General features: G+C 37.5%; 5 protein-coding genes across 20 annotated transcripts; 1 reads left to right on the top strand and 4 right to left on the bottom strand.

The window, feature by feature from the left end:
* Positions 1-13,012: 13,012 nt before the first annotated feature.
* On the bottom strand, positions 13,013-17,897 carry LOC116246067 (short-chain dehydrogenase TIC 32, chloroplastic-like). The gene is made up of 8 exons (XM_031617755.2): positions 17,641-17,897; positions 17,206-17,437; positions 16,138-16,217; positions 15,607-15,760; positions 14,835-14,913; positions 14,303-14,384; positions 14,172-14,218; positions 13,013-13,508 (listed from the first exon to the last, which is right to left on the bottom strand). Exons 1-8 carry the CDS (start codon positions 17,756-17,758, stop codon positions 13,332-13,334), a joined length of 969 nt encoding a protein of 322 aa, XP_031473615.1. The 5' UTR covers positions 17,759-17,897; the 3' UTR covers positions 13,013-13,331.
* Positions 17,898-20,801: 2,904 nt separating this feature from the next.
* Positions 20,802-81,319, bottom strand: LOC116249184 (short-chain dehydrogenase TIC 32, chloroplastic-like). Of its 15 annotated transcripts, XM_050077070.1 has the most exons (9): positions 81,079-81,208; positions 29,678-29,909; positions 26,675-26,754; positions 25,855-26,008; positions 25,382-25,464; positions 24,896-24,976; positions 24,755-24,810; positions 24,070-24,178; positions 22,972-23,110 (listed from the first exon to the last, which is right to left on the bottom strand). In XM_050077070.1, exons 1-8 carry the CDS (start codon positions 81,191-81,193, stop codon positions 24,116-24,118), a joined length of 864 nt encoding a protein of 287 aa, XP_049933027.1. In that variant the 5' UTR covers positions 81,194-81,208; the 3' UTR covers positions 22,972-23,110; positions 24,070-24,115. The 15 variants fall into 15 exon arrangements, with proteins under 15 accessions (XP_049933032.1, XP_049933020.1, XP_049933019.1 ...); XM_050077075.1 differs by lacking the exons at positions 22,972-23,110; positions 24,070-24,178; positions 24,755-24,810; ... (4 more) ...; positions 29,678-29,909; positions 81,079-81,208 and adding exons at positions 20,802-20,840; positions 66,953-67,046; positions 67,163-67,247; ... (3 more) ...; positions 69,429-69,660; positions 69,878-70,114; XM_050077063.1 differs by lacking the exons at positions 24,070-24,178; positions 24,755-24,810; positions 24,896-24,976; ... (2 more) ...; positions 26,675-26,754; positions 29,678-29,909 and adding exons at positions 75,924-75,979; positions 76,065-76,149; positions 76,524-76,602; ... (1 more) ...; positions 78,757-78,836; positions 80,621-80,852 and having other exon boundaries at positions 22,694-23,110; positions 81,079-81,250.
* Positions 39,914-40,600, top strand: LOC116249210 (60S ribosomal protein L27-3). The gene has a single exon (XM_031622417.2). It carries the CDS (start codon positions 39,979-39,981, stop codon positions 40,384-40,386), a length of 408 nt encoding a protein of 135 aa, XP_031478277.1. The 5' UTR covers positions 39,914-39,978; the 3' UTR covers positions 40,387-40,600.
* A 5,064-nt stretch (positions 81,320-86,383) lies between the features above and the next one.
* On the bottom strand, positions 86,384-91,512 carry LOC116248073 (short-chain dehydrogenase TIC 32, chloroplastic-like). 2 transcript variants are annotated; one of them, XM_031620667.2, is made up of 8 exons: positions 91,175-91,512; positions 90,722-90,953; positions 90,331-90,410; positions 89,613-89,766; positions 88,876-88,954; positions 88,418-88,502; positions 88,278-88,339; positions 86,384-86,571 (listed from the first exon to the last, which is right to left on the bottom strand). In XM_031620667.2, the coding sequence occupies exons 1-6, from the start codon at positions 91,290-91,292 to the stop codon at positions 88,494-88,496; spliced, it is 672 nt and encodes a 223-aa protein (XP_031476527.1). In that variant the 5' UTR covers positions 91,293-91,512; the 3' UTR covers positions 86,384-86,571; positions 88,278-88,339; positions 88,418-88,493. The 2 variants fall into 2 exon arrangements, with proteins under 2 accessions (XP_031476527.1, XP_049933041.1); XM_050077084.1 differs by lacking the exon at positions 89,613-89,766.
* Positions 91,513-94,622: 3,110 nt separating this feature from the next.
* LOC116266742 (uncharacterized RNA-binding protein C1827.05c-like) lies at positions 94,623-98,135 on the bottom strand. The gene is made up of 9 exons (XM_031648059.2): positions 97,949-98,135; positions 97,582-97,679; positions 97,374-97,494; positions 97,224-97,279; positions 95,780-95,827; positions 95,604-95,701; positions 95,232-95,301; positions 94,945-95,055; positions 94,623-94,865 (listed from the first exon to the last, which is right to left on the bottom strand). Exons 2-9 carry the CDS (start codon positions 97,663-97,665, stop codon positions 94,812-94,814), a joined length of 642 nt encoding a protein of 213 aa, XP_031503919.1. The 5' UTR covers positions 97,666-97,679; positions 97,949-98,135; the 3' UTR covers positions 94,623-94,811.
* Positions 98,136-115,133: the final 16,998 nt, after the last annotated feature.

Genomic DNA, 115,133 nt, shown 5'->3' with positions numbered 1-115,133 from the left:
AAGAGAGAGGGCTTCTGATCTTTTGTAACAGCAGGATGTTATTGATTTCAAAGTTTCTTTGTACGAGGCCTTTGTAGCTTGAGTAATGCTAGCAATACAGCTAACTACCATGCTGTTTGTAATACCATTGATCTTGAGAGAGACGATGAACAAATACAACTTGGTATTCTTAGTCTGGATATATATATATATATATATATATATATATATATATATATATATATATATATATATTCCCTTTAATGGAATTTACTTTGAACTGATGTGCTTTTCAATTCTATTGTTTTGGTTGCATTTCCTTGTCTCTGCTTATTGTTTCAATTGTCTTCAATTGTCTTTCCTGCTCATTTCGTTTATTCTACAATATGCCTCTAGATAACCTAGTCTAATGACTTGGTAGGCCATCGATCATTGAATCTCTGTTCTATTTAATATATTTGGTCATCATTGCTGTCCTTCAATTTTGACCTTTTCTGTACCATGTCAACGGCAAATTTTGTTCTCAAGCATTCTGCTATTTAGCAATATTCTCGTTTATCTTCTGTTAATTTTGAATGTCCTAAATCTTTATTTTACATACGCTTCCATTGGTATTGAATTTGCAGTCTTTTCTTTAATTTTCAATGGCTAGTTTTTGGGCATTTTTATTTCTTTCAAGACGGATGTGCTCTTTAGTTTTTCATCCATGATAGTGATATTGTTATGTTATCTTGTAAACATTTTTTGTAGATGTACTTACAATTCTAAATTGAACCACCTTTTATTTCTTTCTATGGATTTCCTTGACATTTGGTCAATTGGAGACAATGTTGCATAAAAAAATAAAGATTTGGCAATACTCAAAGTTCATTTTATTGACATTTGGTCTCAGATACTGCTAGAGAAGTTTGGTGTCAGGTCTGCATTTGTTTGAGCGTGTCCTTATGTTCTATCGGACCCAAAGGTCTTGCTGTTATGAGGTCCACCGGTTCTACTGGCACTTAATATAATTATTTAATTAGGTTTCTTCGGCCACAAAAAGCTCAAATCTTGTTCGCTGGAGTTGTTGGTTTAGTTGTTTGTTTCAGTACAGTAGCTTTTCTAGCTATGTACATGTTTCCACTTGGGATTATCACAGATCTTGCTACAATAGGTAGGAAGTACATGACATGCTTTACTTGTATCTGCCTCTATATTCCTGGTATATTTCATGAACGAACTTGCTTTGTTGACAAAGAATATAAAAGAAAATGCCGTTACAAATTAAAACTTATATCTTCACTTGAATATTATCTTAATGTCCACAGCATATAACACTTAATTTTGCATCGTCATGATGATCATCCTCTTGCCTTCTTTCTTCAAATAATGGGTCATTCTAGCCCTTGGAACTGGAGCATCATTCAAATAAAATTTTGGTTTAAGGATGGTTAGTTTGAGATACTTGTTGAAGAGTTGGACTGTGGTTGTATATTAGTTTGAGCATGTATTTACGTTTCAACCATCCATCATCATAAAGGTTGTCAACTGAAACAGAAGTGATCAAAATGATCTGACAAGTTGCAGTGCCTGTTTCAAACTGCACAAAAGGACTTCATAGTTTCCAAGTTCGATATCCCTTGAACCAATTAAAAGGTAAAGAGTGGCAGATGTTCATCTTGGTATATAAGTATGACATTCTCTAATAATTCAAGAAGGACATGATAAATGAAATTCATTTATAAATTATATGAGAAATGTGCATATCAGATACAGATAACTCGTTGCATAAGTAGGAAATGTGTTTTTACATTACTTGTATCTATTCTGCATATTTTTCAGATATTTATGAGTGCATTTTATTTATTTTGTCCTTTTTGAAGATAAGAGTATGCGATACTTATTTCTACCAAATTGAACATCGACAAGTCTACCTTGTAATTGGTCGGAGGTGACAGTAAAAACTTGGAAACTGATTTTTTTTTCTTCAATTTTTGAACAGCTTACAAAGAAACACTGATGGAGTTACTTTTTTCTGATATTCTGTTTGAGTTATGAGAGAGTTAATTTTACCAAAGTCAACATCTTCCTTTCTACCTTATAAATTGGTGATGTGGATGATTGGATGGTTGAAATAGGTGGCCGTCATATTTTAAGATCTCTCTCTCTCTATTTTTTTTTTCTATTATCAATCAAGATCAGTGACTTTCATGGACTCAGTGTTGCAAATGTTATGCAGGGAAGATAAATGGCTAGGACTTATGATCTGCATGGATCATGGGAAGCGATAAAAAAAATCTCTAATATTATGAAGCTTGTTTCTATGTGGCTGAAGAAAGTATTGTTGTAAATGTGTGATGCTCATATTGTTGGGGAGATGTGGAAGTGTCTGTAGGATCATGCGTTATCATGATATTGGAAAGGAACTATGAGTTCAATTGTTAATCGTTAGCCTATGCGCTAATTATGTGCTCGTTTGCCATGTTAAGATCGAGAATGCCTTCTCATTCAGATGCAGCTGTGTGTGTGATAGCAACTTTGTGTTTTGGTGTTCATGAGTTCATCCGATATGAAAGTTTTGATGCTAATCTGCGGGAAGGTTAAGCCTTCCTTCGTTATTGAAGTAGAGCTGCACAAAAGACATACAAAAGAATCAAAAGAGCAAACTAGCATCGACACTTCAGAAATGCAGGAAGTGCCAACCAAGATCAGCGTAAACAAGCCAAGGGACAAAATTCCAGCAGAGATACATCGTGAGTGCCCGAGGCCTATCCTATGAAAATGGTTTAAAACATTGCTTCTGCCTTCAATTGCTCGCTCTAAGTTCTTCCAGCCCTTGTTATTGCTCCGAGCGACAATGGCCACGATTATCTGTCCTCCGGATAATGTCTTTAAGGATCCTCATTTCAGGCATCAGGTTATCTTCCTCATTGCAAAAAAACCTGGTGATTGAAGGAGACACCGATTCTCACCCGATCTTTAAAGCAGAAGTTGAGCATATTGATGGTAGGGCCGCGGTTGTAGGGTGGGAGTTATGCAGACGATATGATTCCCAATCTTATTCGAGTACCTACTTCCTCAGCTTGATCCTTCCAATCAATTGCAAGGATAGTCTCAGTGCAAGCCAGCACATACTGCAGTGGACTGTAGAGTTTATCGCTGGTCACAGCATTCCTTCACACTTGTATTTTTCAGAAGACTTCTGGGGGAACAGCCCTGCAACTCTTTGAAAGCCATCCTTTCCTAAAAGAAGTTGAGAACCACTTCTAGAATTCTTAGATAATGTTAGCATGCGGGAGCTTTGCTCTCTTTGAATTTCTCCACAATCATACTCCATGTGTCAGCAAAAAATTTACAATGGAAGAAGAGGTGAAGTAGGTCTTCTCCACTGCAACGACATATAGGTCACCTACTAGGGTGCTGTATACCAAGTTTTGTCATTCTCTGAAACATAACAACAGAAGATGAACTGAGAACACAAAAAGGTAGGAAGAGAAGAGATGGAGCGAGTATGATGTCTAGATTGAGTTTTCTGAGTCAATTTTTAAAGCCTTATAGAACCTGATTTACGTATTAATTTTAAATCCTTATAAACCATCTATTGGCGAATTTAGAAAGGTTATGATTCTGTTTGTATGGTTTGGGCGATAAACTAATATTAGGCCAGGGGAGATGGAAGGTTGGCAGACTCTTGTTGGAATAGATTGAAATAGATATGCCTTTGAAAGTAATCTGGTGAGGCTCTGGATCATGCTGCCGGAACTAACTGTTGAACTTCGGAATGGAATGATATACAAGGACATCACGGCCATGTTAGTGTATTGAACTAATGTCCTCTGTTTTATCGCTTCTTTATTTCTGTTCTTGAGTCTCTGTTTTCAAAGGTAAGGAAGGAGCCCCCTCCCTGCAGGTTTGCACCGGAAAGGGCAAACTATGACATCATTTTCAAGTGCTTAATGAAGAAGGGAACAAAGAGGAGAGACCCCACAGTCAATCTAGAAAATGAGTTTGCTACTTCCCACAACAATTCATTACTTACCATGATTTGTGGGCATGGACGTATATACATTCTTTTGGTTATATATATATATATATATATATATATATATATATGTATATATATATATATGTATACATACATATATATATGTATACATATATATATATATATATATATATATATATATACACACTCTACGAGTGACACATATGAATTTTGTTAACCCTTTTCTTTTTGTCTAGCAGATTTTAATTTATTTGAAATATAATGATACCAATGAACTAAAATTTACTCAAAATTATTTGCATAAACAAAAACATCGAATACATATGTATGAATCAATTTTTAAAAGAAATTAAAAATCTGACCTTCGTGTACAAGGAGTTACATATATAAATCAAAATAATGCAATTGATTTCATTATATGGGTTTGAATATTTCAACCACAATGTAGGGTTTTGTGAAAAAATAAAAAAATAGGGTCTTTAACTTGTCATGTTAAGGTTGAACTTGACTTTTTCAACCATTTAAAGATTTTTTTGGAAGATGTTATAGTGAAGTAAACAGTTCTGACATAAGCATTATAAACTACTATGAATGCCGTCACTAAGAGGTATTGAAATCAGCAGGCTGCCGGATAAAAATGATTGAAAAGTGTCACTAAATGCACTATGCTATAGGAGCATTAGCAATGGTTTATGGTGTAAGGACAGTTTTCGATGTTTTTAACAATGGTTTCAGATGTTTTTGGCAATGGATTGTAAAATATTTAAACCGCAACTATGGTGTAATCTGCCTTGTCGTTGAACAAGATTCAGAAGATTTCTTCTCCTTGTGGACTCAGGTTCATATTGAACGAATCGCATTACATCTTTATATTCTTTTCACTGTTTTTTTTTTCACTTTTCCTTTAAGTACACGAAAAACTGTTGGAAAGATCTAACGGATAAGCTTTCCATAACATAAATTCTGGTAGCACAACGGTTTTCTTTTTCTTTTATCATATCTAAGCAACAGTTTGATTTAGGAACTTACCCAAAACTGTGTAACGCCCATTATAAATATGTAGAAGTGTTAGGAATACAAGCAAGCGAAAAGATTTCTTTCTCTATTTCATTTTGTCCTCTACCATTACAATTATCATGGTATCAGAGCTCCTGTTACCTTCTTCCGCTTGCCGATGACCTTCATCTAATTGATGCTGAAATTGACAGCCATAATCCCTGCCTCCTTCGCTAGGGCTACGTGAGTCAGTGCCAAACCGACCACACACAATAGTTAGCATGGCGATAAACATAATGATCGTGGCCCTGGCTAGCCTTCAGAAAGTCGACAACGAAATTGGAGTCGACGACAGACGGTATGAATTCCTCTTCTTCTTCGTGCTCGCTCTTCATCACATCTTCTGTCCCGTGGCTTTTTACTTTTGAGTCGCTTCCTTGTATTGAACTCGCCTTGATCAATGGCCGAGCGGCTCGCCGGCGCCTCCATCGCCATCTCGTCTTGGTTGAGGACGGCGTTTTTTTGAATCGCCGAGATCCCCCTAATCAGAGCATCTTTAATCAAAGGAGAGAATGGGAGAAGCGATGGAATAAAAAAAGGAATTACTATGCCAACGATACATCAAGTCGATATTACATCCACAGGTACTGCTCTTGTATCTCATCCTTTCATCCTTTCACTGGAGAAAATTACACTATGTTGTGCAAGGCTACGACACTTAGTGTCAAAAACAAGTTTCAAAAACAAGTTTGGCTTTGTGGATAGGTCAATCTCGAAGCCTGAGAGCCTTGCAACTCTCAAATTCACGTGGGAGCGATGTAACAATTTTATCCAGTCATGGATCTTGAATTTGATCCATAAAGACTTGACTGTTAGTGTGATCCATGCCAAGTCGACAACAAAAGTTTGGGAGGGACCTTGAGGCTAGATTCACCCAAATGAATGGACCTCACATATACCAAATACAACAACAAATCATAAAGTGCAGACAACATCGATAATCCATTGCAGTTTACTACACCAAGATGAAGGGCTTGTGGGACGAACTAGCATTATTATATATCAATGTTCTAAACTGTTCTTGTGGGTCCATGAAAGCTATTACAGGAGCATCTTATGCAATTTCTAATGGGATTCAACCATAGTTATGCTGCTGTTAAAAGTCAACTCTTATTAATGGATCCTCTTGCAACCCTAGCCACGGTTCTCATCCAAGAAGAAAAACAAAGAGACATCATTATTATTCAAAATGATGAAAGACTTCTATTCTTGCTCTTCAGTCCGATGATGGAGACAAACATAATCAAATCAAGGAGAAGGGAAGACTTTAAATAAAATGTGAGTATTGCGGGAAGCTCTGTCACATCAAGCCAGAGTGTTATTTTCTTGTTGGTTTTCCTAACAAGTCGGGTTTTTCTAATGCACCAACAAGGCTTAAGGTGAATGCCACGAGGTCCATGCTATCAAGCACTCCTAAACTCAGCTATTTCAAAAATTTCTTGAGTTCATGAAAAACTCAAGCCGAGGTACCAATGACCCCAAAATAAATATTTTATGTAAGCTCCCACCATTCATTTCTTGTGCCACAACCAGCCAATCATGGATTCTTGACACCGGTGCAACACCACATCACCAATGTCTTATATAACCTTGAACAACCCGTAATCATAATCATGAATCATCCACCAATCAGCCTACCCAATAGCTCTAAAACTGCTGTCTCACATGTAGGATATGCGATAATTTCCTCCACCATTACTCTAAAAAATGTTTTATATGTCCTAACATTTAATTTCAATTTCCATTATATTGTGAAGTGAAAGGATGACCCAAGCTATCTTATGAGACACAAATCTAAAGTTTTTTGTATGATTAAAAAGTTTGTCACACTTATAGAAAATCAATTTCAAATAAGAATTAAAATTATTAATACTGATAGTGAGACTGAATTTTTTTCTCAAGATATGCAAATTTTTCTTCATGAAAAGAGAATTGATCATCAACATAGTTGTGTTGCTACACCACAAAAAGATGGAGTAGTCGAATGCAAACATAAAGATCTTTTAAATATGGTTCTGTTACTGTTTTCCCAAGCAAATTTGCCCATCAAATTTTGAGGAGAATGCATTGCCACAACAGCTTATCTACTAAATAGGTTGCCCTTGGATGCACTTCACAATAAGACACTCTATGAAATCTTGTTCCAACAAGCCCCCCATTGCAAACACCTATGCATGTTTGGATGTCTATGTTATGCTCATAATATTTATCAAAAGCATAAATTTGATATGCGTGCAAGAAGATGTATCTTTCTTGGATATTCATATGGATAAGACATATCAAGTTTATTATCTTGAAAACAATGTGTTGTTCACCTGCAGGGATGTTCATTTTTGTGAAAATTATTTTCCTTACAAAAGTGAGAATATCACTAATGGAGATGAAATAGTAGTGCTTCCCTTACCATTCAGTGATCAAATCTTAGGCGAGAATGCGATCTTCTCAAATCCGACCCAACACCAAGATCTTCCTATCTCTGATTTGCAAACAAATCATGATCACCACAATATTCAACCTAGTGATGAACTAGACAACCAAACCCAAGATACTAGTAATGTCAACCCAAATACCACCAATGATTCTATCCAACTCCGTAGGTCTTCCCGCCCAAGACATATGCCCAATCACCTTAAAGACTGCAAGTGTTTTCCTACCATACCCATTTCCAACAAATTGTTAACGAGTGATGGTTCGACAACACCGAAAGGTACACGTTATCCAATTGCATCATATATTGATGATTCCAATTTCAGCTTCCATTATCAATGTTTCATGAGTACCCTACTTGAGCAACATGAGCCTCCATTTTTTCCTGAAGCTATGTAGAACCCAAAGTCGCGACAAAACCCCATCGGTGGCATAGGTGTTCAACATCAAATACCAATCTGATGGATCAGTTGAAAGATATAAGGCCCGCCTTGTTGCGACGCTCAGACTGAAGGTGTTGATTATAATGAAATCTTCACCCCTGTTGCCAACATTTCTACCATCCGCTATTTGCTTGCCCTTGCAGCCATTAAAAAGTGACATCTATTTCAGGTTGATGTTAATAACACATTTCTTTACGGCGGCTTGGTAGAAAAAGTATATATGCAGTTGCCGCTCGAGTTCACTCGACAAGGGGAGGAAGATATGGTATGTCAATTGAACAAATCCATTTATGAACTTAAAAAACCGTCCCAAAATTGGTTCTCTAAATTGACAACATTTCTTAGAAGCTTGGGTTTTCCCCAATCAAAGGCAAATTATTCCTTATTTTACAAGACCACAACTAAAAGAAACATAATTCTAGTGATCTATGTAGATGATATAATTATTGCAGGCGACGACTTAGTGGGAATCAAGAATCTCAAATATGTGATGAATGAAAAATTGAAGTTAAAAGGCTTGGGCAAACTTAGATACATGCTCGGCATTGAAGTCGCAAGATCTAAAAAGAGATATTTTTATCTTAAAAGAAATATCTCCATACTATTTTAAATGAAACAGGCTGTAAGGGAGCAAAACCATATGACACTCCTATGGAACAACACTTGAAGCTTGATAATGAAGAAGGAGAGGTTCTCAAAGATGCCAGTCAATATAGAAAAATCATTGATAAGCTCATTGTAATCATCTCAATTTTTTCTAAAATTTTTGAAGATCCAAATTAAATCCAAACCCCAAGTTCAGATCCACATCAAGCATTTCAGACCCAAAATTAGAATCAAGTTCGAAACGACAAAATTTGAGCATCGCGCGTGCACGGACCTTCCCTTTGTTTTAAGAACTCATTTCTCATGCCAAAACGTTTTTTCTTAAAACCCAAGTCGCACACTCGAACATGTCGACAACTAACTAAACCAAAATCAGATTTGGAACGAGTTTGGAGTCGCTCAAAATGGAGTCGACCACCCTTTCGTAACGAAAAAACTAATTTTATATGCTTTTTAAATGATTTAAACAAAAAAAATTGGGGTTTTTATTTGTTTATGCTATTTCATATCATAAAAAGTTAAAAAAAAAAAATTCCATCGCCCGTTGCTCGATGCGAGATCGAGCATCGTGCATGTTCGTCTTAGTGATCGCATTATGCGATCGCCTTGCGCGTGGCAGCGCATCGACCACTGCCACACGCATTTTGTCGAGGGGCCAGGGCGCCATTGCGCCTGGTGCGCAACGGCACCCAGGCAGGGGCCTGCAACAATGCAGACCCGGTTTTGGTTTTCTAGGTTGGGCATTAGCCTTGCCCACACCCCAAAATGGTGTTTGCAGGGCTAATGGCCAATTCCACTTCAAGACTTATTTTCTTTAAAAAAATGAAAATAATTTTAAATTATGTGAAATTCATATGAAAATATTGTGAAATAAAAAAAAATTCAATTTTTGAGTTTTGACTCCAAAACTCTATATAAATGCCCCCACAATCCCCCTTCTTGGGCATGAACTAACCTTTGGAAAAACTCTAGTGCATTTTTCCTTGAAGACTTAGAGTTTTTCACTTAGCTTTCTTCATCTCCTTTATCCTCTTCCTCTTCCTCCTTTCATTTTTCTCTTATTCTCCAACTTGAAGCAAACTTCATCAAGTCACAATTCTCTTGGAGACCACAACTTCACCATTTTGGAGCTTCAACTCAAGGAAGTCTAGGACCATTTCAAAATAAGATGTTCATCTTTCTTAAAATATTCTCACTAGAGGTATGCAATCAGTATCTTACTTCTTTCTTTCGTAATTTTATTTTCATTTTCATCTCCTATGACCAAAGGAGATAACCTTCAATCTCTATTTTTGATACAAGACGCTATGCTAGAGTGCACCAGAAGCATGAGAAGACGAGATGATCTTTCATTTCACGATTGAATCATGTTTTCTCTTTTATTGAATATAACATTGTTTTAGTTTCTTCATTTTCTCTCTTTTTCATTTTCTCGTGGCCGTACAAGATAGTATTCCAACCTTTAGTTTAGAGTCAAGAAGCTATGCTCGAGTGTACCGGGAGCTTGAAAAGATGAAACGATATTTCATTTTATGATTAAATCATACTTTTTCTTTTCATGAATACATTCGTGTTGTTCTTTTGCTTCCTTTTATTTTTTTCTCTTCTTCCTCTCCCTATGACCAAAAGAGATAGTCCTCAATTTCTATTTTAGAGTTAAGAGGCTATGCCTGAGTGCATCAGAAGCATAAGAAGATGAGATGATCTTTTATTTTCATACTTGAATCATGTTATTTTATTTTTAAAAAATAGTCTTGTTTTGCTTCTTCATTTTTCTTTTTTCTTCATCTCCCAATGGTTGTATGAGATAACCATCATTCTCTATTTTAGAGTCAAGAGGCTATGCTCGAGTGCACCGGTAGCATGAAAAGATGAAATGATCTTTCATTTTCATGCTTGAGTCATGTTATTTCATTTCTTGAAAATAGTCTTGTTTTGCTTCCATTTTTCTCTTCCTCATTTTCTCATGGCTAAAAGAGATAGCCCTCAATTTCTACTTTAGAGTCAAAAGGCTATGCTCAAGTGCATCGGAAGCATGGAAAGATAAGATGATGTATCATTTCATGGTTACATCATGCCCTCCCTCCTAATTGAACCTTTCTCTCTCTATCATGCTCTCTCTCTCTCTCTCTCTCTTTTCTTGAATATTATCTATGCATAGTTGCTTAGTTTTTCATTTATATGTGAATGTATGGTGAGAATGAGAGTGTGGTTTGAGGTTCTTTATCTTTATCTTTTTATTAATTTTTGAGGTTGAGACTTGTCCAACTCAGGAAAAACCCTTACTAAATTGTACATGTTAATATACATTTGCATGTCATTTTGCACTAGTTTTCTTCCTAATCACCCAATTAAGAATCCTAACGAGCGCATCGTTACATTTCTTATTTTTCTTCTATACCCAATGGAATAAAAAATATATTCCTTGTGACAAACCAAATAATAACATTCTATGTTTATATAAATCATATTTTTCAAAATATTTAAAAAAAACCTTTTAATGTGGCTTTTTGAAGATTTAAGTTAGGCTCTTACATGAATCCAAGCTCTCCTTCGGCCTACATCAAACTTGAAGTTGGTTGTTTTAAGTCATTTCTTTATTTCTAATATCATGAATACACATATGTATATACATGTGCACATGATGATTCCCTTTATCTTTCTCTCTCTATGTTTCCATATTATATTTTATAAATTTTCATATACATATAAGTGCATATATATGCATGTTTTATTTTCTCTCTCTACAACATTTTGTTTATCCCTTCAAGATAAATGTCTTCTCCTATAAATTTCTTATATATATATATATATATTCCCTCTCTATTTAAGTTAAGACTTCATTTTCAAAAGCTTATACAAATATGTATACATATATATATAGAGAATATGTATCTCTTTCTATTTCAAAATCTTCTATTTAAAGATCTTTGAGATCTCTTTCTTCTTATGGGAGTATTTCATCTTCTCCATCCTTTCAAATGTTTTTTTTCCCGTGATTTAAGATCATTTTCATTTACCGACTTCATTAAAACCAAAAATCAAGTAATGACCCAATATAGATTCATGCTTGATGGTCTACAACCCAATCCATTTTCAAAAACTTTTCATTCTTATATATAATAGTTATCAAAATAAAAATCTTAGATGTATGTTATGAATGTCTTATATGAATATTGTGGTAAGAATCTTTTATTTTCTTACAATCATATACGATCAATGCGTTCATGCATCCACAATCACTTAATATCATTTATGATCACAAGCACCTTTCCAAAAAAATTTAAGCAAAATGAGATGAAATTCTAAATAGATAATAACCAAATTAGAACAAAATCTCAAACTTACTTAAAATCTTAAGATAACACTAAAGTAACTTCAAAATAATTTCTCACGCTTTCCAAAAAATCTTTACAAAAATTTTCCAATTCTAGTTTTCTCTAAAATATTTCACATTCTCAAATGATTCTTCAAGAACCTTTTCAAAAGTTTGATTCAAACTTTCAATATTTTTCTACACCGCATATATAATGAAAAAGATGTTCAAGCCAAAGTGAAATGCATCAATAATAAACATAGCTCTTCGGTTGACTACATCTGGTAATGGTGCCGGGAACGGTCGATCCTCGTACCGACGGGCGAGTCCCGTTGTCTCATTTTCAAAATAAAAACTCATTTTTTTGGAACACTTCAAAAACCAAAAAATTTTGGGGATCCACATTTTTTTTGTATCATACATACGGTACATATATTAAGTCATGAGCAAACCCTACATCCCGTACAGAGCTTCTAAAGTACTTAAAGGGAATTGCAGGCTAGGGTATTATTGTCTTTAGAAGGTCCCATCCAACTTAAGGCATATTATGATTCAAATTGGTTAATGTCCCATGACTCGAAGATCGACAAGTGGATATTGCACTATGATCGGCAACTGTCCCATTACATGGAAAACTAAGAAGCAAACAACAGTTTCTAGGTCTTTCGCTAAAGCAGAATACCGATCCATCACACTTGCGACATATGAACTCACATGGCATAAAGCTCTTCTGCATGATTTTGGGATATTTCACACACAGCCAATTACTTTATTTTGCAATAATCAAGCCGCAATACGCGTAGCAGCCAATCATGTATTTCACGAGCGGACCATGCATATTAAAATTGACTGCCATATTGTTAGAGACGAAATTCTAAGTGGAGAGATCCAAACTCAGTTTATGCCCTCACCTTAGCAAGTTGCAGATGTATTAACTAAGTCACTAGGACGAAAAGTGTTCCAAACATTAAGAAGCAAGTTGGCACTGTTCAATTCAAGACTGCCAACTTGGAGGGGAGTGTTGGAAAGATCTAACAGATAAGCTTTTCATAACAAAAATTCTGGTGGTGCAACAGTTTTGTTTATCTTTATCATATCTAAGCAACAGTTTGATCCGATCACTACATGATCTCTGTTATCTTATTTAGGGACTTACCTAAAACTGTGTAACACCCATTATAAATATGTAGAACTGTCATAAATACAGGCACTCTAAAAGTTTTCTTTATCTATTTCATTTTGTCCTTTACCATTACAAATTTATCAAAAACAAAGTTAAAAGAAGAGGACAGGACAATAACAAAAGCAAGAGCAATATAGAGAAGTTTATTGGCAACTTTTTGTTTCTTTTTCTCTTTTTCCTTCAAAGCAGTAACTTAACATCATAGCAACTCAGTGCACACGTGGGCCTCTTTGTTGATATGGAAGTGAAAGAATGACCCAAGCTATGAAAGAACTTGTAGTGAACTCTGATTCTTTGTAAACCCTAAGTTTGATGTGATTGCAAGATTGATGGAAACTATTGCTGTGGTAGCTTTGTGCTTATCATTTTTTCACTGAATTCCCAAAGCTTCTTCGCTAGATCGGCGTCCCGGCCAAAAGCTGTCGGCTTGTCCTCGTTGCAGTCACTGAAATACTTGCCGGAAACGCCTTTCGTGTTTGGGTGGAGAGCCAGATAACAGGTTGTTGCAGCCCCCTGAAAATTTTTTCACGCATTTGAAATTCGGGTTTGGGTAAAATCTTGATCGCTAGATCTTACAGGATGTAAGCAGATTAGATCGAGACGTTACTACTTGTGGCAGAGTAGTGGGAGGTCTGAATGGATTACAATTACAAATATCGGTGAGGTATTGCAAGAAAAACGCAAAAAACAAGTGGAAAAAGTAATCCCAAAATGAAAATATCGAGAAAATATCATTTGTTTTCTTGGATTTTTCACAAATAATTTTCAGTAAATCTTCAACGATTTTAGCTCTCTTTGAGCATTTTAATGACTTTACACTTTCGGAAGTTTCCACTGATTTTTATCAATTTTTTTTTCTAAGATGTGAAAAAACTTACACAATATCATTAACTTTTCTATCAGTTTATATATTTCAGTTTTTTAAATTTGAACTTTTTTTTTTGCCTCGAGAGGTATTGCATAGCAGGTAGACTAATGGGCTGGTGAAATTTCGGCCATCGGTTGGATTCACATGAGCGCTACTTTGCATGGATGTGCTATACATTAGTTGAAGGGTGTCCTGTTTGACCTAAATCTCGAAGTTGGTCTTGGCTTGCTTCGCTAAACTTGAGTTCAGGAATGTTGATTGCAGTTCATATGAAGCTGAAACCAAGAAGGAAGAGAAAGTGCTTATACCTGCTGGGCATTCTTCATGAAGAAACTCACCATAGAAGCACCAACAGCTGCTTGAGAAACAGAAGAACAATTAATTTGATGAGAGTGAAATTGGTAAAAGCGAGCCCAAGATAAAGAGAGTGCGTGCTGACCTAAATATTTGGTGGTCCGCATTATGTTTGTTCGTATCACTCCAGGATGGAGAGAGTTGACCGTTACCTGTGCTCCCTCCTCCTATGAAAAGAGAGAGAGAGAGAGAGAGAGATGTTATTGCTTTATGAATGCCAATGGATTGAATTCAGATCAAATATACGTTCACATGTTTGGATTGAAATACAAATGAAAAAGGTCTATCTTATCTTATTTTTAAATTGATAATCCAAGTCTGACTTTTATTTCACATCCAAATCCTAATTCAGCTTCTAAATACAATTTGAATCTAAACTGCGTTATGATATGCCAATGACCGAGTTTTGAAATGAATACATATTGGATATCACATGAATCTGAACATATATTTACTTGAATTTAAATCTGAATATATTTGGATACATTTCTTAAATCTGAATCAATTCAACTTTTATAATTGACAGATAAATCTTATTAAGTATATTTACACTGATTTTTTTAGTAATTAACTGTTCATTTGGCATCTTTCCAGATGATGACGATGAGTTTACTTGCCTGTAGGCGTCGAGCAAGTTCTTTGGCGTGAAGAATGTTGGCGAGTTTGGACTCCCCGTAGGCGTAAAATGGTCCGTACCTATCAAAAGCAACAGATGATGACGATGAGTTTACAATATAATTGTTTATGAACTTGGAATGTTGCAAACATTACAAAGGAAAATTTGAATCTAGTAGAAAAAGTCCCAAATGGCAATAAGGATTTGGGGCCAGTGGCGGAGTAATAGATTTCAGGCTGAGGTGTAATAATTCAAAAAAATTTAGACCTGGCAAAAGTGAAGCAATGGAAGGGCACTAATATATAAATAAGAAAAATGTTTCGCCCAGCCAATACATAAATATTCATATTTCATGGAACTGTGAGGGCAAACTGCTCACACATGCCCATATATGTGGCTCCAACCTTACTTTATATATATATATATATATATATATATATATATATATAAGTCAAAAATCACCCGTGTTATCTAGAATCACCCAGCCATCTAATCAAAGTGGTTGAGAGAAAATAGATGAAGAAAATGCCAATCAAATTTTTTTTTCTTATTTTTCTCTTAACCGTCCATCGTTTTAGATTGGGTGCAGATTAGATGATTAGGTAACTCTAAAAAGCTAAAATTACCATTCAATTACTTTCTCTCTCTCTTTATCTCTCTCTCTCTCTCTCTCTCTCTCTATATATATATATATATATATATATATATATATATATATATATATATATATATATATATATACAAAAGAATAAGAGAGGGAAAGAGAGATGTACCCCAAACGATTATTGATCTTTTCAAACCGAATGCCAGATTTGTAAGTTATGCTGTGGACTTTCGATGCCACGATCACGATTCTTCCTTCTATTCCGCTTTCCCGAGCAGTGGCTTTCATCTTCTCCAGCAAAAGATTTGTCAGCAAGAAATGCCCTACATTGACCTTCTTGTCTTAGTCTCTTGTATTATTGCACTTGAAAATAAGAAGCCACTTAATTTCAAAATTAAGGGCTTCAATTTGTACGTACAACACACAAGTTGCCTTCAAAGTTCGATTCGAGAAGCGTGATGATTTCTTCTAATTTCTCGCTCACCCAAATGGCTAAAAATTCAAAATTCATGATAAAAATTAAACATTATATGTATAAAGGACCTTAACCTTGTGAGGAATTTTGGTACTAAAGGAGTTAATTTAGTAAGCTAGTTTGTGGTACTTTTTTGAAAAAAAAAAGAGTAGATGTGCAGGATGACAGTCATAAATGGGGATGAAGAGAATTCGTGAAAAGTTAGCAGAGTATGTGCATGCTTACCAATGTGATTAGTGGCAAATTGCAGCTCTATTCCATCTCTAGAAAGTTGGAAGGGAACTCCATAAATGCCTGCATTATTTCTGTTCGAAGAAACAATAAGAAATTGTTGATATTTTTGCGGTCAGATGAGTTAGAGTCGTTCCAGAACATTAGAACGATGAACAATGCACACATGCGCATACACACACACATACACACAGCGTATATGCACAAACACACACACATATGATAGAAAAAGATAAATTCAGTGGTCAGGTTGGACGAAAATAGGCCAGCACTTCTTGCAGTAAAATGTTTCAAAAAATATATAAACGCGCTAAAATGTTTCCTAATACTACTTCACTATAAAAACATGCATGTCCATGAATATTATTTAGTATAAACGATGCTTTAGTTCAAGTACTATTATAAAAAAGTTGATTGTGCCAAGAGCATATGCTCGTTCTAGCTCGAACACCACCCACTTTCACCTAGCTTTGAAACCTGTATGAAGAGGAAAGCACCATGCATCTAGCAAAAAAATTGTACCCACCAGAATTTAATTGAACACTTGTCAGTCCGACCAGCTATTTTACCGTCCTAATAGCCAAGTAGAAAGACATCTATTTTAATGTGAAGGGCTATTTTGGTCATTTCTCAACATTTAACATCTTTTGCAAAATTAGCATTAATTAACCTTTTTTTTGGAAGACAAACTGAAGCTAGTTAACATTTAACGTTCTTTGCAAAATTAGACATTAATTACTTGATTTTTTTTTTCTAAGACAATTTGAAGCTAGTTATATGCACAGGCATACACTTGTTCACCTTCCATAGAGTCATCATGAGAAAATGAACATGAACCTCTTCCAACTATTCACCAAGTCAAGAGTGACAGTCAAAGGCAGCATCATAATTCTTTTAAGATGCGCGACTATGCATCTTTGCTCCAAACAAGCATGAGAAAAAAAAAAAAAACGAAGTGCGTTTTAACAAAATAAAAAAGGTGACAGTTAAGCCAAAGAAAGAATGAGTTGTTGATCAACCATAGGGACAGAAGATTTTTGAGGTGTCAATCGATCCACGTACATGAGAAGGTTGAGGGGTCTGTTTGAGGAGAGGAAAGCGGCAGCGAATGACCTGACGGAAGCGAGGGAGCCGAGGTCCAGCTCCATCACTTCGATCTTGGCATCCGCCACTTCCTCCACAATCTTCTCCTTCGCTTTCTCCCCACTCTCCTTGCTCCTTGCAGGTATGATCACAGTCGCTCCCCTCAGTGCAAGAACTCTCGCAGTCTCCATGCCGATCCCACTGGTAGCCCCTGCACGATTTCATGAATTGAAGAAGCAGAAGCTAAACAAAACCTTTTACCATTGCTTGATTACTAACTTCTTGTTTGTACTCGATTACTAATGTATATGGTTCTTCCCTCTTTGTGGGAGCTCGAACAAAACTTGTACCTCCTAAAGAACAAACGAATAAAAACAAAGCACGAAAAAGGCATGAGAAAGAGAGAACAGATACCTGTGACAATGGCGGTGATGTTGGAAGCATCGATGCCCTCTGTAACTTCCTCCGCAGTAGAACAAGCCCCAAATCCTGACGGCCCCTTTCTGCAGACCCAACTCCAAAGCCGTTCCATCCCCTTTCCGGCAAGAGAATGTGGCCGGAAAAAGCAGGTAGGTTGTAGTGATTGGAGATTTGATGAGAAGGAAGGCCGGAATGTGGTGGTGTACTGTAACTCTCCAAGTGGTTCTAGAGGCTGCAGCTACCACTACTATTACTATTTATTATGGATGGGCAATGGGGAGAGTGAGAATGGGACACCATCTCTCATACCCAACTGGCATTAGTTGGAACGAAAATGAGTCCTCCACCTGTCCATTCAAACACCTAACTGTCCGGTCAGTCTCACCGGCCCCAGGTAAGATCGCCTTCTTAAATAGATTTGACATGTTTTATAGTCGCATTGATAATGGCGACCTACCATAAATGTCTTAAAAAGGATTTTAATGTATTTTACAAAACTGCCTGCTGGAGATGGGCCCTTTTACTATTCATTCAAAAGATTGTTGCGCACAGTAACTTTTCGTTATGCAATTTCAACTCCAGACACACATATATATAAATAATTTGGTCTGGTAAATGTCAAATCACTTAAAAGGACTTGAACTATTAAATTAATTATTACAATATTTTTTTTGCAATTTAACCTTATAAGCATGGTCTTAAGAATAATTTAGTGAAGAACATATATTAAATTAATCGTTTTTTATTTTAATAATGTTTTTTAATAGTAAAAGATATAAGACTCTTATAACATCAAAAAGATTGTGTTTGAAGCCTCTTTCATATTGGTCCATCTTTAATTTGTTTGGTTCCAAAATAACATTGGCTATGGTTCATTGCAGGTCCGTGAGATTGACCACTTCCACGCATGAACAGAACAACAAGGAACGCCACTCCTGCGCACAAGTTCTTCAACGGATGCCACCACGTTCTCCTGTCCACTGTTTGCGTGCACTTGCATCATAGTTGATTTTTCTAAAATTGACCTTTGAATAATAGATGGGTTTCAGATTGAGAATTCTTCCATCCTCTCACAATTTAATACATGTGCAATGCAACAAAACAGATTGCATGGGGGCAGCTCGTGATTTGGACATAACGCAAATCAACTATGAAAAAGAACTCACATGGGGAATTGGAGCAACCTTATGAATAGGGATGTCAATATATCCGATTTGAATCAATTTGATTGAATCGATTCAAAAAGTTTAGATAATGAAAAAAATTCACCATCTGATTAAGAAATCAGATTGGATTTAGATTGAAGACACAACATTTGATCGGATTCGGATTGAAATATGCATAAATATATGATCGGATTCGGGTAGAGATTCGGATATAATTTATTTTTAGACAAATATCCTACATCTAATGCTCTTTTACGAATATGAAAATCGGATTTGGATCAGATTTGAATTGTAAAATCGGATTTTTGATTTTGGATTCTTTTATTCGTATTTGCATCCAAATATGTGAATATCCGAAAAAACAGATATGATTAAAGGTATATCCAATCCGAATCTGATAAGTTGACATCCCTACTTATGGTCGTCGGACCCATAACGGATTTGAATGACATTGCTCAACCAAAAGATTGAGTGGTCCTTTAGTTCTGCTAGGGCATTATTGAATGGCACTATTGCCATGTTGGAAGTAATAAACTAAGTCAACACAAGAAAGCAATTGCTAAAAGGCTGAAGCAATCTAAGGTTGGCAAGAGTTTGAAGAAGTAGAGATAGGCTTCACTCAACTCATCTATTAAATGAGTCCAAGTTCTAGATATAAGTAAAATAAATGTGCTTATGTAAATATTAGGGTTTTGATGTGTAGGGAAAAAAAGAAAAGCTTTGAGTTCAAAACTTCTTGCCACATTTTGTATGTGAGAGTTCATTTGATCTTTTAAGCAAGTCAGGATTCAATAGTTGTACGTCGGAAAAGAATTCAAACAAGGATGACAAAACAAGCTCCCCTATATGGACAAAACGGCAAAAGTGTGAGCCTAATGTGATAATGAAAATGCCTTTGATAAAAGGAAATGATTATATGAGAAACCTAGGGGACAAAAATACAAAATTGAAAAATTACATTTTTTAATAAATACCGGTCACCGTTTTTGAAAAAAGACAATTAAGTGCCTCACTTGGTCATGTGGTGGCCCCAAGCATTTAAGTCATTCACATGCTCATATAAGAAAAGGTACTATTTACATGCAAAATTTTCATTCAAACATGCCGACCATAATAAATGGGATTTGTGCATAGGAATCCGAGGGGCTGAAGTTGACCTACAAAAGCAAATATGTTTTGATTTTGAAATAATGCGAGTTTTTAAATCTAATTGGACCTCGGCTGGGTTCAGCTTGAAATGGGTTCAGACGTGGGTTCGGCATAGGGTCTAGGTGGGCTCAGCCTAAGTTCTATTTTAGGAAACCAAATTAAGCTGGATTTTGTGGTGGGTTTAGGTGTGAGCCTATTGGGTTCACGTGGACTTTATGAAATACTAACTTAGAATCATGTGGCTCTTAAGTTAGGTTTATGAAGAAAATATGCATATATCAGCAAAAGACAAAAATATTCTTGGCAAATAAATAGAGCTTGGTGGGTCGTGTGGGTAGGCTAACCACATAAGAAGATGCTCGGCTCACAAAGAGACTACTATCAAAATTTGTTCGACAGAAGATTTCACTTTCCCTTGCAAATTTCAAATTTTCAAACTTTACCAAATGTAAAATGACCTTTTTTTGAGTGATGTGCAAGGGTTAGCTGTATTGTAAGATATGATCAATACCGCCATGATACACATGCATTTTGTGTATCGTTCTCTTATCGTATAGATTAAGATACAGCTCCGTATCATAGAACAAAGATCACACTGGATTAAACCGAAAGGATGACCTGAGCTACGACAGAACTCAAAGTGACGTATATCTGATTCAATTCTCTGTGAGTAATTGATCAGGCGATCGTAAGATTGGAAACTATTGCTGTGGAAGCTTTGTGCTTATCATGTCTTCACTGAACTCCCAAAAGCCTCTTCGCTAGATCGTCGTCCCTGCCATAAGCTGTTGGCTGGTCCTCCTTGCAATCACTGAAATACTTGCCGGAAACGCCTTTCATATTCGGGTGCAGAGCCAGATAACAAGTTGTTGCTGCCCCCTGCAATTTGTTCACACATTTGAAATTTGGGTTTGGATGAAGCTTTTAACTAGATTTTACAGGGCATAAGAAATTTTATGATTGATGTGCTACTGCTTTGTACATGAAGGAACAATATTGGTAGGTGTCAATTCACTGCATTTACATATCGGTGATGTTCTCAAGCTATTGCAATAAAAATGCAACAGGAAAACTCATCCCAAAAATGAAAATCTCCGTTCTTTTTCTGGGATTTTTCAATTTTTGGGGTTATGTTAAACATTTTTAGGTTTCTTTTAGAATTTAATGCCAATGTGAGAAGTTTTCCACTAATTTTGAATATTTTTCAAGACGTAACTTTTAACCTTTCCTTTCTGTTTTTTTTAGGGTAATCGGTTCATTCTACACAGCCCTAAGAGAGGCCACAGGTGTGCCCTCCCCCTGGGTTACTGAACTTGCTTCGGGCCCTTTTACGGTCCAAGGACTGAGTGCTTCTGGAGCAAACAGGTGATGCAAAAGGACTCGATCCCAAGTTCTTAGTGGATGGAGCATTTCCCCGTGCCAGTGCACTACAACCCCATGGGGTGGTAACTTTCAACATTGTTCAATACTTTTTCGGGCCCTTTTACGGTCCAAGGACTGAGTGCTTCTGGAGCAAACAGGTGATGCCCAAGGACTCGATCCCGAGTTCTTAGCGGACGGAGCATTTCCCCGTGCCAGTGCGCTACAACCCCATGGGGTGGTAACTTTCAACCTTGTTCAATACTTCTTCAGGCCCTTTTACGGTCCAAAGACTGAGTGCTTCTGGAGCAAACAGGTGATGCCCAAGGACGCAATTCCGAGTTCTTAGCGGACGGAGCATTTCCCCGTGCGAGTGCGCTACAACCCCATGGGGTGGTAACTTTCAACCTTGTTCAATACTTCTGAATACCATTAGGATAGCACGCTCTTACCCACCAAACATGATAAGAGAGACATACAAGTATCATGACATCGATCATTCTGCTTCTGAATTTTTAAGTAATCTATACAAGTATTTGGTATTGGCTTGGTTCGCAAAACTTAATTCCTGATTGTTGATCGTTCTAGCTTGTAGTTTATATGAAGCTGAGAAGGAAAGTATTGGTACATGCTGGACAGTCTTCAAGAAGGAACTGAGTATAAAGATGAGAGGTGCGAGAGGAGCTGAAGAACAATGTGATCAGATGAAGTGCAATTAGCTACTTTAAAAAATTAAATGTAGTTAAAGGTGGGGGTTTTTTTACTGACGGCTTACTTCCGGCCCGTCAGTAAAACTGGGTTTTTTTAGTTAATGTAAGAGGTGTAGGGTGTGTTACCGCTATTTTTGATGTAGTACTGGGCTATGTTTGTCGGTATGGCTCCCGGATGCAGAGAGTTAGCCGTCACCTTTACTCCTTCCTCCTATAGAGAGAGACGGAGAGTAACATGTAAAGGAAAATTCAGCCCTTACTAGTACAACTATGTCAGATACTTCATTTACCAGGGAAGTTTGCTAGCATGTTTGCTTTATCTCCTTGCCAATGACTCTGTATTCCTTTCCAATAAGTTCAGTGTTGGGGATAAGTTGGTGCTTTCTATCTTTTTTACTATGGTTCATTTTTGGCAAGAGAACAGCAGATTTAACAGATCTGATCTCATTTCTTCTTATACTTGCTTCACAGTTAATTTATCCTCAGTTTGCATGACTTTGTCGATTACTTACTGGTGTTGAAACGTTTAGGAGGCAAAATTTTAATGTTTGGTAGTAAATTTTAATTGATTGGCACATCTTTCCAGTAGGTCTCTAATCGCTGCATCACAATGCAAGAAATGATTGTCAAAGTGCAGATGAAGCAAGATAAGGTCGCCAAGAGTTGAAGAACTAGAGATAGGATCCAACTCAACTCATCTACCAAATGAGTCTGAGTCCGAGATATAGTTGAATTGGTTTAGTTAATCCAACGACGCCCCCACACTTAACTTAAGAAAAGAAGGCAACAAATCAAGGTCATGAACGATGATATAAGTCGCGCAAGTACACCATTTATTAATTTGCTTCAATTCTGTGGAGAACTCTTTCGTGCCCAGTGATCAGGCGATCGTAAGATTGGAAGCTATTTCTGTGGAAGCTTTGTGCTTGTCATTTCTTCACTGAACTCCCAGAGCCCCTTCGCTAGATCGGCGTCCCTGCCATAAGCTGATGGCTGGTCCTCGTTGCAATCACTGAAGTACTTGCCGGAAACGCCTTCCATATTTGGGTGCAGAGCCAGATAACAGGTCGTTGCTGCTCCCTGAAATTTGTCCGCACATTTGAAATTTGCGTTTGCATCAAACTTGTAACTAGATTTTACAGGACATTAGAAATTTGTCATTTATGTGTCACTACTTTGTGCTTGAAGGAGCAATGGTGGGTGTTGATAACTTAAATGCACTGCATTTGACTGTCGGTGATCTTGTTCTCAAGGTATTGCAATAAGAATGCTAAACAAACACTTATTCCTAGATGAAAATATCTTTTTTTTTGTGGATTTTTCAAAATTTTGTTTGTTTATGTTAAACATTTTTAGGTTTCTTTTACAATTTTAATATCAATTTGGGAAGTTTGCACTAATTTTTATCGAATTTTTTATATAGAAAAAACAGACAAGAAAATTAGCAAAAAAAAAATTAGAAAACAGACATGAAAATTCTCTTTTGGAATGACAGATTAACCCTTGAGAAAATGAAGAGTGCCACTGAAAACTAAAATTCGTGACTAGTTGGAATGAATGAGGTGTCAATGGATTAAATTCTAATCGGATATACTCTATTTGCTTTTTCAGAATTCACATATTTAGAATAGAACTTAGACTCTCATGCAAACAAAAAAAAGTCATATATGAATCCGAATCCAAAATCCAATTTCGCAATCCAAATCTGATTTCACATAAATATTTGAATCCGAATTTTGAACCGAATCTGACTGGTTTTCAAAATGTAAGAGCATTAGATATAAAATTTTTATTTAAGATTAAATCCGATCAAATATTTATGTATATATATGAATCAGATCCGATGTCATTTCTTAAATTCAAATCTAATTTCCTTTCTTAGTCTGATAATACTTTTTTTTTTTCATATTCGATTTCCCAGGAAGGGTTAAGTTGAATATCTAATTCAATTAGGATATATTGACATCCTTGAAATGAAGTTGATCATTTTAACAGCATATCGACTTTGCATTATCTAGAGCGCATTGCTCTATGCTGACCTTTTCACGTCCAATCTCGGCTGTTCTGGCTGGACAGAGAGTTTTTTTATTGGTTGGGAGTAGGGATGTCAATATATGTTATTTGAATTGGACATCCGACCGAACCGATCTGAAAAAGTCCGATACAGAAAAAAATTTAGTATCCGATTAAGAAATCAGAATGGATTCAGATTTAAAAAATGGCATCCAATCGGACTCAGATATACATAAATATCCAATCGAATTTGGATCAGATTCATTTTTAGGCAAATATCTTGCATCTAATTTTACTACATTTTGAAAATTGGCAAAATCTGGTTCAAAAATTCAGATTCGGATTTGGATATAAATAAATCAGATTTATATTGGATTCAGATTGTAAAATCAGATTTTGGATTCAGATTCAGATACGACATTTCATCTTTTGTATTCAAAATCGAAATATATGAGTATCTGACAAAGTGGATACCAAGAACAACAAACCCTCAACCCAAATGATGTCCATCATACCATACCATCAAGATAGCACTCCCTTAAGAGTCATCAAAGAAAGTATCATGATCTCGGGTTCATAACTTTTAAGTGGTCTATACATAAGTATTTGGTATTGGCTTGGTTCCCTAAACATAATTCCTGTAATGTTGATCGTTCTAGCTTGCAATTTATATGAAGCTGAACACAAAAAGGAAAAGGAAAGTATTGGTACCTGCTGGACAGTCTTCAAGAAGGGACTGGATATAAAGATGAGAGGTGCGAGAGGAGCTGAAGAACAATTTGATTAGATGAAGGTGCAATTAATTAGCTACGTAAAAATGTACATAAAGAGAAGAGAAGTAGGGTGTGTTACCCATATTTTTGATGTAGTATTGGGCTATGTTTGTCGGTATGGCTCCCGGATGCAGAGAGTTCGCCGTCACCTTTGCTCCTTCTTTCTAGAGAGAGAAAGTTGATAAAATGAAAATATATAACAAAATTTGATGACAAGAAGTCCTCTAAGAGAGAGAGATCAAATGCACATCAAACAATTTGACTGCCAAAAGCTCGACTTGCAGAGCTAAATAGTTGGACTTAAGAACATCCAGTTCCTCAAGAGTTTAATTACCTTGATTGCTGCTTTTATCTGCGTTATAAGTGCACCAAGATGACATGATCACATATCAATACAAGTTATTTTATATTCTCTCGATGTTTTAGAGTGCCATTGTTAGTGTAGTGAGTCCTGGCATAAGCATTTTCTAAAATTTATGAACCAGATTTAAGCAGTTGCCTGAAAGGTATCTTCTCAGTAATTAACTTTTCATGTGGCTTCTTTCTACGGAGACGATCAGTCTACTTGCCTGTAGGCGTCGAGCAAGTTCCCTTGCATGAAGAATGGCGGCGAGTTTGGACTGCCCGTAAGCTTCAAATCGCCCGTACCTATAGCAAAAGGAGCTCAAGCTCACGAATAAAAAGCTTTTTCTTTTTTCAAGAAACAAAAATCCCACACAAACAACAATAAATTATTTGCTACAATATATATTATGCAAAACATACACACACACTCTCTCTCTCTCTTTCTCCCACCCTTCGAGGGTTGGTGCTAAGAATGTTTCAATAAGAGATGTAAACAATAGTTTCAAAATTTTGGTAGCAAATATAATTTTTCAAAATTTTTATACAAATAAAATGAAATTTTCTAAAAAAAAACATGTAACTTATTATTTTATTTTATTTTTGGTGGGGGGCATGTATATACGAGTGAGTTATGAGAGAAAGAAGCAAGAGAGAGAGAGAGAGAGAGAGAGAGAGAGAGAGAGGGAGGGGCACCCTGAAGGATCGTTGATCTTTTCAAATCGAATGCCAGATTTGTAGGTTCTGCTATGGCCTGCCGATGCCACAATCACAATTCTTCCTTCAATTCCGCTCTTTTGAGCAGTGGCTTTCATTTTCTCCATCAAAAGATTTGTCAACAAGAAATGCCCTGCATTCACTTTCTTTCCTTAATTACTCTCTTAGAAGTTCTCTAGTTTCCTTCAATTGCATAAAAATTTAAAGTGAGTTGTATATATATATATATATAATTTTTCATAAAGGGGGCAGAATTAAAGCTTCTAAATTTTGACATGGGCAGAAATATCATTTTTCAAAATTTTTATATAAGACAAATAAAATTTTCTAAAATTTATAAATAAAATTGAACTGGGGTCAGGGCTCATGTGGGCCCTCCCTTGGCGCCGCCTTTGTATATGAGTGTGTGAGTTTGAAAAGTCATTGCTGCAGTGTGCCACATGATGCCATATGACTTCAATCAATTAGAAAAATTCTTTTTTGTGTTCAAAAGAGACAAGTAGTACAAGTGGCGGAGCCAGAAAAATTGATTGGAGGGGCACTTGTTTAAGCAAACTCAAATCTAGTGGGACACTTATATATATATATATATATATATATATATATATATATATATATATATATATATATATAAACATTTAAGATTTCTATTTAAGTACAAAAAAAATTTTTAAGAGGCTGGTGTGGGCAACTAAGTAGTACACCAGTTTTCGTACTTTGTGAAAAGCGAATTAAATTAAAGAAGTTGAATCATAAGTGATTACATGAGAAAGGGTTGACATGAGACATGCATGCTTACCAATGTAGTTAATCGCAAATTGTAGCTCTACCCCATCTTCAGAAAGCTGGAAGGGACATCCAAAAATGCCTGCATTGTTTCTGGTAGAAAAAAATGAGACACTATTTATATTTTGATGAGAGGCCAGCCTTCAGGAAATGTGTACCAAAACTTTGAGAATGACATATATACATAGAGAAATAAAAGAGAAGGAAATTGAAAGGGAACGTCAAGGGCGCAACTGGTTGAAGTGAGGGTTGTTAGCAGGGGAGTTATGGTAGGGCCCGCATGGGCCCTAACCCTACCTTAATTTATTTTAGAAAAAAAAATTGCATGTAAATTTTAGACAATTTCGCTCGTTTTACTTTTATATAAAAATTTTCGCCATAGTCAAAAGTAAGAAATTAATTCGGCCACCGTCATGAAAAATTTCTGGTTCCGCCATACTTGTTAGACAGCTAGTTTTTATATTGAGTGCCATAAGCGTTAACTTTCTATGTTGTACAAAGAGAATTATCGACGCACAAGTTGAACCAAAGGTGACACCTCCAAACACCAAAAGTATGCCTTATACTCTAAAAATATAAAGGGTTGGGTAGAAGCTTTGGCTTTTCGATTGGTAGTGTGTCCACCATGCTTTTTTTACTACTAATAATGCATAATTGAGACTCACCTTGCATTAGGAATTTGATACATCCACCACGATCACTTAAAGGGAAAAAACCATGCGACACTTGTTGAAAAATATTTTAAACAAAATCTAAGCATGTTAACATGTTTATGACTACTAATTTTGCATACAACATGCCTTAATTGAAATTGTTATTATGTCTGGTCATCAGCCTGGCCTGATAATGAATCGAGCACGAGCCGGCCCGACATCTAAAACCTGGGATCGGTCCAACTTGGAAAGCCTGAGCCCAAGCCTGGCCTGAGCTCAGCTCAATTAAATTTAAAAAATATTTTTAAACAAATAGAATTATATAAATATAATTAATCATAATAAAATGTCATATATATATATATATATGATAATAAATTAAAAAAACTCATTATCGGACTCACCCTAGCTTATCGGGCCGGGTTGGCCCGATAAATTATTGGGCTGACCTCAGTTCCTTTTTTCCAAGCCTAGGCCCGGGCGACAGTCATGCAGGATACTGGGTACCCGACGGCGGGCAGGCTCGGTGCCTAGGCTTAGTTGTTATCGTGGTTCTCTTTTTTTAAGTAATATTAAAAAAATGACAGGCATTATAAGAGCCATTAATTATTTTATGAATAAAAAAATATATTTGAACTCAAACACAGTTCAGTTAATATGTGTTCCTATCAAATTACTACTAATATTGTATCTATAAATAAGCCTCTAGTTTTTTTGTCCGCACCTAAAAGTGGCCTACCATGCATCAACGAGTCCTCGCCGTTTGCTATTTTAAATATATATATATACATATAAATAAATAAGTGTACATATATATATATATACATATATATATATATATATATATATATATACTTTTGAAAAACAAAACAAGACACGTTAGAAAAGGTTATGATGCTATTTAGAATCTCAAATAACGGCCTTAAACTAATTGGAAACACATTTTCTTTCAAACCTTATTTTTAGACGTGTTTTGGATGACTTCAAAATTTGACAAACCCAAGTTGTCACTCCTTTACGCTAAAACCCAATTTTAGGTGTGCTTGGGTTGGGTGATGCCAAAAGAGTGAGTTCGCAAAGACTTAGTCTTGACAAAGTTCAGTTTTTACTATAGTTAACAAAGCCGTGACTTGAACTAGAATCAACTCAATAAAGAGTTGACTCTGTGACTCAGCTGGATTAGGTTAAAAAATTTTATGATGAATTTTTTCTATAAAAGTTTTGTCAGTATTTTATATATGACTTTTTTATCAATTAAAACTGAATAACAGGTAATATGAGTTTTTATGTGTATTGAGTAATATTTGTGTTCTTTCACATGTAAAAATAACATAGACTATGATATTTTACAATCGAAAGAAGCACAAACTTGAGGATTTAACTATATAAATAGGTAAAAATAGGTAATTAGTTGATGATCTCAGCTGAGTGACTAATATGTAAATAGACAATTCTAACCAACTCGAGATCTGCAAGTTTGTCCATTATGTTTTTTCTAAAGAGACTCAAAGCATTCTCTCATGTTTGTGGGAGAAAGTTGGATTTTGGCATTTGCCTCTTTCACAAGACTTTGTTTTATCCATATGAACAAAGTTTGAAATGTCCAGGTTTTTTTCGTGCATGATACGACGAGTTTGAAAAAAACAGAAAAAATATGGTAAATTTTTAAAAAATTTAAAAAACTAAAAATATAAGAAAAATAAAATAAATGAAAAACTAATAGCACAAACATCAGTAGATAAGTAGATTTGCAACAAACAAAAGATTTAAAAAAAAACAGTTTAGCATTAAAAAAATTAAAGAAATGAAAAAAAGGTGAAAAAATCTTGTTAAAAATGTGTTTTTTCATTTTTAACGTTTTTTAAAAAAATGCATTTTTTAAAGTTTTAAATAATCATTTAATGTATCACGTTTTTTCCATTTTTTTTTTAAAAAGACGAGTTTTGTGTGACTATAGTTTTATCAGCTACCCACACAGACCAACGAAGCTAATTTTAATAAACCTGTTGATAAAAATAGGGTTTTTCATCTAAGAAACACTATTTTAGAAAATCTCATTCTTATACCACATAATATATTTTTATGTAAACAGAAAATAGTTGTAAAGAACCTCTATAAAGAATGAAGAGAAATTGTCGAGCTGGTGTGGGCAACTGCCCACACAAACCTGTAGGTTTTATACCAGAAGGCCGTTCGGTTTTATGGAAAACGACCCGAAGGGAATCATTTTTCCCCGAAGTTCTGTCCTGAACCTAATATGCCAAAGGGTTTCTTCTTTTACCGCCAAAAGGGAGAATCCGATGCTGTCGGTCAACCATAAATGAGCAAAACAAGATTTATGCGGTGTGGGTCGATCAACGTACATGAGAAGGTTGAGGGGTTTGTTTGAGGAGAGGAAAGCGGCAGAGAATGATCTGACGGAGGCGAGGGAGCTGAGGTCCAGCTCCATCACTTCGATCTTCGCATCCGCCACTTGCTCCACAATCTTCTCCTTCGCCTCCTCCCCAAGCTCCTGGCTGATCGCAGCAATGATCACAGTCGCTCCCCTCAGAGCAAGAACTCTCGCAGTCTCCATGCCGATTCCACTGGTAGCCCCTGATTGTAGAAGAAGAAGAAGAAGAAGCTGAATCAATCCTTTTACCCATGCTTGATTGCTAATACCCTGTTGGTTCCTTTTATTTTTTTCCTACGCTCGATTAGTAATGCATATTGTTCTTCCCAATCTGCGGGAACTCGAACGAAACTCCTTCCTCCTAAAAGAACAAGAAATGAGAACAGAACACGAAAAGGTGTGTGAGAGAGAGACAGAGGAGACCTGTGATAACGGCGGTGATGTTGGAAGCATCGATTCCATCTGTAACTTGCTCGGCAGAAGAACGACAACCGAATCCTGATTCCCCCTTTCTGCTGAAGAAACTCCATAGCCCCATTCCCTTTCCTGCAAGAAAATGCGGTAGGTAGTAGTGATCGGAGATCTGACGATCAGAACGGAATCGGTGGGAGGGGAAGGAAAATCCTTCACGGCTGGAATGTAGTGGGGTGGCTCTAGATCTCAAATAATACAAGCTGAAGCTGCTGCTGCTAAGGTCAAGACCATCTATCAAACACCAGTACGGTACGAACGAGAGTAATGGTCTGGAACGCGACTACGCGAGCGCTTGTTAATTGTTAGATTGTTACTTGTCAATTGACGTTCTTAATTACGTTTGCTATTTATAGGACCAGTTGGTCATCTTTTTTCTAAACCTTCCCACCATGATTTCGAGATGACGGCGTTCAATGACCATGCACTGTCAGTGTTGGATGTTAACGTTACAAGTATGGATGTACAGCGAGCAGAGGTAACTCGAGCTTCACTCGAACTAGTGTACGTGTAAGTTTGATATGAGCTTCTCTAATTTAATATTTAGTTAAAATCATAATCACAAAATAACATCTGATAGAAAAAAATAAAATAAGTAAAAAACTAATAACACAAACATTAAAAGATAAGTAGATTTGCAACAATAAAAATAGAAAATGAAAAAAAATGTTTGGCATTAAAAAAACTGAAAAAAGTAAAAAAAAAATGCAAAAAACATGTTAAAAACAGGTTAAAAACTCGTTTGGACGGTTTTAACGTTTTTTTTTCAAAAAACACTTTTTTAAAAGTTTTAAACTACCATTTAATTTATCAACTTTTTTCAATTTTTTTTTTAAAAACATGTTTTTTGTGACTCAAGTTTAAAACTCAAGTTATAAACCAATTGAGTTTATGCTATAGGAACTTGACGCGCTCTTGTCTTCCAGTTTGTAAATCTTTAGGGGCATCTTATTATGTTTTGATTAACTTCAACAACCTTTTTATAGTTTTTATTGTAATTTAAAGAACAATATGAATGAAGTGATGCAAACTTAAACAAATCAAACTCGAGCTCCACTTGCTAGTTGTACATTCCTAATTGAAAGGAAGGAGATAGTAATAAATTAGGTTTTGCATATTTTTAAAGCAAAACCTGTATATAACTACCAACCACGTGGGAAGTAATATATTAATAGAAAGTTTGACTACTCGGGCTTCAAAAATGAGTTCAACTTTATAGTCAAACTTGATTAGTTTATAAACTTGATTAGTTTATAAACAAGTTGAGCTCAAGTCGAGTTTAACCGAACAAGTTCAGATCAAGCCTGACTTGGGATCACTGAACATCCTTGCGTGCATGATACAAAGGAACCTATGATACTAAATCGCGGTTCACAGAAACAGATATGTCTGCTCAACTAAGTTGAAATCCATTCCAGAAGTTGGAATGGAACCCGCGTGAACAACTCCACCCTTACTAATGTAGCGTATTAATCATTTTTGCTGTGGCTTTCATTTGCCGTCAAGAAATATATGAACATATCTTTGTCCAATCCTTATGAAAAAAATCCCATCAAAAGCTCAATGTTTATTCAACTGTACATATCTGACCATGCTATTTACTAATTCTAAAAATATCTTGAATAACCAGTTTTTTTTTTTTTATATCTACATCTTTTTGTTTACTATCTGGTGTGGACTACCCTGGCTCTCTTTCTTTCTCTCTCATTATCTATGTGTGTGGGCACACGCACACAGACTTAATTCTCATGCATGTCACCTTCTAACTGGAGACCAATTAATACCAAAATTTTGAAATTAGCCAACCTACATAATCTGTCTCTGTATCATTGTTGTCACTGTTAATAATAGTGATCATTGTGTGCTTCTTTAAGTGAAGTTGGATTTATGCTTCAGCTGTTATTCTGATTATCGGCCGTTAGATTAGTGGAAAATGTTGGCAATGCATTGTTGCCCCAAGGGCTGTAGCATAGCTGGTTAGACTAGTAGGCTGATGAGAACCTGATCGTCAGTTCGATTACAGTAGGCACTACTCCTCTAGACCGCAAATAGTGATAGTGGGACACTCTAATTGACTGGTATGTCACCGGCCACTTAAGTCCTGAAACAGCCCTAAACCTCGAGGGTAAAGGGGATGACTTCCCCATCTTTAGGCAGTAGCAAGAGGAAAAGAAAGCAAAAGCTGCTTTTTGAAATATTGTCATTGTGAACCTTGTGCATCATTTTATGATTGTCAACGCAAAAGCTGCTTTCTTTAGTGCTAAACATAAGTTAGTCATTTTTTATTTTAATAATATTTTTAATAATAAAAAAATGAATGCATCAAAATTTTGGTAGAAGAAAGGTCAATTTTTTTATAAAAATAAACCTGTCGTGATTCATATTAAATTAATGTTTATAAACACATTAGAAGGTTCATATTTTGTTTAAAATACTTTTTAAAACAAATTTAAAGGATCTTATTGTTTTCCCTTTCACAACTAGTCTCGTGTGTGCATATATATATATATATATATATATATATATATATGTCAAATCCAGTCCTTAGTAAAAAAAATTCACATGTCAAATTGAATGATCTTATAAAAGTCATACCCCTAATGGATGAGAGGGATAAATTATAGTTTCAAAATTTTGATACCCTAATGGATGAGAGGGGTAAATTATAGTTTCAAAATTTTGATGAAGACTGAAATATCATTTTACAAAATTTATATATAGGATAAATAAAGTTTTTTAAAATTTACATGTAAAAATTAAAAAAAAAAAATTGATGGGGTTCTAGGGCCCTTGCCGGCCCCCTTGGCTCTACCCTTAATTAAATGTGCCAGAGTTCATCAACGAAATGAGTCCAAGTTCTAGATATAAATGAAATCAATTTACAACGTTAGTTAGGTTTGCTTTATTTAAGACCGATTAGGCTAGTTGAATGTGCATGTGCAGTGTAGTGAAAGAAAAAAATAGAGCTTTGAGTCCAGTTGGTGCATGTTTGATTTTCATGAAGTAATTTTTAGTTCAAAACTCAAAGTCACATCTTCAATGTTAAAGTACATATGTGCTTTTAAAGTTAGGATTCAATAGACTAAACGAAGCTGAAAGAATTCAAATTAGGAGCACAAAACAAGCTTCTTATAAGGGCAAAATGGTAAAAGTGCAGCCGTGATATAATCATGAAAATGTCCTTGATAAAAGGACGGATTATATGATAAACTTAGAGGACAAAAATAGAAAGTTGAAAAATTACATTGTAGAAAAAAATACAGCTCACCTTAAAGAAAAAGACAATAAAGCCCCTCACTTGTCACTTCCCCACATGATAAAAGGTACAAATGTGAAGAGAAAGAAAGGAAGTAGGACTACAAGTAAAAAATGAAACATAAATCATATGGAAATTAACAGTTTCGTGTGAACTAAAGCCAACTTAGAGTTACTAAGCAAGAGTGAAATAAAAAGGAAAACAATAGGGGGGCCGTTTGATGGCATGAAAATATATTTTTGGAAATAAAGGAAATGAAAAAATGGAATGAGAAAATTTTTTCCAATTCCAATTTTGGTGTGTGTGTGATGACTCAGAAATATATTTCCAATTCTATATTTCTAAGTTTGATGGTATGTGAAAATGAAATGGGAAAAATACCAATAACAAGTATATAGAAAAATCACCGCCTCTAAGCACCGGATAAGCCGTTGCCACTCTGCTTCCGAACTAACGGTGCAACAATCCATGTGCCTAATGTAGTATTCCTAAAAATTTCAGGTATTAGGAAGTAGGTTATGTTTGTGAACTCGAACAAAGATGCTATATATTAAAAAAGAAAGAGCAGAACCTTGGTCCACCAATACACAATGCTATAAAATGGAACTTCACCATGAGTAAATGCTCATATCAGTCTTGAGTGATGCAGATTTAATTTCAACCAGATAGGAAGAAGAAGCCGTTGCAAAAAATAAATGTCTCTACAGTACATACTGCTACACTGTTTTTCCCCAAGAACAGGGTTCTCAGAAGCATAGCTCTCAAAAGAGCTTGACATTTAGCTCAAGGGTTTCTTTCATAGCCGACCACGTCGAACTTTTCTTCGCTGTCATCTTGTCCTGCAGGCATTTCGACTGCCGAACAAGCCTCCGGATCTTGTCCATGTCTGGAGAGATGTGCTTTATCACAGCAGTGAGCACACCAACCTTCCATGCCTTCTTGAGGTCGTGAGGCTTCTTGTAAGGGGGAGGACCCTGGTCCTTCCTCAGCCCCAACTAAGGCCACCAATCCTCCTTGCTGGTCGGCCACCACGGTGGAGCTAACCCTTTCTCCAGCGGAAACCGCCTCTGAGGCAGTTTGCAGTGCTGCATAAGGGCAGACAACAGAGACCCCAGCGTGGTGTCCTGTAGCTCCTAAAGAGTCTGAGGTGTAGAGACCATGGCCGGGCTTTCCTCGTCGGTTCCGGGAATAGCGTTCTCCGCCTGATACTTGGCAATCGCAGCAGGACCATTCCGGTCGAACCGGACCTTCTCCTTCCACCAGGCGCGCAGATTATCAGAGGCGTAGCTGACGGGTTTTCCTTTCTCAGGGATGATTCCGTAGACGAATCCCTGTGCCTTGCAGACCTCCATCTGTTGGGATTTCTCCCTATAATGTATATACAAAACCAAACGTATATACCCTAAACAGGATTATGCTCATGCTAAGATTTTGTGTAATGTCTGAATATATAAAGACATATTTGGTCCAAGTGGGAGATTGTAATATCATTTGGTGGGCCGGCATATGTCTATAAGAAATTTCAGACATTATGGCTGTCTTAACGTGAATATCCGCTTAAGTGATTGCATTTTGGGATATTACGTCATTTTAGATGGTATGAGGTAATTTTGAAATGTATAGATACCGGTATGGAATTACGGACTCTTTGATGGGTAGAATCCGTAATTGTCCTTATTATAAAATGGTAGTGGTCCTTGGGGTCGTACAATGGTTGCCTGAAACATTGATTTCTAGGGTTTTCCTCTTCCCCATCTGAGAGAGACCTCAAGCGCTCCGCACGTACCCTGGAAGACCCTGTTGCGATCTTCCCGTGCATTAGATCAGATAGATTCAGGTACGCTTTCGCTTTAAGTTTAAGGTTTTGTTTAATTCAATGATTTAGCATGAGCATGATCCTGTTTAGGGTATATACGTTTGGTTTTGTATATGCATTATAGGGAGAAATCCCAACATTTCCCCTCTTTTTTTTTTTTGAAAAACTTGCAGCCGAAGAACCAAATGAGGAACATGCGAACGGGAAACGACGCACAAAATCATCCAAAAATCAACGATTTAACGAAGAACATAGGCTCTGATACCAAATGTTGGGATTAAAAAACTTTTAAGAGGTTGGTGTGCGCAACTGCCCACACCAGCCACAATGTGGCTACGCCACTAACACCAGCCACAATGTGGCTACGCCACTAAGTAGTACACCGTTTTCTAAATTAAGGAAGTTGAATCATAAGTGACTAGATGAGAAAGGGTTGACATGAGACATGCATGCTTACCAATGTAGTTAATCGCAAATTGTAGCTCTATCCCGTCTTAGAGAGCTGAAAGGGACATCCAAAAATCTGTTAGAAAAAAAATCAGAAACTATTTATATTTTTATGAGAGGCCAACCTTGAGGAAATGTGTACCAAAACTTTGAGAATGAGATATCCATGTGAGAAGGAAATTGAAAGGGAACTCAAGGGGTTGGCACAATGGTTGGAAATAAAAAAAAAAATACATGTAAATTAAAAAAATTTCACTCGTTTTACATAGACATTTTGAAAAATAATATTTCAGCCATAGTCAAAAGTTAAAAACTTTAATTTGGTTCCCGTTAAAAAAAATTCTAGTTCTGCCCTTACTTGTTAGGTGGCTAATTTTTATTTTGAGTGCCACAAGCGTCAACCTCCTGTACCTGTACTATAGAAAGAGAATTACTGATGCACAAGTTGAACCAAAGGCGTACCTCAAAGCACCAAAAGTATGTCTTATACTCTAAAACACAAAGGGTTGGGTGAGACCTTTGGCTCCCTGCCTCATAATGTCCATCATGTTTTTTTTCACAACTAATATACACGTGAGACTCACCTTGGATTAGGAATTTGATATATCCAACACGATAACGAGGCAACTCTTGTTGAAATGTATTTTAAACAAAATCTAAGCATGTTAACAGGTTTATGAATACTAATTTTGTATACAACATGCCTTAATTAAAATTGTTATTAAGCCTAGGCATAGGGCCGGCCGGGCCTAATAATGATTCAGACTTGGGTCGGAAAACCAGGGCCTAGGTCCAGTTTGATTTGAAAAACTCGAGCCGGAGCCCAACCCAATTAAATTTAAAAGTATATCTTTAAATAAATAAAAATATATATAATAATAATAATAATAAAATTTTAAAAACTCATTATCGGAACGATCTCAGCTGGAAGGGTAAATTATCCAAGGCCCTGTCGCTGTACATTCTTTCTCTACAGGGAGAGTGGGAAAGGAGGAAGCTTCGAGCGACAAACACGCTGCGCGACTTTAGCGCATCCATCCTCAAGAATTTTTGCCGTGTGTTGCAGTTGACGAAAAATCTATTCGTTGGATGCGCTAAAGTCGCGCACGAAGCTTTTTTTTTTTTTTTTTTTTTTTTTTTATCCCGCCGTCCGTACAGAGAGAAAATAGAGAGAGAGAGCGCCTTTTCTTCTCGTCATTCCTATCTCCTTGCTTGTCTTCATAAACGAATTCCCTTTCTTAAGATCGATCGATCTCTCCCTCATATGTATGTATATATAGAGGGGAGATCTCCCTTCGTGTTTCATATGAATTCGTGGAGATGATTCGGTGATATGAATGAAACACTCAAAAGGCAGAATGACTTCTGACAAAAATGGTTTAAGTAGCCACCATAAGGCTAATAAGTGTCAGCTTGCAATGCATAGCAAAATCATAAAGAATGAATGCATTTTATTTACATACAAAGAAAAATGTTTCAAATAATTATAGCTTATGTAAGCACCATATATATGTTAATGTCTTTTATTTTCATACCAAAAAAATATCAAACAACTATAGCTCAGTTCACGCAACACCATACATATTTGAAGATCTTGAAATTTTCCAACCTTTATGGACATGCAATCTATTTGAAACATTTTTCTTTGTATGGAAATGAAATGCATTCATTCTTTATGATATTGGTATGCATTGAAAGCTTACACTTATTAGATCAATCCGGAAAAAGCCAGAAAGGAACACAATTTAATACATAACTGTGACTCCCTTAAGCCTGATTCCAGCCTGCTCAAACATATTTTTGCAGAAACATACAACCACACGAATTGAAGACATCATTTGTGAAAAAGTTTTGTCACACAAATTTGTAAGTTTTAGAAACTTCATTTGACAGGGGCAGAACTATGATTTTTTTCAGGTGTGGGCCGACAGTCCAACCTCTGAATCCAGGTACGGCCAACTGAATTCAAATCTAAAAAATACATGGGGTAATTAAAAAATTATATTTTTTTAATATAAATTATATTTTTTTCGTTGGTCGAGGTGGACCATGGCCTAGGCAACCCCCCTCCCTCCGCCCCTGTGTGCATTCGAGCACTGCTGGAGCGAGAAAATGGATCCTGAACCTAACTAGACACGCTTTATTTAGCTAGAAGTAACTCGAGAAATGGACCAGCTTTTACGTCAGAGTAGATATCCACAACAAATCAGACCTCAAATCTGATATCGAGTTTTGATCCACGCCTAATTTTCGGGTCAGCATAGCGTACCCATATCCAAAATCGGGGGATTATGTAACCCACGTGGACCGAGTCCAAAGACAACCTGCAGATCATAGACATGGATCAAGTCATGTTGAAAGAGCTGGTCCGTTTGGATGCGTGTGTCAACGTTGTGAAATCTTTTGGATTAAGACCCTTTACCATGCCCGACCTTCTAGAAAGATATCCATTTTCATGAGCAAACACTCAAATGGATCTCCCTTTCTTGTTTGGACCAGGTTAAGATATACCTAAGCTTCGTTATTTATTTCCTTTTTGATACAGAACTAGACCCATTTATTGAGAATCTGTAGTTTTACTAAATCTGTTTTTTGGTTCAAATTACCAAATAAGAGCACCATTCATCCTCAAACCAGGCTTAAAAGTAGGATCTGGTTGGGCTACGAGCATGTGAAGAGACGCATCTAGTTTGTTTCCAGTGGATGCTACACATTTTTGTGTATTTTTGTGTTAAGAGGTAGAGTATGGTACGTAGGTTGAACAGTGCACCACTATTATTATTGGTGCCGATGCAACTCAAAACATAAAAAATGATGTAACCTAAGTTTGGTTTTTCGCCTGGTCACCAAAACATGCAAACTAGGTTGCAAAAGCTCGTTAAGTAACCAAGTTTCTACAAAACTTGGTTTTACAAAATCCAAGTTTTAGAGGGTGGCATTCAAACTCTCCCTTAATATCTCATTAAAAGAAATGATATTCAATTAGATTTGGATTCAGATATACATAAATATCTCATCAAATTCAGAATTGAATCAGATTTAGTCTTAAATAGATATCCATTATGAAGATTGATCAAATTTGGATTCAGATATACATAAATATCTCATCAAATTCAGAATTGAATCAGATTTAGATTTATATAAATATCCATTATGAAGATTGATCAAATTTGGTTCAAAATTTTGATTTGGATGTGAATAACAAAATCAAATTCAGATTGTGAAATTATATTTCAGATTTGAATTTAGATATGACTTTTTTTTTTGTTCATATTGAAATCCGAATATGTGAATATGTAAAAAAGCTGATAAGGTTAATGGTATATTTGATTTAAATCAATCCGAGGACATGCCTAATAGAGATCGTAGCTTTAACCATTAACCTGTGAAGGAGAGAGATGGGTAGTGAGATTGAATGGTTTTGCGGAGACCAAGATTTGGTATTAAAGAGATCTAACGATTAGAATCATAGTCACCACTATCATGCAATCTTTCATTGGTTTGATCCTTTTGGGAACGTATCTTAGCCCGTGTTTGCACATTGGGAAACTGATGTAAGCTTCATTGGTAGATTTTTGGAGATAAACCGTCTCCTTGAAAAGGCCGGGAAATCTTTGTAGTTCCTTGCGGTCCCGATTTATCTATGTAGACCAAATGTTTTATGAGACATAAAATCTGTAGTTTGGGGTTGTTTGGCACCAGTTACATGACGTGAATGAAGGTTAAAAAAATAAAACAAATTCAAACTTTAAATCTGCTTTATTTTTTAACACAGGTTCGTAATGCAAATAATAAAATTTTACCGTCCCCAAACAGCTTCAAAAGCACCCTAGTTCGGGTGAAAGCAATGTATTAATTCCACGTCAAAAAAGGGCCTGAAGGCTTCTCCCATTCATCATGTTTTCGGGGTCTTGAGCTGCGTCGGTGTCAGCGATAGCAACGGTGTACCATTCAACTTAGATGTCGAGATCTATCATTTTAAAACACAGGAACATAACACCCACAGAATCAATACAAGCTTTCATACCGTTAAACTAAATTTTGTAATTGTATATACAAAATTCATGGGGCAGGATGGGCTTGTCGGGCCAGATATGGTTCTCGGATTCATTTAAAAGACCCGAAATTTTATATTATCGACTTCCCTCGTCTTTAACAAAGACTAGTCTGGGCAATAAGGTAAATTACTCCTGTCCGGAGAGAAACCCTAACTTCTGGTATCTCCTCCCTCCAGACCGTAGCGTGAGAGCGGGCGAGCGAGAGAGAGAAAGAGGAAGTGAAAATGGTGAAGTTTCTGAAGCAGAATAAGGCCGTGATCATCCTCCAGGGCCGATTCGCGGGCCGGAAGGCGGTGATCGTCCGGCCATTCGACGACGGGACGCGCGACCGCCCCTATGGCCACTGCCTCGTCGCCGGCCTCCTCAAGTACCCGAAGAAGGTTATCCGCAAGGACTCGGCGAAGAAGACGGCCAAGAAGTCGCGTGTGAAGGTCTTCATCAAGCTTGTGAACTACAACCACATCATGCCTACCCGGTACACCCTGGACGTCGATCTGAAGGACGTCATCACGGTCGACGCCCTCCAGTCCCATGATAAGAAGGTCACCGCCGCGAAGGAGGCTAAGGCCCGCTTCGAGGAGAGGTTCAAATCCGGGAAGAACAGGTGGTTCTTTACCAAGCTCCGATTCTGAAGTCGGCGGTTCATTCCTTTCAGTCCTTTTTATCTCATTTGTTCTTTTTTGGTCGCTAAGATGAACGTTTCCGAAATCTTCAGTGTTTGTCTTTTAGGGTTTGATGATTGCTGTTTAAGATCTGATAGTGTTCTTCTCCTATATCATGATGTCTAGAGATTTTGATTTTTGTTGTCCGTCTACTTCTATCAAATTGAAGCCTAGATTTTGCTCAGCTAAGATGTGTTCTTATGATGTTATGTTTAGAATAGTCAATACTCGTTAGATTTTAAATAAAGAGTCTGGCCGAGTGTCCTAATATTATTGGATTTTGGTTCATCGAACGTCAACTCCCATGGTTCTTGTTTAGTTCGATGCTCTTGTGCTGCTTAGATCTCTCCAAGCCCCCAATCTAATTACTTCCATCTGGAACCGTAGTAACCTGTGAGACAGAGCCTCTCTATACCGGAGATAATACTTTACTCCTGAGAATCGAGTTTGGCAGTTGGCCATTTTTGAAAATCAATGCCTGACAATCAGCGTTCACCAAAGTTTCTTGAGGAAGAGGAACACCAATGAAATTAAGGTGAAGAGCAACAATTCCGTTAAGTGGAGTGTCTGTCCCATCGTTAACACAAATGTAGCAATTTGCATTCTTTGAACACCAGGAACAGGTGGCGTCTTGTTCTTGGTGTCCCAAGAACAGGAAATTATAGATCTTGCAGCTTCTGTTGCTTTAATGGCAAGATGAACAACTCAAGCCTGACAAAGCTTGGAATACTTGATCGGTTCCTGTGTGCTTTAATCAATCACAAGGACTAACTATTTCGTTCGGACACCCCCGTCTTCAGCTTGTTTGCTACTCCATCATACTCTATGCAAGTTTTGTTGCACGTATTTTATTGAAACTCTCAGTGGTTTGTCCTCTATCACATTCTAGTCGTGCTTAATCACTTACTTTAAGGCGTATTATGCTCTCCCATGTCGTGGGGAAGATCACTGAGGCTCTTTCTTGGGACCTCTTGTCTGATCTCTCGATTCCATCTACTCCTACTACAAAGACCCGATCAATTGATCCATAAGAAGGCTCAACTCCTTTTACAAGTAGCTGAAGAGGAATCTATCTAATTGGTTCCGTCTAATTGATTAATTCATAACCAGTTTATCAATTAGATGGAATCAAACGGTGCGACTCTCTCCATGGAAATAAATGCACGGCCTCCCGTTGCTTGTTTCTTCCGTGTCACTAACTCCCTGCTTCTTTTTCATGCTCCATCAGAAGCCTTGCGTAGAATCTCGTGCGCATTCTTCTTTTACACCAGTCAGCTTACAAAACTCCATGCGTACTTCCGCTGATCGGAAGACCTGCTACTGTATTGAACATTTCTGCCAGTTACACGCTCACTTGATCATTGCGGTCATCATTACCGAAGGTTTTGTGGCCAGCCAGCAAACTTCTACCTACTCACCTGCATTGCCTGATTTGTACCATGCCAACGAAATTTTCAGGTAAATTGAGCATCGAAATACCATCATCGATGTTGTCCGTACTGCTGATTCTTTGTCAAAGCAGAACTATTATGTTAGCAACATGCATGTTATGTTAGCAACATGCATGTTATGATTATGAAAATGTAAAATGCTTGAAGTTTTTAGTTACCACTTATTGTCTTATATTGATTGTTTAAAAAAATTTTAGTATTTTGAAGACAAGTTTTTCTAGATTGATTTTTTCTTTCCAAGTGACCCCTAGGCACTGATTACTTTTTTGAATTTTGACTACCTAATCTTCGATTTATGGACATACTTTGTTAAAGTGTTACATTGTAATTCCCATATTGTATATCGAGGTCTTCTCTGATGCCACTTTACATGAATTTTGCCTTTTCTTTCTCATGTCTATTCGATGAGAGTGTAACTAAGCTGCTACGTGAGGTTATGATAATCTGTAGCTTCTTGCCTTGTTGAGTGGCTTCATGATGCGGGCATCTACATAGACATCATCCAGCCTAGTTTCAAGGCATAGATTGATGAAGGGATGCTTATTGAGGGATCAGAAGATAGTTCAATATTCTGATCTCGCAGCAGCCTTTGACATGGACTTCCTTTGAATTCAATTATCTGTTATTTTCACTATTCATTGAAATTGCTTCCTGAATAGCCGAACTTTGGTACATTCATGGCTCGGTTCAGACGGGAGCATAAACAAATGTGATTTTCTATGGAAAGTCATCCAGATTGTTTGAAGGGAAAGAACGAGATATTTTGTACAGTTCTTTTTCTAGATGTGTCCGGACATTTACTTTTTGATACACCAAAACTTGCTTCGATGGGGTGGGTGAAGACTTGTAATCTTGGTATGGTTTGTTTCGTTCGTGCCTTGTTGAGTAGCTAGATGATGCGGGCATGTCCCCAGCACATCATCCAGCTTAGTTACGAGGCATAAATTGAGTCAGGGATTTCCCTCTCATCGGCTTATTGAAAGATCACAAACTGTTGGCTTTTTTTGGTCTCGATTAGCCTCTGACATCTCCTGGTTAAGTAATACTATTTAATTAGTTTTTCTGTTTTTTTTTTTCTTGCTATTGGTTTCCTTCCTTTGTATTAGCTCGGTTCAAACGGGAGCATAGATTGGAACTGCAGGTTCTCCGGTCCTGTAAGAGATGCAGGATCATAACTGGTAATTGAGAATTTACCTTGAGAAAAATTCTCACTTAACGTGATGGGCTGTGTACTCCCATCACCATTTTCAAATTTTATAGTCGATCTGATTGTGCATCCTATTTTCACGAAGCTGTACGCAGCGGAGCTCTCCGGAGTTAAGGCGAGCATTCTTGGTTTTATCTGGCAGTTGATTGTAATCTTCTCGTTGAAGCCACCATTCTTGGTTTTTCAATCATTTTACCTTAATACTGACTATAATAGGCAAAGAGTCAAGTTGGAATCACACTCGGATTCAAACTTGATTGTTCGACTGCACACCTTTTCCATTTCTGTAGGTCCAGCCCTTACTGACATCCACCTAATCGGATTCTACGGTTTTGGAATTGGACGTCGATTTATCCCACCTTTTTCCAAAATTGGTCAGACTAATATAACATCTGGGTCGGAACTGCGTCAGGTTCCAGTTGGAAGTCACGCTCAGATTCAAATTCGATTGTGAAGCTGCTTGTCAAGTATGAATCCCGCAAGTGATCACATTTACCATTTTCTGAAGAAAACAGTTCTCTTAGTAACTGTGGTTTCTTGACAACTAGAACTTGATCACAATGTGTTGTCACGAACCAGTTTATTTGGTAGATGGAAATGATAACTACTGTAGGCGTACCAATCCAACATGATCTTGAGTCTCGTTTTGTCATAAAACCGCATTCAAAGTTAATTGAGACATTGTGTTAGATTGTTCCATGGCTCTGTTTGATGACACACTACCTCGGAACGGAAAGGGGGCATACTGTTTTCTTAAGTTTCCGTCAACACTATCCCCCAAACAGGGGAAACAGGCAATGGAACAAAAGTTTTAAGAACCTCACCCGTCCCGTACTTTTCTTCAGCCTCACTAATGCTGGAAAATCTTGTGACAGGATCTATCCTCAAGAACGTGATTGTGTGAGCTTCTCTACGTGACAGAAAGTCGGTTGCTTCTCACCTCTTGTGACCTAGCTGTTGAGGTGTACAATACTGTAATATATGAAATTTGGATTTTTTAGGTATGAAGCTGGAATTGAGTAGTTGTGCATTGGGAAGTTTCATACGTGAGCTATGAAGTTTGAGTTAAACAAATGTGGAATGCAAGCTTGTGGTTTCTAAGGATCCTCCTTAAAATACTTTTTTGAGCTCTTTCAGATGCTTCCATAGTTGTTACACAAGGATTACACTCTTACCTCACTTTCTTAATCAATTTGTCAGCATGATCAGGCTGGATGGGAAATAAAATTATGTGGGACAATGTGAGTTTCAAAACAGACCATCTCTTTCTCTCTTCTCTTTGAAATATTAATTGCTTCATCTGGGTTTGGTTATACCGATCATATATATATATATATATATATAATTGGTGGCTGCAGAGTGAACTTGATGACAGGAAAGGGAGAAGACCTACCGAGTCTTGTTGCTTGATGCCGACATATTATCACAGTACAATATTGGTGTCATGGATAGACTCACCCCAATATCGCGCAATATATAATTGATCCAAGTTATCTCTATTGCTGTAGAGGCTAACGCACGGTACTCTGCTTCTGTGCTTGAACGAGCTACCGTCGGCTGTTTTTTAGCAGACCATGAGATGCAGTTTGGCCCAAGATAAATACCATATCCAGTTGTTGAACATCGGGTGATTGGACCAGCCCAATCAGCATCAGAAAACCTTTGAAGAAGCATGCAATCAGTTGGTTGTATCCTCACTCCATGGTCTATAGTGGCTTTCACATGCCTGAGAATTTTGTTAACTAATTGAAAGTGGAATTGAGATGGTGACTGCATGTATTGTGATACAAAATTGACACTGTATACCAAGTCTGGGCGAGTGAAGGTGAGATATTGCAAACAACCTACCATGCGTCGAAAAAATGTGGCATCTTGGAAACATGGGCTCGGCTTATTGCAATGAGGAGTTTCTGCCATAGGTGTGCTGCTAGGCTTACAATCACTCAAGTTTGCACGCTGAAGAATTTCCTTTGCATACCTTGTTTGACTTAAGAATATAGCATCTTTTTCTTACTGCACTTGTATGCCTAGGAAGTGATGGACATCTCCCAAATCTTTCATAGCAAATGCAGAACTAATTTTTGAAATAAAATTTGTCATGGTATCTTGTCTATGACCAGTAATCAAAATATCATCAACGTATAAAAACAGCCATATAGTTCCATGCTCGCCTTTGTAAATGAATAGTGATGAGTCAAAAAATTGCTAAATTTGTCAAACCACATTCTTGCAGATTGACGCAACTCATATAAAGCCTTCTCTAGTTTACAAACATGGTTAGGCTTAGTTGGGTCTCTAAACCCTGGTGGCTGATCCATGTATACAGGTTCATCTAGATCGTCATGGAGGAAGACATTCTTAATGTCAATTTGATGTATTCTCCATTTCCTTGACAAGGCAACAGTAAATATAATTCTGATTGTAGTTGGCTTAATGATTGGCGAAAATGTTTCAATGAAGCCCACCCCTGGTATTTGTCTATAGCCCTTTGCCACTAGCCTCGCCTTCAACCTGTCCAATCTTCCATCCACTTTAACATTGGCTTTGAAAACCCACTTGCATCCAATGATGTGTTTTGCATGTTCTCTAGGTACCAAATCCCATGTTTCAGTGGTTTTAAGTACTTTAATCTCCTCCTTCATGGCAGCTGCCCAACCCATATGTGATAAGGCTTCTTTGACAGAATCTGGCTCTGTAGGAAGTAATGTGCATGACAGTAGATACCGTGGGTTTGGCTTGACTATTCCATGCATCGAAAGTGTCTCAATTTGCCGTATGGAGGTTGGTGTCATGCCTACTTCAGGCGATGCAGTTTCTATTCGCTCATTTGTAGATGTGTCTGTCTCATGTGATTGGTTGTCTTCTTGCTCACTAGTGCTCAAACTTTTGATGTGAGAGCTTGGAGTACTTTGGTTTTGTTCATCAGTGACCACTTCCTTTGCACCATGCAACTTGGCTGATAGAGATAATCATGTCCTCGCCTAGTAGTTGGTAGACCACCCACAAAATCCATGGATACACTTTCCCGCGGACGTGTTGGTACCGGCAGAGGTTGGTGCAAGCCTATTTTACGGTTGCTGGGCTTGGAAATACTACATAGTGTACATCCTCGCACAAACCGACTAACATCTTGGTGTAAATTGGGCCAGTAGACATACCTCTGTAAATTTTGGATTGTTTTGTTGATTCCAAAATGTCCAGCCACCTTGGAGGTATGAGCTTCCCTCAACCACATGGTAAGATCTGCTCCTTGTGGGATGCACAGTCTTCCGTCCTTTTCCAGCAAGTGATTTTTGATAGTATATTCAGATTTTACGCCCGTTGGTGCAGCTTTGTAATGCTCACAAAAATCTAGATCATGCATATATAGATGGACGTAATCATCATGCTGGCTGGGTTGGATTTGTATGAAACCGGTCAAGCAAACGGAGGCCTGTGGTGGCCGAGAGAGCATATCTGTCAATTTGTTTTGACTCCCCTGCTTGTACTTGATGACAATACTGAATTGCTGGAGGTAAGACATCCATTTCATATGGCACGCTTGCTGCAGTTTTGACTGCGATTGGAGATACTGTAAGGGTCGGTGGTCAGTGTGTACCACGGTTTCTTTCCCTAACAAATAGCACCGCCAATGTTTAATGGCCTGATGTAATGCAAGAAGCTCTTTATCATATGCTGAATAATTGAGTTGTGCTCCCTGGAATAGCTCGGAATAGTAGGCCACCGGCCGTTGTTCTTGCATGAGGACTGCTCCCATAGCGTAACCTGAAGCATCGGTTTCTAATTCGAATGGCTTGTATAAATTTGGCAATGCAAGGAGTGGAGCTTCACTTATTTTTTGTTCCAGAAAATTGAAAGCAGCTTCACATTTTTCTGTCCATTCGAACTTGCTATGTGCCTTAGTCAATGCATGAAGAGGTGCGGCCAATACTGAAAAATGTTTAATAATTTTTCGAAGATATTGACAAGCACCAACAAAACTGCGTACCTCAGTGGTATTTCGGGGCGTCGGCCACTTATGACACCAGTTGATCCGTATGAGGATTTGTTGAATCGGTCTCTCACCCAGACGTTAGCAAGATTTCCAGTGCCAAAATGACGAGGAACAATAAGGCCCAACACAGGATTTTCTCTCTTCTCCCAAAAAAACGGAGAGGCCACTTGCTCTTTTCTCTATTTTTCTTGATTTTTAGGTGCCTCATTTCTGCGAGGCTTATAGCTGGGTGTATAACTACCCATGACTCACGTCTCCAAGGGCTCCCACAAAATCAAGGCCTCATGGGGACACACATCTCCAAGGGCTTCCACAAAATCGGGCCTCATGGGCTACAATCTCTCTAACCACCAACCACTTGCTTTAGGTGCTGTCATGTTCTCCAACGTTTTCTAACTTGTTGGGCAAGTCCTGTGACAGGTGTCAAATGGTTGCTAGCTCGTAGACCGGGTCTTACTCCCGGATCAGCCCGATACCCGGCCCACAAAACTACCGGGCCGGGCTAGGTCTCATCATGCAGGCCTGAAACCACTTCTACAATAACTAGGCCCAGGCTTGCTTGGGTCGGGTCGAGTATTGGGTACTAGCTGGTGCCCGGCCTAGGAAAAACATAAGAAGAGAATCATCAAAGCATCCTCACCTCAATCGATTTGGTGGACGCATGTATTGACTTGATTCAAGTATTGCATGATTATGAAAGTAGTGCATATACAAGTATTTGGTGTTGGTTTGGTTCATTAAACTTGATTCCTATGACGTTGTGCAAAATATATGAAGTAGAAAGCAGAAAAGAAGTGCCAAGTATTTGTACCTGTTGGGCATTCATCAAGAAGGGACAGAGAACAAAAGCAGCGACGTCGGCTACGAGAGGAGCTGAAGAACAATCGATTTTAAGTGCAATTTGCTGGGCAAAACCGTAGATATGGAGAAGAGGTGTATAAGGCATGTTACCTAATTTTTTGATGTACTACTGAATTATGTTTGTCGGAATATTTCCTGGATGCAGAGAGTTGCCGTCACCTTTGCTCTTTCGTCCTAGAGAGAGAAAGAGAGAGATCTAACATACATAAAATAATTTGACCGACAAAAGCTCGGCTAAATAGTTGGACTTAAGAACTTCAAGATGAACGAGGTCAAGAGTTTAGTCAGCATGATTGCGAGGCTTATCGGCATTATAAATATAAACCAAGATAACATGATCATATATAAATACAAACTTCTTTTATATTCTTTCGATGTATCGAAGTACTATTGCTAGTCTACTAAGTAGTTGCTTCGGTTATGCATGGCTTAAGCATGGGGATCTTTTCAGCGATGAACTTTTCATGTGGCTTCTTTCCAGGGAGACGATTAGTTTACTTGCCTGTAGGCGTCGAGCAAGTTCTTTTGCATGAAGAATGTTAGCGAGCTTGGACTGCCCGTAAGCTTTAAATCGCCCGTACCTATCACAAACAAAAGCATCTCAAAATAACGAATCAAATCCATCTTTTTCTCAAGAAACAAAATCCCACGCAAACAAGCAGTGTTTGGATGACACTAAAAAAGATGGTTTTTAATCAGTTTGTGTGTTTAGGTAATTAGACCAAAACTTCATTTATTTGCTCCCTTTCGAGAGAAAAAAAAAAACAGCTTTTTCTGAACATGATTTTTGGCAAAACTCAGTTTTGCTATCATCCTTTAGCACCTGAAATGAAGTTTCCAAAGCAAAACCATTTTTTACCTCTAAAAATTGTTTTTGAGGTGTCTTCTAAATGCCTCCTAAATTTTTTGCTCTTTCTATGGGATAGAACTCGAATTCTCTTGGGGGCCACAGTATAGTGTTTCAAACTTTTTGACTGGGCCGAATGAAAATTTTTAAAATTTTTGTAAGGGCCGACTTAAAAATTTTAAATATATAGCAAGATTTTTAGTTTTTTCAATATCGTAGGGGTGCCAACCCCCTCCCCAGAACCCACACATATATACTTACACCTGAGAGAGAGATGAGAACAGGAGAGAGAGAGAGAGAGAGAGAGACACCCTCAAGGGTTCTTGATCTCTCTCTCTCTCTCTTACTCGCATATATATTATAAGTGAGAGAGATGAGAGAAAGTGAGAGAGACGGAGAGGCACCATGAAGGATTATTGATATTTTCGGATCGAATGCCAGATTTGTATGTTGTGCTATGGGTCTGCGATGCCACAACCACAATTCTTCCTTCTGTTCCGCTCTCTCGAGCAGTGGCTTTCATCTTGTGACTCTTGTCCAGCAGAAGATTTGTCAACAAGAAATGACCTACATTCACTTTCTTGATCACCCTCTTATTCACTTGAAAATGAAAGGACACTTGGTTTCAAATTTGTAAAGTGCTTCAAATAAAGTCATATATATATATATATATATATATATATATATATATATATATATATATATATATATATATATATATATATATATATATATATGAGAAAGAAAAAAATTGAATGGTATCTCTAACTTTTCAAAGTTACCATCAAGTCAATCCGTTCCAGCATGATGGAAGGTTAAAGAAGACAAAACATGAAGAAAAAGGTGATGGTCATTTCTTTGTTTTTTTTACAACTATCTATCTGCTTCAAATGGACATGGACGGCTCATGTTAGACAGCTATCCAAGATTAGCATACTGTTGCTCATGAGAATTTTATATTCGAAAAAACGTAAGTACTTTTTGCAAAGGCAAGAAGGTAGACTAATAAATCTACGTACAAACGAACGATATATAAAGTAGGAGGCTTCTTCGTGATTAAAGGGAGCTAAGGTAGTACACCAATTTTGTGAAAACCGAAGAATAAAAGTGAAGGAGGAGAATCATAAGGGGGGGGGGGGGGATCAGAGAAAGGTTAAAAACTTAATACTTAATATAATACATGCTTACCGATGTGATTTGTGGCAAATTGTAGCTCTATACCATCTTCAGAAAGCTGGAAGGGACATCCAAAAATGCCTGCATTGTTTCTGTTAGAAGAAGAAATTGTTCATTTTTCCTGAGAGGTTATGCACAGGAAATGTGTTTCGAAGCTTGTAGAACGACATATATACGCAGAGAGAGAGAGAGAAAGAGCCTTCCTTGTTAAATCTAAATTAGTACTAACAAAGGCTGTGTTAATGACTTTATAGCAAAAAGGCGTTCATTTTCATGGACAACAAAAGAGAATAATTTCTTGCGCAATGCTAAAAGGGAGAATCTGATGCTGTCGATCAACCATAAATAAGCAAAAGAAGCATTAAAGAGGGGTGGGTCGATCTACGTACATGAGAAGGTTGAGGGGTTTGTTTGAGGAGAGGAAAGCAGCGGCGAATGATCTGACGGAGGCGAGGGAGCTGAGGTCCAGCTCCATCACTTCGATCTTGGCATCCGCCACTTGCTCCACAATCTTCTCCTTCACCTTCTCCCCACTCTCCTTGCTCCTTGCAGGGATGATCACAGTCGCTCCCCTCAGTGAAAGAACTCTCGCAGTCTCCATGCCGATCCCACTGGTAGCCCCCGCACGATTTCATGAATTGAAGAAGAAGAAGAAGAATTAGCTAAACAAGACCTTTTATCTAAGCTTGATTACTCATACCCTGTTTGTTTCTTTATCTTTTTCCTGTGCTCGATTACTAATGCATATGGTTCTTTTCCCTCTGTGAGAACTCCAACAAAACTTCTACCTCCTAAAGAACAAATACAGAGCATGAAAAAGGTATGAAAGAGAGAACAGAGACCTGTGACAATGGCGGTGATGTTGAAAGCATCGATTCCCTCTGTAACTTGCTCCGCAGTAGAACAAGCACCAAATCCTGACGGCCCCTTTTTGCAAACCCAATTCCGAAGCCATTCCATTTCCTTTTCCGGCAAGACAATCTGACCGGAGAAAGGACGTGGATAGCAGTGGTCGGAGATATGATGATCAGAACCAAATCGGTGGGAGGGAAGGAAAATCTGTCACGGCCGGAATGTGGTGGGGTGGCTCCCCCAGTGGATCTATTTTTCAAAAGATACAAGCTGGAAGCTTCTGCTACTGTAATCGATGGCAATAGGGAGGGAAAGCAAGTGAGGACGATCTATCAGACCCCAAGTGGCATGAGTTGGTAAGAAAGTGAATCCCATCACTTAAAACTCTTTACTGCTGGAGTAATGATCGACTGACATTATTAAATACATTTGGACCAGTTGGTCTTCTCCAAAACCTTCTTGTAATAATTTGCAAAGTTGCTGAACGATGACTACCTGTTGACCAAAGTGAGCTCTCTCGGTATTGGGAGGGAGTGGGTGCTCGACGTGTGGAACTCCCTATCACATGTGGGCCAACATGGATCCCATGGTGGGTCATGGGCACTTTTACATCATTCTGGTGGCATATGGTTTTGGAGGCCACATGTCCTAAAGGTGGCTGGACGCATCCAGTTTTCCACCGACCATTTAACCAGACTCAATTAATAAGAGGTGAGTCATCGACTCATTCAATTGATCTTCTATCACATTAATAAGTGATTAATGTCAGGTCATGTGGCAACAGAGAAATCTTGTTGTGAGTGCCTCCTAAATGTTCCTAAAATTTATTACAAGTTCATAGAATACTAAAGCTTTGTTTGGTTGGAGGGAAAGGAAGGGATGGAAAGGAAGGAATGGAAAGGAAGGGAATGAGAAGGGAATGGAAGGGAAGGGAAATGAAAGGGAAGGGAAAGGAATGGAAAAATGGAAAGGAATGGAAAGTGTTGATTAAAAAATTTGTTTGGATAGAAAGGGAAGAGAAAGGAAAGGAATATAAAAAAAGACTAAATAGTACATGTATTTAGAAATGAGGGAAAGAAAAGGAGGGGTAGTGTGGGAATAAAAAACTCTTTCACTTACCTTTCTTTCCTTTCCTTCCCAATCCGTCCGATTTGAGGGGAAAGAGATTTACACTAAACAATCTCTCCTTTTCCTTTCCTTTCCTTTCCTTCCATCCCCTTGCAGCCAAACACCTTTTGCCCATTTCCATCCCTTTTCTTCCTTTCTAATTAGCCAACCAAACAAAGGAGAGATTACTCAATCCCTCCATTTCCCTCATACCAAACAGACCCTAAAACTATTCTTTCATGTACCTGTTTTAATGTTTAAAGTAAACTTATGGAGCACTTACAAAGTGTTTATGCTGCTAAAAGACCCTTGACTACCATGCCGAAGATAATAAATGAAGTCAATGCAAGAAAGCATCGGCAAGGTCTGTTAAAAAAACATTGTATCCAAGAGAAACAGTGGCTAGACAAAAAACAGAAAGCAAGGATTTACGTGGTTCGACAATTTCAAGCCTACATCCACGAGAAGGGAAGAGATTGATCTTATTGAGTTGAAGTACATCTGATCTTGATACAACTCCAATATATAGAAGACGAGAGCACAAGAACATGAATTGATAAACATGATCTTTACAACAAGAAAAAAAGAAGCTAATCTTTTTGTCTCTTGATCTTGATCTACTCTTGATTTAGCTAGACTCAATCTGCTCTATTTTTCCTGATTTTTTGGCATGATCTGTTCTCCTATTTCGGCGCACTAGATTCCCTTCCAGAAGTTTTCAACAATCTCTCCCTCAAGTTGGTGAGCAAATGTCAATCTGCCCCAACTTGTTTGATATGTATAGGTGTTTGTCCTTTACAAGACTCTTAGTGAAGATGTCAGCTAGCTGCCTCTCGCTTTTAATGTGTGGAGTTGTGATGGTACCATCTTGAACCTTCTCCCTAATAAAGTGACAATCAACTTCTATATGTTTGGTGCACTCGTGAAAAATATGATTAGCTCCAATATATATTACAGCCTTGTTGTCACACATTAAGTTCATAGCTCTCTTTATTTCAATGTTCATGTCTTTTAGTAATGCTTTGACCCACATAAGTTCACAATCAGTCATTGCTTTGTATTCAGCTTCAACATTTAATCTTGCCACCACAGCTTGTTTTTTGCTTTTCCATGTTACCAAATTTCCTCTAACAAATGTACAGTAACCAGATGTAGATCTGCGATCATTTGGATCTCTTGCCCAATCAGCATCTGCATATCCAACTACTTCAAGTTGCTGATCACGTTTCATGAGTATTCCTTTTCTTGGAGTCCGTTTAGATATTTCAACACTCTATGTGCAGCTTCGACTGTGTGGATCTTGGTTTATGCATAAACTGACTTATTAAGTTAATAGCATAAGCAATATCAGGCTTGGTCACTGTTAAATATATGAGTTTACCTACGAGTTTATGACAAACTTGAACATTCTCAACAATGTCTCCATCTTCTTTGCGCAGCTTGCAGTTTAGTTCCAAAGGACTGTTTGCAGCCTTAGCTCCAATGTACCCTGTCTCTTTTAATAAATCAAGAATATATTTTCGTTGGCAAATAAAAATTCATTTGTCAGTGTACAACTTCAATGCCTAAAAAATACCTTAAAAACACCTAGATCTTTAATTTCAAACTGCTTATTAAGGAGCTATTTGACTTGGGCCATGAATACTGTGTCATCACCTGTCAAAATAATGTCATCTACATAAACCAGTAAGATAACAATTTTCAAACCTTTAGCATAGGTGAACATTATGTAATCTACAGAACTCCTTTTAAAACCAATATTTTAAAACCAATCTGGGTAAGAACATCACTTTAGCAAGAGAACCAAGCACGAGGAGATTGTTTTAACCAATATAAAGCCTTTTTTAACTTACAAACATACATGTTTTGGTTTGGAACACTATGTGGGACTCCATATACACTTCTTCATGAAGTTCTTCATGTAAGAAAGCATTCTTATAATCAAGCTGCATTAGGTCCCACCTTTTATTAGCTGCAATAGAAAGCAAAATTCTGATAGTGTTCATTTTGACGACTAGAGAGAATGTTTCTTTGTAATCTATTCCTTCAGTCTACATGAAACCCTTTCCTACCAGACGAGCCTTAAATCGTTCCACAGTCCCATCACTTTTAAAGTTTATTTTATACACCCACTTGCATCCAACCACTTTCTTTCCTTCAGGGAGAGGTACAAGATCCCGAGCTTGATTTTTTTGCAATGCAGTAAGTTCTTCTTTCATAGCTTGTATCCATCTACTGTCCATGTTGGCCTCATCAAAGGTTTTTGGTTCGGTTTGAGAGTAAGTATTTAACACATAGGTTTGGTAAGGGCGAGATAGAGTTTGAAATGTTATATATTTTTCTATTGAATGAACTTTGTTTGCAGTCAAGTAGGTGTAGTAGTCACTCACTTTGATTAGTGGTCTGGTATTACGAGTGGAACAACGAATAGGTGGCTCAGGACCTTGGCTTTTGGTTTATTCAGATACGTCGATCTTTGGGGATAGTTGTTAAAGTTCTTCCATGATTGACTCCTCTCTATGATCTGTGAAATTAGACTCTATAGACTGGTGGTCGGCAGCAGGGACATTGTTAAAAACATCAATGAGAGGCCAGACTTGTTCACTATGCTACAAATTTTCACTACTTATTTGTTCCCCCTGAATTGAGGCTCCAAAGTATGGCTCCTGCTCAAAAAACTTAACATCACAAGCAGAAATAGGATCATAACATTTGTATCCTCTTTTTCTACTAGAGTAACCCAAAAAAATACATTTTGTAGCTCGTTTCTGAAACTTGTTTCTAAAACTTTCCTGAACACGAACATAACATTTGCACCCAAAAACTTTGAGATGTTGAATCGAAATTGTCCGTGTTAAAAGAAATGCATAGGAATCTTATCATCAATGCTAAAACTTGGAGTTCTATTGCTTAAATAGCAAGCTGTGGCAATAGCATCAGTCCAAAAACGTGAAGGAACAGTCATATGCATCATAAGAGATCAAACAATATTGAGTAATTGACGATTTTTCAGTTCTGCAACTCCATTTTGTTGGGGAGTTCCTGCACATGTATATTGAAGTAGGATGCCTTTCTCTTTCAAGAAATTTGTTAGAATGTCATTGACATATTCTCCTCCATTATTTGACCGAAGCTTTTGTACCTTAGCACCATACTGCGTGAGAACCATGTTATAAAATTCCTCAAACAATGTGGGAACTTCACTTTTATTTTTAAGAAAATAGATCCATGTCATTCTAGACTTATCATCAATAAACGAGACATAATACTTGAAACCAACATAAAATTCTTCAAGGGCAGGCCCCCACACATTAGAATAGAAGATCTCTCACTATTAGGTTGGAATAGCAATCTTGTTGATTTTGAAAACTCACAAGCATCACACGCCCAACTTTCAATAGTGAGATTAGGAACCAGCTGAGTTAGACTTCTATCAGAGATATGTCCAAGGTGAGCATGCCACTTTTGGTACTCAGACTCTTTTATTCAGCAAGTAAGAAAACTAGCATCGCATGCATCAATTATATAAAAACCTCATTGTTCGCGTCCTCTACCAATCACTTTCTTTGAGTTTTGATCCTGAAAAATCACCTCCTTTGAAGAAAAAATAGCCAAGCGATTATGAGTTTTTGTTAATTTGCTCACAGACATCAGACTGGCAGATATCTTAGGAACATAGAGAACACTAGATTTAATATCTTTTTCAATAAATGTGGTTCTATCAACTCCTTCTACTGCTATAGGTGTCTCATCTGCAGTAAAAACATGCTACTTTTGTTTTTTATCTAAACTAGTAATTTTAAAAGAATTTCTATTCATGTGATTGGTGGTCCCAAAGTCAACAATCCAAGTAGAAGCAGCAGAAACAGAAATAAGAGCATGATTCTTACCTTCATATTCAACTGGTTGAGATGAAACTAGATTCTTCTTTGAAAATTTTTGAAAGAACTTTTCAAGATCTTCCTTGGTCACAAAGTTGGCCAAATCTGGTTGCTTGGATAATGATTTCTCTCTAGTTGGATGACCAATTAACTCCCAACATCTATCACATGTGTGTCCTATCTTCTTGCAATGATTGCATTTGAATTTGCTTCGGATTCTCTAGCCATTGCTACTGTCATTGGGTAGTTTGGAATCTCCCTTTTTATTATTGACGTAATACACCATTGTTTCAAGGCTTTCTTCACTATTATTTTTTGAAGTCACGTTCATAACTTTTCGATAAGCTACCTCTCTTTGTATAGTCTAGCACCACATTGTTAAGTGATAGAGGAGGAGATGTCGTCAGAATCTGACTTCAGACAGCTTCGTAATCATCAGCTAGTCCAGCAAGAACTTTGAAGATTTTATCTTCTTCAGATCTACGTGTATAAACATCAGGATCAAAAGTGGCTGGTCGGTATTCCAACAGTTCATCATATAAACTTCGTAATTGACCAAGATACAGATGAATCGGCTTATCTCTCATAGTAAGCTTAGAGATTTCCTTTTGAATTTCATATATATGAGCCAGATTGTTTTGTTCCCCATATAACTCTTTTAAGTAGGCCTGGGCGTCGGGCCGGGCCGGGGCCAGATTATTCAGCCCGGGTCGGTTCGGTCCGGCCTGGCCCGATTCGACACATTAACTCACAGACTCCATCTCAACTATGTGTTGAGTTATCTCCGTGAAACTTTTGCCCGCATTTTTACCCGGTTGCTGGTCTATCGTTCACTTATGATTATTGCCCTAGGACTTCCGTTGCTTTTCGTGCTTTTAGTGCTTCCTTGTCGGGGATGGCGTTGGGTAGGTTAGGGTCAAGGTCTTTGTGTGCGGTCTTCGAAGGGAAGATGGCGTAGGCCGTGGAGAAGGATGAACAACTCGTCGAAGTTAGGAATAAGCTCCGGAAGCCACCAGTTGAGCTCGACGAGCTTCATTGCCTCCTCAAGGTTGGTTCCCTCTCTCTTGTTCTGCTCTTCTTCTTTCGGATGTCCAAAAACCATAAAACAAGAGAAAGCAAGAGCCGCGTTCTCGATCCTTCCTCTTGCCGAAGAATCCATAAGGCATTTCAAAAGCGAGGAACGAAGGTCTCCACTTAATAAAACTATTTGCAGGACATCGTCAGATGAAGGGTCAAGAAGGACATCTAAACACCGTCAGATGAAGGCTCAAACGGGTCGGGCCAGGTCGGGCCCGAGCCGGGACCCAGGATATCAGGCCGGGCCCGACGGGCTGACCCGGTCCGACCTGGCCCAGCCCAATGCCCACCCCTACTTTTAAGGTATCCCAAACCTCTTTTGTTGTTTCTTGGTAAAGAAACAGATTTGCAATCGGCAGCTCCATGGAGTTGATTAGCCATGACATAATTATGTCGTTTTCTACTCCTACTCTTTGTACTTTGGATCATTTTTGTTAGGCTGTTTTATAGAGCCATTGATGAATCCAAGTTTTGGTCACCCACTAAGGAATAATCGAGCAGCTTTTGCCCAACTTAAGAGAAAAAAAACAATGACTCGGCAAGCAGCGGAATAGACAAATTTAAATACGTCTGCACTCAGCAGGAGGAACGAACTTGTTACAGCAATCTAGCTGAACAAGACATGTTTCTCTGAAAATCACCGAACTAAACCAATCTTGAACAGCATTGGGAATAGGTGATGAATCGTCGTCTTCAATTACAGACGGCTACCAAGTGACCGGCGAAACTTGGAAGGTCTATCGCTTTCTTCAGTGCACTTCCAAAAAATCTGTAATTGTGCAGAAGTGATCTGCAGATACATGTGATTCGAGTGAACTCCTGCGCGACAACTGGAGTCACCAAAAAAAAAAATCACCGTCGCTAAAAAAACGATCGGCGATATTCCCCTGGCGGTCCCTGTTTCTTCTTTCACAAAGATTCCCGTCCTCCAGCAATTAACAAAAACCAAATAGTCGAAACTGAGTGTAATAAATGCAGAAAATCAGGAGGATTTGTTACGGGAGCAAAGAGATTCCCAATTCCAAAAAGAAATTGGAAAAAAAACATTGTCGTAAAGGTGAAGCCTGGCTAGACAAAAATTGTTCTTCGGCGATACTCTGGTTTCTACTAGATCTTTTGCAATTTGCCTTTAAATCAGGCCCAAAAAAACTCACGAATGATCCTCTCGAACAAAACGATGCTACTTGAATGATTCTCGCTTGCTGGTGTAACCTTTGGTGACCAGATTTCTTTAGAATCAATGGACATGACCTTGCAGCAGACAGCATGAAGCACTCCCTCTCAAGAACAACTGCTCTCATACCATGTTAAAAAAATATTGTATCCAAGAGAAACAGTAGCTAGACAAAAAACAGAAAGTAAGGATTTACATGGTTCGACTATTTCAAGCCTACATCCACAAGAAGGGAAGAGAATGATCTTATTGAGTTGAAGTACATCTGATCTCAATATAACTCCAATATATAGAAGAAGAGAGCACAAAAACAGGAAATTGATAAACATGATCTTTACAGCAAGAAAAAAGGAAGCTAATCTTTTTATCTCTTGATCTTGATCTGCTATGATTTAGCTAGACTCGATCTGCTCTGTTTTTCCTGATTTTTTGGCATGGTCTGTTCTCCTATTTTGGCGCACTAGATTCCCTTCCAGAAGTTTCCAACAAGGTCAAAGATCCAATGTACAAAAAAATTACACACCTGTGAACATTGATTGTCAGTACAAAAGGCAGCCCTTTTATGGATATAAAAATTAAAAATTTTAAAAATTATTTCTTTTTTAACAGTCTTCAAAATACCACAACTCCCACCTTCTTGTTTTCTGGTGCATATTTGTTGTCAGATGAAGGCAACTCACTTTCAGTTGGCTAGCTTAACTGAACTCCTCATGAAGAATGAGTGTGAGTTTGAGATAAGTGAATTCCTTTAGGCAAACAAGTGGAAGTTGAGCCAAGTAGGTTGGCTTTATTAAGATTGATTAAGCTCGTTGATTGTGCATGTATAGACTATGTTGTCGAGTTTCAAATAAGTGAACTCCTTTAGACAAACGATTGGAAGTTGAGCCAAGTAGGTTGGCTTTATTAAGATTGATTAAGTTCGTTGATTGTGCATATGTAGACTATGTTGTCTATGTCTGGTGTTGTAAAGAGAGAGAGATAAAGAGAGAATCTTTGACATGGTTTTGGTGTTCCAAAAATGACTGTACACTAAGCTGAGCTAGGGCAGTCGACTCCAATGACTCTTAAGGTCCTATAAAGGAAATAAATATCCTACTTGCTCAAGTGTTACGCAAAACTTAAAGTTCTAGTAAAAAATGCTTAATTTCAGGGCAAAGTTGATAGGCTGTAGGGGTAAAATGGTCATTTTAAGACAATAGCAATGTAGGCAACCTTGACATAGGTGCTCAACAAGAGAGTAAAATCTGCTTGTTTGACTTGGCAGTGACCCTTAGTCTTGAAATCTGATGTATGAAAATTAATTTTGAATGTGAAGGGTAAAATGGTCTTTTAGACTTGTACAAATTTTGGGTTCTCACAGGTATATATGTGAAGCAAAAGAACTGAAGCAAAAGAACGGAAGTAGGTCAACAAGTAAAATATGGGACATAAATTATATGGAAATTAATTGGAAACTTTATCTCCAATAAGGTGTTAAGTCACAAGATTTGTAAGGTCATTTGGTAAGTGGTTTTGACATGAACACCAGCCTTGCCTACACAAATCAAGAAAAACGTGAACTCATTACACAAATAATGGACGTTCATGATTTTTCGTTCATAAGCAACCACACATTGATAAGATAAAGTCTAAACTTTAAAATATTTTACATCACATTCAAACGTATAATCCCCAGCCGTTCATTGTCAAATAAAAATATGCTGTAACCATTATCTTCTTCATCTTCATCGTCATCCCTTCAAACTAGTGATTTTCCCTTACGCCCATGATTTCTTGCAAATTTCCTTTTAATATAATGAAAGCTCAACCTTCAACAACTATTAAAAGCGTTGAAAACGGGGTTGGACCTAGAAATTTTTTATGAGAGGGGCCGAATTAAAGTTTCCAAATTTTAACTAAGGTCGAAATATCATTTTTCAAAATTTTTATAAAAATTCTAAAAATTACATATAAATGTTTAATTTTTTTTTAGGTGGGGCCAAGGCCCAAGCAGGCCCTACCTTATCTCCACCCATTTAATATGAAAGGAAAAAAAAAATCTCAACAAAAAAGGGGCATAGACCCTTTTCTAAAACAAAGCCGTATCATAAGATTAGGCTTGTATCAGCTGTATTGTAAGATATGATCAATACCGCCATGATACACATGCATTTTGTGTATCGTTCTCATATCGTATAGATTAAGATACAGCTCCGTATCATAGAACAAAGATCACACTGGATTAAACCGAAAAGATGACCTGAGCTATGAAAGAACTCAAAGTGATGTGTATCTGATTCAATTCTCTGTGAAGTAATTGATCAGGCGATCGTAAGATTGGAAACTATTGCTGTGGAAGCTTTGTGCTTATCATGTCTTCACTGAACTCCCAAAGCCTCTTCGCTAGATCGGCGTCCCTGCCATAAGCTGTTGGCTGGTCCTCCTTGCAATCACTGAAATACTTGCCGGAAACGCCTTCCATATTCGGGTGCAGAGCCAGATAACAAGTTGTTGCTGCCCCCTGAAATTTGTTCACACATTGGAAATTTGGGTTTGGGTGAAGCTTTTAACTAGATTTTACAGGACATTAGAAATTTTATGACTGATGTGTCACTACTTTGTACATGAAGGAGCAATATTGTAGGTGTCAATTCACTGCATTTGCATATCGGTGATGTTCTCAAGGCATTGCAATAAAAATGCAACAGGAAATCTGATCCCAAAAATGAAAATCTCCGTTCTTTTTCTAGGATTTTTCAATTTTTTTTGTTTATATTAAACATTTTTATGTTTCTTTTAGAATTTTAATACCAATGTGGGAAGTCTCCACTAATTTTCATCAAGTTTTTTCTAAGAAAATTAGTAGAAAAAACCGGGAAGAAAATTACTTAAAAAATTAGGCTTTTTTTTCTCATTATATGTTACAAGTAATTTTTGATTTATCAAGCTTCTTTTACCTAAAAAATTAGGCTCATCACACACATGCCGGATTCATCAAATTTTCATTTCCTTACTAACCTTTAATAATCTTTTGGTGCATGGTTAAAAGGGGGGTTTAGGACACTAGGATCCTCAATGTAAACTATTTCACAATTCAGTTCAATATATTATATAGTTTTACATTGAAATTTATATAATTTTACAAGTTGGTGTCAACCACAAGTAGCGGATCTGTTGATTAACGAACATCAACAAGTACACCTTGTTTTGGCTTTCCAAAAAGGGATCCGGCCACTAAACTGAAACATGTCTATACGTCTGATGCCTCAAGACGGTAACTTTCAACCTGAACCAACACTCTTCAATACCATCTGTTGGGTCCGGTCCAGCCTCAAGTGGACCCGATCCGGCCCGTCACTTAAGTGACGGGCGGAATAAAAAGAGGGGCACGCGATGTGCCCCCCCTCTCTCAATCCCTCTTACGTCTCTCTCTAGGGTTCCGTTTTTTGGGAAAAAGAGGGTTTCGTTTTTTGGGAAAAGAGAGGTGTGCTCTCTTTTGTGTTCTCTCTTGGTGGCTGCACAACAAGAGGAGAGAAGGAGAAGAGGAGAGGAGAGAAGGAGAAGAGGAAAGGAGAGAGGAGAAGAGGAAGAGAAGGTTGCGAGCATTTGGCTAGAGCAAGATTCAATTCCAACGAGGAGGCGGAACGCATCTCCTCCCAATCCACGTTTTGGGCATTCAATCGGTGATAATTTTTCCTTGTTTTTCTCATATAGTTTTGGTGAGATATTATTGTTGGAGGGTTGGCTTTGTGTAGTCCCTCGTGGGAAAACTTATATCATTGATTATAGTGGATTGAGTTTTGGGTCGTAGTACCCCGTGGTTTTTACCTTCATTGTTTAGAGGGGTTTTCCACGTAAAAATCTTCTTGTGCATTTGTGATTGCTTGGTCGTTGGTTTGTTGCTTCTTGCATGATCGGTTTGGGCTATACTTCGTTGTTGAATCTTTTTTAGTAGATTCGTGTTTATCCACATTTTATCCCAACAAAGTGGTATCAGAGCCAATATGGTGGATAACAAAATTGATTTTGGTACTAGCCGTATGATTAGTCTAAATGGGACTAATTATAGTCTATGCAAAAATAAGATGAAAGATTGTGAAGGCTATGCACCTCACAGTTTTTGCCAAAGAAAAGCCCCATTCTAAGTCTGACGAAGAATGAGAATTTGAACACGAACAAGTTTGTGGTTTCATTCGACAATTTGTGGATGAAAATGTTTATAACCATATTCAAGATGAAAATCATGCATGTAGTTTGTGGGCAAAATTAGAAAATCTTTATGCTTCCAAGACAGGAAGTAGTAAATTATTTCTTCTGAAAAGATTGATGAATTTGAGATTCAGGGAAGGCAGTTCAGTGTCAGATTTTCTAAATGATTTTCAGGGGGTCATTAGTCAGTTATCCAGTATGGGCGTTAAATTTGAAGATGAGATTTTGGGATTATTATTGCTTGCTACTTTGCCTGATTCGTGGGAGACATTTAGAGTCTCGCTTACTAACTCTGTAGCTAATGGGGTTGTTTCTTTAGAGACTGTTAAGTCAGGTATCCTCAATGAGGAGATGAGAAGAAAATCTCAGGGTTGCTCTTCTCAGACAGAGGTTCTTTTCATAGAGAACAGGGGGATGAGTAAATTCAAGAGTGACAGAAGCAGAGATAAAAGCAGAAGCAAGTCCAAATCGAGATATAAGAACTTGGAATGCCACCACTGTGGAAAGAAAGGACACATAAAGAAGTACTGCTTTCAGTTGAAGAAGGAGAATAAATTTGGGGAGAAACAGGAGAAGAAAAATGACCGAGATGACAATGTCGCAGCAGCTGCACAACATGAAATGTTTGTTGTTTGTGATGCTAACATGGTTAATGTTGCCAGAGACGATACTTGTTGGCTTGTTGATAGTGGATCAGCTCTTCATGTTACTTCCCATAAGGATTTTTTCTCTTCATATATTTCTGGTGATTTTGGTACATTGAGAATGGGTAATGGTTCTTTGTCTAATGTTGTAGGCAAAGGCGACGTCATTTTGAAGAATGCGAATGGAGCTCTATTGAAGCTGACAGATGTGAGACATGCACCTGACATGCATTTGAACCTTATCTCTGCAGGAAGGCTCGATGAAGAAGGGTATCACAACACTTTTGGTGATGGCCAGTGGAAGCTTACTAGAGGTTCCTTGATTATTGCTCGAGGCAAGAGATGCAGCAATAATCTTTATACTATGCAGGCATCGATTTCCAGAGACATGGTATATGTGACACAAGATGAGAAATCTATAGAGTTGTGGCACAGGAGGCTGGGACATATGAGTGACAAGGGACTGCAATTCTTGATCAAGAAGAATCTTCTACAAGATGTAAAGAAGGATAAACTTGATAAATGCAGTCATTGTTTTGCAGGGAAGCAGACGCGGGTCTCTTTCAAGAGTCATCCACCTTCCAGAAAATCAGAAGCATTTGAGCTAGTTCATACAGATGTATGCGATCCTATGAAAGTAAGTTCACATGGTGGTGCACTTTATTTTGTCACGTTTATTGATGATTTTTTCAGGAAAGTTTGGGTCAATTCTTTGAAGAGGAAAGACCAAGTCCTTGGTGTTTTTAAGGATTTTCATGCACTGGTTGAAAGGCAGTCTGAAAAGAAGCTGAAGTGTGTTCGCAGTGATAATGGGGGAGAGTATATTGGTCCATTTGATGAGTATTGCAGATCTCATGGCATCAGGCACCAGAAGGCTCCACCTAAGACTCCTCCATTGAATGGCGTGGCAGAAAGGATGAACAGGACACTCATGGAGAGAGTTAGATGTCTCATATCTGAAGCTAAGTTATCTGATTCTTTTTGGTGTGAAGCTTTACATACTGCTGCTTATGTGATTAACTTGTCTCCACATGTTCCTTTGGATGGGGATGTTCCTAATAGAGTTTGGTATGGGAAGGATGTATCCTATGAGCACTTACGTGTATTTGGATGCAGGGCATTTGTGCATATACCAAAGGATGAGAGATCGAAGTTGGAATAAAAAAGCAGGCAGTGCGTGTTTTTGGGTTATGGCCATGATGATTTTGGTTATAGATTGTATGATCCAGTTGAAAAGAAGCTTGTCAGAAGCAGGGATGTTGTATTTGCTGAAGATCAGAATATTGAGGATATTCAGAAAGCAGTAAAGAATTCTTCTCATAGCAGCTATTTGCCAGTTGATGTGGATCCTATTCCCTTGCAGAATACTTCAAGAGCAGTGCCAGATGATGCTGTTGGGCAGATACATGATAGAGAAGGACAAATAGACGTGCCATATATTCCTAATTCAGATGACGAAGGTGACGATCATAATTTGGAGGGTTCTTCCTCAAATGTAGATCGACAGCGAAGATCTACGAGGGAGCGGCGTCCTTCAACTACATATCCCGCACATGACTATGTTTTGTTGACTGACAGTGGTGAGCCTGAATGCTATGAAGAAGCTATGCATGATGTGCACAAGGAAAAGTGAATGGAAGCCATGAAAGATGAGATGCAGTCACTTTACGACAACCACACCTTCGAGCTTGTGGAGTTGCCCCAAGGCAAGAGGGCATTGAGAAACAAATGGGTTTTTAGAGTGAAACATGATGAAAACTCTCTAAACCCAAGATACAAAGCTAGGTTGGTTGTGAAGGGGTTCAATCAGAGGAAAGGAGTTGACTTCGACGAGATATTCTCACCGGTGGTCAGGATGTCATCTATCAGAGTTGTTCTTAGTTTGGCAGCCAGTCTTGATTTAGAGATCGAGCAGATGGATGTGAAGACAGCTTTTCTTCATGGTGATCTTGATGAAGAAATTTACATGATGCAGCCAGAAGGTTTTCTTGTGAAAGGTAAAGAAAACCATGTTTGCAGATTAAAGAAAAGCTTGTATGGTCTGAATCAGGCACCTAGGCAGTGGTACAAGAAGTTCGAGTCATTTATGGGGGAGTATGGCTATACCAAGACTACTTCAGATCACTGCGTATTTGTGAAGAAATTCTCAGGTAATGATTTTGTCATTTTGTTGATTTATGTTGATGACATGCTTATTGTTGGCAATAATATCTCGAGAATTTCAAGCTTGAAAAAGGAGTTGAGCAAGTCTTTTGCTATGAAAGACTTGAGACCTGCTAATCAGATTTTGGGTATGAAGATCACACGAGATAGGAAGTCGAAGAAGCTATGGCTATCTCAGGAGAAGTACATTGAGAAAGTACTTCAAAGATTTCATATGGACAAGGCAAAGCCTGTTAGCACCCCACTTGCAGCGCATTTCAAGTTGAGCACCAAGCAGAGTCCAAGGACAAATTCAAAAAAGGAAGATATGGAGAAGATTCCATATGCCTCAGTCACAGGTAGTCTGATGTATGCTATGGTATGTACTAGACCTGATATTGCTCATTCAGTTGGAGTTGTTAGTTGGTTTGTCTCAAATCCAGTAAAGAAACACTGGAAAGCAGTTAAATGAATTTTGAGATACCTTCGTGGGAATAGCAGTTTTTCACTTTGTTTTGGGGCATAAAAACCTATTCTTGTTGGCTATACAGATTTAGACATGGCAGGAGACATTGATGGGAGAAGATCTACATCTGGTTTTTTATTGACATATGCAGGTGGTGCAGTTTCTTGGCAATCCAGACTTCAAAAATGTGTAGCATTATCTACTACTGAAGCAGAGTTTATTGCAGCTACAGAGGCGAGCAAGGAGCTTCTATGGATGAAGAGGTTCATGCAGGAACTTCAGTTTAGTCAAGACGAGTACATGCTTTACTGTGACAGTCAGAGTGCTATTCACCTTGGAAAGAATTCTACTTTTCATGCAAGGTCAAAGCATATAGACGTAAGGTATCACTGGATACGTGATGTTCTAGAGTCGAAGCAGCTTGTTCTTGATAAGATCCATACCGATGATAATCCTGCAGATATGATGACGAAGTCTCTACCTAAAGAGAAACATGATATGTGTAGAGAATTAGTTGGGATGACTGCCTTTTAGGCAGTATATTAATTTTGTTCATTTTGCAAGTATGTTCTCCCACTTGAGGCTGGAGGGGGAGCTTGTTGGGTCGGGTCCAGCCTCAAGTGGACCCGATGCGGCCCGTCACTGCGGAAGAAAAAGAGGGGCACGCGATGTGCCCCCCCCTCTCTCAATCCCTCTTACGTCTCTCCCTAGGGTTCCGTTTTTTGGGAAAAAGAGGGTTCCGTTTTTTGGGAAAAGAGAGGTGTGCTCTCTTTTGTGTTCTCTCTTGGTGGCTGCACAACAAGAGGAGAGAAGGAGAAGAAGAGAGGAGAGAAGGAGAAGAGGAAAGGAGAGAGGAGAAGAGGAAGAGAAGGTTGCGAGCATTTGGCTAGAGCAAGATTCGATTCCAACGAGGAGGCGGAACGCATCTCCTCCCAATCCACGTTTTGGGCATTCAATCGGTGATAATTTTCCCTTGTTTTTCTCATATAGTTTTATTGAGATATTATTGTTGGAGGGTTGGCTTTGTGTAGTCCCTCGTGGGAAAACTTATATCATTGATTATAGTGGATTGAGTTTTGGGTCGTAGTACCCCGTGGTTTTTACCCTCATTGTTTAGAAGGGTTTTCCACGTAAAAATCTTCTTGTGCATTTATGATTGCTTGGTCGTTGGTTTGTTGCTTCTTGCATGATCGGTTTGGGCTATACTTCGTTGTTGAATCTTTTTTAGTAGATTCGTGTTTATCCACATTTTATCCCAACACCATCAGGATGACGCTCTTTTAGCAACCAAACATAACAAGAGAAACATACAAGTATCATGACATCGATCATTCAGCTTCGGAACTTTTAAGTAGTCTATATATAAGTATTTGGTATTGGCTTGGTTCACAAATCTTAATTCCTGTAATGTTGATCGTTCTAACTTGCAATTTATATGAAGCTGAACACAAAAAGGGAAGTATTGGTACCTGCTGGACAGTCTTCAAGAAGGGCCTGAGTATAAAGATGAGAGGTGCGAGAGGAGCTGAAGAACAATGCGACTAGATGAAGAGCAATTAGCTCCTTAAAAAAATTAAATGTAGTTAAAGGTGGGGTGGGGTTTACTGACGGCTTACTTCCGGCCCGTCAGTAAAACTGGGATTTTTTTTAGTTAACATAAGAGGTGTAGGGTGTCTTACCTATATTTTTGATGTAGTACTGGGCTATGTTTGTCGGTATGGCTCCCGGATGCAGAGAGTTGGCTGTCACCTTTACTCCTTCCTCCTAGAGAGAGAGAGAGAGAGAGAGATATTTATTGGCATTATAAAGATAAACCAAGATGACATGATCATATATAAATATAAATTTCTTTTATATTCTTTCGAGATTTAGAATATTATTGCTAGTCTACCAAGTCGTTGCTTCACTTATGCATGGCATAGGCATCATTTCAATTTATTAACTCGATTAAGCAGTTGCATGCGCAATTTTGGGATGTTTTCAGCAATCAATTGCTTTTCATTTGGCTTCTTTCCAGGCAGGTGATCGGTCTACTTGCCTGTAGGCAACGAGCAAGTTCTTTGGCATGAAGAATGTTGGCGAGTTTGGACTGCCCATAAGCTTTAAATCGCACGTGCCTGTCACGAACAAAAGGAGCTCTCAAACTCAAGATGCAAAACCATCTTTTTATCGAGCAACAAAATCCCACACGAACAACAGTACTTTTTTTTGCTACAGTATATACCGTGTACCCTTCTCTCTCTATCTCTCCCCCACACGAAAGAAGAGAGATAAAAATTTGTTTCAAAATTTTGACAGGGACAACTATTTATGTATGCTAAATAAAATCTTTTTAAAATTACATGTAAAATTTCTTTTTGTGAAAAGTTGAACCTTTATGAGCCACTCCGCTCCTAGACATACACACATATATATATACATATGTGAAAAAAATGAGAGAAAGCCAATAAATGGGAATACATAAAGAAAAAGGAAGAGAGAGAGAGAGAGAGAGACACCCTGAAGGATTATTGATATTTTTAAATCGAATGCCAGATTTGTATGTCATGCTATGGCCCGCCGATGACACGATCACAATTCTTCCTTCTATTCCGCTCTCTAGAGCAGTGGCTTTCATCTTCTCCAGCAGAAGATTTGTCAGCAAGAAATGCCCTGCATTCACTTTGGATCCTTAATTACTCCCTTCTTCACTTTAAAATTAAAAGCCACTTACTTTCAAAATTATAAAGGGCGTCAATTGGCAGGTACTGCTAACGAGTTGCCTTAAAACGGCGTCAAGTTGGACAAAGTGCAACTTAACATGTCTTAGAAGTCAGGTAGTTTCTTTCAATTAATTGAAAATTTGAAGTGAATTATATCTGCAGCAATATGCTTATTATCTACTAATTGTTTTACAGACAGAATGACGGTAGTTTCTATAGTATATAGAAAAGTTAATGCTGCCATGTGACGCATGTTGCCTTATGGCTAAAATTTAAAAATTGGTTGCTAAAAGCATCATAAATCATTGCTAAAGACACCATAAACTGTTGCCCCACTATATAATGCAGCTAACGTCAATCTAGTAAATTTTTGGCAACAAATTTAATTTAAGCATACAACATTATATATATATAATGGTGACTCTGATAGCTCTATACCATAATACAGGCTTACCAATGTGGTTACTGGCAAATTGTAGCTCTATGCCATCTGCAGAAAGCTGGAAGGGATATCCAAAAATGCCTGCATTGTTTCTGTTAGAAGAAGAATAAGAAATTGTTCATTTTTTTTTATGAGTTGCTATAATGTAAAGGAAATGTGTTCCAAAACTTTGACTACCAAACATATATACAGAGATAAGGACAAGCAAATTGAACGGTGTCTAAACACATGAGCCTGGGTTTTACCTGGCCCTTCGCTGACACGCAGTTGTGTTTTGAGAAAGATGAAATGTAATGAATAATTTTTTGCCACTCATTTTTGTTTGTTCACATATGCTGTGAAAGTGAGTAAAAGAGACGCATATCATACAATGGAAGTTGAGCACTGGCGGAGTTAAAAAATTTAGGTGGAGGAGCACTAATTCAATAACTTTAATACTTCTAAAAGCACTTATATATACAGGTAATTAAATATATCAAAACATTAATACAAAAAATAAAAAAACTTTATGAGGCAACTGCCCACACCAGCTACCACTTAGGTCACACCAGCTACCACTTAGGTCCACCACTCAACAGGCCGTACATATAACCACTTCTAAAAGGCAAGGTAATTCTTTTACGATCTAAAACTGTGCATCTTGTTTCTTGTTTCAAACAAGCATGTAAAGAAAAACTCTAAGTACGTTTTAACCAAAAAAGAAAAAAGAAAAAAGAGTAACAGTTAAGCCAAAAAAGAAGGCGATCTTGTTGAACAACCATAAGCAAAAGAAGATTAAAGAGGGTCAGTCGATCGACGTACATGAGAAGGTGGAGGGGCTTGTTTGAGGAGAGGAAAGCAGCCGCGAATGATCTGACGGAGGCAAGGGAGCTGAGGTCCAGCTCCATCACTTCGATCTTGGCATCCGCCACTTCCTCCGCAATCTTCACCTTGGCTTTCTCACCTCTCACCTTACTCCTTGCAGCAATGATCACAGTCGCTCCCCTCAGTGCAAGAACTCTCGCAGTCTCCATGCCGATCCCACTGGTGGCCCCTGCACGTTTCACGAATAAGAAGCTAAGCAAAACCTTTTGCCTACTCTTGATTACTAGTTTCCTGTTTGTTTCTTTTGTCTTTTTTGTGTGCTAGATTACCAGCGCATATGGTTCTTCTCTCTTTGCGGGGACTCTAACAAAACTTCTACCTCCCAAAAAAAAAAAACAAAGGAATAAAAACAGAGCACGATAAGGCTTGACAGAGAGAACAGAGACCTGTGACAATGGTGGTGATGTTGGAAGCATCGATTCCCTCTGTAACTTCCTCGGCGGTAGAACAAGCACCAAATCCTGATGACTTCTTTCTGCAGACCCAACTCCAAAGCCGCTCCATCCCCTTTCCGGCAAGACAATCTGGCTGGAGAAAGCAGGTAGGTAGCAGTGATAGGAGATTTGATGAGAAATCGGTGGGTGAGAAGGAAAATCGTCCTCCCCAAGTGCTTCTGGTATATAAGGAAGAGAGTCTAGATCCTGCTGTTACTGTTACTATTATGACTCATTATTACGGATGGCCAATGAACCTGAGACTTACACCTGCCACGTTACACTGCTAACTCTCCAATCAGACTCACCGGCCGGAAAGACGTTCATTTAATAGTCTTTTAAATATATTCGAGAAAACAACAAAAATATAGGAAAGTTGGTATATATATATATATATATATATATATATATTATATAAAAGTTGGTAAATACCAGACAAAAATACACTCATTAAAATTCATTATTAAAGCATTTTCTTGGCAATCTGATCTATTTTAAAAGTAAGTTGGTGAAAAACATAAGTTAAGTGAGTCATTTTTTTATTTTAATAATGTTTCTTTAATAATAAAAAATGAATGGATCTTATATCTTCAAAATTTTGATAGGAGAAAGATCAAGTTTTTTATAAAAATAAACCTGAACTAAGACGTGATTCATATTAAATTTATGTTTATAAACACATTACAAGGTACACATTTTGTTTAAAATACTTTTTCAAACAAATTTAAAGGGTCTGATTTTTGTCCCTTTCACAAGTAGTCTAGTATATATATATATATGTGATGCTTAGCATAATAATCATCATGAACATTCAACCTCGATCCGACTAAATCGGGACCAAATAGATTTGGTTCAGATCATCTGAAATATAGTTTGCCTCGAATATAGATCAGGTATATATACTTCTACTATTTTCAGGTGTTAATTTTTTCATTTTGAATATTTTCATAATACTAATGGTAATAAAATTTTCCGATTCAGGAATGAGTCCAAAGCTTTTTCATATTATTGGGCCATCTGCTGAATCATCACTCATGCTGCCCAGATAGATTTTGGGGGCGTTTAATATACCAAGGACAATCGAATTTTAGAATCAAAATGTTTATTTTTCAAGAAATTGAAATGATTAAACAAACATGGTAGTTTGTTTTCGGAATTAGGAAACTAAAACCTGGAATTTTGGTTTCTTTATAGTTTAAGGAGGAATTACGATTCTACAATTTTCATTCTTGAATCAAAATTCCAAACCATCAAACGCCCCATTAGAATCTGATTCTTATGACATTGGTCCAAGTTTCAACTCAATATATTATTCGATTAATGGTCACGAAACCCCAACACTGAGTTCTATGGCAGTGCTGGCATCAATGAGAATTACCACCTCCAAACGTGAACAGAACTGCACCTCTTTGTAAAAGAAGTCGCATGTCAAATTGAATGGACCCTATGGAAGTCAGACCCCAAATGTATTTCGGGAGCAATTCTCAACCACAAGATTGAGTGGTCCTTCGGTTCTTGCAGAACATTATTGAGTGGCACTATAACTGGCATGTCGGAAGTAATAAATTAAGTCAACACAAGAAAGCTAATTTTAGAAGACGGAGGCAAGTTAAAGGTTGCCAAGAGTTGAAGCACTATATGCTCCAACTCAACTCATCTATTAAATAAAGACATTGGAGTGCTCTGTTTTAGAAACTCTGTCTCCACTAGAAGTAGATAGAGAATCACAAGTTTTACAAGATTATTTTGTAAGTGGTTTTGATATGGGCACCTGCCTTGCGTTATATCCTCTTATCCTCAACATGCCCCCTCAAGCCAAGCTCCACCTCATGGAGATTGACCTTGTTACTTAAGAAAGAAAAACAAGGACCAAGCAGAGCTTTCTGTGAATTTCAGCAACCTGACCTTCAGTAGGAACAAACTTGACTTGAACAGCTTTCCAAACAACTTTCTTTCAAACAAAATGATGGTCTACCTCAATATGTTTCATGCAAACATGAAAAATAAGATCAACAACAAAATATGCTGTGCCTATATTATCACAATTACACTATCTCTCTTGAGCATCCTTGATAGAATAGGTAAGATCAGTTAAGACTTGTTTCAACTAGAAAAGTTTGGCAACTGCCATAGGAACAACTTTGTATTATGCCTTTGTACTCGATTTTGTCATAAACTTTCGTTTGGATGAGTGTCAAGAAATAAAATTGGTTTCCAAAACTATCACATCTCCCATGTGGTGCGGGGAAACCAGGCCAGTCTGCATCGCAATATACTCTTCGAGTAAAATCATATTTTGTATTATGTAATCCAGAGTTTAATGTTCCTTCTATAAATCATAATATTCTTTTTATATAGCTCCAACGTTTCTCTGATGACCATGCATGAACTAACAAACTTGGTTAATTGATATGATGTTAGGTCTAGTAAAGTGGCATACTGAAGACCTTGGACAATACTTCTATATAGAGTGGGTTCCTTGAATTTGAGTCCTCTATACCACGAAACAAGATGATTTGGAGATATGTGGGTCACAATGAGCTTTACATCCTGCATATTATATACATTGCCTTTGAGATAGGGTTCACTGATCTTTATGCCTCTTACTTTCTATGCCTAAGAAACAGTGAATCACTTCGAGACATTTGATAGAGAATCTCTAGCAAAGTGGCCAACAAGTTGTTCTAGTTTGACTTTAGAACTACGTCTGACAATAATATCATAAAAATATAGTAGGACCAAAGTAATGTTAAAGTTTTCTTTGGTGACAAACAAAGATATATGAAGTGTTGCAGAACTAGTGGTGACTTTTGTGGATTACTTACTGGTGTTGAAACGTTTAGGAGGCAAGTTTTAATGTTTGGTAGTAAATTGTATTTGATTGGCACATTTTACTAGCATGCAAGAAATGATCGTTAAATGGCAGATGAAGCAAGATAAGGTCGCCAAGAGTTGAAGAACTAGAGCTAGGATCCAACTCAACTCATCTATCAAATGAGTCTGAGTTCAAGATATAAGTGAGCTTGTTTAATTAATTAAAAGAGTCCTTCAGGCTGACTTCGGTAACGACGCCCCACACTAACTTAAGAAATGATGGCAACGAATCAATCTGCTTCTTTTCCATTTTCTAAAGCCACTACTGCCCTGAGAATCTTCCCAAAAACAAAGGTTTCATCCTCAAGGTCATGGCCGATGATACAAGATGATACAAGCAGAGGCGAAGCCAGGATTTTTTTTTAAGACCAGGCCAAACTGTCAGCTGGTTGGGCCAAGAGGAGGGATAGGTCGGGCCAAGAGGAGCGACAGGTCGGACCATACTAAAAAATTTTGATTTTTTCAATATATAAAAAAAAAATTCCTACGCTCACCGGGCCATGGCTCAGGCTGCCCCGCCCTCCCTCCACCCCTGGATACAAGTTGCACAAGTACACCATCAATCTGAGATTGAGCTTGTCTTGTAGATTAAACCATAAAGATTCGTTGGGATTCAAAGAATCGCCTGAGAAATGAAAGAACTGAAAGTGAACTAGATCTGATTCAATACTCTGTGAAGTACACTTTCGTGGGCAGTGATCAGGCGATTGTAAGATTGGAAACTATTTCTGCGGAAGCTTTGCGGTTGTCATTTCTTCACTGAACTCCCAGAGCCTTTTCGCTAGATCGGCGTCCCTGCCATAAGCTGCTGGCTGGTCCTCGTTGCAATCACTGAAGTACTTGCCGGAAACGCCTTCAATATTTGGGTGCAGAGCCAGATAACAGGTCGTTGCTGCTCCCTGAAATTTGTCCACACATTGGAAATTTGCGTTTGCGTCAAACTTCTAACTAGATTTTACAGGACATTGGAAATTTGCGATTTATGTGTTACTACTTGTACGTGAAGGAGCAATGGTAGGTGTTAGTAACTTAAATGCACTGCATTTGACTATCGACGATCTTCTCAAGGTATTTCAATAAGAATGCTAAACAAAAACCGATCCCTAGGTGAAAATATGATTTCTTTTTTGAGGATTTTTCAAATTTTTTGTTTGTTTATGTTAAACATTTGTAGGTTTCTTTTACAATTTTAATATAAATTTGGGAAGTTTGAACTAATTTTTATCAATTTTTTCTATAGAAAAAAAAAACAGACAAGGAAATTAGTAAAAGAAAACTTTTATTTTCCTACATATTTTACCATTTCAATTTCCTGTAGGTTTTCGGACATTCTGATTAATATCCAAGACAGATATTTGACTATGAACTGGCAAAAGCATTCAAGTGTAATAAGATTACAGGAACGACAATATTACTTATTATATGTTAAAAGTAATCTTTGATTTATCTAGCTTCTTTTACCTAAAAAATTAGTCTCATCACCCGCACGCCAGAATTATAAAAATTTTTATTTCCTTATTGTCATTTAATATTCTTTTTTGGTGCATGGTTAAACGGGTGTTTATGACACTAGGATCCTTAATGTAAACTATTTCGCAATTTGGTTCAAGAAATTATATACTTTTACCCCGAAATTCATATTGTTTTGCTAATTAGTGTTAACCACAAGCAGCGATTGTATTAATTAACAAACCTCAAGAAGTACAGCTTGTTTTGGCTTTCCAAAAATAGATGCCGCCACGGAACCAGAAAGAGCCCCCTCTATAAGGACAAAACTGCAAAGCTGTAGAAAAATTCTTTTTTGGAACGACAAATTAACGAAGAGCCACACTGAAAACTAAAATGCAACATGACTCGTTGGAATGAATGGGATGTCAATGGATTTGATTCTAATCGGATATACTCTTAATTGTTTTCGCTTTTTCCGAATTCATAGATTAGAAATGCAAACAAAGACAAGCCATATCTGAATCTAAATCTGAAATCCAATTTCACAATCCAAATCTGATTTTCACGTTCATATTTGAATCCAAATTTTGAACCGATTTTCAAAATGTAAGAGCATTGGATATAGAATTTTTATTTAATATTAAATTTGATCAAATATTTATGTATATCTGAATCATCAAATGTCATTTCTTAAATTCAAATCTGATTTCGTTTCTTAGTAAGATATTACTTTTTTTTTTCCTATTCAATTTTCTTGGAAGGGTTCAGTTGAATATCTAATTCAAGTAGGATATATTGACATCCTTGAAATAAAGTCAATCCTTTGAACAGCATATCGACTTTGCATTATCTGATGGCTGGAGTGCATTGGACTAAGCTGACCTTTTCAGGTCCAATTTGGGCTGTCCTGGCTGGAGAGAGAGTTTTTATTGGTTGGGAGTAGGGACGTCAATATATCTTATTTGAATTGAACATCCGATTGACCCGATCTGAAAAAATCAGATATAAAAGAAAATCTAATATCCAATTAAGAAATCGGATTGGATTCAGATTTAAAAATGGCATCCGATTAGATTCCAATATACATAAATATCCAATTGGATTCAAATTAGATTCATTTTTAGACAAATATCTTGTATCTAATGCTACTACATTTTGAAAATTGACAAAATCGGGTTCAAAAATTCAGATTCGGATTCAGATATAAATATAAAAATCATATTAGGATCGGATTCAGATTGTAAAATCAGATTTTGGATTTGAATTCGGATATGACTTTTCTTTATTCGTATTTGAAACTGAATTTCGAATCGAAAGATATGAATATCCAAATAAGCGGATACGATGAAGGGTATCTTCGATTCGAATCCAATCCGTTGACATCCCTAGGTGGGGGGGACGGAGGTTGTAAGACCTAGGCACACTAACCTCAAGAACGGCAACCCCTCAACCCAGATGAATACTCCTCATACCATCAGGATAGCACTCCCTTACTGGGGCGACATAATAAGAGTCAACAAAGTATCATGATCTTGGCTTAAGAACTTTTAAGTAGTCTTTACATAAGTATTTGGTATTGGCTTGGTTCGCTAAACTTAATTCCTGTAATGTTGATCGTTCTGGCTTGCAGTTTATATGAAGCTGAACACAATAAGGAGAAGGAAAGTATTGGTACCTGCTGGACAGTCTTCAAGAAGGGACTGGATATAAAGATGAGAGGTGCGAGAGGAGCTGAAGAACAATTTGATTAGATGAAGGTGCAATTAATTAGCTACGTAAAAATGTACATAAAGAGAAGGGAAGTAGGGTGTGTTACCCATATTTTTTATGTAGTACTGGGCTATGTTTGTTGGTATGGCTCCCGGATGCAGAGAGTTGGCCGTCACCTTTGCTCCTTCCTCCTATAGAGAGAGAGAGAGAGAGAGAGAGAGATCAAACTTCAAACAATTTGACTGACAAAAGCTCGACTTGCATAGCTAAATAGTTGGGCTTAAGAACTTCAAGTGTTGAATGAGCCCAAGAGTTTAATTGCCTTGATTGCGGCTTTTATCCGCATTATAAGTAGAAACCAAGATGACATGATCATATATCAATACAAGTTCTTTTGTATTCTTTAGATGTTTTAGAGTGCCATTGTTAGTCTAGTAAGTCGTGCAAAAGCATTTTTAAAAATTTATTAACCAGATTTAAGCAGTTGCATTTCCTGCATGGGTATCTTTTCAGTAAGTTAACTTTTCATGTGGCTTCTTTCCCAGGAGACAATCAGTCTACTTGCCTGTAGGCGTCGAGCAAGCTCTCTTGCATGAAGAATGGCTGCGAGTTTGGACTGCCCGTAAGCTTTAAATCGCCCGTACCTATAACAAAAGGAGCTCAAACTCACGAATAAAAAGCATTTTTTTTTCTCAACGAACAAAATCGCACACAAACCACACTATGTTTTTTTTTTTTGCTACAATATATATATATATATATATATATATATATATATATATATATACACACACACATTTTCTCGCTCTCTTTCTCTCACCCTCTCAGGGTTGGAGCTCCGAATGGTTCATTAAGAGTAAGGCTGGGCATCGGGCCCGGCCCGATAACCTAAAAATGTAAAAATGAAGCCCAATAACCTAAACGGGCCGGCCCGAGGCCCGGCCCGTTTCTAAACGGGCTGGGCCGGGCCCAAGTCATATCGGGCCTCGGGCTTCGGTCAAGGCTCGAGGCCCGGCCCGACCCGATTAATAATGGGCCGGGCGGGCTGAGATGGGCTTCGGCCCGGCCCGTTATTGAAAAAACTCAGACACAACGAATGCAGGAGGCAACACAATTTACAGCTTCAGATGATGAAACACCATGGAGTATCAAGTTCTTTTATAAGCACATTGATAGTTTACAGACTGAAGACCTTCACGGCAGCCGGCACACGGTCACCGGAGAAGGCAGCCGATGGCGACGGCGACGACCGGAGGAGCAGCCGATGGGCGAAGAGGAGGCAATGCCGCAAATGCAATCTCTCGAGTCTCGACGGGCGACGGTGACGACGAAAGGTCGAAAAGTAAACACTAACTCTCTAAGCTCAAGTTCATTTTTATTTAACCCTAGGTCCCTAACGAGTAACGAAGTTCATTTAAAAAAAAAAAAAACAACGGGCTTCGCGGGTAGCCGCCGATCAAAGCGGCTGGCCCGCGCCCGGCCCGTTAGTTACCGGGCCGGGCCGAGCCCGGTAACTAACGGGCCGACTACTATAAAAGCAAGGCCCGGGCCCGGGACCGAGTCGGGCCGGGTACCGGGTACCCGGCGGCGGCCCGGCCCGGTGCCCAGGCTTAATTAAGAGGTCTAAACAATAGTTTCAAAATTTCGATAGTTTCAAAATTTTAAACAAATAAAATGAAATTTTCTAAAAAAATACATGTAAAATCTTTTTTGTTCTGGGGAAAGAAGGTGGGGGGGCCTGCACACAGACATGTATATATATGAGAGAGAGAGAGAGAGGGAGCACCCTGAAGGATCATTGATCTTTTCAAATCGAATGCCAGATTTGTATGTCCTGCTATGGCCTGCCGATGCCACGATCACAATTCTGCCTTCTATTCCACTCTCCTGAGCAGTGGCTTTCATTTTGTCCAGCAGAAGATTTGTCAGAAAGAAATGCCCTGCATTCACTTTCTTTCCTTAATTACTCTCTTAGAAGTCTGCTATCTTCCTTCAATTGCTTAAAATTTTAAAGTGAGTTGTGTGTATATGTATATATATATATATATAAGAAAATTTTTTATGAAGAAGGCCGAATTAAAGTTACTAAATTTTGACATAAGTGAAAATATCATTTTTTGAAATTTTTATATAAGACAAGTAAAATTTTCTAAAATTTACATGTAATTTTTTTAAAAAAAAAATTGAGGTGTGACCAGGGCTCATGCGAACCCTTCTTTGTATATGAGTGTGTGAGTTTGAAAAGTCATTGCTACCATGTACCGCATGATGCCATATAACTAAAATTCAAAAATTGATTACTAAAAAGAGCAAAAATTATTGTTAAAACTAATGACTCTTTTTAGTGACAAATTTCTGAATTTCTACTAACATTCGGCATATATGTAGGCGTGAGTCACTTAGATGCTTAATGGACAAGGTATAATTTCAACTTTTTAATCTTTTCTAAATTGGTGGTTGAGACTAGAAAACAAAGAGAAAAAAGGTAGCATGTCATTTTTTATCATCAAATATTATTTCATACTTTTTTCTCATTGTTTTTATTTTTACTAATTTTTTTTTTCTCTCTCTTTACTTATATATTCGCGCTCAAGAATGCCAACTTGCTGGATTAATTGCTCGTGAGATCAGTATATTGGGAGAAGCAAGTTAGACTAATAAAGTACCATATATTAAAGTAGGAAAATCCTTTTTGTGTTAAAAAGAGACAAGTAGTATTTTGTGAAAGATGAATTAAATGTAAAGAAGGAGAATCATAAATGACTACATGAGAAAGGGTTGACAAGATACATGCTTACCAATGTAGTTAATGGCAAATTGTAGCTCTATCCCATCTTCAGAAAGCTGGAATGGACATCCCAAAATGCCTGCATTGTTTCTGCTAGAAGAAGAATGAGAAATTATTCATACTTTTGTGATAGGCCAAAGTACAGGAAACGAAAACCATGAAAATGAAACATATACTTATGGAGATAGAGAAAGAAATTGAAAGGGAACGTGTTCACAAGGGGTTGGTACAATTTGTTGGAGTGAGAGTTGCTAGACAGCTAGTTTTTATTTTGAGCGCCACATGCATCAACCTCTTGTGCTGTAAAAAGGGAATTATTAATGCACAAGTTGAACTGAACGCAACGCCTCAAAGCACCAAAAATATGCTTTATACTCCAAAGGCAATCTGCCTAATAGTGTCGACCATGTTTTTTCCACAACTAATATGCACAATTGAGACTCACGTTGGCTGATGAATTTGATATATCCAACAAGACCACTTAAAGGAAAAAAAACCATGCAGCTTAAATTCTTGTTGAAAAATATTTTAAACAAAATATAAGCATGTTAACATCTTTATGAATACTAATTTTGTATACAACATGCCTTAATTGAAGTTGTGATCGTGAAAGTCATTCTCTCTTTTTTTTTTACATAATATGAAAAAAAATTGACGGCATCATAGGAACCATTAATTCTTTTATGAATAAAAAAATATATATTTGAACTCAAACACAATTCACTTAATATGTGTTCCTATCAAATTACTCCTAATATTATATCTATAAATAAGCCTCTGGTTTTTTTGTCCACACCTAAAAGTGGCCTACCATGCATCAACAAGTTCTTGCTGTTTGCTATTTTGTATATATATATATATATATATAAACTATTGAAAAACAAAAATAAGACTTAGTTAGAAAAGGTTACGATGCTATTTAGAATCTCAAATAACAGCCTTAAACTAATTGGCATTACCTTTTCTTTCAAACCTTATTTTTAGATGACATCAAAATTTGACAAACCCAAGAAAACTCAGTTGTGACTATTTTATTTGGGTGAAGCCAAAAGTGAGTTCGGAAAGAGCCAGTATTGACAAAATTCAGTTTTTACCATAGTTAACAAGCTCTGACTTGAACTCGGATCGGCTGAATACTGGGTCACCAGATCAAAGAGTTGACTACGTGACTCAGCTGGATTAGATTATAATTTTTTATAATGCATTTTTTCTATAAACAAATGAAGAATGTAAGTCTGTCAGGATTTTATATTTGATTTCTTTATCAATTAAAACTGAATAACTCCTAATATGAGTTTTTACGTATATTGAGTAATGTTTGTGATATTTCACATTTAAAAAAAATAACTTAGACTATGAGATTTTACAGTTGAAAAAAGAACAAACTTCAGTATTTAACCATATAAAAAAAATGGGTAATTAGTTGATGATCTCAGCTGAGTGACTAAGCAAATAGACAATCCTAACCAATTCGAGTGCATCACGACTCGGATCTGCAAGTAAAGCTGTCTCTCATGTTCGTTTTATCAACGTAATAAAACCTGTTGATAAAACTAGGGTTTTTCAGCTAAGAGGCATTATTTCAGAAAATCCCATTCCTTAGACCGCATAATATATGTAAACGGAAAATAATTGTAAGGCACCTATATACAAAATGAAGAGAAATTTTGGAAATGGTGTGGGCAACTGCCCACACGAACCAAACCTGTAGGTTTTATACCAGAAGGGCGTTCCTTTTTATGGAAAGCGACCCGAAGCTCTGAAGCTAAGCCAAAGGGTTTATTCTTTCACCGCCAAAAGGGAGAATCTGATGCTGTCTATCAACCATAAATGAGCAAAAGAAGATTTGAAGAGGGGTGGGCCGATCTACGTACATGAGAAGGTTGAGGGGTTTGTTGGAGGAGAGGAAAGCAGCAGCGAATGATCTGACGGAAGCGAGGGAGCTGAGGTCCAGCTCCATCACTTCGATCTTGGCATCCGCCACTTGCTCCACAATCTTCTCCTTCGCCTCCTCCCCGAGCTCCTGGCTGATTGCAGCAATGATCACAGTCGCTCCCCTCAGCGCAAGAACTCTCGCAGTCTCCATGCCGATTCCACTGGTAGCCCCTGATTGTAGCAGAAGAAGAAGAAGAAGAAGAAGCTGAATCAATCCTTTTACCCATGCTTGATTGCTAATACCCTGTTGGTTCCTTTTATTTTTTTCCTACGCTCGATTAGTAATGCATATTGTTCTTCCCAACCTGCGGGAACTCGAACGAAACTCCTTCCTCCTAAAAGAACAAGAAATTAGAACAGAACACGAAAAGGTGTGTGAGAGAGAGACAGAGGAGACCTGTGATAACGGCGGTGATGTTGGAAGCATCGATTCCATCTGTAACTTGCTCGGCAGTCGAACGAAAACCGAATCCTGATTCCCCCTTTCTGCTGAAGAAACTCCATAGCCCCATTTCCTTTTCCGGCAAGAAAATGCGGTAGGTAGCAGTGATCAGAGATTTGATGATCAGAACGAAATTGGTGGGAGCGAAGGAAATAAATTGGGACATCCAATCGTTTTTTTTTTTTTTTTGGTACTGAAACGCCTTTTCTAACTTCAGTATCCATTATTTTAATAAAGCTCAGAGGCAAGTTTGACTACCTCGGGCTTCGAGTTCAATTTTATAACTCCATTAATTTATAAACAAGTCGAGCGCAAGTTTGACTAGATCTAGCTTTGCTCATTTTCTTAAACCAGTTCATTTTTATGCTCAAATTGAATTAGTTTATAAACAAGTCTAGCTTTGAGTCGAGTTTAACGGGACAAGTTCGAATCGAGCCTGACTTGGGATCGTTGAACATCCTTGCTTGCATGATACAAAGGAACCTAATATAAAGGAACCTAAGATACTAAATTGCGGTGAACAACTCCACCTTTACTAGTCTAGCGTATTAACCTACCGCTTTCATTGGCTGTCATGAAATATATGAATATATCTTTGGTTCAATCCATATGAAAAAAAAAAATCCCCTCAAAAGCTCAATGTTTAGTCAATTATACATATCTGACCATGATTCTAAAAATATCTTGTATAACCGATTTTTGTTTATATATCTACTTTTCCTTGTCTCTCGTTATCTATGTGTGCACACACACACACTTACTTCTCATGCATGTGACCTTCTAACAGGGGACCAATTAATACCAAAATTTTGAAATTAGCCACCTTACTAATCTGTATCTGTATCATTAACGTCACTGCTAATAATAGTGATGATTGTGTGCCTCTTTAAGTGAAGTTGAATTATATGCTTTAGCCTTTATTCTGAATATCGAAGCATTAGATTAGTGGAAAACATTCACGAAGCGTGATTTTCAAATATTCACATTGCATTGTTGCCATAAGGGACGTAGCATATCTCGTCGGATTGGCAGGCTGATGAGAACCTGATCGTCAGTTCGATTTTGGTAGGCGCTATTCATCTAGACTGCAAATAGTGATAGTGTGACACTCTAATTAATGGATATGCCGTAGGTCCACTCAGGTCTTAAAGTAGTCCTAAACTTCGAGGGTATGGGAGATGGCTTTGCCCTTCTTCAGGCAGTAGCAAGAGGAAAAAAAAGCAAAACCTGTTTCCTAAAATATTGTCATTCCGAACCTTGTGCATCATTTTATCCCATGGTTTCTTTAGTGCTAAAATTGCGATGACTTTCGGTAAAAATGCAAATCAAATAAAGCTTTTAGTTATCAGACAAGAGAAACGCTACTACATTTCATTTCATGAGAAGGGTAATACATGATATGGATCACCATGGACTTCCATTTCATCAAATTTGGATAGCGAAATATTTTTGTAGGTGATTATTGGTTTAGATTTTTCTATTTATTACTGAGAGTTTCTCGATCTTATGAGGTGCCTAATTAGGGTTGTTTCTCTCCATCTGGTAGGTTCTCTTTTTCAACATCTTTTTTTTTCTGCCTCTGATTTTTTACTCATATCCCTATTAATTCAAATCGTCATAGTTTTGGTTGAGACATACTTCCAATGAAATTAGAATTACATATACTTAAACATGAGTGCGTAATCAATGAATTCATGATTCATGCTCTATTCAAACAATATATACTATAAAACAAAGGTTAATCAACAAGCAAGTCTCCACCAAGGACGAGCCACAATGGCTGCCCAAGTATGGTGTCCGTAAATAAAAAAAGAACACCAACAAAGAAGTATGCCATAAGGAGCTTGAAGCAACCTCTCTTTAAACACTCCCTTGTTAGTAAGGGATTGCATTGATCAAACTTGAAGGTTTGAATGTTTTCTCCAAATTGATTTCGGTTTAAATAAGTTATATATTTGTCCTTGATGTAATTTTTCTATAGTAACAGCTACCTGTTGGGCATTCTTCATGAAACAATTTGACCGACAAAAGCTCGATTCCCAGAGATAAATAGTTGGACTTAAAGAGTGTTCAAGTTGAACGTGGTCAAGAGATTAATTACGTTGATTGTGGCTTTATTGGCATCATAAATATAAACCAAGATGACATGATCATATATAAATATAAATTTCTTTTATATTCTTTCGAGATTTAGAATATTATTGTTGGTCTACTAAGTCGTTGCTTCAGTTCTGCATGGCATAAGCATCTTGTCAACTATATTAACTCGATTTAAGTCGTTGTATGCCCTACATGGGGATTTTTTCAGTAATTAACCTTTCAAGTGGCTTCTCTCCTGATGGTAATCAGTCTACTTGCCTGTAGGCGTCGAGCAAGTTCTTTTGCATGAAGGATTATTGATCATCTCTCATCGAATGGCAGATTTGTATGTCCTGCTATGGGCTGCTGAGGCCACAATCACAATTCTTCCTTCTATTCCGCTCTCCCCAGCAGTGGCTTTCATCTTCTCCAGAAGAAGATTTGTGGGCAAGAAATGCCCTGCATCCACTTTCTTTCATTCCTTAGCTTCTTTCAATTGATTAAAAATTTGAAGTGAGTTATATATATGTGGCTGAAATTCAAAATTGGTTACTATAAGACTATAAATCATTGTTGAAGCACCATCAACTGTGGCTTCACTATAAATTGTGGCTAATGTCAATCTGGTGACTTTTTTTAGCAATAAATTGTTGAATTTCTGCTAACATTCAACACACAGTGCTGGATGCTAAGCGGATAATTAGAAACAATCTCAGCCCTATTTTTCTCATATTGATGGTTGAGACTTAGAAAAAACAAAGAGAAAAAAAGTGCTTGGTCAGTTCACACTTTTTTCTTGTCGTTTTTCTATTCTCAACTATTAATTTAAAAATGGTTAAGATTGTTTTTCATCCGTTTGGTATCTAAGTGTCTAAAACCTACTACTTTATATATATATATATATATATATGTTCTTGCCCAAGATATCCAACTTGATATATTGTTGCCCACGAGATCGGTATATTGGGAAAAGTAAGGTAGACTGATAAAGTACCATACGGAAAGTAGCAGGAATTTTTTGTGTTAAAAAAGAGCCAAGGTAGCACACCATTTCTTATTTTGTGAATTAAAAACGAATTAAATGTAAAGGAGGAAAGTCATAAATGACTAAATGAGGAAGGTTTAACATAATCCATGCTTATCATTGTATTTAATGGCAAATGGTAGCTCTGTCCCATCTTCAGAAAGCAGGAAGGGACATCCAAAAATGCCTGCATTGTTTCTGTTAGAAGAAGAATGAGAAATTATTCATATTTGTATGAGAGGCCAACGTTCAGGAAATGCGTTCCAAAACTTTGAGAATGGCACATATATTAATGGAGACAAAAGAGAAGAAATTTGAAGGGTGCATATTCGTCCCCAACCATTTGCGCAACAACTTGGAGTGAGTTGGTGGGCAGCGGATGTGTTCTTCAAGTGTCAGGGGTATTAACTTTATATGTTGAAAAAAAGAAACAAAGGAGTCACCGACATGCAGGTTGAAGCGCAGTAGATACAATACTCTAAAGCACCAAAAGTATGGTTCTATATTTTAAAAAGAATTATAGGTTGAAAGGGAGCTCTGCCAATCAGTGTCTACCATGCTTTTTCCATAACGAATATGCATGTTTGAAACTCACCTAGGATTATGAATTGATATATTCTTGTTGAAAAGTATTTTAAACAAAATATAAGCATGTTAACACGTTTGTGAATACTAGTTTGGTGTACAGCGTGCCTCAATTGAATTTGTTATCGTGAAAGACATTCTCTTTTTTACATATTATAAAAAATGGCGGTATTATAAGAGCCAATAATTTTTTATGAATTAAGAAAATATATTCGAACTCAAAAGTCAATTCACTTAATATGTGTTCATTATATCTTTAAGTAAGACGTCTGGTTTTTTTGTCCACACCTAAAAGTGGTCTAGCATGCACCAAGTCCTCGTTGTTTGCTATTTTGTTTTTCGAAAGGGTGTTTCACTTTTTTCATATTATTCATCCTATTCTTGGGAGTAGCTTTCATTTAGAGGTTGGACTTTTTCTTCTTTCACTATCCTTTTTTACCCCTTTAAAAAGGTTTTTTAAAATTTTAATAGGGGCATTTTTGTCATTTCATTCTCCTGCCGCACGAACAAACATGCACGGGAGTGTGCACATAACCACGAACGAATTTTTAGTTATTATTATGAAAAAATGTTACGATTACGAAAAAATGAGTCTAACTTTTTGTGGTGCGTTCGACCCAGCCACAAAGTCATGTTTTTGTTTGGGTGGTAGATTCAAAACGTGGTTTTTAAATAACCTAAAGGAGATCAGGTTTTTCACTCCCCTTTTACAAAACCGGGTTTTTCACTCCCTCCTGAACAAACTGGATATCACAGAATCGGATACTGCTGCTGCTAGTTTTGCCACGACTGATTGTGTCTTAGCATGGCAAAATGTTATGTAGTTCAGATTTATGTAAGGTGAACTAGATTAATTTTTTGACTTTTTCCTTTAATATGTTCTGAAGAGTTCAAGATCCATTTGGCAAGGGTCTGATAATTTGTTCATGTCTCTTGCTGACCTGTTTACCTCTCTCTCTCTCTCTCTCTCTCTCTCTCTCTCTCTCTCTCTCTCACTGAGCTTCGTTGGACCTATGATACATAGTGTTGTGCCTGTCAACGTTTGCATGTTATCCTCTTCATGACTTTGCCTTCTTTTTAGCATTTCTTCCCACTTTCTTTAAAGTAAGTGCAACACGACATGTCCTCACTAACTTAAGAAAAGAATGGAAGAAATCTGTTTCGTTCTCTTCCATTTCTATGACGACACTGTCCCGAAATTCTTCACACGGACAAAGCTTTCATCCTCAAGGTCATGGCCAATGGTAGAAGTTGCTAGTACACCATCATCTGTTTTCATCAAATTCCACCGAGATTGCCACTGTGCGGTTCACTTAATCAAACCAGTTACGTAAATTGTTTATACCCAATTAAGAGTTTGACAAAGCACGATTATAATATCACCTTTGATCTGCTATCTTAAACCTGTTTGCATGACCTTGCGTTCAGCTTGTCTCTAGATCGAACACTTAATGTCTTCATATGAAAGCAAAATTTTCTTGATGGTCTGGGAATTGAAGGATGACCTGAGATGTGAAAGAACTAAAAGCGATTTCCGATTCCATTCTCTGTGAATTATTTCATGGCCGGTAATCAGGTGATTGTGGGATTGGAAACTGTTGCTGTGGAAGCTTTGTGCTTATCATTTCTTCACTGAACTCCCAAAGCCTCTTTGCTAGATCGGCGTCCCTGCCAAAAGCTGTTGGCTGGTTCTCGTTGCAATCACTGATGGGTGGAGAGCCAGATAACAGGTCGTTGCTGCCCCCTGAAATTTATTCACACTTTTGAAATTTGGGTCTGTGTCAGATTTTGATCACTAGATCTTAGAGGATATTAGAAAATTTGAGTGATATGTTACTACTTCGCACATGAAGGAGAAATGGTTGCTGTGAATGAGCTATACATTAGCAAATACAACAGTGACAGTAAGAACAATGCTAAAAACAAGTGAAACAAAAAAATGCAGATCCCCAAAATATAAATATCCCGAAAATATCATTTCTTTTTCTAGGATTTCTTAAATTTCCTTTTTAGGTTTTTTCAAACATTCTAATGAACAATTTAGGAGGTTTAAATTAGTAGAGGACTTTTACTTTCATAAACCAACTTCTCTATCATGTTTACATATTTTAGTATTCTCAAATTCCTGTAGGTTGACGAACTTTCTAATTAATATGCAAGATAGGTATTTTGACTATGAAACGGGAAAAGCATTCAAGAGTAATAAGAGAATAGGAACGTCAATATTTGCATTACATGCTAAAAGTAATTTTTGATTTATAAAAAAGGGAAAAAATTTTGAAAAAACATTCTTTTTTAAAAAAATATCAAAACGTCATCAATGCTCTTAGGTTGCATGCATGCAACTCACTCCCTTCGGATGGTGGTTCGGCTTCATATGATCCATTGTAATACCGGTTTTGAAAAGTTTAGTTTCTTATTAAAGATTATGTTATAAGATGGTATTTAAGTGACATGAACATGTTGTCTTGGTTCTTAGTCTTGTTTTGGATTGAAACTAAAAGTACAAGCTTAATCTAATAATAGAAATGGTTGCTACAGAAGTGTAGTACATTGCTTGGGCCTGGATCGGATTAGCTCGCTACCCGGCCCGACTATTAACGGTCAGACCAGTCCGGGTACCGGTCCATGATAAGAATGCTGGACGCCCATCCAGTTTTCATCCAGTTTTTGCAGCCTCAGTCGCATCACTTCTGCCAAACACCATTCCTCCACCGCTTCATGCTCAGACCGGTTAAACCCAAGAGGCTCTTCAACCACCATTTGACCTTCCCCATCATGTCATCGATTCACGCATAGAGAAGAACCAACTAGAGAGGGAGAGAGAAAGAAGGGAGAGAGTCGTGGCAATGGAATCGATGAGTCCTTAGGTGAAGCGGTAGCAAGGTGGCGACAAACAGTTTTGATTTAGAACAAGAGGCTACGAATCGGTGATGGCGTGCTAGGCACAGCCCGAGGTGCGGTGAAGGCGATGCAGCCAGGTGAGACGGCGATGGCAACGGGCAGTGGTGCAGCGACAGTGAAGGAAGAAAATGAAGACTAAAGCGAACTTTCAATTTTTGAAAGTTCAAAACCCTAACTTAGGAAACAAACTTCAAAATATATTTAAAAATTAAAAATTAAAAAATTTCCGGGCTTAACGTCCCGTGATGGGCCGCACCAAATGCCCGATACCCGGCCCGCCGGGCCGGGCCAGGTCTGATCATGCAGGCCTCAAACCACTTCTACAATAACTAGACCCGAGCCTGGGTCGGGCTGAGTATTGGGTACCGGCTGGTGCCCGGCCTAGAAGAAACATAAGAAGAGAATCATCAAAGCATCCTGACCTCAATCCATTTAGTTTGGGACTTTGAAATAGTGAATATACAAGTATTTGGTGTTGGTTTGGTTCATTAAACTTGATTCCTGTGACGTTGTGCAATATATATGAAGTTGAAAGCAGAAAAGAAGTGTCAAGTATTTGTACCTGTTGGGCATTCTTCAAGAAGGGACAGAGAACATAATCAGCGACGTCGGCTGCGAGAGGAGCTGAAGAACAATCGATTTTAAGTGCAATTTGCTGGGCAAAACCGTAGATAGGAAGAAGAGGTGCATAAGGCATGTTACCTAATTTTTTGATGCAGTACCGAATTATGTTTGTCGGAATATTTCCTGGATGCAGAGAGTTGGCCGTCACCTTTGATCATTCACCCTAGAGAGAGAAAAAGAGAGATCCAACATTCATAAAACAATTTGACTGACAAAAGCTAAATATTTGGACTTGAGAACTTCAAGTTGAACGAGCTCGATTTGAGAAGCTAAATATTTGGACTTAAGAACTTCAAGTTGAACGAGGTCAAGAGTTTAGTCACCATGATTGCGAGGCTTATCGGCATTATAAATATAAACCAAGATAACATGATCACATATAAATACAAATTTCTTTTATATTCTTTCGATGTATCGAAGTACTATTGCTAGTCTACTAAGTAGTTGCTTCGGTTATGCATGGCTTAAGCATGGGGATCTTTTCAGCGATGAACTTTTCATGTGGCCTCTTTCCAGGGAGACATTGGTCTACTTGCCTGTAGGCGTCGAGCAAGTTCTTTTGCATGAAGAATGTTAGCGAGCTTGAACTGCCCGTAAGCTTTAAATCGCCCGTACCTATCACAAACAAAAGCATCTCAAAATAACGAATCAAATCCATCTTTTTCTCAAGAAACAAAATCCCACGCAAACAAGCAGTGTTTGGATGACACTAAAAAAGATGGTTTTTAATCAGTTTGTGTGTTTAGGTAATTAGACCAAAACTTCATTTATTCGCTCCCTTTCGAGAGAGAAAAAAAAAACAGCTTTTTCTGAACATGATTTTTGGCAAAACTCGGTTTTGCTATCATCCAAATGCACCTGAAATGAAGTTTTCAAAGAAAACCATTTTTTACCTCTAAACATTGTTTTTGAGGTGTCTTCTAAATGCCTCCTCAATTTTTTGCTCTTTCTATGGGACAGAACTCGAATTCAGAACTCGAATTTTCTTGGGGGGCACAGTATAGTATTTTTCAAACTTTTTGACTGGGGCTGAATGAAAATTTTTAAAATTTTTGTAAGGGGAGACTTAAAAATTTTAAAACTATAGCAAGATTTTTAGTTTTTTCAATATCGTAGGGGTGCCAACCCCTCCCCATAACACACACATATATACTTACACCTGAGAGAGAGAGATGAGAGCAGGAGAGAGAGAGAGAGACCCTCAAGGGTTCTTGATCTCTCTCTCTCGCTCACACTCACATACATATTACAAGTGAGAGAGACGGAGAGGCACCCTGAAGGATTATTGATATTTTCGAATCGAATGCCAGATTTGTATGTTGTGCTATGGGTATGCGGTGCCACAATCACAATTCTTCCTTCTGTTCCGCTCTCTCGACCAGTGGCTTTCATCTTGTCCAGCAGAAGATTTGTCAACAAGAAATGACCTACATTCACTTTCTTAATCACCCTCTTATTCACTTGAAAATGAAAGGACACTTGGTTTCAAATTTGTAAAGTGCTTCAATTAAAGTTTTATATAATGGTGAATGTAACTTTTCAAAGTTACCCATGCATCTAATCAAATCAATCCGTTCCAACATGATGGAAGGTTAAAGAAGGCAAAACATGAAGAAAAAGGTGATGATCATTTTTATCCTCTAATAATTGGTTATACTTTTCTTTTTGGTTTTCTTACAACTATCTATCTGCTTCAAATGGATGGCTTTTGTTAGATAGCTATCCAAGATTAGCGTATTGTTGCTCATGAGAATTTTATATTTGAAAAAACATAATTACTTTTTGCAAAAGCAAGAAGGTAGACTAATAAATCTACGTACAAACGAACGATATATAAAGTAGGAGGCTTCTTCGTGATTAAAGGGAGCTAAGGTAGTACACCAATTCTGTGGTATTTTATGAAAACCGAAGAATAAAAGTGAAGGAGGAGACTCATAAGGGGGGGGAGGGAATCAGAGAAGGGTTAAAAACTTAATATAATACATGCTTACCGATGTGATTTGTGGCAAATTGTAGCTCTATACCATCTTCAGAAAGCTGGAAGGGACATCCAAAAATGCCTGCATTGTTTCTGTTAGAAGAAGAAATTGTTCATTTTTCCTGAGAGGTTATGCACAAGAAATGTGTTTCAAAACTTGGAGAACGACATATATACGTAGAGAGAGAGAAAGAGAGAGAGAGAGTGAAAGAGCCTTCCTTGTTAAATCTAAATTAGTACTAACAAAGGCTGTGTTTATGACTTTATAGCAAAAAGGCGTTCATTTTTATGGACAACAAAAGAGAATAATTTCTTGCGCAATGCTAAAAGGGAGAATCTGATGCTGTCGATCAACCATAAATAAGCAAAAGAAGCATTAAAGAGGGGTGGGTCGATCTACGTACATGAGAAGGTTGAGGGGTTTGTTTGAGGAGAGGAAAGCAGCGGCGAATGATCTGACGGAGGCGAGGGAGCTGAGGTCCAGCTCCATCACTTCGATCTTGGCATCCGCCACTTGCTCCACAATCTTCTCCTTCACCTTCTCCCCACTCTCCTTGCTCCTTGCAGGGATGATCACAGTCGCTCCCCTCAGTGCAAGAACTCTCGCAGTCTCCATGCCGATCCCACTGGTAGCCCCTGCACGATTTCATGAATTGAAGAAGAAGAAGAAGAATTAGCTAAACAAGACCTTTTATCTATGCTTGATTACTCATACCCTGTTTGTTTCTTTATCTTTTTCCTGTGCTCGATTACTAATGCATATGGTTCTTTTCCCTCTGTGAGAACTCCAACAAAACTTCTACCTCCTAAAGAACAAATACAGAGCATGAAAAAGGTATGAAAGAGAGAACAGAGACCTGTGACAATGGCGGTGATGTTGAAAGCATCGATTCCCTCTGTAACTTGCTCCGCAGTAGAACAAGCACCAAATCCTGACGGCCCCTTTTTGCAAACCCAATTCCGAAGCCATTCCATTTCCTTTTCCGGCAAGACAATCTGACCGGAGAAAGGACGTGGATAGCAGTGGTCGGAGATATGATGATCAGAACCAAATCGGTGGGAGGGAAGGAAAATCTGTCACGGCCGGAATGTGGTGGGGTGGCTCCCCCAGTGGATCTATTTTTCAAAAGATACAAGCTGGAAGCTTCTGCTACTGTAATCGATGGCAATAGGGAGGGAAAGCAAGTGAGGACGATCTATCAGACCCCAAGTGGCATGAGTTAGTAAGAAAGTGAATCCCATCACTTAAAACTCTTTACTGCTGGAGTAATGATCAACTGACATTATTAAATACATTTGGACCAGTTGGTCTTCTCCAAAACCTTCTTGTAATAATTTGCAAAGTTGCTGAACGATGACTACCTGTTGACCAAAGTGAGCTCTCTCGGTATTGGGAGGGAGTGGGTGCTCGACGTGTGGAACTCCCGATCACATGTGGGCCAACATGGATCCCATGGTGGGTCATGGGCACTTTTACATCATTCTGGTGGCATATGGTTTTGGAGGCCACATGTCCTAAAGGTGGCTGGACGCATCCAGTTTTCCACCGACCATTTAACCAGACTCAATTAATAAGAGGTGAGTCATCGACTCATTCAATTGATCTTCTATCACATTAATAAGTGATTAATGTCAGGTCATGTGGCAACAGAGAAATCTTGTTGTGAGTGCCTCCTAAATGTTTCTAAAATTTATTACAAGTTCATACAATACTAAATCTATTCTTTTATGCTTAAAGTAAACTCATGAAGCACTCACAAAGTGATTATGCTGCTAAAAGACCCTTGACTATCATGTCGAAGATAATAAATTAAGTCAATGCAAGAAAGCGTTAAAAAAACATTGTATCCAAGAGAACATGGTGTAATCTACAAAACTCCTTTTAAAACCAATCTGGGTAAAAACATCACTTTAACGAGAGAACCAAGCACGAAGAGATTGTTTTGGCTTATATAAAGCCTTTTTTAACTTACAAACATACCTGTTTTGGTTTGGAACACCCTGTGGGACTTCCATATACACTTCTTCATTAAGTTCTCCATGCAAGAAAGCATTCTTATAATCAAGCTGCATTAGATCCCACCTTTTATTAGTTGCAATAGAAAGCAAAATTCTGATAGTATTCATTTTGGCGATTAGAGAGAATGTTTCTTTGTAATCTATTCCTTCAGTCTGCATGAAACCCTTTCCTACCAAACAAGCCTTAAATCGTTCCATAGTCCCATCACTTTTAAACTTTATTTTATACACCCACTTGCATCCAACCACTTTCTTTCCTTGAGGGAGAGGTACAAGATCCCAAGTTTGATTTTTTTGCAATGTAGTAAGTTCTTCTTTCATAGCTTGTCTCCATCTGCTGTCCTTGTTGGTCTCGTCAAAGGTTTTTGGTTCGGTTTGAGCTGGGTCTCTGCCTGGGCTGGGCTGAGGCCGGGATCGGACTGGCCTAGGTTTGGACTGGACAAGGCCGGGCCGGGGATAAGAACAGGTCGGGTTGAGTTGGGCCGGGGTAGGTGCAGTTAAATATGGTCGGGAATAAGCTTGGACTAGGCTGCAAATCGGGCCAGCCAGGCCCCAATTGCAAATCAAGCCCACCCCCTACCGCTACGTTGGTACCACATGGGTCACTATTTCCAGGCGATACAAGAGAAATTTTTTGGCTCAGAGGATGTCTCCGCCTTCTCAATGCCCTGAACAGCTTGGCCCAATAGGCTTACTCCATAACCAACTCCATCACGATGCCGATCGAGGTGATGAACGGCTTCGTCCCCAAGTCAGTACTCATCCCGGAGTTCGCCTTGTTCGACGGATCGCCTGTCTCTGTCCCAGACCAGTGTTAATGCAGCCAAACCACGAGCACTCCTCAATGTCGCATGGGGCAACAACCAACATTCTGGCACTGCTGATCAATGGCAACTCGTATCGAACCATCTTCGACTGCCTGGACGAGAAATTCGGGATATACTACCAGAACATTTCAATGACGATGTTCTACAAGAGCTTCAGGAAGCGAGGGCGGGGAGTCTGCCCAACTACGTAGCGGTGAAGTAGCGGTACATGGACTCGAAGGTGATCACAGCGAACGATGACCACCCGTTGTACCAAGGACAGTTGTTGGACTGACTTCATCTTCATCCACTTGTACCAACGGTTGGCGCTTGTACCTAAAAGCTAAACATCCTTCTAACGTGCAAAAAGTTATTTTGTAAAATAGAGTCCAAAGATCTCTCCATCCAAACCTGAATAGCAAAATCTACAGATTCTCTCTCTCTCTCTCTCTCTCTCTCTCTCTCTCACTCTATGTGTGTGTGTGTGTGTGTGTGTCCAAAACATGTTTCATGACTATGTATTGGCAATGGGAAAACGTTCTAGCACTAGTTGATTTAACAGTGGTGAATGCAGACACCATGCAGGTGACAGAGAGGAAATGAGATGGCCGTGGTGAATGCAGACACCACGCAGGTGACAGAGGAAATGAGATGGTGGCTGCAAACTTCATTGATTGCAGGTGCCTGGCAGAGTTTAGGTCCAAAGCAAATATGTATTCAAACTGCTTCTCAAGGGGCTTGTTGGGTAATAGTGGAATCAGAGGTGGGTCTGAGTATGGAGGATAAGACGTTTTGGAGGAAATCACATTTCCCATCTGCTGAATAAGAAATGCTTGTACTTGCCCTGAAATAAGAAGATCTTCCAGGACAAAGAACTTCGGAGGACTTCTCCAGCAGGTTTGTTGCACACCAACCCTTTTAGGCAAAGATCAGGTGGAGTATCTAAAGAGAAAAAAAACGGCTGGCAGTTATATTGCACCAATATATGTATTCCATCTTTAAAAGGAAAATCATGTCGCCTTTGTGTTTTTTTGTATATTTATGGGAAATAATGCAGATAAATCAAATTTCGTGGCACCCAGCCTTGAACCTGGCCAAGTGGACTATTATCACTACTGTCCAGTTTATTGAATCCATATATATTGTGGGTTCTCCGATAGTCTGCAGTCGTGACAGTAGAATTGAAATGGCTATACACGATGCCCACGAACTGCACCGTCAGAAAAGCTGGCCCATTAACAGGGAACCTGTATGGATAGGCAAGACTTAGTATAGTCACACAAGATAATATGGGTGTCAGCTGCCTTTAAAAGATCTTGAAAGTCTGGCAGTAGAGGTTAAGGCATACTTAGATAATGGAATCTGAAAAATGAGATTTTACTTGGCCGTTTTAATTTAACCAACCTTTTGTTTACCTTCCCTACAAGCCCTTTGATATCATCCGGTTTCTTCTAATCGCCACTCTATCGTCCAAGCCAAATCCACAGGACAAAATGTTAGTTTTGACTCGGCTGCTTTTCAGTTATACCTAGGTAAGATTTTCTAGCAATATGCAGATAAATTCATTCGGAAGTATAATGCTGTATATATCGCAAGTGAACAAATCTGGGAATAGGAAATTGAAGCTACACCCATTTAGGTAAGCAAAATCACAGAGAAAAATATCAATCTATTCTTCCTCCGAGAACTTCATTTTCGTGGGGATAGGCTGAACACTCCCTACCTGAAAAATAATAAAAAGACAAAGGTAAGCACAAATAGTAAACAAGAGATGAAAAGAATGATATGAAGGATGCACTCACCATATCTGGACATTCATAGTCAATACAAGCAGCTTTTATTTTCTTTCTTCGCTTAAGATCCCTCCGCATGATTGCCTCCACCAACTTCTTGTGCTCTTCAGCAGTCCTGTCCTGCAGCACAACAGAACAGGTTCTGATCATCCAAGTAATTGTTAATTCAGAACAGATAACTTGAAAGAACACACATCCCATCTCTCTATAAAAAGAAAAGATCTCCACGTATCATCCAAAATTTCTCTATGTTTTATCTAATGCTAATCTCATAGAAGCACAAATGCTGGACCAACCTTATTATGTCTCATCCGCTCAAGTCTTCTCCCTCTTGATGGATCATATTTTTGCTTTGCCTGCTTCCACCTGACAAGGAGAAACCAAGTAATTTAAAGAATCACAAGGCCTGATAGCTATTTGCATTTAAAATAATAAATTAAAAATTTCTCTGTTACAGCATAGTTTGAAATTTTGAATAACCATGTAGTAGACAACCTAAGGTTCGCAAAGAGGGAAGCAAAACTAAAAATTGAAACAGAACATGGTAGCAAAAAACAAGTATTTACAAGTGATGGGCATCCACACACCTACACATGCAGGTGCATGAGCATGGCCATCAATGTTGAAAAGAGAAAAGCAATCATCAGCTCAGTACGCGAATAACATACATATTTGGATGAACTCTCTCAGATGGAACTACATGAACTTGTAGCATGTGCTCAAATAGCAGATAATTATGCATACAATCAGCAACAATTTTAGCCACCTGCAACATAGCAAGGGGGTTACCTGCACTGCATTAGAGAAATATAAGACAGATGCAGGTTGAGAAACTCTTACTTACCTCAGGTGACTCGAATTTAATGAACCCATAATGTTTAGAGTTCCCTGTCTGCATTAAAGAAGTAGGTTAAGCAAAATGAAAATATTCAAGCAGCAATACAAAGGTAAAACTGTAAAAGTGCATCAGGAAATCATTTGTTCATGAAGGCAGCTTTTTCAACTGGAGAAGCCCACACATGAACATACACGGAGATATGCATACACATATTTATAGATAGCACATACGTATTTTCTATGCATATGAAAGCAGATTCTTCAACCGCGGAAACCCACACATGCACATACACAATGTGCATACAAATATATATATGTACATATAGACAACACACATATTTTCTGTGCTTTTTTTTTTTGTATTTTTGTAATGCATGTAGTTCCTTCTGTTCTTCCCATGCTTGATTATTCATTGGTTGTTTTCTTATTGAATGTTCAGAAAGACTATTGGATGCATTTATTAATCACAATGAGATAGTGTGAATGTTTGGTAGCACATATGCATGATCAATGACAGAAAATGCATGATCATGTGGTATACTAGGTTCACAACAGTTATATACTTATTCTTCGGCCAATTTTGTTTGTTATGTTATCTTCTCTTCATTTGAAAAAGACTTATCCTGCCTAGGCGCTTTTAGGGATTCCACCAAGTAGCACTTCTACTTAGAAAGTGCAGGACTCACAAAAACTAATTGCAAATGGAAAAGAAAAAAGAATGAGTAAATGCCTGCCGTTTTCCATAAAGCAACGGGAGAAACCACGGTTCCTTAACAGAACATTCACCAGCTTGTGATAACAGTAACCAAAAACAAGCTATATTCATTTCAGTTTTACATATAAAAGTAGCATAGCCATCAGACTTTTTTGTTTCAGCTTTCCCTTAGTTTTGTCTGCTTTGACTCCTCTACCAACATAATTGATCGTATAATACATATGAATTGCAGTAGACACACGCATAAAATTTAAGCAGCCAAAATGCCCACTTAAGAAACTGCCCCGTGCTATGTCAAAAGTGACAAGTTTACAGACATAAACACTTCAATTGGATGGTAAAAATGAGATAGTAATTTAATTTCCACTTCATGATAAGTAACGGATAGCAATTAAAGACTTTTTGTGCATCTGCATCTGTGTATCCCACAGCACGTTGGTAGTCTTAATTCTTAAATTATAGTCTAGTCTGATCCAGCAATGCTACAACTGTACCACCAAGTCAAACCAAAAAAGATCCCCCAAATTCAAAACAAAAGGCGGATTACTCCTATATTAGAAAAAATTAAAAAAGTGTGAATATGATTCAAAAGACATCATATTACTACCTCAACGTAGATGCTAACATCATAACTTTGAGATTACATGCTAGAGAAGCAAATGAAGACTAGCTTTTAGCTATAACTTCTTCCTTCTTCAGCTCAGATACAATGTAATATACAAAGTGTAGAGAAAACCTTTCTGTTTCGTGCCAACCGCAATCTCTTGATAGTCCCAAACTGTTTAAAGAAACCTGAAAATGTGAACTAGCTTTAAGTTTTCAACGATAACATCTATGAAGTAACATGGGAAGAAGCAATAACAGCTACTTAAAAGTTAAAATGTACCTTGCATCTGTTCTTCATAAAATCCATGAGGTATGCGGCCGATATACAAGACACTGGAATTCAATGCAGATGGCTCTTCATATTCTTTAGGCAATCGACTCCCAGGACCACCTTCCAAAGGCTTGATAAGAAACCAAAAATGAAAAAACAATACCTAGCAGTGGAACACCAATAAAACTTCCATAGAAACTGGATGATGATTGAATACCAAGAAGTCAGGAGCTTCTTTACTGCGTTGTGACATCGCCCTTTCTAAACTGCCACCACTCCGTTTCATCTTCATTTTTACCATTTGCGCTAAATTGGCTACACAATAAGCATGCGAGCTTTCAAAATAAATAGAAGAGAAGATTCCTGAAGAGGAAGGAATGCCAGAGTTGCTAAAAGTTATTCATGAGAATGCAAACAGAGATTGATATCTATTGCAAAGTTTTGACAATATGTTTTCGTTCTCTTTTCTTTTTCGCCAAATTCTTTTCAGCTTCCATAAAAATCAGGCCGTCGACCGTCCTCGTCTCGGCCTTCTCCGGCTGACGCTGCTTGCAAGAGAGGAACAGGAAGGGAGAGAGACCCACCTAAGAGACGGAGAGAGAGGAACGCAAGGCTCCCACTGCTGCGGCTGTTCTGCGCGTATGGTGGTCTGCTGCGAGGGGGAGGAGGAGGAGGATCGCACCGCGGCGGCAGTTTTGTTAGGGCAAAAAAATAAGATCGTCGTTTCGCGCCATCGCGGATTCCTTTTATGCGTTTGAGGGCTGGGGCGAATTTTTCGAAAATACGAACTTCCACCTACTTAGGAAGCGTGCTGCTTTAAATATTTTATATATATCCAAATTAAACTCCAAGATGACGTTTAACCGGATTCGAATTTGAATTTGGGTTTAAACAAATATCTGATTAGACTTGAATTTAGATTTAAATCAGATTTAGTGTGAAATAAATATTTTATATCTAATGTCAATATACCTTCAACGTGTTCTCAACAGGCATAACATACCTGGCCAAGCTAGGGGTCCCGTGGTTCGATCTAGGTGTGGTTCGATCTAGGTATTATACTTTTCTGTTTCGTCCATCTTAAGTGGTTGGATGTTGTATGTATGGTGAAGGGTCCACTGCTTTCACATAGTTTAAAACCCCAAAGACAAAGACAATGGATTGTTAACCTTTTCCTTATCCTAAACATAATATATTGTGGTTTGGATTTAGCTAAGGTGAATTTGAAAATGGATTTGGATTGATATTGCAAATCCAAGTATGAATCTGGATATGATATAGTCTTTTCTTTAAATTTGAATATTTCACGGACATTCTAAACTTTTAAATTCTCTATGCTATTTGTAGTGCACTTGTAAAGTAAATAATAAACAAATGCCCCAACTAACTTCTACCTTAGACAGAGGACTAGAAACGTGACAAAGTCAGTAACAAAAACTCACCTACGTCCACTATAATTACTCGAAAATGTGATCAGAAAAACAATTTTGGGCTTGATATTCGACTGAATGAAAGTTCATGTTTATAAAAATAACTCACTAAGGCTCAACTAGGGATGTCAACGGATCGGATTCGGATCGAATATACTCTTTATCATATCTGACTTTTCGGATATACATATTTTCAAATTCGAATTCGGATGAAAAAAAATCTAAAAAATATCCGAATCCGATTTTTAAAACCTTATCCGAATCCGATCCCAATCCGACTTTTAAATCAAAATCTGGTTTCGAATCCGAATCCGGCTTTAAAAATCCAAAACCCGATTAAAATCCGAATCCAACTTTTTATTTCAATATCCGATTTCAATCCGAATCCGACTTTTTATTTCAATATCCGATTTCAATCCGAATCCGACTTTTTATTTCATTATCCGATTTCAATCTGAATCCGACTTTTTATTTCATTATCCGATTTCAATCTGAATCCGACTTTTTATTTCATTATCCGATTTCAATCCGAATCCAAATTTTAACATCCAAAACTAACTTTTAAATTGCTAAAAAAATTAATTCCACTACTTCTTGTTTCTCACTGCTCAAGAAAGGGCCCACAAGGCAATATATAAGACATTGTTACTACAATAGCTGCACCTTCTGCCTGCCTAACAAAGTATCATGTATTTTTTTACCAAGCGCCTCCATGGACGTTAATTACCAATGTTTTTTTAAAAACAAAACAAAAAACAAAAAAACGCCCAAAGCATAAAGGGCGACGAGCAAGACTGCCTAATAAGTTTCCATTAAATATCTAGGCATCTGCAAAAAACTATACAGTCTGAAGCTTTCAACGCCTCAATTCTTATACTTCATAATCATGAAAGTTAGTGAGTCTTTCGGCACTTGAGGTTGTCAATGAAACTTGATGGAATCTCTGTGGCTGATATGTACACTTGAACTGTTATAACATACAAATGAAAGTAATTGGTGAGAAAGGCACAAAAACCTTAATTCTCAAAACAAAACTCTGATATGAAACAAAAGTCCACCTTCTTTGATATAAATTTCCAAAAATTGTACTTTGTTGTTCATTGATGCAATAAGAGACTAGACGAGTCATCCTTCACATCTTCAATAATAATAAAAAAAAATCATCATACAGTCCAAGCTTATAAAATTTTTCTTTCAATGCCTTCATTTGCCACAAAGGATAGGACCTTTTTGTTTGGATATATTAATGTCCTAAGGATAATGATATCAAATTAACATGCATTATGCAAATGAAAACTTTAATTAAATAAACATCTTAGACTCACTTGATACATAACTCTAGGTTTTAATTGATTTAATGAAAATAGATAAATACAAAAGAATATATACCTCTAATTTATGATTCAGTTTCAATGTATGCAGATGCAAATGGTGCTTCCTCTTTAGGTAAACGTGTAGGCAAATCGGAATCATCTAACAAAGAATAAAATAAGCAACACAAAAATATGTTTAAAAACATTAATAATAAGTAAATTACCTTCAGTCTTATCTCGCAACCAATCTTGTGCACAAATCAAAGCCTCTACGATCTTGCAACCTAATCTACTTTTGTATAAATCAAGAATACTTCCACTTGTACTAAATATTGACTCTGATGCAACAGTTGATATAGGAAGAGCCAAAATATCATATATCATTCTAGATAACACAGGGTATTTAGGTGCATTGACTTTCCACCAAGTCAAAATGTCAATTGGATTGTTTTTTGGGTAAAGGGGCTCTTCCAAATACAACTCCAAATCTGATTTTGTGCGTTGACTTTGTGATTATTCTTCAAAAAAGTCATCTAGTGCACTTGTTCTAGGCTTCTTATTAGAAGAAACCTCAATCAAAGAAGTCGAACTAGATGCTTCATTATCCTTCTCAACATTAACAATATAACCAGTACCAGTAGAGAGTGTCTTCAATGCATAAGTAGCTTTATATTCATCATAAAGATCACAAAGATAATTCTTAATTGCAGATACAAGCTCATATGCTTCATCGTTATAAAATTGCCTATAATAAAACTCAATTATTTTCATCTCATAACGAGGATCAAATACCATTGCAACTACTAAAATTAAATTGCATATATCTCAATACTTGTCAAACTTTGTTTTCCATCCTCATTGTCATATTTGAAAGGCAAATATCTGAACTTGAACACATTTTTTCAATTTCCATCTTTATCTCACAAAACTCTTTAAAGAAGATATTGGAAGTTGGACGCTTGACTGCAGAAATGGCATTAGTAGCATCATAAAATACCTTCAAACTGTTATGAATAATAGTAACCTTCTTCCACTCGTCTTTTGTCGGTCTGAAATGATAGTGACGATCAAGTTCTTCAAAACGACCAAAAGCTTCTTTATATTGTAAAGCTACATCAAGCATAAGAAATGTTGAGTTCCATCTAGTTGGAACATCAAGACACAACTGTTTCTCACAAGTAACTTCGACATGACGCACTGCTCGATCAAAAATTTCACATCAAGCTGGAGATGTCTTAATATATTTTATGCTTTCTCTGATCTTGTCAATCACATCACTTATTTCTTTAACACTATCTGGCACAACCAAATTAAGAATGAACAGCACATCTAATTTAAAAAAATTTTCCATTACAGACAAGTGCATCCTTTTCAAGAAGCCACTCTATCAATTTTGTAACCATGATATCATTTGTCGAACAATTATCTAATGTAATTGAAAATAACTTGCGATCAATGTTCCATTTTAGTAAACAATCTTTGATGACTGATGCAAGTCTTTCTCCTATATGAGGTGTTTCAACCATAACAAAGTTGAGAACTTTATTTTTTATTTCCCAACTATTATCAATATAATGTGCAGTCAAACATAAATAACCACGTTTTTGACAAGACGAAGTCCACATGTCAGATGTAAGACTAATCCTTCCATTAGTCTTCTCCAAAATAGTACGTAATTTTGTCATTTCATCTTCATAAATATGTATGCAATTTAATCTAATAGTGTTACGTGATAATAACTTAAACTGTGGTTGTAATCCTTTAACAAACTTCTGAAATCCAGAATGACCAACTATACAAAATGGATATTCATGAAGAATAATCATATTGGCTAAATCTTGTCGGCTTTTATCTGAATCAAACTTGAAAGTACCAACAATACATTTTCCATCATTTTCACCAAAAACCAGACATTGTTGACATGATTCTAAGTTAGGCCTTTTAGGACATGATTTTAAATGATTCTTCAAATGTGTGGTGCCCATCTTACTATTGCAATCCATAGATATTTTACAGTGTTGACAAACAGCACGTTGAATACCTGATTCGTTTATTGTCCTGCTGAACTCCTTCCATACCGCTGATCTTAGTGACTTGGTTTTCGTAGATATGTCAACTTCTATATTGTTAGCAGAGACGAAACTAAAAGCATTGACACCTGATGTTGTACAATCCATAATCTGCATATAAAAAATAGAAAACTTTAACTAAACCATTAAAAACAGAAAGCTGGTTAATTTTCGAAAAGTGAAAACAAGAACTATCAAAAGCACATGGGAAACATTCGAAAGCAAAAAAGGGGAAGAAAAAGGAGAAGGAAAAAAAAATGGTGGTCCATATTGAAAAGTGGAAATAAAAATAAAGTGCATAATAGACATTGAAAATGCCAACTTGCTACTTAAGTATAAGAGAGCCCAATACGACAACTTAAGTATAAGAGAATCTAATGAATAGTTAGAGTTTGAATCCAGATCCAAGTATGGACGAGGGTGACGGATAACCCAATCTGGTTTCTTTGAAGTAGATGGATAATCAATCATGCGTCATATGCAACTAAAGCTAGACGCATTTGGCTTTGAAGATAATAGTATGAGGTGTAGACCCAAGTCTTGATCGGTCTAAGATCCATATCCATGAGGATAGAACCAGTTATCCAGTTCAGCCCTAAGTGTTGGTAGTAACAATCAGTTCAATATTACTTCTTTCACTCTCTTTGCTACTTGCAAGAAGAAGATTTTTAGAGTATTTTAGGAATTTTTTATAAAAAATGTATTTTTTCAACTTTTAACGTCTCAACAAATATGCCTTGAAACAAAAAGAAGGCGGACTTTATGCTATTTTAGAGTTTTTTTTAATAAAAAATGTACTTTTTGAACTTTTGACTTTTTAATAATTCCTTTTTACCCTCTCAAGCAGTTATCTTTTCACTTTTTAATCAAGGGTATTTTAGCTATTATTTTGATTTTAATCAGGTATTTTAGTTATTATATACTTTTATGTTCAAATTTTCATGCATTGGAGTGTGCACAAATCCATTTATTGAAAGAAAAAAAGAAAAGAACACAATAGTAAAGAATAAAAGACCGAGGAACAAAGCAAAAACCACAACTCCTCAACCAAGCTCAAGAAGGGGCAGAGGGAGGGGGGAGGGGTCGCCTGGGCCGTGGCCCCACCTTAGCGAATTGAAAAAAAAAAATCATTGAAAAAATTGAAAATTTTTAGTTGCGTCATATATTGTTTGGGGTGCAATTTGATCTCATCTGAGTCCAGAGGTTGGATTGTTTGATTTGCCCCTCAAAAAAATTCAGTTCCACTCTTACTCTAAACAGAGCAAATAAAGATATAAACAATAGAGGGTCTTCCGTCTGTGAGCTGCAAGATGGCCGCAACAAATACAATGCCGTCGTAGATGATTACGTCTACCAATCTCCTTTTCAACAAAAGAAATGTAACCACGTTGAACTTATATCCAAGTTCAGGGCCAGAAAATTATAGTTAAGGGACATTAGTTATAAAATTTTAGGTTTTTAAGAGACATCAATAAGTAAACGAAGAAAAATTTCACAAAATATCAATATGAAAATACGATTTTTTTTTTTAATGAGTCTGTGTGGGCACTTGCCCACACAGTATGTAAGGCGAAAGGAACTTCTGCTCATGAAGAGGGGGACGCAACAGTGAGCGAACAGAGAGAGAGAGAGAGAGAGAGAGAGAGAGAGAGAGAGAGAGACATCAATGTAGCGGGCGTAAACTGGTTGGAATTTGGGCTCAGTTTCGGTTTTCTTGAATACGACTTGAATGAGTTCCATGTACTCGAAGCCAGGCGTGTGCTCAAATTCAGAATCTATTTTCCAGAAGTAAATTTGGAACAGGCTACCATATATCCAACATTTATGTATTATCTGAAGGTACTTTTAATTGGTTCCCAATCAACTCAAAAGTCTGATTCTCATTCAAATTTTGTTATGAAACTGCTCTTATCGAGATAAACTGCAAACCTTTTTCTGAAATTCTCACACTTTTGACCAAAGCAAGATATAGATAGAAATATCCGGCAGAATGTGAACCGCTGTTGGCATCTATTTAATTTTTATAAATGTTGGAAAAGAGGGACATGCTCAATTCTTAAAGGGGATATTAAGTTTGAATTTTGTTTTTCATTGGTCAGCTCTTCATAAAATTCTGGTTTATCTTTGTGGCGAAGCCTGATCTCTTGTTTGCATTGGAGGGAAAGTGAGGGAAATGACAAGCGTTCCAGTGTTTGGGTGGTTTATTGAGGAGGTGGGAAGGGAAATGAAACATGTTTTAACTATGTTTGGATGCAAGAGAAATGAAAGGAAACCGAGGTGAAGGAAAGGATTGTCCTTAATTCCAATCCCTATAAGATTGGTGAGATTAGAACGAAAATTAAAGACAGTTTTTTTCCTTGCCCTTCATCTATCTTCCCTCCCAATTGTTAATCCATCATTTTTCATCCATTATTAGCATCCTCTCACTTCTCTCCATCCAAACACTGCCCACTTAAGATTAATCATATTTTCTAATGTTTTTTTTCTTTGTCTACCAAACTGACCTTATCTTAACGTGTGAGCATTTAATACGTACATTTCTGAGAAAAGCTTCTTGTGCGTTTGATTCTGAGACATGAAAATTATGGAAACGAGAGAGAAAGAGTAGACAAGTATGGGGAATTGGTCTGACCAGATTGAAATGGAGACTGTCCTGACCATTCTCCATTCCTGTGGAACATCCATGCCCACAAACAATTCAGAAAACCAAACTTAAGTAAAGTGGATTGCTCTAAGCATAGCTATAAACACCATTTTGGAGTTTTTCTCGAGGAGGTTTTTCTTGGGTACCTTACAGAAAATTTGTTTCTTTTGAAAAAATCTCAGGTTTTTTTTTAAATAAACAATCAAAATGTTAACTAAAAATATAAGAACTGAAAAAAATAGCAAGTATTTAATTGTATTTAAGAGGTCACATTAGATACCTAAAACAAGTGGAAATGAAAGCAATGAAACAAAAGTTGAAAAAAAAAATAAAAACAGAAAATGAAACAAAAAAATGAATAAATGATAAAATCACAAGACCAACACGATAAATTGGATTTTTAACGCTTTTTCAAAATATCGTGATATTTTCCTTTTTTCGCTTTCTTTATTTTTTTCGTTATTATTGCAATAGTTTGGCTACGGCTCTAAGATACTCAAGTTTTTGGGACATGGCAAAAAAATTCAAAATTTAATCTGAAACCATTTTTCTTGTTTTGTTTTCAACTAGGCTTGTCGGTAAAGGGTAAATGTAATCCCAAAGGGAAAAATGAAAAGCTAGAGCCACATATAGGCTGGTTTCTCAATTTTCTTTCCTTTTTATATTAAGGTCGTTCAATATTCATTTTTTTATACAGATAAGTGTCCCTTCAAATATGAAAACTTATGAATCGGCGCTCTTCTAAAAAAATTTTCTCGCTCCGTCACTGCATATAACCGGGGTTGAATTTACGACCTTTAAGTTGAAGAATGTCATATGTTGATGCAATCTCTACTGGCATAATCTAGTAGAGGTGCGTTCAGCCTCAGCTTCTCCATCTTTCGGGAAATAATCCAATATCTCTATATGCACCAGGTAGGCATAATCATAGATATTCTACCGAGATTGTTGATTTGAATTGAATTGAATGCTAAATCACATTCGGGCTCAACCATCAAATACAAATTAAATTTTTAAGATCTCTATCTAAAACGGTACGGTAGTTGAGTAGAAAATTCCTTTCTTATTTCTTAAGAGGACCAAGACTCTCCTTTTTTGCCGTATACCTCTTGGCACAATAGGCACTACTTTCTCTCCCTCCCTCTCCACAAGGAGCTTAACAGCAGGAAACACGAGATAAGGCGCGTTTCTTGTTTTATTCCTAAGGGCATTACTCTTCCTTGTAGGGGCAGAGCCAGGGGGCGTGCGTGGGCCCTGACCCCAGCTCAATTTTTTTTTAAAAAAATACATGTAAATTTTAAAAAATTTCACTTGTTTTATATAAAAATTTTAAAAAATGATATTTCAGCCTCAAACAAAATTTAGAAACTTTAATTTGGCCCCCTTCATGAAAATTTCTGGCTTCGCCCCTACTTCCTTGCACTGTTGAGATAGATTAGGGTGAGAGTGGTTTTCCTCATCTGCCTTCCTCGCTTAGCTGGGGTCCACTTGGTTAATGTTTTTCCTCTAACAGTATACTAACTCGACAGGGCCCGGCCACGTGTAGGCAGTTGCCCACACAGTTCCATGAAAACCACTTATATAGATATTAGTTGACCTAACCTATTTGTGTATTTTATATGCTGAGTGCCCATTAGTCATTTACTTTTTTTTGTATATGGTGCATATTGAGTGTCTTTTTTTTTTTTTTTTTTTGAATGATTGCCCCTCTGCCAAAACCTGCAACTAGATAGGGACAGTCCAGTTGGATGCCCCAATTTGGATATTGGGATCTAAGGAAGGCATAACATATATAGTGATCTGTTTCAAAAAAAGATTGATAGATACATAATTTGTGAGACTTGAAAATGCATCACATGGATGGATGCACTTGCAACTGCAAGGTTCGGTGAGTAGACAACATCAAGTTGGGTGAAGACATAAATGAAGACCCACTTCTGATCTAGCAAAGCAGAAATGTGCCCTAACTTGTTTCTCATGGTGCCCAACCCAAAGCTATTGACCTAATTAACTACTTCCCCTTGTGTTGGTGCATGAACTTTGATTGGTAGCACTCACATGCAGTTGGTCTCTTTGTGGGTTCAAATGAGAACTCTTTGGCTGTTTTTGTCCACAAGAGCACCAAAAAGAAACCCATTAATGCACATGCATTTATGGGCAGATATCAAAAGATTTGGAGACAATTGCAGTCTTACTGAAGGTAAATGTTGTCCAGATTAGCAAGTTTTAGACCTTTGAATGCATATAATAAAGAGGGCACCAAATTAAGAACTAGGTCTACAATTTCCCAGTATGTGTCTGGGTATTTTCAATGTATTTCATTTTAATCACCTACTTAAGTTGAACCAGAGATTGGGTTGTTCGTTTTCTGCAACTTTTACATGCAGTAGTCAGCCTGTAACATCAAATTAAACCACATTCATTTGATTCGAGAAGGTTGTCCAAACAAATTGTGTGATTTTCTCGTGTAGCTAACTTCTCTTTAGGTATTCTACTAACAATTCTATTCACGGTATCAGAAAAATGAACATAGTTCCAGAGACTCGTAAAAAATATTTGTTCTCGAGAAAGTGCAAGAGCTTCTCAATAACATATAACAAGCAGGAAAACATCGCGAGACTTAACATGATGATGAGATGATCGTTATCGACCTTCATCGATCACAGTAGAGTTTTCATGGCAGTGGCGTTGCTAGTTGTGATTGCACTGTACAATAAGTGATTGATAAGAGAGTTTCTGTAGTAATGATGCATGGGACAGGTCTTGCTGTCATAAGGATTTAATTCTAACGGGCACAAGAGCTCTAGAGTCTGCATCGTTATCATCAAAGTTTGGAACTAAGTTCTTATTATAAGGAAAGTGCTCAGAGTGTTGTTGTCGGATAATAATGGTGGATATCATATCTTTTCGACACAGTGGCAGAGTTAAGTGTGGGCAACTGCCTACGCAGACCCACTCCGAGCTGGGACTAATTATATGGAGGGTCTTTTGTCTATTCAGCCAAAATTTTTTGTCTCCTCCACTGATATGACAGTTGGATAGCAGATGAACATATCTAGCATGATGGTCTAATTGGCGGTTTGTGAGAGATGAAGCCGCCGCTCTTTTTTCCATGCATATAGTTCATGGTAATTTTTAGATCTGAATGGTCTTACAGTACACCCTTCAACTTGAATATCGCGTATATCTTAGGGGAATAGTACCCACAAGAATTGAACTGAAAACATACTGTCAAACCTGAAATTTGAACCTACCAACTAGTTATATTATACTCCTCGAAGCTTAGCAAGCGAAATCTAATTGACTGTTGACAGTTTCAGTTGCAAAAAGTTCGTTTTATGGGTTTGTCATGTATAGGTCCTTTAGCTCTTCATGATCCAAGATGTTTGCTTCGTGGGCGCTGTGACAAACCCAAGACTAGATTTGGCGAGACAAATAAGGTGAATTATTTGAGGAAGCATTTTGCGTTGGGACGTATGCAGCATGGTTCCCTATAATTTAGGACATGAAAGCCGGTTAGTCGGGCAGGTAATGATTTTGAGGTGCTGGTTATTGAAGAGTGTCTCGTGCTTTTATACGTGAGCCGTAATCTCTTCAAGCAGGAGCCTCGATTGTTTAAACGAACAGTTTTTCATAGAACAGTTGTTTATACACAATTTTTCTCCTTTCAAATTCTTTCTTATATATATATATATAGGTGAGGGATAAAAAGCAAACCCATTGATTTTTTTTTATATTTGAATAAGATATAAATATCTTAATATGCATATAAAAAGTCTTTTGATATAAAACATGCTTCCATTCAAGTTGTTTTAATAAAAAATGTTGATTTTTTTATAATCATGCCAATGGGGCGTTCTTTTTTTCTTATTGTAAAAACACCATCAAAGTCTAACAAATGGTCAACTTAGCATGTGTTTTGCATCAACTCAAGAACATATCAAATTGCAAAAAAGAAAAAAAACATTTTAAAAATCAAAATCAAAGAGTTGGTTTTTATCCGACCTAGGTTTCTAGTTTTTACCGATTTCTTAGAGTGATTGGCAAAAACCAGACAATATATATATGTTGAGTTTTTACATACAAATACAATTTGCATCATTCCATGGTGAAACAATTACACATTAAGATTCTTGGAAGAGAAAGAGAAGGTATGTGTCACTTTAATATGATTGTTTGAGTTTTTGCTTTCGCACCCAATGTGTGCTATGATACAGTGATGAACGTGGATGTTAAGATTCTTAAGTTTTTTCTTTTATAGTGAATGACTTGTTATTTAATGAAAAATTACGAAATGGTTTCCAAGTTTTAAGCAAATAACAAATTTTTGACAAGCTTTTAAAAGTTAATAAATGCGAATTCAACTTTTGAAAGCGATTACAGGGATCCGCTTAATTATTGACAAGAAACTTTAACTTTTAATGTAAAATGACAAAAAAAAAAACTCTCCAAAAAGCACCACCTAAATCTATCCCGTGGGGGACAAAACATAATTCTGTCTTCAAAAAGAGAATTTTTGTCATTTTATATTTAAATTAATATTTGCTGTGTGCAGGCGGTAATTTTTAAGAGCACCCATATGTTAACGTTTAGCAGTAATTATATATAACTATTTATTGCCCATTAACCCGAATTTTCTGATTCCACCCTCGCAACTTGTGTGTATATTATTATGCATAATCCAGAAAAACCATATTCACTTTGCTACCCATTTTACGTGCTCCTGCCTGTAAAGGTCCCGTTGGGGGGTTCGATTAGGTTGTCAAAGCTTCAGCTTTGCCGGGATCCGAATCCAGATCACGAGAATCAAAACAACTGGATCCAGGTTTGCTTACAGTTAGGTCCAGCTCAGTGGGTCCGCTGCATTAAAAAGGAAAACCAAAACTGACAACCTGTGGACGGCGGAAAGTATTTAATACTCACCGGGCTCTTTATTTGGTAGCGTGATCCAAAAGAATAGTTTGGATCCGGGTGGGACCCGAACAGCTGCCAGCCATATTTTAGACCGTGGACCGATCGCTCTCCACATTTCTAGAATTCAAGGAACACTTTCGGCCCTAGATCTTCTTTTTCCATTTTCAACATTGGCGTGAGTTGTCACACGAAATATAATATTGAAGGGAAACTAGCAAGTCTACCAATGTTGTGGACAATTTCTGTCTTTTTTGTTTTAACTTCCTTGTTTTGTTGATCAAAGAAAACCACCAGGTTTTTGAATCGAATCAGGAGCAAAACAGTTCCCGAATCAGATGAGAATTGTTTGTGAATCCATTTGTATTTTTGGAAACAAAAGAGCCAACAAGTTTAAAACGAACAAAAAAAAATGCTTTAGTGAGGGAATGAACAGAAAATGGCCAAATGGCACCACCGAATCATGGAACCGGAAAGGGTTAGAACGGAACAGAATGGAATGGAAAGGGTTAGATGCGAAAAAATTGTACACAGAGATGACGTATATAAACATTGAGATAGCTGGTCATAAGTTCAAACGTCGAAGTAGCCTCTTTCAATTCTGTGGCTTTATCTTGTTCGCTTGAGTAAGAATTATTGGGTTTAATGGAACAGGGAAGTAGGAGCTTATGGCCTAAACTGACTAAAATGCCCTTCACATGAAAAAGTATAAGCCCTCTTTCTAAGGACAAATTTGAGTATCAAGAAGGGTAAGTTTCATAGCTCAGGGATAAAAAGCTTGACCATTCAAAATTAACTAAAGTATTCTTTTGTATAAATCAATATCTAACTGTGTAAATATGATCTTAAAAAAAGGTTTGATGAGAATCATTGATGGTCATTTTTTGAGTAATCATGTCCATGTACTAATAAAAAAAACCACAGCTCTTACCAAAAATCTATGTTTTTTCTTGAAAATAATTTGAACTAAGATATATTTTATATTGAATTAGTACTTATAAACATATTAAATGGTTCATATCTAAATGGTTTGCATATATATATATATATAAAAAATTGAATTGCTATCCAAAGTCGCTGGGCTCTTGTATGAAGGTTGTCATCATGATGGACGGTTAAGAGAAAAATAAAGAGAAAATAACAACTGAGGAAGAAAGGGAGACATGGCATGAAGATGTCATTTAAACGAAGAGGGACAGGGCTCATGCCCACTTGTCGGTGCACATGGGGTGGGTCGTGTGGCCCCCACATACCGACCCGTTAGCATAGCAAGAGGCCAAAATTTTCCCATATACACATATCAGACATTCTTCCACCGTGATCTTGAGATTTTTGGACCATTGCTTCATATTGGCAGATGATGACGATCGTGGTGGGACCCGTCCTTGCTCGCGCCTCCTCTCCTGGGTGCGACATCTGCTGTCTATATAGACTCATATTCTAACTCTATTGAGCTCACTTTAACTTCACATTTACTCTCGATTCCAATAACTCAAGAAATATGTTTCCACTTCATATGATTGATTAATGGATAACTATATGTCAAAAAGTTACGTGTACTAACACTAGATAATTGATATACCAAACTTTTGTCCGTGTATTAGAGAACCTTGGAATAAAGGAACTCATTGTCCAAGTCTCTTCATCGCTTTGTCCTTATCAAGTGCTTTCACTTCTCTTGTCTTGTATCGGATTATTCCATTGGATTTGCACAACCACTTCTAAGAAAGTGGTAGACACAAAGGAAAGTTGCAGATAACTCAATCAACCTGATGTGATAACCCTTGAAAATGGGATCTATGATATAGGCTTTGGAGGAGCTTGCAGGGAAAGTCTTGAAAATTTAAATTTTACTGTATAAATTTTTAAAAAAATTTACTTTGGCCCCGGAAACAAATTTGAAAATTATATGTTGAATCTCGCATAAAAAAACATTCTAGCTTTGCCACTGGATATAGGTATTTTACCAATCTTGCACTCGATCAAGAAATTCAAAGTATAAGAACGATGTTTACTGGGTGAGCTCCGCGGTTCTTGACTTGTTGTTGTGATTTACTTGCACATTGTTGTGTAGTATGATTGGAGAAAGATACTTGTGCTATTTAGTTAAATTAGTGCAAAACCTTCGTTGTGGCGCATGTTAATGTTGAGTTAGTCATATACTTCATATATGCTACTCATTGACATGGTATCACATACTTTGATTTGCATCCGGATGGACTATGGTTGCTAGGACGACGGTGATCAGTTCGATTCCTATGGGTATCACTTCTTGTGCAAATCTAAGTTGGGTGCACATCCTAGACTTGGAGAAGTCTTGGAAGGAGAATGATCATTTCTATGCTTCAATAGTGATCAATTTAGCAAATAACATAATTTTACAAAGTTATTGATTCAGCAACTTTGGCCCTGGTAAAAACTTTAAAAAATATTGTTCATTTTTTTTAGAGAAATTTTGAAAATACTGTTCGGCCCCCTAAGGAAAAATTTCTATCTCTACCTTGTATTTTAGTTGTGCCGCTGCATGTGCTCCTCACAAACCATGCACCATGTAAGTTGGGAGGGGCTTTTTGGTTTTCTCAAGAATTTTAGCTTTCCAAGTTTGTCCTACTTAAAGGGTTCTTTTTATGTTTCTAAATGAGTCATTTAGATGCCCGAATGCCTACTTCGATTGTTGAGAGAGCAAAGGCATAACCTGCTAGGGTTCGGGAGAGCCAAGTATGAATATGGTGAAGCAATGAAAAACTCAAGATTGTCTTCTGCGATGTTTAGGCAACTACGTGAGTCTTTATAATCCAAAAAATTGAGGCATATTCATAAAACATTAGAACGAGGTATCCAAAAATTTCTCTCATTCTTTAATTAAGACAGGTTCATGAAACAATTACAAAGTGTTTTATTTACTATAGTTGAGCTCTACAAAAACAATTTCTCCATTTGAATTCCATCCTGCCGGCATTTTAGACCCAAAACCTTTGGTTTAGGTGTGTGCATGCACCCACACACACATTTCCCTTTTATTTGCAAATCCCTCTGTGTCTGTGAGGATGCATAGGTATTGACGCATGCGGCCGAAAGCTTATTATTTCAATAAATTCATGTAAAAAGTGAACTTGTAAGTTTGGAACCGTGGGAAATGCACGGGGGAAACAAACAAAGAGGCCCCCTTCTTGTCTGCTGCGCCAAAAGCACAGAAAGGCTCAATGCAGCCACGGTATGTCCCATTCACCAGGCCTGCTGGTTAGAACGGCCAGGAACAGTGTCATTTTATGTCTCCCACAGCAGCTGGTCCAACTCTTGATGTTGCAGGGATGGCAGGGGTCTGATCATGGGGGCTGGTCGGAAGCCCGACACCTGAAGTTGTCCATATGCTCAAACTTTGGCCTGGAGAACTTCGGCGGCCGCCGTGACGTTGCACCGCAGTAACGGTCTCCCTACATAAATTTTCTGGTTCCACCACTTGCCCGGTTGGTCCTGCCAGCTGAGAAATTCTCTATATAATAATGTGTCTTCCTATACAAACAGTTGTTTGGTGGAGCTAAGAGGTGGAAAAATTTTTAGTTCCGCCACTGTAAACAGGTTTTCGGGTTCCATCGGTCTGCTGCCGCTATTTTAGTGGAAAAAAATGGAGGGGAAAGAGGATGAAGGCAATTTATGCCAAGTTGCGGCCTCTGGCACATGGCCTTGTCGAGGGGCCGCCCCCACATCGACAGTGAGGAACGGTGGATGCCCATGCTTATGCTTGTGGGGGTCTGAAGGAAGGAAGGGGAAGTACATCCATGAGGGGAATTACAGCAGTTATACAAATTGTTCATACTCATGGAGGGATGGAGGGAAGGTGAATGGCTTTTGTTTGGATGAAATCGTCCTCCTGCTTACACTGGTTTTTTTTAACTAATCTCATTTTGAGACTGGTTTTTTTCAAAAAAATTTCTCTCTTCCTCTCTCTCTCTCTCTCTCTTTCTCTCTTCTTACTTCATTTGTTAAAATATTGCAAAAAGGTACTTAACATTTAAACAAATAACATATCATTGTTTAACTTTTAAAAGGTTAATAAATATGTGCTCACCTTTTGGGAGAATTTTCCAAGTAACAGCAATGCTCACAAAATAACATGATCTTTTTATGTAAAATGACAAAGATACTTCTCTTAAACACAAAAATTATTTTCCTTTGGCTAAGGAAAGAATGGTTCTTTATGAGAGATATTCTTGTCTTTTATGTCAAAATATAATTTTTTCTGTCGGCTCTTTGAGAATTTTTATCAAATCTTAATTGTATGTTGTTTTTTTCTTTAAAGTTGAGCACTGATTTGTTATTTTTTTTCACAATAAGATATATATACTTATTATCATCCGAGGTGTTTAGGCTTATTTCTCAAGAGTCTAACCATACAAGTTGACATCAAATGTCCAAAACGTGAGATTCAAAAACAAGTCATTACTTATGGTTTGTTTACAGCGGATTTTATTGTTGAACAAATCGTAGACCGCTACCTCCGAGACACTATGAAGTACTGTTTACACAAGTTTTTTCCTTTACAATAATCTATTCTGTCTCCCAGCTCTACAACTACAACCCTGCTTATTTTAAGATCAGCTTTACAATGGACAAACAAGCCAGATGGCTCTGAAAAAGAAAGGGAGACTGAATGAACCCACGTTTGACCTCCCTTTTAACAATCTAGCATATGGATGTCCTTTGAATTTGTAAATAAGATGTTATATTCTTTTAATAGCAATCTTTATATATTAAAACTATCTTACATGTCTATAGTAATGAATCGTGGAGTTTTGATTAGACGGTTGTGTGACTCTTGAAAAATCAAAGTCACCATTCAATCTTTCATATATGTGAATGAGTGAATGATGATTCTAGTTATTTAGAGTTACCAAGCCATCTAGTTAGGACTGTCCAAGATTGAAACAACAAAAACAAAAAAAAAAACGTGAATTGATACTAAATAATAAAAAAACATTCATTACCTTTCTCCTTCTATTTTTTTCTTAACTGCTCATCAAGATTTATCCAAATACACTGATTAAATGACTACATAACAATGAAAAACAAGAATATATATATATATATATATATATATATAGAGAGAGAGAGAGAGAGAGAGAGAGAGAGAGAGTTTATATGGTAAGAACCATTCTGTGCATTAACTGTGGAGAACAGGAGAGCAGGTAACTTGGGTCAACCTTAGTTGGCCGCAATTCTCGGCCCCCGTCCGTGCAAACAGTCATCATGCCATTTTGAATTCATCTCGACAATGGGCTTCCAGGAAGGGGCCACAACACATGGGTTAAACTTTATATTTTAAATCGTAATAAGTTAGCAAGTTGGTGCAGAGGCATTATTTTTGCAGTAACTCCATGGTTCCACGCGCATGGCAAGAGCTT

This window comes from Nymphaea colorata, chromosome 1, assembly GCF_008831285.2.
Source record: "Nymphaea colorata isolate Beijing-Zhang1983 chromosome 1, ASM883128v2, whole genome shotgun sequence".
NCBI classification, from domain to species: domain Eukaryota; kingdom Viridiplantae; phylum Streptophyta; class Magnoliopsida; order Nymphaeales; family Nymphaeaceae; genus Nymphaea; species Nymphaea colorata.
The sequence above is the reverse complement of the archived record's forward strand: the minus strand, read 5'-3'. Positions and strand labels throughout refer to the sequence as shown.

What these genes read in the sequence shown, in the direction of transcription:
- LOC116246067 (XM_031617755.2), bottom strand. Translation starts at nt 17,758, where the DNA reads ATGGAACGGCTTTGGAGTTGGGTCTGCAGAAAGGGGCCGTCAGGATTT. An exon ending in AAGATCAATAATCGTTTGGG is followed by an intron (nt 14,914 to 15,606) that starts GTACATCTCTCT and finishes TGCTTTTGATAG; the next exon opens with GTACGGACCATTTTACGCCT. An exon ending in AACTTGCTCGACGCCTACAG is followed by an intron (nt 14,385 to 14,834) that starts GCAAGTAAACTC and finishes CTCTTTTCATAG; the next exon opens with GAGGAGGGAGCACAGGTAAC.
- LOC116249210 (XM_031622417.2), top strand. Translation starts at nt 39,979, where the DNA reads ATGGTGAAGTTTCTGAAGCAGAATAAGGCCGTGATCATCCTCCAGGGC.
- LOC116249184 (XM_050077061.1), bottom strand. Translation starts at nt 81,289, where the DNA reads ATGTCCCAATTTATTTCCTTCGCTCCCACCAATTTCGTTCTGATCATC. An exon ending in ATTTGCCATTAACTACATTG is followed by an intron (nt 77,908 to 78,756) that starts GTAAGCATGTAT and finishes AAGGAAAGAAAG; the next exon opens with TGAATGCAGGGCATTTCTTT. An exon ending in GTACTACATAAAAAATATGG is followed by an intron (nt 75,980 to 76,064) that starts GTAACACACCCT and finishes ATTGTTCTTCAG; the next exon opens with CTCCTCTCGCACCTCTCATC.
- LOC116248073 (XM_031620667.2), bottom strand. Translation starts at nt 91,292, where the DNA reads ATGGAATGGCTTCGGAATTGGGTTTGCAAAAAGGGGCCGTCAGGATTT. An exon ending in CATCACCGCCATTGTCACAG is followed by an intron (nt 90,954 to 91,174) that starts GTCTCTGTTCTC and finishes GAAATCGTGCAG; the next exon opens with GGGCTACCAGTGGGATCGGC. An exon ending in AAACCCCTCAACCTTCTCAT is followed by an intron (nt 90,411 to 90,721) that starts GTACGTAGATCG and finishes TTCTTCTAACAG; the next exon opens with AAACAATGCAGGCATTTTTG.
- LOC116266742 (XM_031648059.2), bottom strand. Translation starts at nt 97,665, where the DNA reads ATGGTAAAAATGAAGATGAAACGGAGTGGTGGCAGTTTAGAAAGGGCG. An exon ending in GGTTGGCACGAAACAGAAAG is followed by an intron (nt 95,828 to 97,223) that starts GTTTTCTCTACA and finishes TCTTTAATGCAG; the next exon opens with ACAGGGAACTCTAAACATTA. An exon ending in TTAAATTCGAGTCACCTGAG is followed by an intron (nt 95,702 to 95,779) that starts GTAAGTAAGAGT and finishes GCTATGTTGCAG; the next exon opens with GTGGCTAAAATTGTTGCTGA.